The sequence below is a fragment of the Lissotriton helveticus genome, chromosome 11 (genome assembly GCF_964261635.1).
Source record: "Lissotriton helveticus chromosome 11, aLisHel1.1, whole genome shotgun sequence".
Lineage (NCBI taxonomy): Eukaryota > Metazoa > Chordata > Amphibia > Caudata > Salamandridae > Lissotriton > Lissotriton helveticus.
In genome coordinates, this window is record NC_136072.1 from 325,263,856 (window position 1) to 325,408,034 (window position 144,179).

Sequence of the window (144,179 nt, forward strand, 5' to 3'; positions counted from 1 at the left end):
CAGCCTTTTCGTATTAAAATCATGACCCCCCTGGCGCAGGATGAGTAGTTGGATGCCCATTTAACCTCAGCCCATCAACAAAGCATGTGTCAAAAGGCAGTAGCATAGCAGCAAGATAGATCCATGCACTAAAAGACCAAAGCATACTATCAGTACCTTAGCTTCAGGCCAGCAAGAGAAGGAAAGGGGGTGCGCAGAGAATGGAATACCCGTCTCCGTTTGACTTCCTAACCCTGAGTTTGTGGGCAGACCCCAACCCAGTGGCCAGTATATGAGACCTGCCCACAGCCCCGTTACCATCCACAACATCAAACAACAAAGAGGAGGCTCACGCCAGTTGTAGTGCCTTGCACCCCAGAGTTCTGCACATCCCAGCGACAAATGGATTCCACAGGTGGCTCGTAGCGTCCTTAATCTTCATCGTCCGCCTCTCCATGTTCCGCTATCGACCGGGTTTTGCGCTCGAGCTGTTTGATATACTGCAGGGCGTCTTTCGGAGTCATTAAAATTTGTGGTTTGCTGCCATATCGAATCTTGAGCCGGGCCGGGTACAGCATCGCGTATTGTATTTCCAACGCCTGTAGCTTCTTTTTAACGGGCTGAAACTCACGCCTGGCCTGTTGCACCACTGTCGTGAAGTCAGGGAAGAGCTGCACCTCTGTGCCCTGATATTTGGTGGTGCCCGCTTCCCTTGCCATCCTCAAGGCCACGCCGCGGTCTCTGTAGTTAAGGAGTTTAGCTATTATGGGGCGCGGAGGAGCCCCTGGGATCGGGCGTGGCGCAAGTGACCGATGCGCCTGTTCTACCACCAGCATGTTGGAAAAGTTCTCCGCTCCAAACATCGTTTTTAACATGTCCTCAATATAGAGCTCCATTTTCACGGAATTCGTGGACTCCGGGACCCCTAGAATGCGCAGATTATTGCGCCTGGACCTAGCTTCAAGGTCCTCATTCTTCGCATTGATCACCGCGAGCAGCTTCTCGATTTGCGCACATGACTTTGAGATGCCCTCCATCCTGTCTTCTGAGTTGGAGATGCGCTGCTCGGCGTCAGTGAGGCGCCCCGCATGCTTATCAAGCTTGGATGCCATGTTGTCCATACGAAGATTGAGCGTATTGATCTTGCCATCTAAGGTTTGCAAACTTTGCTGCATCACCAGCAGCATCCGCTCAAGCTTGCTAGTACCAGCGACCTCTGCATCTGTCTCTGTGACCGATATGACCTGTGTGGTCGTTTTCTTGGGGCGTTTGGATTCAAAAGACAATTTGGGCTGCACCTGCTTATCGGATCTCCCCATCAGGATAGTGGAGCAGATGTCGGGCAGTAATCCAGAGCCTGGGTCGTAACAGCACCCTAAGACACAGCCAAGGGATCCCCAAAAATTAGATGAGGCCAAAACAGTCCCAGAACCCGAGAAGAGGGTTAGCCCACTAGCTCAGTTTTCGCGGGGGTGCCATGTGCTATGCTCATTAGGCAGGAAACGCAGCTCTTGGTCAGGGCGATTCACAGATCCGTCACCAGGCCTCAGACAACACGGCCAGCATAGATGAGCAGAGTGCGGCCGTTCCCAAAGGTAAAATGGCGGCTATCGCAGTGGCTGCTTAACGCAGATCAGCAAACTAAACATATACCCAGCTCAGCAACGTGTTCAACAGTCCAGGGCTTAATATTGCACTTTCCATACAGCAGCAGGCCAGTCCTGAACGGAGAGGGCCCACGATCATAATTAGCGCAGTTTGCGGGCTTCAGACGTAAAATGGCGGGCCGGTAGCAGCGTCACGGGCCGGCAGCGCCACAAACCTCCTCTGCCGCACAGTGTGTCATCCGCTCGTCTCTCACCTCCAGCCAGACGTTCGAGCGCAGTCAGTCTCCTCTCACCGTACCGCTGACAGGCACCGCCGCACACGCACGAAGGCCGCTGAGCCGCCCCACATCCAGCGTGGGCCACAACCACCAGTGCGGAAAGCACCTGGGTGTCGCCTCTGTGAACTCACCTCGCGCGCTGAGGCCCTCTCCGATGTCCGCGGTCCCATCACAGCCTTGGACGGTCCTCAGCAGACTCCTGCCTTACGGGCAGCACCCCGCTCCGCAAAGGGAAGGTAATCGCTCTGTCAGCTGTCAGCAGCAGCGCGATCCGCCTGGTTACCGACTCTGGCCCAGCAATCACGCCACCATAGACGATCTCAGCAGTGGCACAGGCCCGATCGATACAAGGCTGCAAACTCCACACAGGGCGCTCCAATCCTCAAGAGTAAGATATCAATCGATCGGTCCTCGGCAGGGTAGTCAGCTCCACCGCAGCAGGCTATGCGATGCGTCCAAAGTAGGCAGGATAATGACAGGATTTTGGCCCTGACCAACAGAGCTGCACTGTTAGACCTGGCATCATTGGCATGAGTCTCTCCTCCATTTTTTTCTGTTTGCCTCCTCTGTTACGATGTTTTTGCTGGTATTTTGCGTTGGGCACTGTGCCACTGCTGATCAGTGCCACAGTGCAAGTGCTCCCTATGTGAAATTGCTGTATGGATTGATTTCCATGTTTGGCTTATTTGGTTTACTATCAGTCCCTAGTAGCGTGCACCAGGAGTGCCAGGGCTTGTAAATACAAATGCTGCTCGTGGGCTTGCAGCACGTGTTGTGCCACCCACAAGAGCGGCCTAGTAAAAGTATGTCTGAAGGTCTACCATTGCTAGACCACGTGCAGTCTGACTGTCACGAGGACTGCGCAAGTACACCTACTTGCCAGTCCCTAAACCTTCCCTTAACTTCATGTTAGTCACCCCTATGGTAGGCCCAAGGGCAGGGTGCATTGTAAGCATAAGGTAGGACAAGCCTGACAAGGTTGGCATGTCCTAATAGTGAATTACAGCCATATTCGTTTTTCACTATTGTAGGGTTACCTGCTCTCCATCAGTTAGAATGGGCTGCCAGGATTATTAATGCTATAATCCTAGCGGGCTCGGGGAGCATGGTGCAATGTCGAGTTTGGTATCCCTGAACTCAGGGTTTAATAACGCATCCTTTTGTGTGGATGGTTTTTGGACTCTGTGTTTGAAAATAGCACTTTTAGAAAGTAGCTATTTTCTTGTCTAACTGACTACCGGTCTCTGCTGGTTCTGGTGTGCGTGTGACAGGAGCTGGGTGGCTCCAGGGGTCTGAATGAGTCAGTGTGGGGTGAGTGGGGCATTTACATTGAGAGTAGGGGAAGAGTAGCTCCTGATAGCCTGCCCTGCCTGATACAATGCTGGCTCCGCCCCCTGCCAGGCGACTGATGACTCTGTGCCTGCCTGGGACTTTCCTGGCCCACCTCCTGCCGGGCAACTGATGGCCCTGCCCCTGCCAGTGACAATGCTGGCTCCGCTCCTGCTGGGCGGCTGAAGACTCTGCCCTGCACAGTGAATAGGCCAGGTGCTTCGGCCTGGCAACACCCACAACAAACCCAAGATGGGGGGAAATTCCCCTGCATGGACAAAGGGATCAAAGCCAAAAAGGGGTATAAAAGAAGGACCCCTGAACCAAGAATTTAGATCACTTCTGACAAGGAAACCTGAACCAAGGACAAGAAGCCTGCTGATCCAAGGACTGCCTACCCCTTCTGCCAGAGTGCTGTTTGTTGGGGGAATCCTGCAGTTGCTTCTTTATTTTTGCCAAGGAACCAGGAGAGAGGAACTGAGTGTGTACTCTCAAACTTTGCTCAAGAAAATCTCCACGGGCTGGAAGAAGTACCAGTCTCCTGGTGAAGTCGCAGGGCTAAAGGACTTCATCTATTTACTAAAAGTGCTTGTTGCTGGAACCTGAAATCCAGCACCTCTGAAGAATCCAGCAATCTCGCCGCTGACGGACGCCGCCGAATCCAGCTCGACATCGTGAGTAACGGCTCCAGTGTCCCGCACCTTCGACGCCGGCCGCCGGGCCCGATCGACGCCAGTAGCGACGCCAGTGAGTAGCGAGTTCGGCTCCAGCTCCAAGTGACCCTGTGTTGATGCCGCTGCTGATCGCATCAACATCGAGCCCTCTCGACGCCGTGAGCGCTGCTCACTCTTGCAACATCGACATCAACGACGCCGTATCTTGCTTTACCTCGTGAGCGCTGCTCCTGCCGGACTTCGGTCGACGCCGCTGCAGATCGCCCCGACTCCGAGGCCCGATCGACGCCGAAGACGCGACGCCGGACATCTCGACGCCGCTGATCATCGAGTGCTTCACTTCTCCAAGGTACTGTGTTGTTCGGGTCTGTGCGACTCCGGGCTCGACGTAGCGCTCCTCGCGGTCGACGCCGAACCTTTGGATTAACTTTGCCTCGACGTCGTGTGACTCCCGTGTGGGTTACATTGTTGCCAAGAACTGTGTTTTAAAGAAGAAGAGTTGCTCTTGTTACTAAAGACTTTGTGCTAAGAAGAAACCGTGCTTGAACTATTATTTTTCCTTCCAAGAGTATTTATTAAGATTGTGGTATATTTTTGTCGTTATTTGGTCTTGTGCTAAGCCTTATATAAAAATCCTTATTTTTATAATACTACTGTGTCGTGTCCATTTGTAGTGTATTCACTTTATTACTGTATGTGGTCATCAATGCTTAACGCACTGCCTCTGAGATAAGCCTGTCTGCTTTGCCAAGCTACCAAGGGGGTGAGCAGGGGTTATCTAAGTGTGTGATCCCCTTGCCCTGACTAGAAAAGGTGTGTCCCTATTTGTCAGAAGTGTATACCTCTGCCAACTAGAGACAGCCGCTTCTAACATTGGTGGCAGCGGTGGGATTTGAACTTTGCATTTATGACCCATGTGCAGTGATTAGTGTACGCTACATAGTGAAAGCAGACCATAGCGCATTCACAATCTACTTGGTTGGATATTCTATTTTTGTTCTCCGCTTTCCTGAAGCCTGATTTTTGAAACTGCCAGTTTTGACCATGAGTGATGCCGGAGTCACTGCCCCTGTTGTTGTGGAGGAATTTGATAGGAGTAAGATAAAGGATTACAAATTAAAGGAGCTGAAATCCTTTTGCAAGAAATTTAAAGTCCCTACCAAAAGCATCTCAGCGAAGGAGGAATATCTCAAAGCTTTGGATGCCTGGTTGGAATCCAGAGACCCCTCTGATGCGGTGGTGGTACCGCCAGGGGAAGGGGAGGAGGAAGTACCAGTGAATGGTCATGTGTCCTCTCCTGGCAGCAGTGTTTCCTCCAAGGGTCTTTCTCCTGAAGAAAGAGAAGAAAGGGAGAAAGAGCGAGCTTACAACATGGAAATGACAAAACTTAATATAAATGGGCAGTTGGAAATAGAGAATGCAAGAGGCAGGAGAGAAGCTGATTTGGAGATCAAAAGGTTAGAGTTTGAAACAGAGAAGTTAGCTTTGGAGCGTGATACCAGGTTGAGGGAGTTGGAGCTCAAAGCTAAAGAGTTAGAATTGAATCCCTCTGGTGGCAGCATCCCATCTGTGCCTGCAGAAGGTAGGTTTTATTTTCCTAAAGATGTGATCAAAGATTTTCAGAAGAATGAAGATATTGGTCAATGGTTTAAAGCATATGAGTTAGCATTGTTGGCCCACCGGGTCCCTGAGAAGGATTGGGGAGCGGGGTTGTGGGGTCGCTTTGTGAATGAGGGAAGAGATACCCTGCTAGACATGCCTGTTGAGGATAGGATGTCTTATACTCATATGAAGGATGCTTTAATGTTAAGGTATGGCCTAACCCCAGAAAAGTACAGACAGGCCTTTAGAGAATGTAAAAAGTTGCCTGGTACTACGTGGGTTGAATATGTGTCATTTTTTTGCAGAGCCATGGATGGTTGGGTAAAGGGCAGCAAAGTGGAAAGTTATGATGCTCTTTATGATTTGTTTGCTTGGGAGCACTTGTCTAATAACTGTTTTCCAGAGCTGCGCCAGCACCTTATTGATAGCAAGATATCTAACCCTAGAAAACTTGCTGAGGAGGCGGACCGCTGGGTCAGTACCAGGGTCCACAAGGGTCCAGTGGGAGACTCAGCCAAAGGTGGGCAGGGTCCCCAGCAGAAGAGTGGGGGGGACAAGGGTAAACAGAGGGAGTTCCAGAAAGGGCCCCAAAGTAATCCCCAAGGGAACCAAGGGAAGGGTTCCCACCCTCCCCCAGATAAGAAATCAGAGGCCCGACAGGTAAACCTGTTCGTAGGGGCCCAATGACCTGCTTCGCTTGTAAGCAGGTGGGACACCGGTTTTATGATCCCCAGTGTCCCTTGAAGAACTCTAGTGCACCACCACGTGCCGCCCCCCGTCAGTTGGCGAGTGTAGCCCTGGGAGGGGAGGAGATGGTTGCCCATGGTGGGGAGGGTCCCGCAGAGATGTCCCTGGTCTCTTTAGGAGACATGGAAATGGTCCCTCCACCCTCTCTGCCTAGTAACACTAAGAAATATAAGCAGTGGGTGACCATTAATGGCCATAGAGTGGAAGCTCTCAGAGACACCGGAGCGAGTGGGACAGCTGTCAAGTGTCACTTGGTGTCCAGAGAGCAGGTTGTTCCCCACACATTCTACCCTGTGATAGCTGCTGACAACTCCCAGAGAGAGTGTGAGGTAGCTCAAGTTTCCTTTGAATGGGGGGGAGTTTCAGGTACTCTTCAAGTTGCTGTAAGGCCCGCCATGCCTGTTGATTGTCTCCTGGGCAATGATTTAGAAGACTCCCCTTGGGCTAAGGTGGAGAGGGAGACACATTTGAAAATGTTGGGTGTGCCAGAGTGGGTGTGTGCAACCACTCGATCGATGACAGCAAGTAAGGGTGTTGATGGTGTTCTGGAGCCTGAAAGTATGGCCCAGGACCCAGCTGTGAAGAGAAGAGGCAGGGGGCGCGGGAAACCGTCCCCCGTAGTTCCTGTGGTCCAGGAGGAGGCAGGCCTTGAGGGGCATGCCCTGGAACCCACAGGTGAACAAGTTGCTGAACTGGGAGACCTGCCCGAGCTGACCCATTGGCAGCAGGATGGTGGTCCCTCCAGGGAGGAATTCTGTGCAGAACAGAAAGTGTGCCCTTCTCTTGTGGGTATGAGGCAGCAGGCCTCAGCCCAAACCTCAGGTGATCAGTCAGGGTCACATTTTGTTTACTGGGAGAACGACCTCCTGTATAGCGAGCCTAAGGCTGCTGAGCCGGGGTCAGCCCGTGTGCTGGTGGTACCCCAGTGCTTCAGAGCCTTCCTACTGGGTTTGGCTCAAAACGTTCCGTTAGCTGGACATCTGGGGCAGGACAAGACCTATAACAGGCTTGTCACCCATTTTTATTGGCCTCAGATGAGAAGGGATACAGATATCCATTGCAAGACCTGTCAAACTTGCCAGGCAAGTGGGAAAAGCGGGCGGAAGCAGAAGGCTCCCCTCCAACCTTTTCCCGTGGTCAGTACCCCCTTTGACCGGGTGGGGATTGACATTGTTGGGCCCCTGGACCCCAAGACAGCCCTGGGCAACAGGTTCATCCTGGTTTTGGTGGACCATGCCACACGGTACCCGGAAGCCATCCCTCTCAGAACAGTGACGGCCCCCGTGGTGAGACGGGCACTGATGGGTGTTTTCTCCCGAATGGGGTTCCCCAGAGAGGTGGTGTCAGACCGGGGCACCAACTTCATTTCCAACTATATGAAGTCTCTGTGGAAGGAGTGTGGGGTAACCTACAAGTTCACCACTCCTTACCACCCTCACGGTAATGGGTTGGTTGAGAGATTCAACCGTACCCTTAAAGGCATGATTATGGGTCTTGAAGAACCAATGAGGCGTAAATGGGACGTCCTCTTGCCATGCCTGTTGTTTGCTTACCGTGAGGTGCCACAGAAGTCTCTAGGGTTCAGCCCCTTTGAGCTTTTGTATGGACACCCGGTAAGAGGACCTTTGAGTCTGGTCAAAGAAGGCTGGGAGCAATCTCCCAGGAAACCTCCCCAGGATGTATATAGTTACATGCTGGCCTTTAGGAACCAGACTAGGCGCTTCAGAGATCTTGCTCAGGCAAATATGGAGGCCAGCCAGGAAGAGATGAAGCGGTGGTACGACCGGAATGCCACTCTGGTGGAGCTTCAACCTGGACAGAAAGTTTGGGTCATGTCCCCTGTGGAACCTTGTGCGCTCAAGGACAGGTGGACTGGACCATTTGAGGTTGTGGAGAAAAAGAGCGATGTCACCTACATGGTGGACTTGAAGTCTCCCAGGAACCCCTTGCGGGTCCTGCTGAGGTACTGGGTTTTTAAGAACCGGCACAGAACCGGTAACCCAGCGGTGCCAGGGAATCAACACCCAGAGACCTCGGGTTCTCCTGATCCAGACCTACAGAAACTCGGAGTCTTCTAGGTGAAGTCAAAGATTAGTTTATTGGCTGCAACCAAGGTAACAGGTGTCCTAGAAGTACAATACGGGTATGTTCTCAGGAGACTGCACACTTTCATGAAGTCAGGCTTCTCTTCTTATACACAGTTTAGGCCCTAGGCAAAACATTCTTGGTTGTAAAGTAAATAGTTAACATATTCTGGTTCAAAGAAAAAGCAGAGTCATGATGACATGTCCATATTTCACTTCGTGCTGCCTACAACAAATCATTTGGCAAAGCCCAACATTTCATCAGATATCACTGGACCCCTAATAAAAACGGGCACCTCCCCACCATAAAGTAAGTGAAGCAAAGGAGTGGAGAAAGATGTGAGCGAGATATGGCAGGTGTGCGCGCTGAAATGGTTTTATGGCTGCTTGAGTCTAGATGCTATCTTGCTCGGCCACTGGGAGGGAACTGACCTAACGAGTTCGGCCTGGGGCAATGGTTCTAACTTGTACTGAGGTCAGGGAAAAGTCGATTAAGGAGTATGTGTCCTTGTGGAATCAAATTCAACTGGATTAAGGCCTATGTAAAGGGCAACATATAAATGGGAGCCAAGGGTTCAGAATGTAAATGACGATTTCGAGGTGAAATCGTCACTCGAACACGCCGAAAATACATGTACATGATGTACTCGTCATTCTCGGTCTTTTGATACCAAATTCGTCATGTTTCGACGAAGTTTTATTTCTCGAGTCCAGTATAATTATATGAATCCAGATTTTCCGAACCACAAACCCTCCTTTTGCCCTTACATAGGCAATTAATCTATCCTCATGTTAGTCTGAGTCCAGATCTATATTCCTAAAGTCATTGAGATGTTGCTGTAACATCATTCTAGTACTTAGTTCATCTCTTGACACAGGCTTCCGTACACATGATGTGACGCAGAGGCCACATATTGCAGGAGCACACTGTATGCACAGACAGAACAGGAAAAGAATGGCTAAGACCATCCCAATGACCATCAGAATTTTCCATCCCCAGGCAGATATCAGTTCCCAGAACCATCCCATTAATGACCAATCCCCTTTATCCACATGAATAGATTCGGAAATCTTATGCAGTTTGGAGATGGCCCTGTACACTGTTGGAGCATTATCTGGGATGAAAATGCAATAACTAGACTGGATCAATTTGCATACTCCACCTCGGTCCGCAAGTATTACATACCTTGCAGACACAGGTGACCTTGATGGGGTATGATCCAGATAGGGGACGATCTTTTGGCTTGCTGTTTCTCACTTAATGTAGTGCCATATCCGGTCACGTTCCAACCTACATATGCAAGTATCTCATCATCCGGAGTATCTTCATAGGAAGTTACTTCCTTGATCATGTCAACTATACCTTTGACTAGGGCGCTAGTCTTGAGGTTGTCTTTTACAGAACATAGGGGTTGGATTTCTCGTGCATATATGAACATTGTCCTATATGCCCATACTGAACCATTGTAACTAAATGGCAGGACCAAATAGGGGATACCTTTATCCGTTGTGTGAGGCATGAGACCACACACCCAACAGTTAGTCGTGTTCATTACAAGTTGGTGTTGGTGTAATAACTGAACGAAGGAGTTATTAATGAACTCTAATCTCCTATTTGATTCGTGGTCAGGCAGAGGGTGGAAAGAATGAGAGGAAATAGTAGGAGGAGGTATGGGTGATGTAGTAGGCGCAAATGTTACATGGAAAGAGAATAAAACATAACTTATCAAAAAGATCATTACACTTGATAGCATAAAAATACACAATATGATCAAACTTTTCTTTGTCATCGTGTTACATAGTCTCTGCTTAAAGTTCATTTGTTTGGCAGGTCTCTCCACATCAGGAAACTCCATCCTCTCTAAGGTGCTGCCCGCGACGAGGAGGTTGTTTCTGCTAAGGAGTGCTTCTGTCAGTCTAGGGCAACTCCCTTGGACCGACCAGAACCACCGACCTAACGTCTTTGGCTGCACTTCCGAAGACTTTAACCAATCGCGGCCCTAGCAGCGGAACCCGGATGGCGGTTCGAAAAACAAAAATAAGCAAGTTTCCTAAATGGGAGATCTGCACTTTCAAAATAGGATTTGGGGAAAAAGATACGTTTATTAGTCCATAGGTCTTGGTCTCAGATCATAAAAAGGAATCACTTTTATTAGTCTGTTTTTCTCGGTCGCAAATTGTAGCGTCTTTTTCCTGGTACTGTCTGGTCTTGAAACAGCAGTTCAGGTTCCAAAGAATTCAATTGTTCTGGTGGTGGCACAGTTTCTTGCAAAATGTTCTCCCTTTCACAATCAGGGTTAGTTTCTTTTACACGGTCATCAGTTGTGAGCTCTGAGTCAGTGACACCCTTCTGGATCCATTGGTCATAGGGCAGAGGGAAGGGTATTTTCTTACAATGGATCCCGTGGACCTAGTTGGCCTTCCCCTCCACCCGGACGGCTGACCTAGTGGACAGAAGGACGAGGTGAGGCCCGGTCCACCTGGGCTGGTCGTTTCTTGTTCTTTGAAAGTTGCGGACGAGAACTCAGGAACCGGGGTCAATGGAGTGACCCGGAGTCTCAGAGACCGGAGGCAAGGTGTTGTGGACCTGTTGATGTAAAACACGCAATTTAGCCGTCAATTCATACAAGTAATCAAGCAAAATAGGGTGTTGCAGCTCGCTGAACTTCGTGGGCCTAGGCACTCCCCATATGTTGGCTGGCCGGCCAAAGACGATTTCGTAGGGGCTGAGTTTCACTCGCGAATGCACAGTCATTCTGGTGGATAGGAGTGCTAAGGGTAGAGCGTCAGGCCATTTAAGACCTGTGCTCGCTTGGATTTTGGCCAATTTAAGTTTTAACGTGCCATTGTAACATTCTACTAATCCAGCTGATTGGTTGCAGCGTGGAACTTCTGCCTAATGCCTAGCCCTTCACACACTCTTTTCATCACACGACCCACAAATTCACTTCCGTTGTCAGACCAGACCATTCTAGGCATTCCGAACCGGGGGAAGTACTCGTTTACAAGGGCTTTTGCTGTGGACAAGGCAGTATTGTCTTTTAGGGGATAGGCTTCTACCCATCTTGAGAAGGCACAAACAACAACGAGCACGTATTTTAAGTTGTTGCACCTCTCCATGTGTATGAAATCTAGCTGCAAAACCTCGAACGGATACGTAGGAGGTGCAAAATGACCAGCTGGAGTTGGGGTTCCCCTACCAGGATTGTGCTTCAGACATACCATGCAATTCTTGACAACATTCTCTGCACACTTGGGAATCCCTGAATTCTTCCACACTGGGGCCAACAACTCGCAAATCCCTTTCGCGCTGATATGAGCCATTCCATGAGCCATTGTAACCACTGCAAGCACATATGCATCGGGTAACAACCATCTCTGATGCTCTGTCAATTCAACCCAACAACCATTTGCATCCATTCTTCCTGTACTCTCTCTCCTCGTGCTTAACTCTTTCTCTGTGGCCTCAGCTTGGATGGACTTCACACTTTCTATCGTGTCCTCACATATTTCAACCTCACCAGTCCATCTTTCAGGGCTGCAACATACCTTCGGCTCATCACATTCTTTGCCGTTTCCTTAGCGGTCTCATCAGCAAATGCATTTCCACGACCAACATCATCAGTCACCTTCTTGTGAGCACTACATTTCACAATCGCCATTTGCAGGGGTAAGGTCAGTGATTCAAGAAGCTCATTCACCAACTGACCATGCTGAATCTTAGCTCCATGCGAAGTCAGGAATCCACGTTCTCTCCACAATCGTCCAAAACTGTGAGCCACTCCAAATGCATACTGACTATCAGTGTAGACAGTCACTCTCATTCCTTTAAACAACACACATGCTCTCGTAAGTGCGACTAGTTCTGCGGCTTGAGCTGAACCATGTAGTATTCGTGCAGTTTCAACGACTGTGTGCAAAGTCGTGACAGCATATGCTGCAGTCACATTCCCATTTGGGAGCTTAAAGCATGAACCATCTACCCATAATGTACCATCACATTCAGCGAGAGGAGTGTCAAATAAATCTACTCTCCCTTTTGTCTCTTCCTCTGTTGTGAGGAAACAATCGTGCTGTTCTGAAGCATCTGACTCGTCTGCAATTGGTAACAACGTGGCTAGATTCAGGGTACTGCACCTTTTTATGTGCACATGGCTCGCTAGCAGCGTCAATTCGTAACTGGACAGTCGAGCACTAGTTAAGTGCTGTGTCTTGGTCCTATTTAACAATGTGTCTACTGCATGCGGGACCATCACGATTAGTGTATTATTCATTACTAGACCAGCAGACTGTCGAATAGAAACAGCTGCTGCTGCTGTGGCCCTTAAACAACTCGGCAATGCTTGTGCTACCGGATCCAAAGTGGCCGAAAAATAGGCGCATGGCCGCTGTCTATCTCCGAATAACTGAGTCAGCACAGACAATGCACAGCCTTCCTTCTCGTGGACATACAATGTGAAAGGCTTACTGTAGTTGGGGGTACCTAACACAGGAGCCGAACATAATGCTGTGCGTAATTCGAGAAAACTTTTCTGACACTCTTCAGACCAAGGAATGAGATTGGGTGTATTCTTACACGTTAGTGCCACCAAGGGTTTGGCCAATAACGAAAAATTTGGAATCCACTGTCTACAGTACGATGTAATGCCCAAGAAAGCACGCACTTCTCTCTGTGTTCTTGGCACATTCAATTTCGTTATTGCCTGAATTCTTTCTGGGGTCAGCTTCCTTCCCTCCTTCGATAAGAGGTGACCTAAGTAGGTCACTTCTTGTCGGCAATATTGAAGCTTGGAAAGTGACACTTTGTGATGCAGATCACACAGATGACGCAACAATGTCAATGTGGCCTTTTTACAAATTTTCTCATTATCTGCAGCAATGAGCAAATCGTCCACATACTGTACAAGAGTGGCACCTTCTGGCAAAACAATTGTGTCAAGCTGTGTTTTCAGAGCTTGACTGTATATTGAGGGGCTTTCACAGTAGCCCTGAGGAGCGCGTTTAAAGCGGAAGCTTCGACCTCCTAAACTAAAGGAAAAAATATCCCTGCTCTCCTCAGCAATTGGGATGCTGAAGAAGGCATTCTTCAGGTCAATCACCGAAAACCACGAAGCAGAAGCTGGAATCATAGTCAATAATGTGGTAATGTCGGGCACAACTGGGAATTGTGGCACGACTATCTTATTTACTTCTCGAAGATCAATCACGAATCTGTACACAGGTGGCTGAGAAGGGTCAGTTCGTTTTAAAACAGGCAGAACAGGACTATTGCAAACTTTGCCTCGTGTTTCCTCAATCACATCCTTTTCAATCAATTCGTAAACAATCGCTAGCAAAGCTTTTTCACCCTCATTAGATATTCTGTATTGGGGAATTCGTGGCATTTTAACATTCGACTTCAATGTTACAACATATGGTGGAATTTCTAAAAGACCTACATCATTAGGACCAGTAGCCCAAAGAATATCTGGGAGAAGTGCTAATTCTGCTGGAAGTGCATCTCTCGACAAATACATGGGAGAAACCACTTTCTTACCTAAAGTGAGTTGTACTCCTGAAGGAGAACAATACAAAGTCGCATACAATCTTTTTAGCAAATCTAATCCTAGCAAATTTTCACCACAACCTGTTGTCAGAATAAGGGGTGCTTCGAATTCACAGGGACCAACAGAAAGAGATAAAGGGTCAGAAATGGGATTTCTAACCGAGGCGCCAGAAAAACCTACAGAAACGTTCATTTCGCCAGACAAAGGTGCGCCAGGGAGTTTGGAGTGCATAATAGAACTCTTTGTAGCACCAGTATCCAACAGAAAAGGTTCTGACACACCTGATGTAATCACCTCAACGTAAGGTCCACTCTGATCTACTGGAACTGAAACAACTCCCTCTCTTTGTCTATGGCTGTCCTAGCAGTCATCATTCTCCCACTGCTCATTTTCTGTGTAATAATCTTCAACATAGTATTGAGCTGTCCTGTCAGATACGTTATTTTGCTGATCAAACCTGTTCATAGAGTTTTGTGGTGGAAGGGGACGTGTGTCCTGTGGGGCGTTTCGACGCCCTCTACCTCTAGGCGATTGCTGACTACCACGACCTCTAACACCAGAAACTCCATTTGCACGTTGTGATAGGGCAGGACAATTATACTTGTAATGACCCTCTTGTTTACAATATAAACACTGGATGGGACCTACACGGGGTTGAGTGTAATCGAATCTTTGCGAGTTTCTCTGATACTGTTGAGGCTGCTGAAAAGTATTCTGGTAGTGATTCTGGACATTATTATGTTGATTGCCACCACCACGTGGCGGATAGGCTTGCTGTAGCAAAACCTTCGTTTTGAGTTCTCTAGTTTTCTTTTCTACTTTATCTTTCTCATCTTTGTCTTTATTCTCGTAGTATTGTGCAGTAGCTAATATCTGGGCTGAAGATGAGACTGCCCAAGAACTTTCTGAATCTTTTAATTTTCTACACAATTCTGGAAGCAGATTGTGCACAAATTTATCGACAAACAATCTCTGACCACCTTCTGTGGTCATATCTTGACCGCTGTGGTCAATGAATGTTTCTTCAAATCTGGTGAAGAAATCTGAAACGGTTTCTTCTTTCTTTTGCTTGCATGCAGACAACTTATCCCAATTTACGCGTATTGCAGGCATTATTGTTTTCATGTAATCTACTATTCTACCAGGGAGTTCTGCTATCAAAGGCTCAGGCTTGGCACCACCAACTTGGCGGGCATCTGCAGCAGTAATATTAGCCCACGTGTCACCTAATTCCTGGTCATGATCTACATGACGAATTTTACCCCATAAAGGCTGTGGAACGACATTCCCAAATAGCATATCGATATCGGCTAAATTCATTATACATGACCCAGCAGTTTGTGACAATTCTTTATAGTACCCTGCAGGATTTTTACGTGGATCTGGTAACGTTTGTTTGAGTGCTAAAACTTCAGCTCGCTTCCATGGGACATGTACCCATACACGCTGGAAGTGTGGCAGAATAGGTGGGACAGCAGTCGTGTCACCCTCTCTCCACTGTGGGGGAACTTCTCTCATAGGGTATTGTTGCGCCTTTTTCCTACTGGATGTATTAGATTCAGATGGTGACCCTGAACTGCCTCCCTTACTCCGATATGATAACAACATTTCAACTGCTTTTTCCACATCTGGACCTACAATCATACCCTCTCCAAACCTAAACCGTACACGACACATTTCTTGTGGGATGCATTCTTGATCATTGTCTTCTAAATCCTCGCAAAGGAAAACACACATTTGTTCGAAAACATATCTCTGTGTCGCTGCTTCCCACTGATGGAAGACTTCCATGACTGACTGTACATCATATTTTGCAGTGTCCATGACCCATTTCCGAGCTAAACTATTCAGGGAATCTCTCTCTTGATAATCAGGCAGTTGACTTCGCAACTGTCTTCTTCCTATGTTAGGGGTCGTAGCAGGCGACCCGAAAAGAGGTAAAAGAAGATTAGTAACAGTGCTGGCCATTTTCTGCCGAATGGAAGGTGAAACTGAAGGACAAACAGATGGAAAAACAGGGTGAGATAAGGCGGGGGTAGAGATAGCAGAAGAGGTATCAGGGAAAATAGAGGGGGCACTAGGCAGAATCGTAGAGGGAGCATTAGGAGACGTAAAATTTACAGTAGGCAAAATTGTAGAAAACACAGGTGAAACAGAAGTGGTCGGTGGGCCTGGAGGAGGCTGCACCGAAGAAGTAGGAGCCAGCTGAAGAACAGCTGGTGGGTGCTGTTGAGGAGCAGGAGGCGCAGCTTGTGCAACTAAAGGTTGCGGGGGTGCTGTGTCATTCTGCGCATAGGGGGGTGGTGAATTTAGCAAATGTGACAATAATGGGTCTTTTTCACGCTCTTTTGCTGCCTCTTGCTGAAGAGACGGCAAAACTGGATAACACTTATCTATTGCCATTTTACGTTGCCTGTGCAACTGCTCATTCATCTGCTCTTCCTCATTATCTTTAAACTGCACAGCAGCTTGCATTACTGAAAGTCCCCCTTCTCTCTTATTTTTCTTAGCTAATTTAATTTCTTTTTGTTTGGCTTCTTTACGCCATAAGCGGAAGGAGTCAAACATTGCCGGCCGGGCTTTCTTTTTGAAGAGTTTATCTTCAAGGTTGTCTAAGATTTCAGAATCAAAGCTACCATATTGGGGCCATTTTAGAACACCATCTTTCCTGGTGTATTTAATCCATACTTCGTTGTAGGTGATGGGGCCTACCCCATGTTTTACGTATAGCTCGTAAGTCGGAGTTCCAACTGGAGGAACCGTACATGAGTCCTCCAATCGGGAGTCCCTATTATTACCACCAAGACAAAATAAATTCCCAAGTCTAAGACTAGGCATCCTCGCTCTCTAGTCTAGTTCCAAACTTCAAAGGATTATCGATTACGATATTTCTCGTGAATACACGAGTCCTTCGGTTATGGTGCTTGCAAGTACCAATACAAAACCTTTTGTATCCCAAAGATACCACAAAGTAAGTCCAACTAAGGACTGGGAGACGCTCCACTTATACTTAACTGAAATTATCTCGATGACGTCACCAGAAGACTCGTCTCAGTGTTTCGCTCTACCAAAAACTTCAAGGGTCCAAATCAGGGCGATAGCCAGGGCAGCAGTCCTTGTAGCCGTCGGGAAGCGGGGAACCTCGCAGCAAAGACCTTCGGACCACGTCGACATGCAGGGGTCGATGAGGTTGTTGGCCGTCCTCCGGAATTTCCACACGAAGCTCCTCACGATCTTCTGGCTGACTGGTACCACTGGAATCGCCCCAAACGTTGGGCGCCAACTGAGGTACTGGGTTTTTAAGAACCGGCACAGAACCGGTAACCCAGCGGTGCCAGGGAATCAACACCCAGAGACCTCGGGTTCTCCTGATCCAGACCTACAGAAACTCGGAGTCTTCTAGGTGAAGTCAAAGATTAGTTTATTGGCTGCAACCAAGGTAACAGGTGTCCTAGAAGTACAATACGGGTATGTTCTCAGGAGACTGCACACTTTCATGAAGTCAGGCTTCTCTTCTTATACACAGTTTTAGGCCCTAGGCAAAACATTCTTGGTTGTAAAGTAAATAGTTAACATATTCTGGTTCAAAGAAAAAGCAGAGTCATGATGACATGTCCATATTTCACTTCGTGCTGCCTACAACAAATCATTTGGCAAAGCCCAACATTTTATCAGATATCACTGGACCCCTAATAAAAACGGGCACCTCCACACCATAAAGTAAGTGAAGCAAAGGAGTGGAGAAAGATGTGAGCGAGATATGGCAGGTGTGCGCGCTGAAATGGTTTTATGGCTGGTTGAGCCTAGATGCTATCTTGCTCGGCCACTGGGAGGGAACTGACCTAACGAGTTCGGCCTGGGGCAATGGTTCTAACTTGTACTGAGGTCAGGGAAAAGTCGATTAAGGAGTATGTGTCCTTGTGGAATCAAATTCAACTGGATTAAGGCCGATGTAAAGGGCAACATATAAATGGGAGCCAAGGGTTCAGAATGTAAATGACGATTTCGAGGTGAAATCGTCACTCGAACACGCCGAAAATACATGTACATGATGTACTCGTCATTCTCGGTCTTTTGATACCAAATTTGTCATGTTTCGACAAAGTTTTATTTCTCGAGTCCAGTATAATTATATGAATCCAGATTTTCCGAACCACACTGCATGTCAACCGTTTAAAGCCCCACTTAGAAAGGTCCGAAGTGGGCATGCTCCTAGCTACAGATGCTGGAATGGAGGAGGAGAGTGAGCCTCTTCCTGACCTCCTGTATGCAAAAGAGCAAGATGGGTCAGTGGATGGTGTTGTCCTCTCTGACACACTGACCCCTGAGCAGCAGCAGGATTGTCGCCAACTGTTGGGACAATTCCCTGATCTGTTCTCCTTGATTCCTGGTGTCACGCAGTGGTGTGTCCATGATGTGGACACAGGGGACAGCACTCCTGTGAAGCACAAGGCTTACAGAGTGACTGACAAGGTCAGAGCATACATCAAGGAGGAGGTCTCCAAAATGTTTGCCTTAGGGGTGGTTGAGTCCTCTAGCAGTCCTTGGGCCAGCCCAGTGGTCCTGGTCCCAAAGGCTGCAGCGCCTGGTGCTTCACCGGAACTTCAGTTCTGTGTGGATTACCGAGGACTCAATTCAGTCACCAAGACTGACGCGCACCCCATCCCCAGAGCTGATGAGCTCATAGATCGGTTAGGGGCTGCCCGGTACCTTAGTACGTTTGACCTAACGTCTGGGTACTGGCAGATCGCCTTGACTGATGGGGCAAAAGAGAGGTCAGCATTCTCCACACCAGATGGGCACTACCAGTTCCGGGTGATGCCCTTTGGGATGAAGAATGCCCCTGCCACCTTCCAGAGGTTGGTCAACCAGGTCTTGGCTGGACTGGAGGATTTCAGTGCCGCCTACCTGGACGACATCGCAGTGTTCAGCGCCAGCTGGGAGGAACACTTGCACCACCTCCAGGAAGTGTTGTTGGCCCTGCGCAGAGCAGGACTCACAATCAAAGCCAGTAAGTGCCAGATTGGGCAGGGTTCAGTGGTGTACTTGGGGCACCAAGTAGGGAGCGGCAAGGTGGCCCCCCTGCAACCCAAGATTGATACCATCCTGGCATGGGCACCGCCCAAAACCCAGACTCAGGTGAGAGCCTTCTTGGGTCTCACGGGTTATTACAGGAGGTTTGTCAAGGATTATGGTAACATTGTGCACCCCTTGACTTCGCTGACTTCCAGGAAGCAGCCACAACTCGTGATCTGGACTGACGCCTGTCAGACGGCCTTTGACACCCTGAAAACTGCAATGTGCACAGCACCCATACTCCAGGCACCCGACTTTTCTAAAGAATTTGTTGTCCAGACGGACGCTTCAGAGCATGGCGTGGGGGCTGTTCTAGCTCAGGTGAATGAAGAGGGCCGAGACTTACCTGTAGCCTTCATCAGTAGGAGGTTACTTCCCAGGGAACAGAGGTGGAGTGCGATAGAGAGAGAAGCATTTGCTGTGGTCTGGGCGCTGAAGAAGCTAAGACCCTACCTGTTTGGGACTCACTTCCGGGTTCAGACAGACCACAGGCCCCTCAGATGGTTGATGCAGATGAGGGGTGAGAACCCAAAGCTGTTGAGGTGGTCCATTTCCCTACAGGGGATGGACTTCACGGTGGAACACCGCCCTGACACAGATCACGCCAATGCTGATGGTCTGTCCAGATTTTTCCGCCTTAGTGATGAGGACTCCCTAGGGTAAGGGTAGTTCTCCCCACATTTCAGCTGGAGGGGACACATGTTAGACCTGGCATCATTGGCATGAGTCTCTCCTCCATTTTTTTCTGTTTGCCTCCTCTGTTACGATGTTTTTGCTGGTATATTGTGTTGGGCACTGTGCCACTGCTGATCAGTGCCACAGTGCAAGTGCTCCCTATGTGAAATTGCTGTATGGATTGAATTCCATGTTTGGCTTATTTGGTTTACTATCAGTCCCTAGTAGCGTGCACCAGGAGTGCCAGGGCTTGTAAATACAAATGCTGCTCGTGGGCTTGCAGCACGTGTTGTGCCACCCACAAGAGCGGCCTAGTAAAAGTATGTCTGAAGGTCTACCACTGTCACGAGGACTGCGCAAGTACACCTACTTGCCAGTCCCTAACCTTCCCTTAACTTCATGTTAGTCACCCCTATGGTAGGCCCAAGGGCAGGGTGCATTGTAAGCATAAGGTAGGACAAGCCTGACAAGGTTGGCATGTCCTAATAGTGAATTACAGCCATATTCGTTTTTCACTATTGTAGGGTTACCTGCTGTCCATCAGTTAGAATGGGCTGCCAGGATTATTAATGCTATAATCCTAGCGGGCTCGGGGAGCATGGTGCAATGTCGAGTTTGGTATCCCTGAACTCAGGGTTTAATAACGCATCCTTTTGTGTGGATGGTTTTTGGACTCTGTTTTTGAAAATAGCACTTTTAGAAAGTAGCTATTTTCTTGTCTAACTGTCTACCGGTCTCTGCTGGTTCTGGTGTGCGTGTGACAGGAGCTGGGTGGCTCAGGGGTCTGAATGAGTCAGTGTGGGGTGAGTGGGGCATTTACATTGAGAATAGGGGAAGAGTAGCTCCTGATAGCCTGCCCTGCCTGATACAATGCTGGCTCCGCCCCCCTGCCAGGCGACTGATGACTCTGTGCCTGCCTGGGACTTTCCTGGCCCACCTCCTGCCGGGCAACTGATGGTCCTGCCCCTGCCAGTGACAATGCTGGCTCCGCTCCTGCTGGGCGGCTGAAGACTCTGCCCTGCACAGTGAATAGGCCAGGTGCTTCGGCCTGGCAACACCCACAACAAACCCAAGATGGGGGGAAATTCCCCTGCATGGACAAAGGGATCAAAGCCAAAAAGGGGTATAAAAGAAGGACCCCTGAACCAAGAATTTAGATCACTTCTGACAAGGAAACCTGAACCAAGGACAAGAAGCCTGCTGATCCAAGGACTGCCTACCCCTTCTGCCAGAGTGCTGTTTGTTGGGGGAATCCTGCAGTTGCTTCCAAGGAACCAGGAGAGAGGAACTGAGTGTGTACTCTCAAACTTTGCTCAAGAAAATCTCCAAGGGCTGGAAGAAGTGCCAGTCTCCTGGTGAAGTCACAGGGCTAAAGGACTTCATCTATTTACTAAAAGTGCTTGTTGCTGGAACCTGAAATCCAGCACCTCTGAAGAATCCAGCAATCTCGACGCCGACGGACGCCGCCGAATCCAGCTCGACATCGTGAGTAACGGCTCCAGTGTCCCGCACCTTCGACGCCGGCCGCCGGGCCCGATCGACGCCAGTAGCGACGCCAGTGAGTAGCGAGTTCGGCTCCAGCTCCAAGTGACCCTGTGTCGACGCCGCTGCTGATCGCATCAACATCGAGCCCTCTCGACGCCGTGAGCGCTGCTCACTCTTGCAACATCGACATCGACGACGCCGTATCTTGCTTCACCTCGTGAGCGCTGCTCCTGCCGGACTTCGGTCGACGCCGCTGCAGATCGCCCCGACTCCGAGGCCCGATCGACGCCGAAGACGCGACGCCGGACATCTCGACGCCGCTGATCATCGAGTGCTTCACTTTTCCAAGGTACTGTGTTGTTGGGGTCTGTGCGACTCCGGGCTCGACGTAGCGCTCCTCGCGGTCGACGCCGAACCTTTGGATTAACTTTGCCTCGACGTCGTGTAACTCCCATGTGGGTTACATTGTTGCCAAGAACTGTGTTTTAAAGAAGAAGAGTTGCTTTTGTTACTAAAGACTTTGTGCTAAGAAGAAACCGTGCTTGAACTATTATTTTTCCTTCCAAGAGTATTTATTAAGATTGTGGTATATTTTTGTCGTTATTTGGTCTTGTGCTAAGCCTTATATAAAAATCCTTATTTTTATAATACTACTGTGTCGTGTCCATTTGTAGTGTATTCACTTTATTACTGTATGTGGTCATCAATGCTTAACGCACTGCCTCTGAGATAAGCCTGTCTGCTTTGCCAAGCTACCAAGGGGGTGAGCAGGGGTTATCTAAGTGTGTGATCCCCTTGCCCTGACTAGAAAAGGTGTGTCCCTATTTGTCAGAAGTGTATACCTCTGCCAACTAGAGACAGCCGCTTCTAACATGCACTAATGTGCGGCCTTATTGCTCCGGGCTCGCTAGCGCCCCCCCATTTCAATACCTGGTTGATGGGTGGATTGGAAAACAAAATGTGTACCAGGCTCTGTGTTTATGGATGTTGTCTTTTTAAACTATACTGCTTACATTTTGTAAGGATATAAGCAATGGACATTGAAACGGTTCCCTTCAGGGCCATGTAGTCATGTCCTTAACTTTTCAGGTAAAATCACTCACTGATTTCTGAATATTGAGTGAGAGATCATTAAGGTAACCATGTTGTTTCTGCTTACATTTCACATGCTTTACTTAATCTTGCATTTCCCTATGAGTGTTTGCTTTTACTTTTTTTTTTTTTAGGCAGCATATTACTCTTATCAAGTGCATAGATTGAATTGAGCCACATCCAAGTGTTTATAGCGGGCACAATTAGGTTGTAGCTGAAGGCAGTGAGAGTTTCTCTCAGTGGGGCAGTATTGTGTTCAGTGGGGGAGGGGATGTGGCACTATGGCCAGAGCTGTCGAATTTGGAACTGGGGAACCGGGTTCAACCTACATGACCAGTCCACCAGACCACTGTACTGAGGGAGGGAGCATAGTCCCATGCTAGACCTTAGAAGGCCTGATGTCTTAGCACAAGCAGGTGTGCCCTAGTGGTGTCAATTGTGGGTTAACCTTGAAGGCCTGTCCACCACAATCCATACTGAAGTTCATCTCCAGTCTTGCGGGCAGGCTAACGAAACAGCACACCCTAGAGCAACAGTGATCCAGTCACTGTGACTCTGTCACTGAGGTCACATGAACCTTGAGCAGGTTATGGTGATGCAAACGGTGTGACCGCACTAGGTACCTATTTCGGGTGGGTGTGTAGTGTTTGCAAGTATATTATGGTTTAAAAAAACTTGCTGCCTCCTTCCTGGCCTCTAGCATTTTTCAGCAACAATAAAAATGTCATGATAACTTCGGTGATTAATGTTCTTCCTAGAGAGTTCAGAGTTTTGTCTATTGGAAGGGTTGACTCCTGGAAAGGTAGCACAGAGGGTTAATGTGCCTGCTGCAAAGAACATGAGCCATGCAGATCACAAAGTGCACATATTGTTAACTAGGTTAGTAGGTTACTGCTTTTGTCAGAGAGATCCTTTTGTTACTTGCAGTTTATAAGTTAAAATCCTAACATAGAACAGTGAGCTATTAAACTATACTGCCTACTAGTATGGTTGTCATGTGGCTTCTACACCTTGTAGTCCTTTGCCTTATGTAATATTTCCCATACAGTAATTTACACACGTATAAATAATTGTCTATGTGTAGTGTGTGTGATGTAAAGTGCTCTGACACCGTACATTGGTATGAGTGGCACTGTAAATCAAATTAAATGCATCTGAGAAAGAGAGTGGTTATGGAATCTTGAGGGGGACTGTTAAAGGGTCGTAGTGAGGGAGTCCAAGGCGTAGGTGATCATTGGGGGCACCAACAAACATTGTTGCACAGGGCACCACCAGCACTAAAGCCGGCCCTGCCATCGAGGCCAGTCTGCCTCACCCATTGGTACCTCCATTGGCCTTGTTTCAGCAGTAGTAGCTGCAACTCGCCATGGATCAGCAATGCAGGATTTGTACGCACACCAAACTAAGGGGCATATTATCAAGAACGGCGTTAAAATTATCACCGCTTTAGCGGCCGAGAACTGCAGCTAAAGAGGCGATAATGGGCTTGATAATATGCCCTTGTGAATTTCCATAGAAGCCCAGGTTCAAACTTCACAGTCTCTCTGAATCATGCACAAGCACTTTTAACTTGTGCTACCCGCTTTGGAGCCACTGGAATTATGCAGCAATGGGGGACAAAATTATGCCGCAGTGTTGACTAAATTATGCAACTGTCAGGGGGTGCCTGTCTGCCCGGGGCCAGGTGAGGACTTTAATGCTTGTTCCTTTCCGCCCCGAGTGCAGGACGGCCACGGTCCCTATAACGCTGCTTGGACCCTCCCGGAGCTGGGAACTCCGCCAGTGACGTCGTCGGCCGTGCTCCTATCAGGAGCGAGGGAGGAGCTGAAAAGGCGATACCCAGAAGAGGGTCGGACGTCATCGACCACCCAGGCAGGTGTGGAGAGGGAGTCGTCCGGTGTGGCCACGGAGGCGTTCAACCCCGAGGAGACGGAAGTTTCAGGAATCGAAGACCGGAGAAAGCCAGGAGGCCAACGAGAGAACGAGCTGCCACGCTTCAGGAGAAGTGTGGCACCACACGGGTTTTTGTTGTTTTCTTTCTTTCGAGTGCCTTTTCGGACCCCTGACGTTGAAAGACCTGAAAGGCCCGGACCCTTGAAGCAAGACAGCCGCAGCAGTGCTAATTCTGGGATAAAGACGATTCCTGTTTTCTTTATTTTGGACTGGATATTTGGAGCTGGACTATGAACTGGTAATAAAGAATGCTCCCTTTCAAACCTACTTGAGTATTAGTACTTCGTTTATGGGTCCCCCCCACCCTGTCCCAACCATCACATGTGGCGAGCCAGCCAGGAGCTGTTTAAGGAAGAACCGGCATCTGATAAAAGATGGAAACCCTCATACAACAAGTGAAGGAGGGGCAGGACAAATTGGAGTGGGCAATAGGACAAACGTCTACCCAGGCCAAAGCAGACCGCACAGCCTTCACCGCTGCTATACAAGCTCAAGCGGATAATTTACTGAAGCTTGCTGAAGGGCAAAACCAGCTCATGGTAGTTCTGGTACAAGGGAGAACTAGCGCCCCTCCCCCTGGAACGGTGGTACCTCTCCAGAAGTTTACGCCCGGGGATGATCCTTTGGCTTTCTTTTTGAATTTCGAAAGGGCTGCCAGGGCCAGTGCTTGGCCCGGTGATAGGTGGCCATTTTACCTTGCCCCTCTGTTAACGGGTGAGGCACAAGCTGCATACCAGATGATCAATAAGGATGGCACTGCAGTGTAGGCCGTGGTAAAACAGTATATTCTAGACTGTCTCGGTGTGGACGAAGAGACCCATAGACTAAAATTCCGACAAGAATGCGGAACCCCAGGAGATCTACCGAAGGCTCTATTTTACAAGCTGAAAGCAGCAGCTGACTTGTGGCTCAAACCACAAGAAGGGAACATGGATGACGTGATGAATAAGATTTATCTAGAACAGTTTTTGGAGGCTTTGCCCTATGGGACTCAGCGCTGGCTAAAACAACATGCAGGTTTAACCCTCGAACATGCCATTGAAATGGCCACATCCTATGCCCATGCCCAAGGACGACCTCCTATGAAAGAGCCCGAAAAACTCAACAAACATATCCCCGGAAAACCCGAGAAGAAATACCCAAAGATACCTATAGAACCTATACGAGCAAGGTTCCCCAAACCTGATGTGCCACCCACTCCAGGTCCCCAATGTTATGATTGTGGAGAATGGGGTCATATAGCGAGGTATTGTCGTAAAAAGAGGGAGAAGGAGGAGGAACCCATGGATGTGAGCTACGCCCCACAATCCCTTCTATACGCTCAAGAAACCGGTCCAGTATTCTACGTGAGTGTGAACATACATGGCAGGGTGGTTTGAGCGTTACTTGATTCTGGGTGCAGGCATTCGGTGGTACGACAAGAATTAGTTCCCTCCTCCTGTATGATGCCACGGAAAAGTGTTCACATCAGATGTGTCCATGGGGATGTTAGGGAATATCCCTTAGCAACAATCAGCCTTTGTACTGCTTCAGGGACTAGGACGAAAGTAGTGGTTGGGGTATTGACTACACTTCCTGAACCGGTGATTATTGGAACCGACAATCCAGGGTTCATAACCCTCATGTCTGATGCCATACAAAATATACCCCAGAATAACCTCCTTACGTCAGAACCATGGGCTAGGGATACTCATTTCAGAACTGCACAACTAAACGATGCCTCTCTCACCAACGCCTGGCAAGTAGCCCGCTCAAATCAGGATCCTGCGAATAGAACCTATCCCACCTTTATCGAATAAAATGGGTTGTTATATAGGCTGGCAAAGAACGATGCGATTCCCCAGCTCTTAGTACCCGCAGATTTCAGGGATCAAATCCTATTTTTCGCACACGCCCATCTGTTAGCCGGACACTCGGGCGCTGAAAAGACAGGGCAGGCCATTTTGCAACACTTCTTTTGGCCAGGGGTCTATGCACAAATCCAACGCTATTGCCAAGAATGCCAAATCTGTCAGCGCCGAAACCCCTATGTTCCCCCTGCTGTACCCCTGAACCCTCTACCCATCATAGGTAAAACTTTCGACAGGTTGGGGATGGACCTCATAGGCCCTTTGCCTAAGTCTGCTAGGGGTCACCAGTATGCCTTAGTCCTAGTGGACTACGCCACCCGCTACCCTGAGGCTTTTCCCCTCCGGGCGGCCAACTCCTCTTCCATTGCCCAAAAACTCGTAGAGGTCTTCTCTAGAATGGGTTTTCCTCGCGAGATCATTACAGATCAAGGAACACCTTTTGTTTTGCGTTTAATGACACAGGTTTGTAAGCAGCTTCGTATCACTCACATCAAAACATCAGTCTACCATCCCCAGACAGATGGGCTGGTTGAGCGATATAACGGCAGCTTAAAGCTCACCTTGAAGAAACTGCTATCTGGGGACGGTAGAAACTGGGATCAGTTGTTACCTTTAGCTCTTTTTGTTCTCCGCAGCCAAAAACAAGCTAGTTTAGAAGCGTCCCCTTATGAGTTGCTCTTTGGACGGAGTCCAAGAACTCTCTTGGAAATAACCAAAGATAGTTGGGAAAGAGAAGGAGCCCACGAGGCAGAAGCCTTACTGGACTATACCCGGCAACTACAAACCAGGCTTCATAAGCTTAGAACCCTGGCCCATGATCACCTAGCAATTGCTCAGAACAAACAAAAAACGTTTTATGATAAGGGCAAGAAGTGGAGGGAACTGGACGTTTGTGATTGGGCTTTGGTCCTGTTACCTACATCCACTCATAAATTAAAAAAAGAATGGCAAGGTCCTTTTAAAATCATCAAAAAGATCGGTAGAACCACGTATATCCTGCAAGTGAAGGGCACCAAGACTCAAATGTACCACATAAACTTGTTAAAGAAGTGGCTGGGAAAACCTCCCCAAGCGGTTCATACACTTACAACTACTAACCACACTGTTTATGACACTCCCATCAATCCCGATTTAACAGAGATACAACGCAAAGAAGTCCTGTCTCTTCTTCTCCGTTACATAGACGTGTTCTCAGACCAATTAGGGAAAACACACATAGTAGTACATTCCATTCCCACTCCTCCCGGGATAGTCGTGAAGCAAAAACCCTACCGGGTCCCTGAAGCCAGAAGACGTGCTTTTCAGGAGGAAATCAACCAGATGCTCCGCTCTGGGGTGATTGTACCTTCACACAGTAATTGGTGTTCCCCAGTGGTACTCGTTCCAAAACCGGATGGTAGCATTCGGTTTTGTATCGATTTCAGGGCCGTCAATAGGGTGTCCAAACAAGATGCTTACCCACTCCCTCGTGTGGATGAACTGCTGGAACGCCTTGGTGAAGCACGTTATATCACCACTATAGACCTCACCGAGGGGTATTGGCAGATTCCCCTAAACCCTACAGACCAAGAGAAACCAGCCTTCTCTACGCCCTTGGGTCATTATCACTTCACCGTTCTTCCGTTTGGATTGCACGGTGCTCCGGCAACCTTCCAAAGGGCTATGGATACGGTGTTGTCGCCACACCAACAATATTCTTCCGCTTACTTGGACGACATCGTCGTTTTCAGTAAGACGTGGGAAGAACATACCAAACATCTGGACAACGTACTCACCAGTCTGAGAACAACAGGCTTCCACATAAACGCCAAAAAGACTAGGGTCGCCTTTAGGAAGGTAAAATATCTTGGATATGTCTTGGGCAATGGTAAGATAGAACCCCAAACAGAGAAGGTGAAGGCTATCTTAGAAGTCCCCTATCCTAAGACCAAAAGGGATCTGAGAGCGTTCCTGGGCCTTGTAGGGTACTATAGAAGGTTTATCGCTCAGTTTGCTGATATGGCTGGACCCCTCACTGATCTCTTAAAGAAAACTCACTCTTCTCCCAGGTTACCAGCCCCCACTCCCAAGGAAACAACAGCTTTTCAGGCACTTAAAACCGTCCTCACTACTGCACCAGTATTGATCTCCCCCGGACTTCCAAAAACCCTTTATCCTACAGACGGATGCCTCGGGCATGGGTATTGGGGCGGTTCTTTCACAAGAGGACAAGGATGGGCTAGAAAGACCGGTACTCTACATCAGCCGTAAGCTGTTCCCCCGAGAAGTTGCCTACTCTACTATCGAGAAAGAATGTCTGGCGGTCCGCTGGAGTGTGGACAAGCTCCGATACTATCTCGAGGGGAGACCCTTTGTTCTGTATACGGACCATGCCCCGTTGACCTGGCTTCAAAGGAACCGTGGTCACAATGACCGCATTCTCAGATGGTTTCTGGCTCTTCAACCCTTTCAGATTGAGGTCCGCCATCGGAAAGGAGCGGAACAAGGGAATGCTGACTTTTTGTCCCGGTTTCCTCTTTCCCCCGATCGGGGAAATCCCGGGGGAGGGATGTGTCAGGCGGTGCCTGTCTGCCCGGGGCTGGGTGAGGACTTTAATGCTTGTTCCTTTCCGCCCCGAGTGCAGGACGGCCACGGGCCCTTTAACGCTGCTTGGACCCTCCCGGAGCTGGGAACTCCGCCAGTGACGTCGTTGGCCGTGCTCCTATCAGGAGCGAGGGAGGAGCTGAAAACGCGATACCCGGAAGAGGGTCGGACGTCATCGACCGCCCAGGCAGGTGTGGAGAGGGAGTCGTCCGGTGTGGCCACGGAGGCGTTCAACCCCGAGGAGACGGAAGTTCCAGGAATCGAAGACCGGAGAAAGCCAGGAGGCCAACGAGAGAACGAGCCGCCCCGCCACGCTTCAGGAGAAGTGTGACACCACAAGGGTTTTTGCTGTTTTCTTTCTTTCAAGTGCCTTTTCGGACCCCTGACGTTGAAGGACCTAAAAGGCCCGGACCCTTGAAGCAAGATAGCTGCAGCAGTGCTAATTCTGGGATAAAGACGATTCCTGTTTTCTTTATTTTGGACTGGATATTTGGAGCTGGACTATGAACTGTTAATAAAGAACGCTCCCTTTCAAACCTACTTGAGTATTAGTACTTCGTTTATGGGTCCCCCCACCCTGTCCCAGCCATCACAGCAACAAAAAAAGGCTGCAGCGTAATGCAATATATTTTCTTATACTTTATTATTTAGACATTTTTACACATGTTAAGTCTCTGTTCAAGTTCTCTGGAAAGATTCTGCCTCATTCGTATCAGTATAACATACAAATGCAGCAGTGAGAAAGGGGATCAGTCAACCTTTGCAAAGGGCCGTCCACTTTGTAGCAATTCCAGTCACGTTTTTTAGTAACTTGTTATACGTTTGAGCTACAAAAATGATTGTAAGATTATGCACTGGTTGATGTATTATGTGGCAAGTATGGCAGAGCCATAATTAAATAGAAAACATTTGCAAACTAGGATATTTTGGCATTCATGTTTGAACTGCTCTTGTGGAAGAAGGTAGGCGCAGTGCTAATGAGAGAAACGGCATGGCTTGGAGGCAAAGGGCTTGTGATTCCACTTTTGAGAGTATTTGGGACATTGTGTGATTGGAAATATATTCCACTTTGTGAATGTATTTAAATGGCAATAACTCCTATTAAACCTTAAATAATCAAGTGTGTCCATTGGTTGAATTAAATAACACAATAAGGTGTAACTGGTCGGTGAAATGCCAAACAAATACTAAAAATTGGGATGTTTGGCACATTCTGGCCACACCTCTGACTCTGCTCACTGATCCAATCCTTGGGTTATCCCTGACCTCAGAGTCTCTGCCCACAGTTCCCCTACTTTTTTTCCCCCACTTCGACCACTGTTAATACACACATGCTGGCGGTGCATGATCATGCAGCTGAGACGCCTCCCGATGTTAGTTCCTCCCAGGTTACTGTAAGTTGCCAGAAACCATCACCCCAAGTCTCACAGGGGCGAAGGGCAAGAAGGGCACGCTGGAGAAAAGACATTTTTTTCAAGTGACAGAAGATAACATTTCTGCACTTCGTTTAAAAATGTGGACACTTCTTAATCTTAAACGCACATATTTTTTAAATTTCTTTCAAATAAGCAAATGTAGTGCTACGAAAACAGTCATAGGCGCCTTTTTGTAGTACATTCCTTACATGTAGAATTGTGTCTTAAGGCAGTCGCATGTTGCACATGTTTGGTAAAGGAACGTTAGTGAATAGATACCCCAACAGTCAGAAGAGACGTGGTGTAACTTAAGGCAGTCGTAAGTTATGCATGTTTTCATAAGTCAGCCTTAAGTGCTCAACAGTAATGCTAGCTCCTGGGTACTCTGGCCTCCATTGAATAGTGATTTGTTGGATGGTCCCTACCTCTCCCTTACTTGTGTCCCTGTTATGACCATTCCAGAATGGTTCCCTCATATGTGTGTCATAGCAATAAAAACGCACGTGAACTGTACATTTGCATGCTCGTCTCACTGAACGAGCTAGGGAAATTCTCCTATAATATTATAGCTCCAGATACATCAGCTTGTTAAAGGGTCTCCTTGGAACTAACTATGGGCAAAGCACTACGCTACGCTGGTGTAGTTTGCGAAGTTTGCGCTACTTTGCACTACGTGAATTGCACATAGCACAGTGCAAACACGCGTAGGGTAGTGCAGCAGTCATTTTTTGCTTGCTCCCGGTCCTCAACAGCAAGTTGGCGACCGCGAACGAGCAAAATGACATCCAGGCGAGACTTTTTCCTCGTTCGCGATCAGCAATATCAATTTGCCGATCGCGAGCGTGGAAAATAAACCTCCCGGCGGGATTCTCAACGCGGATAGGTCAGGTCTCTCATTGCGAGTGGTCGTGTAAGCTCACGACCGCTCGCGATGAGAAACTACCAGTCTGCGTTGAGAAAGCTGCTGCTCGAGTAGAAATCTACTCGAGCGGCAGAAAATGACCGCTTGCATTGTTCAAGATGCGGTTTGCACTGATTGCACGTGCGGACAAGCATCCGGCACTGTGCAATCAGTGCGAAAAGCATTTTGCACAGTGCACTACGCAATTCGCGTAGCTCGCGTAGTGCGAAGTGCACTTCGTGTAGCTATGCGTAGTGCTACTACGCAAACTACGCCCAGGGTTACTTGGAATCCCTCAGAACTTCTGCTGAGGTTCGAAAGACTACATGGCCTTTACATTGGTATGAAATTAACAACCTTTGCTGGCTCTGGCTCCCCTTCACTTCTCTCTCTTCTCGCACTTGCAGCAGCGCTCAAGCGAAATGACTCACATTTCTTCTTCATGGCTGGAACCTTCAGCAGTTTAATTTCCCCTCAGCAGCAGCTTAGTGGCAGAGGACGAAGCCTCTTTTGTAGTCTTAGGATTTATGACTGCTTGTCAATAAGCTCTTTGTATAAATACCCAAATCTAGCATCTCACCAGCAACATGAGCATGACACTAGCAGCATCCGTAGCAGGCATTGGAACCAGTGGCATGTTCCGTAGCAGGCATTGGAATCAGTGGCATGTTCCATGCCAAGGAGGTAGCCTTAATACCTGTACTCACAGGATGCATCTAGTCTGGACCTTTGAACTAGGTGTGAGCAAAATAGCAAAAAGAAGAAAAGTTGCACACTCTTGTGAACATGTATGTTAAATTTGGGGATATTTTGATCTCGAGAAAGTGTCATAGTCATTGAATGTCACTCATAATTACACTGAAATTATGGAAATCTCACACATGAGCAATCTGAAACCTTGGCAGCTATGGGTCTTCAGACAGACTACTGTACTACTCCGCGTCTCCTCGCTCGGCTCTGTGCGGGGGAAAAAACACAAATATCTGCATAAATAAGGCTGCACGTCCATGTCCGTGCAGGTGGATTTACTAATTTAATAATTAGAGGTGCAGCACACAGATGACTCCGCCGCTGCGTCTGCGCAGTTCACCCTTAGGGTGGGGATGGTGTCTGGTGATCATGCGCATTGGGGCTCGTGCAATAAAAAGTGGCGTGATGGTAAGGCAAGGTCAAGAAGGCTTTCCAGAGGCCAGAGAGACGACCCAAAATTTAATTATTTCTGAATTCTAGAACCCTGTCTGCTGCTCGCAGGTGAATCTAGTGTCCGTCCTGCCAGTCGTTTGCATTAAATCATCATGGCACTGTTTGGGCGGGCGTTGCGACTGGGCCAGCATTAAAAGCAAAAGGTATAGCCTTATAGGCCCTGCCCGGTTCTGCGCAGCACAGTGAATTTGTGAGCAGGGCAGAGCGAGGTAGTGACCCTGAGACAGCCTCACTGAAGCACACCGTTGGTTAACCACGCAACACATCCAGAGGAAGGCTCCGCCGCCTGCACTCGCAGCAAAATTAAGTATGTTGACACTGCACACAACCATAATCGTGATGATGTATCAAGTGCACACACAGCATCAAGCACACACGGAAGCACCACTGAGCTGGGTAACAGTAATATACAGCTACACACAACAAGCACACACAGAGCACTGCTGAAGCACACACTGTAAGGCAACCTGGATAAAAACACACAATCCTAATCAGTGTCTCACAACCTCCATGTAAGGCACACAGTCTAAATTAAACACATACAGTCTCAGCAAAAGACACACTCAGCTAAACACACATGCACACACACACACACAGGCACAATCAGACGTTCATGCGCAATCAAACACATACATGCTGGACCTATCAAACCAACACACACATTACATTTTACAAACATATACACAATCTTAATCATAAGCAATCAGACGTTGTCAAGTAGACATTGCATCAAACACACAATCTAAAACACACACACACTATATGATTTAAATAAACACACACATGTAGGTAGCCTCATGCAGATTCTCACTCCAGACTTCATACAAGTACAACCACCATCTGACTGATATTTCACAAGTTTCACTTGTGAAAGCATACGCCCCCTCCGGATGCCTTCACACACAAGTTGTGTTACTACTTCATATTTTCATACTATACAAAAACCACCCTGCTGCGTTGCAATGGCCGGGATGCCCCTGTTGGGCAATGTTAGACTCGACCAGGAATGGCCCCTCTGTCAGCACCAGGTAGCATGCTTAGCAAGAAAGGGTATATTCCAGAATAAAGAGAGGATTTGTAGTTAATAACGCCTACATTTCATGTACATTATCTACAACTCAAGTAGAGCCAAGTAGAGCGCTTCCTCTTCAGGACAAGAGTAGTGCGTGTGTCTGGTGTTGGTTGTATGATTGGGAGTGCATTTGGGAGACTAGATAGGTGGGGCTTTTTCTTTAAATAATAAGCATGCTTTTTTTCAGCATAGTTAAATTTTTAGCATTTATTAGAGGCAGTACCATGTGCAAGGTTCCTCTGTTTCATAGAGTAATTTGTGGATTCTGTCCTGTTTTTGTCTTCATGAAAGAGTTATATGTGGTTGTTTGCAGAGAGGGCACAGCCAGACAAACGCAGAGAGTGTTACTCTTGGCTTCAGTGCTTGGCTAAGTGTCGGGATCCGGATGTAAGTTGGTCTCTGGGATCTCAGATAAGTATACTCTCTGGCGCAGTTTGACCTAAAGTATGAGTTTTGGATCATCTGTCCAAGCCCCGGCAAGAAGACCATTGGCCCAAGGTGTGGTCAGTCTTAGAATCAATATTGTTTTGGTCACCCACTTGTCCTTGCAATGCAGACAGCCAGAGTCAGTCATGAAATCCGGATTGGATACCATGCTCACATTCAGTGTACACCGGAGGCTGGGCTCCATTCCCGTCCAGCGCCTTAACAAAGGTATTGAGATCAAGTGACACTTTTGAGGGACAGCTGGCGATGTTGGGGCCATGAGACCTGTACTTAGAAATCAACCATCTCCACAGACTTGCCTCTCCCACCGAATGATTCTGACTCCATGGTTAGCTTATTTCACATTATGGCCACTGTTGAAGGTCACGTAGACCAGAAGGTTTTCAGGATGCCAGAGAATCCCAGAATTCAGAGAAAACGCTCTGTCAAAGAGCCATGTTCCAAGGCTTTTGTAAAAGCTCTCACCAAGAGCATTGTACGTAGGTTGAAGGTCTATTGATTTAAAAGGATTTGAACCTGAAAATCTGCGCCCTCCTAGGCAAGATTTCCTTCAGCCTGGAATGGACAGCATGTAGAAAGAGGACAATCTGTAAGAGGGAGTTAATGGCAAAGAATTTACAAACAAAATCAGAAATGACCACAGAGTGTTCGATTCATAATAATAAAAACAGTGGCGGCGCGTCCATTGGGGGCGTTGGGGCGTTGCCCCCCCGCCCGCATCCGCAGCTCCCTCGGCGTCTTTGAACTGAAGTAAACTCTCAGTTTACTTAAGTTCAAAGACGCCGAGGGACAATGCCTGTCAGTCAGCATGATGCAGGACCGCCCACCCCCTTCCAAGTCTGAAGGGGGTGGGCGGTCCTGTGTCATGTTGACTGACAGGCATATTCAGGGGCAGGCAGCAGCACAGGTGCGCATGAGTGGGGACGGAGGGCACATTTTTCAGCCTTGCCCACGCATGCGCACTTTTGCCTGCACGTTTTTTTTTATTTTTATTTATCAGTTTTATCATATAAAAGGGCAAAAAAATACATGTCACACTTCAGTCATAAGCATTATACAAGATGTGTACAAAGTACTATATCCAAGATCCAAATTCTGCAAGCATCATAAAATCATAGAGGCACCGTACATAATACATATATACATCAAAACCTAATTGTCAGGAATGGGTATACACCCGTTACGACGCAACTTTTACTCCGCACTACCATTACAACGCGGGCATTACAACGCATGGCATTACAACGCATTGCGCTGGGGGGCGCTCTAGGATAAGAGGTAAGTTTAATTTACTATCCAACACCTTCCCTAGGGTCCACGGGGACTGGAGTTAGAATAGTAAATTATACTTACCACTATCCAGCACCCCAAAGCGCTATGCGTTGTAACGGTATTCGTTGTAAATACCGCGTTGTAATGGTACGCGGAGTAAAAGTATGCGTTGTAACGTCATACATCCTCAGGAATGGCATATGTTGAAAGTTAGGAATGGATCACGGTGTCAGGAGCCTGTTTAAATAAATCTGGGTTGGCACGTAGGTACTCAGAAAGCGAGTCCCAGATATCTGAGGGTTTTGATGCGGTCGGCAACTCCTCTGCGTATAGCAGAAAATTATCCCTGCAGTAGGCAGCGTCCATCAGCCAGTCTTTAATTATTGGGGCGCGCCTGCTGTCCCAGTGCATAGAAAGTCTGCGTTTCGCCAGTAGCAGTAATATAGCCATAAGTTTCTTTCCTTTCGCTCTGAGTGGAATGTCCAAACCCAGCAAGCACACCCTAGGAGTACATGGAATGTCACACAGCAATAGCTTCGTCAGATGGGCAATGACATTCACCCAGTATTGCTGCACCTTCGCACAGCACCAAGCTAGGTGCGCAAAGTCCGCATCATCTATATTACATCGTGTACATTTTGCATCATCACGTAATTTAATTTTATACAGCTTGAGGGGGGTGTGGTATACCTGGTGTAGATATTTATAATGAATAAGACGCAGGTTACCGTTGGGGGTGAGAAGTGTGGTTAGTGTGCAGGCAGCCGTCCAATCCTCCTCTGTGAGGGGGGCATCCAGCATTGCAGACCATTTATCTCTCATTGGAGCGGTGTCAGCGCCTATCTCGTCCTGTGCTTGTCTGTATATTTTGGACAGAATGTGAGCCTGAGTAGGTGTGGTGATTAGTAATTGCAAAGAGTGGAGAGTTGGGGGTTTGTTGGGGAAGGTGGGGTATAACTTTCGAGCCGCGGCCCGTAGTCGATGGTAGAGGAATCGGAAGAGCAGTGTTTGGTTACTAATATATGCCAGATCGTCATGTGTAATGAATGATCCATTGGGATAGAGGTCGCCTAGAGTCGAGAAGCCCGCCTGTTCTAGTATTGACATGTTATTCCGTTCCCTCGTGACTGATAGGTTGGAGTGCCACGCTAGCGGGAGGCTTGGTGCGTAAATAGGGGATTTATGGGCCAATGTGCTGAGTCGTTCTCATGCATGAGTCGTGGTGCGGATTGTATTTATCTCCCGTACTTCAAGATGAGGCCTAGTGTGTGATAAAATGCTTGTGAGTGGTATCGGGTTAGCGTCACCTTCTTCAACAGCTAGATGTGGCAAATACCGTACCGGGTGGTGCCAGTAGTATGTAAACTGCGCTTGTGCACATAGGTAGTAGAGGTAGGCATCAGGTACCGTGAAGCCGCCTGCGCTATATGGGAGAGTGAGGGTACGAAGACTAATCCTGGCTTGCTTCCCTGCCCAAATGAGCTGTACAAATGCTGTACAAAGTCTGGCAAAGACCGAGGAGGGAGGAGTGATCAGTATATTAACAAATAAGTATAGCAGCTTTGGGAGCACTACCATTTTTAGCAAGGAGATTCTGTCAGCCAGGGATAGGGGGAGTGTTTTCCACCTCTGTATCTGCGTTTCTATGTGGTCGACCGCCGTACCATAATTATGTCGAATAACTAGTTCCGTATCCCTGTGCACCCATATACCCAAGTATTTAATTGTATCGTCCTGCCATACAGTAGGGAAGTCTAGGTGCGGAGGACTAGTGCATGCGGTTAACGGAATCACAGCAGATTTGTTCCAGTTCATAGTAAGGCCTGACTGTCTGCCAAATTTCACATACTCCCGGAGAACAGGGGATAGATTAGTGTCTGGGTCCCGAAGGTAGAGGACCATATCATCCGCATAGAGCGAGATACTTATAGGCCGGAGGCGGAATCCGAGCGCAGTGTGAGCATATTTTTGGCGAATCTTACAGGCCAGCGGCTCCAGCACTATTGAGAAAAGTAGTGGGGAGAGTGGACATCCCTGCCTGGTGCCCCGCTGTATGGGCATGGACTCAGAGACATATCCGTTAACCTTTACTCGGGCCGTGGGGTTTGTGTACAACAGTTTAATCCAAGTTAGCATACGTAGGGGTAGGCCAATCTGCCTCAGTATCACAAACATGTATGTCCACTCCACCGAGTCAAAGGCCTTGGCCGCATCCAATAGCACCGCCACTGCACGAATATCCGGATTCAATTGGTACATTAACGTGAAAATCGTGCGCAGGTTGTGTGTGGTGGACCTGTCAGGGATGAAGCCCAATTGATCAGGTAGCACGATCGTGGGCATGAGTGGTTGTAATCTTGTGGCAATTATTTTCGCTAGTATCTTTACGTCCGTGTTTATTAATGACAACGGTCGATAGGAGTCTGCCCTAGATGCGTCTTTATCGGGCTTGAGTAGTGCTTCTATAAGGGCTTCTCGCAATGTTTGCGGGAGAGTGCCATCAGTATGGGCCTCATCATACATTTCGAGAAGGTGAGGAATAATATCCTCAGCATACGCCTTATAAAATTCTTCCGTAAACCCATCAGGGCCTGGGGCCTTCCCATTTGGTAGGGACTTGATAGCTGTAAGAGTTTCCTCCTCTGTTATGGGTAGTGCCAGGGATTCTCGGTGTGAGTCCGACAACCACACCAGCGCCACATCCGCAATGTATTCTAATATTTCAGACTCTGTGGCTGTGTGCTGTGTGGTGTAGAAGTCACGGTATGTTTTAACAAACGTGCGCAGGATACTGGGGGTGTCAAAGTGCAATTGTCCCTTTTTATCTTCTATTTGCGTAACCAGTTGTTGCTTATATTGCATGCATACCTTCTGTGCTAGTACGCGACCTGGGCGGCCTCCCTCCCCCAGCCTGCGCGCCCTGTGTCTCTTGGATGTGTATCGTATTTCGTCGTCTGCCAGTTCGTTATATCGTGTGATTGCCTCGCGTATGTCAGCTAATTTCCCCGCATCCTGTGTGGAGTCATACTCCGCCTCCAGCTGTCGAATATCGTTCTCACAGTTTTGTAATTGTGTTCTGATATCTTTCAGAATCCCAACAGTAGTAGAGATACATACCCCTCGCAGTGTCGCCTTAAAAGCCTCCCAGAGTGTGCCAGCGCTATCCACAGACTTGCTGTTGACAGCGAAGAAGTCCTCTATGGCCTTGTGTAATGTCTCTTTATATAGTGGGTCAATGAGCGCTGCGACGTTGAAGCGCCACGTAAACGGGGGCGGGATGTATTTTGGGACAGCTAGGGACAATACCACCGGGTTGTGGTCCGATAGCGTTTTAGGGAGGTGTGTGACATCAATGGCCCACGTGGAGGCCCGCTCAGACAGTAGCCAATAGTCAATCCTTGACCAGCTGGTATGCGCTGCAGATGAGTATGTGCTTTCTCGTAGGGCTGGGGGACAGTCTCTCCAGACATCGCGTAGATTAAATTAGTTGATGCCATGGAGGAGAGCGTCTGCCGCGTGTTTATGGTGTTCAAAAGTATCATGCGAGTGATCCTGAGCAGAGTCTAGGGCAACATTAAAATCCCCCCCCAGTGCCATTCTACCGGTGGATGGTCTCACAATTTGGCAAATAGAAACATATAGAAAGCAGGATCGTCGACATTGGGTCCGTATACATTGACAATACCCACTCTAGTGCCACGCAGTGTGCCAGTAACAATAACAAACCTGCCATTTTGCTCTATATCCGTGCATTCCAAGCGAAACTGAACTCCTTTACGTACCAGGACCGTCACACCACGGGCATAGGAGGAGTATGTGGCCGAAACAGAGTGCTCAGCCCATCGGTATCCTAGTGTCTTAGCCTTGCCAGGGAGGAGGTGTCTTTCTTGTAGGAGTGCCAGATCTATGGCGTGACGATCCAGACAAGCAAAGACCTGCCTGATTTTCTTAGGACTATTAAGGCCCCTAACATTCCATGTCATCAACTTTAAGTGTCTACCCATAACCATTCGAGCATCTCCATTGTACATGCAAGTGCACTGTGCCATTTAAACTGATACATGAGTCTCCAGATCTAGAAGCACTGATGTGACAGAAGCATACTGTGACAGCATTAACCTTATTAGAATCCCATCCCCCACCCACCACCCACTATGCCATCCCAATCATGACAAAGCCTGCACCCGGAACAGTCTGCCCGTAACAAAAAAAACAACAGGTGAGTACCCACAACATCAGAGTACTTTCGAACTTGGGACCCCAAACAGGGCAGTTAGTGTGGATCACACAAGGGGGGACCGGTCGCAGCCCGCCAGTAGCCCAGAATAAATATGCCGGGTGATCGCGTTAGTGCGAGTCAGTGACAGTTGGGTCTCGGTGCTCACGCCAGAGAGTTCAATACCAGATATTGTACCACCTCCCACAATCAGTTAGACATAACATTCCAAGTAAAGTTTCGCAAATGTTTCAGCCAAGTAATTGCGTATATATAATCTACCAAGGATACAATAGGAAGAGCGGGTGAGCAGTCATGACCACCGCCATGTGGCAGTTGCGTTGTGCAGGTTATCGACAGCAAGCAATTGCAGTTATTCTGCATCTGAAGGGGGGTCTTGTTCGTGTTGTTGACCACGTGGTGATTTGCGTCTCAGCACATGAGGAAGATTCGCTTGCAAATATTTAACCACTTCTCGAGGTGTGTTGCAGATCACGCTTTTCTCATTCAGAGTCACCTTTAAGCGCGCTGGATAGAGCATTGCATAGGGAACATCGTTATCTCTCAGCTTCCGTTTGATGTCCATGTACTGTTTTCTAGCCTCCTGTACCTGAGAAGTAAAGTCTGGGTATATGGAGATGTGCATGCCTTCATGCGTGAGAGGCCCGAGTTCACGGGCTTTCCGGAGCGCGGCATCTCTATCCCTATAGTTCAGCAGTTTGGCAATGATAGGGCGTGGTTTAGCTCCAACTGCCGGTTTTGGCGCCAATGTGCGATGTGCCCGCTCTACGATGAATACCGCGGAGAAAATGCCTTTTCCCAGAATGGTGGTCAGGAGAGTCTCGACATATGCCTCCATGTTACTTATATGAGTCGTCTCTGCAATTCCCAAAATGCTCAGGTTACAGCGCCGCGAGCGCGCTTCTAAGTCCTCCGTCTTAGCTGCCAGGCTTTGCATGAGTGCGTCCACCCTTTTTATGTTTCAGTTCAAGCTGTTGTGTTGCGTCCTCGGTTTCTGATAACCGGTGTTCCGCCATATCCATGCGCTCGGCTTGTTTATCCAAGCGCTCCGACATGCGGTCCATCCGATAAGTTAGGGAGTCAATCTTTCCGTCTATGTTGGTCAAGGTGGATTGAATGGTGGTGAACATAGCTTGAACATCTATTGTTGTCTGAGCCGTAGAGGAGGGCACAGCATCACGGATCGGCGTCTGGCGGTCACTGGATGGCGTGGGCAGTTTCCGCTGGTTGTCGAATTGAATTTTCGTTTGTGTTTTCTCCGGTTTGCCCATGTTGATGCCGAGAGAGGCAGACGGTGGGAGTCGCAGCTGTCCTTCCTCGGCCCGCCCGTCTCAGCAGCAAGGCCTTGGCCGAAGAGCAGGGACAGATCTCGGCGGGAACCCAGCAGGTCGACGATCTCCGGTCAGTGATCGGCTGTGGCGAGGGCTAGAGTCAGAGCGTCCCCACAGTATCTGACGGCCTTTCGCAGGTTTTCAGAGTCGGGAATTGAGAGTGTATAGCTGGAAAGGAGCCGGGGCTTATTGCGGCCTATTCAGCAAGGCCCACACAAAATGTTGCGTCGGCGGGCGGCAGGCCCAGCAGACAGTCAGAGTTGTGGAGTTAGCATATGATGATCAAAGCAGGTCTTGGTTGATTCCTGTGCATGGGGTACCCCACGCGACACTGCGGTAGAGTGGAGAACCAGGATAGTCAGGGTTAGGGCGCGAGTGGGTCACAGACGCCACCCGCGTTACATGGGAGAGATGGTCTATCCAAGTCCGGCAGGTGCAGCAGCGTTTCCTCACCTCTGTCCCGATGTCGCCACCTCAGCTTTCCACACCTCGGGGACAGTGCAGGATAGCAGATTCAGCCTCTAGTTGGCACCTGGTAAGGAGTGATTTCAAGTCGGCGCGGCTTCTTTGGGCCGACACGGCCTGTAGCGCGCCTGTGCAGCCGCGGGCTCGCGTAGCAAGTACGTGGTCACGTACGTTTGGGGAAGGCACCGCGCCACTGTGTCGTGTCGGAGCCCTCGCTCTGATGTCGGCTAATTTTCACGGGGATTGCATCAGTCGGTAGCGGTGATTATCCACTCAGCAGGCAGGCATAGTTTGTCGGTTGTAGCACGTTGAGAACCAGGATTTTCTGCAGGATAGTGGCTTGATCCGGAGAGCTCGCCTACAGCGCGGCCATTTCCAAGCGCGGCTAGCTCCGCCCCCCTGTGCCTGCACGGTTGGCGCATGCCCATTAGAAGAGCGAAACCTCGCTCTCCTAATGGGCAGGTGGGCAGAAAGCAACCATGCCCTGTGTCAATCCTAGCGCTGCTCCAGTGCCAGGATTGGCTGAGGACGGAGGGCGGGGTAACGGTTTCCGCTCCAGTGAAGGCGCCAAGGTCCCAGAAGATGCGGCGCTGCGGCTGACCGGCGGGTAAGTTTTTTTCTTCCTTTAAATTAAAGTCTTTAGGAAATTATGCAACAGACTAGGTGGAGGTGTACGGCCAAAGGGGAGAGAGTTTTGGAGTGGTGTGGAGTTGGTATGGGTTCAGTCAGAGACAGCAGGACATGTAGTTGCCTCCACGACGGGCCTGCCAGACCTGCGCCTCGGAGCTTCCCTCACAAGTGCACAGTTAAAGGGAACGTGGAAGGGAAGGGATGATCTGTTTGAGGTGTCCTGTTGGGGCTACCATCGAGGGAGCACACACCAGCCGCTCCTGGGTTTTTCAGACACTACATCTGTGACTTGAGCAGGAGCACGCTGTGTTCAGCACACTCTACTCAATGATAAACATATCACTGTCGTGTTGTCTTGATAGATCGCTTCTCCAAGCTTGGGAAAGTGCCAGCCTAGTGGAGCGTCTCTCTTGGTCTGATGTGATAAATTAGGAAGGCGGCGGGAAATGAACACATGATTAGCTACACAATCAATTTAGGATTTTTGAGCACACAACTTACTTGAGTGTATTAGTTTGTACAAAAACCTGCATGAACTCAAGCTTGCTTGTCACAGTTCTATGACTAGTGATTTATTTTAGGAAAGTGAAGTTATTCCTTTCAAGACAGCGCCGTTCAAATCTACAATGTGTACACAACATATGTCGGAATCATCATAGGAGATACTGCTATGTACCGTTTTTAGTCAAAAGCATTTTTTCGCCTCCGGAAAGAGCACATGGCATAACGGTCAGAGCTGCCAGCTTTGATGCGAGAGAACCAGGTTCAAGTCTCGACTTCGGCTTAAATAATGTGTTGTCCTGCTCTACAAAAGCACGCCCAGCAGTAAACCCTGTACCACATACATGCACGTTAATGCCATACCTCGTGTACGTGTGTTCACAGTGACCAACTGGTTGGCGTGATAAAGTTGTGTTTGTATTTAAATGCGTGACAGCACAGGCGTCACTCCCTCCAGACGCACTTCGCGCTGTCTATGCTTCCCTCTCAGGCCCAGAGTCCAGCTGTCTTCGGCTTTCAATCGACGTTTGTCTCCTTTCGCACGTCTGAGCTGTCCGCCACCGCCTCTGTTTGTGTGTCTCTGTTCTCCACACTCTTCTCAATCTGCCTCCACGTCTCTCCATTGGCATTACCCCTCTCTCTCCCTGTGTCTTCCTGTCTCTCTCTCTCCTTCTCTGAATTGCATTCACTCAGCTCACTTGAATATTTCTGTTAGCTGTACCGTATGCCTCTCTGTCCTGTCTGTCCCTGGACTGACTGCTACTCTGGTTACTGTTTGTCTGTACATATTTTTCTGAGGTTTAGCGCCTTTCTTCCAGTCTCTGTGTCCATCTCTGCTTGTTATACAGTTCCTGCCTATATCTGTCCTTGATTGATCGCTATATTTGTTTTGTTTGTTTGTTTGTTTCACCCCCCCCCATAGTATTTCATATTCCACTTCTTTCCTGTTAGCCCTTCTCACCCATTTCTCTCTCCCACATTGTGTGAAAAGGGGTTCATTTTTGGAACGGTTGTCAAGTCTTTCCTCCTTGTCTGTCTGAGAGAGCACACATCAGGATGATTTGATAAATAAGGGTTAGTGCTAGAATGAATACAAAGTGATTACGTATCATGCATATAGATGCAGAATGTAAAGACCTTAGTTTATTTTCCTCTCGCATTGCCTTTGCTAGTCTTGTGATCATTAAATGTATATTATTAAGAGACTTGTGGTTCTACTGATATGAAAACTGTACTGCTTAAAAGTGGTTTGTCAGCATATGAGCATCCAAAATTTTAGAGCAGCACTGCAGTGATCTATCAAAGATACACATCAGTTAGTTTAAAATGAGTCATTACCAATCTATGTCGTTTTTTTTTCAAAACAGATTTTATTGATAGATCACATAGACAATCGCAGATCTCTGTACCCCAGAGGTATCCGCCAGATATCAGTACACATATAAAACAAGGCAATCCATCATTACTTTACATTCAATGCAATGGGATCAATGCAAGTAACCAATCCCCCCCTGCCCCCCCCCTCACCCCCCCATCTGGCCCCAATTCCATCCCACCCGGATCCCTCCCCCCTGCACGGCGTCTGACAAATCCGGCCATTCACGTACACACCTCCTATGGCAGAGCTCATTCAAACCTCCAGTTCCGGGTCTTGTTCTGTCGGGGTTCTAGCCAGATACCTCTGTAATCGGCCCACCTCTTCAAAATCTTGTAATGTTTACCGGGGCAGCCTCGGGCAAGAAATATAGGCTTCTCCATCCCCATACAGAAATCTAAGCCCCTCTTCCAAGCGATGAGTGATGGGGCTTGCGGGTCCTTCCAGGCCCTAGCAATATCTCGTTTGGCCACTGTGAGCCCTAATAATAACAGATGTCTCTTGTAGAGGTTGCCTCCCACTCCCTCCAGCATATGTAACAAACCCAGTCGCGGTGTGCGCGGGAGCACCCAGCCCAACGCCTCATCCAGACCACTCCAGACACCACTCCAGAATCTATCCAGTCTGCCACAGTTACACACAGTATGGAGGAAGGTGCCCTCCTCACGTCCACACCTAGTACACTCTTGGGATGCAATGAGGCCCGCCCTCCACAGCCTCCGTCGTGTATAATATATCCTGTGTAGATATTTGAATTGGATCAGCCGAATGCGGACCGATATGGCCGCACCTCTAGGACCTGCCAGCGCCTCATTCCAATCTTCCTCCTCCAGCGGCCCAACATCAGCCTCCCAGGTCTCCTTGAGTTTGTGTAAATCTGAGGAGCAGTGTATAATCAGGGACTGGTAAATACGTGAAATCTTTTTGGTGTCTATCTCCCCCATAAAAACTCGGGCCTCCAGTGGGCTAAACTCGGGAAGGGACATCAGACCCACCAGATCCGGGGCCAGGGCATGACCAAATTGTAGATAACGGAAGAATTGCGCGCGGGGCATGTCATACTCCGCGCTCAGCTCTTGGAACGTCTTGAGCGTCGTCCCTGTCATAACATCCCCCAATCTAGAGATACCAATGGCGTCCCATCCTGCAAATCCCGAAAGGGCTGCCAAACCTGGGAGGCGGCCATTACGCCAAAGGGGGGTCTCCTCGGTCAAAGTCCGCCACCATCCCATCCGCCGCAACGCTCGCCTCCAAACGTCAAAAACCACCTGTGTCACCGACGGCAAGGCCTTGCGCTCCCTTGTCGCATAAAGCAGCGTGTGGAGCGTATGAGGCTCCATCAATAGCCTCTCCAGAGCATAGGCCGGGTCTCTCCTATCCCCATACCACCATTCATTAAATACTAGGAGATGCGACACTTGGTAATAAGAAAGAACATCTGAGATCGCCAGCCCCCCACTATACGTTGAGCGAAAGCACGTGCGCAATGCCACCCTAGCGGAGCCGCCCACCCAGAGGAATTGTCCCAGGACTGCGTCTACCTGCTTAAACCAGGAGGGTTGGATCGGGTACTGATAGTTCTGCATCTGATACAGCCGTCTGGGCAAGGCCACCATTTTGAATATGGCCGATCTACCATAGATGGTCAGTGGGATGCGGGACCATATTTTAATATCCGCCTGAGTCCGTTCCCAGACCGGCACCACATTCCGCTCCCACGCGACATTTGAGATCTCGGTTAGGAACACCCCCAGATATTTGATGCCTCCAATTGCCTTCTGAAGCTCCAATGCCCAATCCCCAATCATCGGACCATTCCCCAGGACCCAGAGTGTAGATTTGTGAGGGTTCATGTAGAGGCCTGAAGACTCACCAAAGATCTGTAGGATGCGCATAAGGAGAGGTCCTGACTTATTGAGATCTGTTAAGAAAAACAGGACGTTGTCCGCGTACAATGTAATGCGGTCCGACAGATCTCGTGTCCACTCGAAGCCCTTCAGCTACGCGTCAATCCGGACCCAGGCGGCCAGGGGCTCCATGGCCAAGGCGAATAAGTAGGGCGAGAGGGGACAGCCCTGTCTGGTGCCCCTCTGGATGGCAAATCTCGAGGACACCGCCCCCGCCACCCTGACAGAGGCCGTGAGGTCTGTATATAGCAGCTTCACATAAGACAAAAATACCGGCCCTAGATTCAGTCGCGGCAGGAGTGAGAATAGATATGTTCTGCTGAGCGAATCAAACGCCCTGTCCATATCTGCCAGGAATAACGCCGCCTGCGCCCCTGAGGACCGAATCGCCGCTACCGCGACGTGGGCCTGCCTGATGTTGTGCCGCGTCGCCCGTTGGGGCATAAAGCCGGCCTGGTCCGGATGTATAAGTTCAGTGATATACGGCAGTAACCTATTGGCCAGGGCCTTAGCTAAGACTTTGGCCTCCACGTTTAACAAAGAAATCGGACGGTACGACGCGTACTGCTCAGGGGGCCGGCCAGGCTTGTGAAATACCACTACCTCCGCATGTCTCCAGTCCTGGGGCAGACTACCCTGTCCCCTTGCCTCCTCCACCACTGCTCTATATTGGGCTCCCAGTTGGAGGTGGAATTTCTTAAAGAATTCGCTGGGAAAGCCGTTAGGACCAGGAGCCTTCCCAGTATTCAATTCCCCCAGAGCGACACCTAGCTCATCTTCAGTCAGTGGCTTATCCAGACGTTCGCGGGCTTCATCTGTAATCGCCCATGGCGGTAAATCAGCTATAAATTTAGCGAACAGGTCCGCGTTGACGCATTCGTGCGGGGAGTATAGGTCGACATAGTAAGCCGCAAATCCCTCCGCAATTAACATGGGGTCAGTCATCGGGGAACCGGAATCATCTAGGATCCTTGGAGGGGTCTGAGCATGTAACTGACCTTGACACAATCTATGAAGCATCGTCCCAGATTTATCCCCCCATTGATACATCCTGCTACGGGTCGCCAGCCACAGCTGCCGCGCCTCGTCCAGTAACAACGAGGCGTAAGACTGCTGCGCCAGCAGTAGCTGCTCCACCGTCTGGCCCTCCCCCTCCAGACCACTGCGTTGCTCCAACTCCCGTAGGTCTGCCTCGGCCTGATCCAGAGTCTCCCTACGCCGCCTCCTAGCCGCCGCACACCACGCTATGTCTATGCCCCGCAGCGTGGGCTTCATAGCCTCCCAGAGCGTTGCCTTAGTCGCCACTGTTCCGGCATTCTCAGCTAAATACTGCGCTATGGCTTTCCTCATATGAGCTTGGTAATCCCCTAATTGCAAGTGCCAGACCGAGAGGCGCCAGCGAAATGGTTGCCTCCTCCGGTCTAACCCAATAGTAACCGCCACTGGGGAATGATCCGACAACCCACGCGGCAATATGTCTGCGGCCTCCACTCTACCTTGAGACGCCAGGGGAACAAAGATATAGTCCAGTCTGGAGAAGGATTTATGGACCGCTGAGAGAAAGGTGTATTCATGCCGCGCGCCATGTATGTGTCTCCCAGCATCCACCCATCCCAGATTCCTAATCTTATCATGCAATTTAGTGTGACCAGTTGCCCCCGTCCCCCCCAGGCCTGTATCTATCACGTGCTTGATCCATCACATTGTTCCAATCTCCACCGATGACGGCCAGCACATTTGGGATACCAGCCCATATCGCCAATATCTTTTCTACCAGAGACCATTGCAAAGGGGGCGGAGCATACACGCAGCCAAGCACTACCGGTTCCTCCCCCAAGGTACCCTGAACAAAGAGGTATCGGCCATGTGGATCCAACCAGTGGGTGGAGTGTACATATGGGACCCTGCGATGCACCAGTATGGCCACCCCTCTGGAACCCCTGGCGAAGCCCGCATGGAAAACCTGAGTGTAACCAAATCGCTGGAGGCATAGTGTTTTAGTCCCCAGGAGATGTGTTTCTTGCAGCATTACATTGTCTGCCCCCGCCCTTTTAGCCTGTTTCAGAACTGCCCCCCACTTGATCTTATCCAGCACACCCCTTACATTTCAACTAAGGACACGAAGTGTGCCCCGGGGCCCAATGGCCCCATCATCCAGGCTCGACATCAAGGACCCTTCGTATCCAATGACCACCACGCTCGCCACATGTGTGTACCCTCAACCACTACCGTAACTTCATCAGGACCGTGCATTCCCCCCAAGTCAAAATCCAACAGCCCCCCCGGATTCCCCCCACCCCATACCTCAAGAAACAATGAAGTACCTGTCGCGGTGTAGCAGGGCCTCCATCCTCAACATGAGGCCGACGACCCTCCCCACCAATGGATCCCCATAACCTTAGTCAACTCCCCCAACACCTACACCAACCAACCCTCAACAGGGGGGAACCCCTCCCCGCCCGTAAACCACCCCCATCCACAGTCACCCTTCAATCGCTCACTGGAACCCTCATACGTTGCAGGCACACTCCTCTCCCCGCAAGTACATGGCCCCGAAAGACAGAGAGCTATAGCAATATGTCAGCAATATGTCACTTAAAGTATTCACGTGCCCTTCTTCCGCTTCTCGACCACCCCCATCGCCTTCTCGGGGGCAGTACCCGACACGGACCGCTGCCGTGATCGGGATCTCCAATTGTCCTTGCGCCTTCCATCTCGAGAGGATCTCGCCTGTGCATCTTCATGCGAGGAGTCAGAGTCTCGCCCCTGGGGAGTGTGTACCTTCACCGGCCTGATTTCATCTGTCCATAGAAACACTTCCTCCGGGGAGTCAAAAAAGTGTGTGCGGGATTGATATATAACTCTCAGGCGAGCTGGATAAAGAAGAGCGTACGGTATCTTCAAGTCTCGCAGCCGGGCCTTGGCTGCCGTGAAAGATTGGCGTTGCTGTTGCACCAAGCGGGTATAATCTGGAAAGATCAGGATAGTGTGGTTTTCATACCGCAATGGTTCTTTCGCTCTGGCCTGCTTTAGAATCACATCCCTGTGGTGATAGTTAAGGAGCTTCGCAATCACAGGCCGCGGCCGTGCTCCCTCCGGCGGTTTTTGCATTAGGGCCCTGTGTGCCCGCTCAATAACAAAGCAGCGGGACAAATTGTCAGGCGACATCCAGCTTTCGAGCCACCGCGTCAGAAAGCCCTCCATGTCCCCCTTCTCACAGCCTTCGGGCAGCCCAACAAAACGGAGGTTGTTGCGCCTGGCGCGCCCCTCTGCAACCTCCACACGGAGCGCCAGGCCCTTTTGAACGGACTCCAGGTTAGCCACCTTGCGTTTTAGAGTCACAATGTCATCTTCCGCCCCTGATATCCGCGTTTCGGCTTCTGTGATGCGGGAAACCGCATTCCGCAAGTCCTGGCGCAGCAGCGTAACATCCGACCCTACCGCCCGATCTTCGCTTCCAATGCATCCTGGGACTGGGTGATGGCCGCCATCAGTGCCGCGTTGTCAGGTCCGGCCGCCTGAGATCCACCGGAGGCCCCCGCACTGGCTCCCGGCCCCATGAACTTGTCAATGGGTCCCTGTTTGGGGCCTCCCCCACCACCACCTGCCCCGCGGGTCATAGCTGCCCTGCTACACTAATGTCCAAGCCCGCCAAAAAAGCTCTGTCGGATCGCCGCCCACAACACCTCTCAGGGGGGGCCCACCGCGGTCCGAACTGACCGCCGAATAGTTGGGCCAGGCACCCCACCACGGCCTCCACGGCCCCTGGCCGCTCCCTCCAATGCACCACTCGTCCAGCAGTCTCATGAACAACCGGGGCCCCGACTACCTCCACCAGTTTCCAACCGCCACAGACCCCTGTCAGGTGGGGCGTCAGTCTACTGTAGCGTCAGAGGGGGCCCACAGTCGTTTACCCGCGTACCTTGGTTTAGGGGCTGTCGGGCCTCTTGCTCTCCACTTGCTCGGTGGGGGCCCCCAATATTGTGTTCCGGGCCGTACATGCCCCTCGAAGATTCCCAGCCAGCGTCCACCAGGGCCAGGCCTCCCAGTCACTCCCCCGGCTCACCGCTGGGATGCGCGAAAATTCGGGGTCCCCGGCTGCAGCCGTCTGCACAGGCCTCTCCTTCGTCCGATGATTCCGCCGGGGTCTCAGCCAGTCCCCAGTGCACTGCTCACTCCGTCTCGGGGAGGATCTAGTGGGAGGGTTACCAGCGGGGCCGCCCCACGCCGGTAGTGTCGCTCCCGCACTCGGGCCGGGCCCCTTTACTCCGTCTCCCCTCGAGGGGTCTCGTCAGCGAGACCTGCACCCACCGGCCGGGAGCCGGGACGTCTCCAGGCTGCACTGGGCTAGGCGTGACCTCCCATTGCCATCGGTCCGCCGCCCTCCGTCCGAGCCCCTGCCGCCTCTTCACGCGATCATCCGGGGTCGCCAAACTCGAGCGCCCCGGCTGCTGCAGGCCTCCCAGGCCGTACCTTGTCCGTCTGCCGGCTCCCGGGGCACCAACTCAGCTAAAAAGTCGCCGATGAGGGCCCACCGATCATCGGCACAGAGCGCTACCGTTGGGGTCACTGTTAGATGGGGAGAACAGGATATATTCACGGATAAATGGCTGGCAGGGACGGAGCTCAACTAGGCTGCGTCCGCCATGCTTGCCGTCCAAGCCACGCCCCCAATCTACGTCGTTTTTAACTAAAATGGTAGCATAACTGTGAACTAGCTTACACCACGAAAAGTCCCCCCCGCACCCTCCTTTTGCAGTTTTGGCTCACTCGCTTATTACATTAGGATACAACATTTTTCGCCTCACCACTTTGAAAAAACATCAGCCGCCACAGGATAACGGACCTGAACTACTTGGGAAATAGGTGAGTCTTCAGTTTCTGATGAAACCTCACCTCAGATGGAGCTCAATCGGAAGTGCATTCCATTGTTTACTGGCAAGGTATCTAAAAGAGCGACCACCCATCCGTGCTCTGTAAATACGCGGGACCTGGAATAGCATACTACCAAGGGATCTCAGTAGCCGCTTAGGACGATACATGGTCAGCATATTTTGTAAGTATATAGGTACCTTTCCCTGCGCAATGCGCTGTGACATACACATAGTTTTGAACACAATACGTTCCCGGATGGGAAGCCAGTGTAGGGTGGCTAAGGCACTGCTCCCAGACGACTTCCGGAGGAGATTCAATGCCAACCTAGCAGCCGCATTCTGAACGCATTGAAGTTGATGCAATCCTTTCTTACTCAAGCCGATATACAGTGAGTTCCCATAGTCCAGATGGGAGGTGACAAGGGTATGTATTAGCGTTTTCCTCCCAGTCACAGGGAGTAAGTCCAAGGTTTTACGAAGACTTTTTAAGATGCCGAACCACTTGCCTGCAACCCCTCTGATATGATGTTCAAAGGAGAGATTGGCATCCAGTCGTACACCCAGGTTTTTTTACCTGCTCAGAGGGGTGGGGAGTGGGCCCTAGTTCGGGTGGCCACCAAGCTGAAGACCAAATTGATGGTGTTTTCCCCATCACTAGAAGCTCGGTTTCCCGCTGTTTCTGGCATTGCGGCCCAACTTGAACAGTTGTCGTCTTGTCTTGACACAGTTAAGTCCCGCGTTGACTCTCGTAATGCACGCCTGCTACATGTCGAATCTAGGGTCTCCGACGCTGAAGATGCTGCCACCCAGGATCGTCAAAAGCTTCTTCAAAAGGACAAGATACTGGAGCTGATATGGAACAAAAATGAGGATTTGGAGGCGCGCTCCTGGAGGAGCAACCTCCGCATCACGGGTGTGCCCGTATCCATCAATATCTTGCGCATAGAGGACTTTGTTGAACAACTAATCTGTGAACTCTTTAGCGAGATCCTTTTCTCAGTCTTCATTGTTGACCGGGCCCACCCCTCCCTTGGTCCACATCCCGGCCCTGGACTGCCGGCTCGCCCAATCATTGCAAAAATTCTTAACTTAAGGGACCGCGATGCAGTTCTCTGAGCGGCCAGGGAGAAGGGTGAGATCCGGCATGAGGGCAGCACCTTGTCCTTTTACCCCAACTACACCATGGTGGTGCAGGCTGCCCGCCACGAGTTCCTTCCTGCGAAATGCATTCTCCAGAAGCATGAAGTTTCATACTCCTTGGTGTACCCTGCTAAACTGAGATTCAGGCAAGGCTCCAAGGCACTCACTTTCCCTGACCCTAAGTACGCTCTGGCCTTTGCAAAGAAACTAGACCGTTCACATCGATCCTCCCCAGTGAATTCTCAAGTCACTGCCGACTGCAACTTGAGCGATAATGACTGAATTGGCATGATCCACTGTCTTTTTTGCTGGCCCGTCTTCCCGTTGTCGGATCAAATGCTTTGACTTGGCCTACTTCACAACTCCTTATCCCACAGGACTACTCTTTTCGCAGCTATGCGCTAGGCAAGGAGCCTCTGAACCTTTATCGTTCTTTCTTCTGCTGTCTGCTACGACACTTGGCTTGGCCACCCTGCCTCCCTGGCAGGGGTGTATGCTGAGCAATCTCATGCCTCCACTGGATGATTCCCTCCTTGAACATAGACATTCCCTTCCCAGTTGTGGGTCCCTGGGGTGGATGTGGGTGGATTCTCAGCCTGTTTGGGGGGTTGGTGTGGGTGGCAGGGTGGGTGGTTCTTGGGGTTTGTGGGCTCCCTCTGAGGCTGATTTGTTTGTTTTTGGCACACGCAGAGGGCTCCCGTGGCAACCTTCCCAGGTAGTTGTTGATCCCGGGGGGCGTTTTGTGATCCTCCATGGTACCCTTGAGGCCAGACCACTGACAATCGCTGCATTGTACGGTCCCAATAGTGATGAGCCGGACTTCTTTGCGCAAGTTTGGCACCATATTTCGTCCCTGGGCCCTTATGCGCTCCTTTGGGGAGATGACTTTAATATAATACTGTCCACTGCATTAGATCGTTCCAGCCCCCACGCTCCCCACCCACACGCTGCTGCACTCCTTTGCACCATTCTTGCTGATAACTCACTGTTTGATGCATGGCGTCACATGCGTCCTGAGGCTCTTGAGGGCACTTGTGTTACTGGCACCCATGGATGTTGGTCCCGTATGGACCTCTGGATCACCTCTCCAGATGCTCTCTGCTGGCTCACCTCTGTTGATCAATTGGCGCGCACCCTCCCAGATCATGCGCCTGTTCGTCTCTATTTATGTCTCCCCCATTCCCCCTTTTGCACGTTCTCCTGGCAGCTTCCCCCCAATGCATTACGGGACTCTGTCTTTTGCGATGAGATTCAAACCGCGATCACTAACTACGTCGAGCTTAACGAAGGTACAGTAGACTCCCCTCCCATGCTCTGGGAGGGTTTTAAAGCCAGAATCTCAAAGGTGATTACCAAGGACAGAGGAGGTTACCAAAAAGCCAAACAAAGAGAACTATAACAACCAAGTCAGGTTTGTGTCCAGTCTCTAGCACCCATCAGTCACCACTCGGAACAGCCCTTCATCATTTGGGGCTCCGAGGACAAACACCAACCTGTTGTATGCTCCGACAGAGAAGGACTCGCCCTCCTGTGGGATAAGGATGGTTGATGTGAGTTAGATATATACTCGCAACGTGACTGTGGGGTAAAAAAAGAGTGCAGTGCTAGGGATAAGTAATACCAAGAATGATAAGAAAAGTGGGTAAAATTGGTTTGAAGAGCAGAAAATATATTTTATTAAAGTACAGCTCCTGACACCAAGGTTAAACAAGCATTTGAAATGCAATAGGTCTCGCAGCATTAGAGTTAGTGCATTTAGAATTGTTTATGGGTTTTTTGTTGTAAATCTTTTGCATTTTTTTTTTTTTTTGCCAATGCAAAAGAATTATAAATCAAAAAAGCAATAAACAATTGTAAAAGCTGTAACTAAAAATCCTATGAGACCTATTGCACTGTGTGAGGGTGAGGTGTTGAGGGTGAGTGAGGGTGGGGTTGAGTGAGGAGTTGAGTGTGAGTGAGGTGTTGAGGGTGAGTGAGGTGTTGAGGGTGAGTGAGAGTGAGAGTGAGTGAGGGTGAGGGTGAGGGAGGGTTATTGCGAGTTAGGATGAGGGGTTGAGGGTGGGTGAGGGTGAGGGTGAGGTGTTGAGGGTGAGTGAGGATGAGTGAGGGTGAGTGAGGAGTTGAGGGTGAGTGAGGGTGAGTGAGGGTGAGTGAGGGTGACTGAGTGTGAGTGAGGGTGACTGAGTGTGAGTGAGTGTGAGTGAGGGTGAGTGAGGGTGAGTGAGGGTGAGGGTGAGTGAGAGTGAGTGAGGGTGAGGTGTTGAGGGTGAGGTGTTGAGGTTGAGGTTTTGAGGGTGAGGTGTTGAGGGTGAGGTGTTGAGGGTGAGGTGTTGAGGGTGATTGAGTGTGAGTTAGTGAGGGTGAGGTGTTGAGTGTTAGTGATGGTGAGGTGTTGAGGGTGAGTGAGGGTGAGGGTGAGTGAGGGGGAGGGGGAGGCGTTGAGGATGAGTGAGGTGTTTAGGGTGAAGTGTTGAGTGTGTGGGTGAGGAATTGAGGGTGAGGGAGGGTGAGTGTGGGTGAATTGTTGAGGGTGAGTGATTGAGGGTGAGGTGTTGAGGCTGATGTTTTGTGGGTGAGTGAGGGTGAGATGTTGATGGTGAGTGAAGGTGAGGTGTTGGGTGAGGCGTTGAGGGTCAGTGAAGTTGAGGGTGGTTGAGTGAGGATGAGTGAGAGTGAGGGTGAGTGAGGAGTTGAGGGTGAGTGAGTGAGGGTGAGGTGTTGAGGGTGAGTGAGGGTGAGTGAGTGTGTGATGTTGAGGGTGATTGAGGATGAGTGAGAATGAGGGTGAGTGAGGATTTGAGGGTGAGGCGTTGAGGGCGAGGCGTTGCGGGTGAGTGAGGGTGAGAGTGATTGAGTGTGAGTGAGTGTCAGTGAGGGTGAGGTAGCGTCTTACTGATTGCCCGTGAAAAGCCCAATTATCTCTTTATATGTGAAAAAGACTTAAATGCGATAGGTACATTTTACAAAAAATATTTTGAGCTTATGTGTTGTATTTATTTGTATTAAATAGCACTCGCTCGGTAGTGAGGCTACTTCAGAGCTGATAAAAACAGAATCATACATTTAATAAACTGTCATTTTTCGTCCTGTGTGTTTAAGTGTAGTTGAGACATTGACAGCACGAGTCTGAAATATAAATGAAAACAACGCAGCAGGACCCGGCGCCTTTTCATCCCTAAAAGTATTTACCATTTGAGGAAGGACAAGGCGCGAACCCGAAATGCATCGAGGGGTGTGATGTACAAGTTGTCTATCTAGAATGTGAACGATTGTCCGATAAAGTATTTCAATCAATCATGCAATACAAATATAGATAATCATTTTCAGCTATGAAAAGACAAATGCACCAGTTTAGGTTGGGATGACTGAATGCCAGCCACGGATACAAGAAAAGTTATCAGGGATTCCAGGCTGCAATCGCTTAGAGTGTTAGGGGGTGTGAGGGGGGGAGGATGAGTGAAGTGATTTGCGTCAGAGAGTGTGTGAGGGTGAGTAAGTGTGTGTGAGGCTGAAGGTGTGTGATGGTGTATGAGGGAGATGTTGTTTTAGCGTTACTGAGCGGGTGTGAAAGAGTGTGATAGTTTTGTTGTGTGAGGGTGATGTTAAGAGTGTGTGTATATGTTAATATTAATTAAGTAATGTGTTGTTTGTAACAAAAGGTGTCACATGTCCCCTTTGTATTACTTCTGTCTTATGTGTATATTAGTATGTAATTTTAAATGTGTATGTATTGTACTAACTATGTTAATTTTTTTTAACGTGTTTGTGGAGTCTGTTTTTTAATTTTTTTTAAAAATGGCCGACGTATAGCGTCACGTCGACGTCTGCTATGTTTAGCGGTCTAGTTTATTTTTGAGTTGTGTGTGTTTTTTGTTTACGTATTTTTCTAGCCAATCGGAGCGCGACGTTTTTGACGTAGCGTTCCGATTTGCATACGTCAACCGTTGAATTCCCCATAGATCGAGAATGTTGGTGCGCGGAAGGCGTGTTCTTGTTCCTGTGGTGTTGCTGCGTCGTTTGACAGGTAAGAATGTAATCCTAAGTTTCTTTTAATGTAATGTAATGTAGTATATATACTATGTTAAAGTTAAATACTTGCTAAATGTATTTATGTCGCTCGTAATATTTGTAAATGTTTGTAATGTAACATAAAGTTGTGTTTTTTATTGGCGATATGTAATGCATATGTTTTGTTAAACTGTAATGTAATGTATTAATTTCCTTTTTTTGGTAATTTGACATACAAAAGGTGTTTGTTTCATTTCGAAGTGCTAAATGTGTTTTAATATATTGATGTAAGTTGTGTTTTCATTTTCTTTTTGTGTGATGCTGAAGTAGTCGGATAATTTGTTATTGACGTACTTGAAGTATGAAATGAAACGTTGTGTCTTTGCTGACTGTAGTATTCTTAGCAATGTATGAACGACATGTACAGTGAAGTAATGTATTTTTCGTTAACTTTTTGTGACTGAATATTTCTATGTTCGTAATATGTTATTTTGTATTTGAACTAATTCCGTCTGGATAAATGCTATTGTGTTATGCGTATCTCTTTTTGTGTAACTGTCGACTATTGTATTCAATGCGTCCCATTTTCCGGATGAATCGTTCTTGTTTATTTCCCTCTGAAAAATTTGATTGTTTCCGAATATTTTTTTTTTCGTCATATTTGCTTTATATTAGACGGAATTCCGTGAGAAGAAGTGCTATTGTTGTATGCGTCCGGTTTTTTGTGTAACTGTTGACTACTGTCTGTAAACCGTCCCATTCTCCGGATGAATAGTGCTTGTTTATTGCCCGACGAAAAAGTTGCCTGTTTCACTTGTGTCTTTGTATCTCCTCGTGCTTGCTTCCTGCCACATATTTGTATTTGTTTCCTTTGTGTAATATTCTTGTAATATCGTACGAATTAAATTTACTTTTTGGCCCGAAGACTGATTAACATCCTTGCATCCTTTTAGGTCAATGATGTTAAGTTTTTTTTGTGTCTAACGTATCTGATGCTGTACTCCGTCGACCCCCTTGTTTTCCGTCCTGAAATTTCTTTATGTGTAAGAAAATGGCCTAACATTCCTCAAATTGCAGAGTGGGTGAATGCTGCAGAGTGGGTGAATGCTGCAGAGTGGGTGAATGCTGCAGAGTGGGTGAATGCTGCAGAGTGGGTGAATGCTGCAGAGTGGGTGAATGCTGCAGATTGGGTGAATGATGGAGATTGGGTGAATGATGGAGATTGGGTGAATGATGGAGATTGGGTGAATGATGGAGATTGGGTGAATGATGGAGATTGGGTGAATGATGGAGATTGGGTGAATGATGGAGATTGGGTGAATGATGGAGATTGGGTGAATGATGGAGATTGGGTGAATGATGGAGATTGGGTGAATGATGGAGATTGGGTGAATGATGGTGAGTGGATGAATGATGCAGAGTTTCTGAAAGATGGATAGTGTGTGAATGATGGATAGAGTGTGAATGATGGAGAGGCAGAGTGCTGTAGCGTTTTTGAGGGTTAGTGTGTGTAACTGAGGGTGAGTCGTTGAGGGTGAGTGAGGGTGATGTTGAGTAAAGGTGAGGGTGAGGTGTTGAATGTTATTGAGGGTGAGGGTGAGGTGTTAAGGGTGAGTGAGTGTGAGTTGTTGAGGATGAGTGAGGGTGAGTGAGGTGTTAAGGATGAGATGTTGAGGGTGAGTGATGGTGATGTTGAGTGTAGATGAGGGTGATGTGTTGAGTGTGAGTGAGGGTGAGTGATGGTGAGGGTGAGTGAGGGTGTGGAACTGTGGGTGAGGTGTTGAGGGTGAAGTTAGTGAGGGTGAGGTGTTGAGGGTGAGGGTCTGAGGGTGTGCTGTGCTGTACCTGCTCCGTGTGTGAGGGAAGCTTGCACTGCTGCCGCCAGTGCTGTACCTGATCTATGTGTGAGGGAAGCTTGCACTGCTGCTGTCGGTGCTGTACCTGTTCCATGTGTAAGGGAAGCTTGCACTGCTGTTGGCTGTGCTGTACCTGCTCCGTGTTTGAGTGAAGCTTGCATTGCCGTTGCCTGTGCTGTACCTGCTCCGTGTGTGATGGAAGCTTGCACTGCTGCTGCCTGTGCTGTACCTGATGTATGTGTGAGGGAAGCTTGCACTGCTGCTGTCGGTGCTGTACCTGTTCCATGTGTAAGGGAAGCTTGCACTGCTGTTGCCTATGCTGTACCTGCTCCGTGTTTGAGTGAAGCTTGCATTGCCGTTGCCTGTGCTATACCTGCTCCGTGTGTGATGGAAGCTTGCACTGCTGCTGTCGGTGCTGTACCTGTTGCATGTGTAAGGGAAGCTTGCACTGCTGCCGCCTGTGCTGTACCTGATCTATGTGTGAGGGAAGCTTGCACTGCTGCTGCCTGTGCTGTACCTGCTCTGTGTGTGAGGGAAGCTTGCACTGCTGCCGCCTGTGCTGTACCTGATCTATGTGTGAGGGAAGCTTGCACTGCTGCTGTCGGTGCTGTACCTGTTCCATGTGTAAGGGAAGCTTGCACTGCTGTTGCCTGTGCTGTACCTGCTCCGTGTTTGAGTGAAGCTTGCATTGCCGTTGCCTGTGCTGTACCTGCTCCGTGTGTGATGGAAGCTTGCACTGCTGCTGCCTGTGCTGTACCTGATGTATGTGTGAGGGCAGCTTGCACTGCTGCTGTCGGTGCTGTACCTGTTCCATGTGTAAGGGAAGCTTGCACTGCTGTTGCCTGTGCTGTACCTGCTTCGTGTTTTCGAGTGAAGCTTGCATTGCCGTTGCCTGTGCTATACCTGCTCCGTGTGTGATGGAAGCTTGCACTGCTGCTGTCGGTGCTGTACCTGTTGCATGTGTAAGGGAAGCTTGCACTGCTGCCGCCTGTGCTGTACCTGATCTATGTGTGAGGGAAGCTTGGACTGCTGCTGCCTGTGCTGTACTTGCTCTGTGTGTGAGGGAAGCTTGCACTGCTGCTTTCTGTGCTATATCTGCTATGTGTGTGAGGGAAGCTTGCACTGCTGCTGTCTGTGCTGTATCTGCTCTGTGTGTGAGGGAAGCTTGCACTGCTGCTGTCGGTGCTGTACCTGTTCCATGTGTAAGGGAAGCTTGCACTGCTGTTGCCTGTGCTGTACCTGCTCCGTGTTTGAGTGAAGCTTGCATTGCCGTTGCCTGTGCTGTACCTGCTCCGTGTGTGATGGAAGCTTGCACTGCTGCTGCCTGTGCTGTACCTGATGTATGTGTGAGGGAAGCTTGCACTGCTGCTGTCGGTGTTGTACCTGTTCCATGTGTAAGGGAAGCTTGCACTGCTGTTGCCTGTGCTGTACCTGCTCCGTGTTTGAGTGAAGCTTGCATTGCCGTTGCCTGTGCTATACCTGCTCCGTGTGTGATGGAAGCTTGCACTGCTGCTGTCGGTGCTGTACCTGTTGCATGTGTAAGGGAAGCTTGCACTGCTGCCGCCTGTGCTGTACCTGATCTATGTGTGAGTGAAGCTTGCACTACTGCTGCCTGTGCTGTACCTGCTCTGTGTGTGATGGAAGCTTGCACTGCTGCCGCCTGTGCTGTACCTGATGTATGTGTGAGGGAAGCTTGCACTGCTGCTGTCGGTGCTGTACCTGTTCCGTGTGTAAGGGAAGCTTGCACTGCTGTTGCCTATGCTGTACCTGCTCCGTGTTTGAGTGAAGCTTGCATTGCCGTTGCCTGTGCTATACCTGCTCCGTGTGTGATGGAAGCTTGCACTGCTGCTGTCGGTGTTGTACCTGTTGCATGTGTAAGGGAAGCTTGCACTGCTGCCGCCTGTGCTGTACCTGATCTATGTGTGAGGGAAGCTTGCACTGCTGCTGCCTGTGCTGTACCTGCTCTGTGTGTGAGGGAAGCTTGCACTGCTGCCGCCTGTGCTGTACCTGATCTATGTGTGAGGGAAGCTTGCACTGCTGCTGTCGGTGCTGTACCTGTTCCATGTGTAAGGGAAGCTTGCACTGCTGTTGCCTGTGCTGTACCTGCTCCGTGTTTGAGTGAAGCTTGCATTGCCGTTGCCTGTGCTGTACCTGCTCCGTGTGTGATGGAAGCTTGCACTGCTGCTGCCTGTGCTGTACCTGATGTATGTGTGAGGGCAGCTTGCACTGCTGCTGTCGGTGCTGTACCTGTTCCATGTGTAAGGGAAGCTTGCACTGCTGTTGCCTGTGCTGTACCTGCTTCGTGTTTTCGAGTGAAGCTTGCATTGCCGTTGCCTGTGCTATACCTGCTCCGTGTGTGATGGAAGCTTGCACTGCTGCTGTCGGTGCTGTACCTGTTGCATGTGTAAGGGAAGCTTGCACTGCTGCCGCCTGTGCTGTACCTGATCTATGTGTGAGGGAAGCTTGGACTGCTGCTGCCTGTGCTGTACCTGCTCTGTGTGTGAGGGAAGCTTGCACTGCTGCTTTCTGTGCTATATCTGCTCTGTGTGTGAGGGAAGCTTGCACTGCTGCTGTCTGTGCTGTATCTGCTCTGTGTGTGAGGGAAGCTTGCACTGCTGCTGTCGGTGCTGTACCTGTTCCATGTGTAAGGGAAGCTTGCACTGCTGTTGCCTGTGCTGTACCTGCTCCGTGTTTGAGTGAAGCTTGCATTGCCGTTGCCTGTGCTGTACCTGCTCCGTGTGTGATGGAAGCTTGCACTGCTGCTGCCTGTGCTGTACCTGATGTATGTGTGAGGGAAGCTTGCACTGCTGCTGTCGGTGTTGTACCTGTTCCATGTGTAAGGGAAGCTTGCACTGCTGTTGCCTGTGCTGTACCTGCTCCGTGTTTGAGTGAAGCTTGCATTGCCGTTGCCTGTGCTATACCTGCTCCGTGTGTGATGGAAGCTTGCACTGCTGCTGTCGGTGCTGTACCTGTTGCATGTGTAAGGGAAGCTTGCACTGCTGCCACCTGTGCTGTACCTGATCTATGTGTGAGTGAAGCTTGCACTACTGCTGCCTGTGCTGTACCTGCTCTGTGTGTGAGGGAAGCTTGCACTGCTGCCGCCTGTGCTGTACCTGATCTATGTGTGAGGGAAGATTGCACTGCTGCTGTCGGTGCTGTACCTGTTCCATGTGTAAGGGAAGCTTGCACTGCTGTTGCCTGTGCTGTACCTGCTCCGTGTTTGAGTGAAGCTTGCATTGCCGTTGCCTGTGCTGTACCTGCTCCGTGTGTGATGGAAGCTTGCACTGCTGCTGCCTGTGCTGTACCTGATGTATGTGTGAGGGAAGCTTGCACTGCTGCTGTCGGTGCTGTACCTGTTCCATGTGTAAGGGAAGCTTGCACTGCTGTTGCCTGTGCTGTACCTGCTCCGTGTTTGAGTGAAGCTTGCATTGCCGTTGCCTGTGCTATACCTGCTCCGTGTGTGATGGAAGCTTGCACTGCTGCTGTCGGTGCTGTACCTGTTGCATGTGTAAGGGAAGCTTGCACTGCTGCCGCCTGTGCTGTACATGATCTATGTGTGAGGGAAGCTTGCACTGCTGCTGCCTGTGCTGTACCTGCTCTGTGTGTGAGGGAAGCTTGCACTGCTACCGCCTGTGCTGTACCTGATCTATGTGTGAGGGAAGATTGCACTGCTGCTGTCGGTGCTGTACCTGTTCCATGTGTAAGGGAAGCTTGCACTGCTGTTGCCTGTGCTGTACCTGCTCCGTGTTTGAGTGAAGCTTGCATTGCCGTTGCCTGTGCTGGAGCAGCTCCGTGTGTGATGGAAGATTGTGAGATCTGGCATAACGGAAGGATTGGTAGTGCGTGCACAGCTTTGTTTTTTGTTTGTTTATTGTTGTAGTGAAAAGTTTTATGTATGCACTGTGTATGTTCTCTTTGTGTGTTTTCTTTTTTATATTTTCTTTATTTCAGGGAATGTGCTGCTACGATCGACAGGTAATGACAAATTAATTTGCATAATATTAAAGCGTGTCTTTGTGACTTTTATACTTTTGTTTATTGATTTGCTTATTGTAAAGCTAATGTAATTATTGTTTTAGGTCTCTCTGCTCGCATTTACTTATTTTATCAATGGCTGCTATTTCGGTGTATTTGTTGCCATGGATTGAGTTCCGTTTTGCCGTACGTGTTTTTTGGTCGCACTTGGCTTGTGTATACGTTTGTAAAATTATTTAGTGTATGTACTTAAAATGTGTTTTATTTCTGTTCTAGTAAAGGGTATTACGCAATGTATTCCCTTTACGTTTGTTACGTAAGGGATGTTAGCGTTCTATTTTTTAATTGATGGTGATGTAATTATGAGCGTTACGTAATTTTTAGCCAATAGCAGCTCTACGTTGTGTGACGTAGCGTTGCATTTGACGTGCGTCAACGGGGCGTTTTCCAAATTGATGTGAATGTTCGTGCGGTAAAGGTGTGTTATTCCTCCGTGTTTGTTGCTGCGTCGTCTGACTGGTAAGATGTACATTTATTAAAATTGAGTACATGAATTTGAATGTATTAATACGTGTGTGTATATACGTATTATTAATAATGTTTTATTAGGATGTATGAGTGTTTTATTTGTATTGCGCCATGTGTATTATCGAGTTTTGAGTTACAATATTCCTTAGTACTGTTCTAAAAGATATATGTTTGAAAAATTGTTTTTTTTCGAAATGTTACATAAAGCAATGTCTATTTTTGTATGTGTTATGTCTTTGAAATTGCGTCCGTTGTTATTTCTCGCTCACTTTCCTTGTGTTTTGAATTTTTCTTGATCTTTATGCGAATGTTGGCTCGTGTTTAAGTTGATTCTTCGGGATGCATTGAGTAATCTTTGCTAGTGTCTTCCTGGTATGTAGTTTCAGTAGTTCCGTTTCGCCTGAGGTGGCACTGTGATGTTTATTTTTCCTCCGACTTAGCTTTTGCTTGTGTCATTTGTACCGGTATGTGACTTGTTTCGCCGCTATTCATTCATTTTGTTAGTTGCTTGTTGTAGTTAAAAGTATTATGTATGCACTGTGTATGTTCTCTTTTTTGTGTTTTTTTTTATATTTTCTACATTTCAGGGAATGAGCTGCTACGATCGACAGGTAATGACAATTTTATTTGCATATTATGAAAAAGTGCCTTTGTGAGTTCTTATACTTTTGTCTATGCATTTCCTTTTATTGATGTTAATGTAATTATTGTTTTCGGTATTGCTTTGCTCGCACGTATTTTCTGTCTGGCTCCTCTCATTAGAGTGTGTTTAGTATTTTATCAATGGCTGCTATTTAGTTTTATTCTTTGGCATGGATTGAGTTTCGTTTTGCCGTACGTGTTTTTCGGTCGCACTTTCCTTGTGTGTAGTAATTTTCTCTTGCACGGCATCCCTTATGTCCATTTCGGCAGCAATAGCACATTATTAACATTCTGCAACCCCACACTACAATTGAGCAACATGAGATCATCACTCATTGCCACTAGAGCCGTATTTAGAACTCCCCCAGTCTCATTTAGACATAGAACTGCAGTACTGTACAGCACCAAAGCATGCTTGTATAGCTGTAATTGTGTGTGCAACGTACAAAAAGTTGTTCTAAAGCGTGCACTTCAGGCTGGTGGTGTGTGTGACTGTTGAAAGCGTGGATTGATGGCTGTTTGTGTGGGTGTATGCATGGTGAAAGGATGCACTGATGACTGTTGTGTGTGTACGCCTTGTGAAAGTGTCCATTGCTAGCTATTAGTGTGTGTGCCTGTTAAAAGCGCACATGTTTGGATTGTATGTCGTTTGTCTGCTGAGTAATGCTGTAGTGGTAATGAGTGGTGCTGTGGTGGTAAGTGTTTGTGTGTGGTTGTAGTGTGATAGTGTGTTGATGGTGAGTGAGGGTGAGGTGTTGAGGGTGAGTGGATGATGGTGTGAGGGTGACGGTGTGAGGGTGAGAGTGAGTGATTGTTGGCGAGCGTGAGGCTATGAGGCTTATTGAGAATGTGAGTGGGTGTGCGAGGATGTGTGAGAGTGTGTGAGTGTGGATGTGTGTGAGGGTGGGGGTGTGTGAGCGTGTGGGCATGTGAGTGTGTGGTGCTTAGTAATGCTGTAGTTGTGATGTGTTGTTCTGTGCTAGTGATGAGTGGTGTTGTGATGGTGTTTAATAATTACCACCACAGCATAACTCAGCACCACAACAGTTGCAGTTCTCCCAACAATGGCATCACTGATGTCCACGAATGCAACATGCAGCAATACCACTTTATCTTTCTGCAGCCCCACAGTACCATTGAGCAACAACACTGCATCACTCTGCACTTCCACATCCGTATTTTGCACACCCACAGTCTCATTTAGACATAATACTGCAGTACTGATGACTGTTGTGTGTGTATGCCTGGTGAAAGTGGCCATTGATAGCTGTTGTTGTGTGTGTGACTGTTAAAAGCGTACATGTTGTTATTGTATGACCTTTGATTGCTGCAGTGGTGATGAGTGGTGGTGTGGTGGTAATTGTTTTTTTGTGTCGTTGTAGTGTGATAGTGTGTTGAGGGTGAGTGAGGGTGAGGTGTTGAGGGTGAGTGAGGGTGAGGTGTTGAGGGTGAGTGAGGGTGAGGCGTTGAGGGTGAGTGAAATTGAGGGTGAGTCAGTGTGAGGCGTTGAGGGTGGGTGAGGCTATGAGGGTGAGTGAGGCGTTGAGGGTGAGTGAGGGTGAGGTGTTGAGGGTGATTGAGGATGAGTGAGAGTGAGGGTAAGTAAGGGGTTGAGGGGGAGATGTTGATCGTGATTGAAGTGGTGTTGTGGTGGTAAGTGTTTGTGTGTTGTTGTAGTGTGATAGTGTGTTGAGGGTGAGTGAGTATGAGGGTGAGAGGGTGAGAGTGAGTGAGAATGAGGGGGAGGTGTTGAGGGTGAGTGAGGATGAGTGAGGGTGAGGAGTTGAGGGTGAGTGAGGGTGAGGGACTGAGGGTGAGTGAGGTGTTGAGGGTGAGGTGTTGAGTGTGATTGAGGATGAGTGAGAGTGAGGGTGAGTGATGTGTTGAGGTTGACTGAGGGTGATGCGTTGTGGGTGAGTGAGGGTGAGGTGTTGAGGCTGAGGGTGAGGAGCTGAGGGTGAGTGTGGGTGAGGCGTTGAGGGTGAGGCGTTGAAGGTGAGAGAGAGTGAGGTGCTGAGGACAATTGAGCAACATGAGATCATCACTCATTGCCACTAGAGCCGTATTTAGAACTCCCCCAGTCTCATTTAGACATAGAACTGCAGTACTGTACAGCACCAAAGCATGCTTGTATAGCTGTAATTGTGTGTCCAACGTAGAAAAAGTTGTTCTAAAGCGTGCACTTCAGGCTGGTGGTGTGTGTGACTGTTGAAAGCGTGGATTGATGGCTGTTTGTGTGGGTGTATGCATGGTGAAAGGATGCACTGATGACTGTTGTGTGTGTACGCCTTGTGAAAGTGTCCATTGCTAGCTATTAGTGTGTGTGCCTGTTAAAAGCGCACATGTTTGGATTGTATGTCGTTTGTCTGCTGAGTAATGCTGTAGTGGTAATGAGTGGTGCTGTGGTGGTAAGTGTTTGTGTGTGGTTGTAGTGTGATAGTGTGTTGATGGTGAGTGAGGGTGAGGTGTTGAGGGTGAGTGGATGATGGTGTGAGGGTGACGGTGTGAGGGTGAGAGTGAGTGATTGTTGGCGAGCGTGAGGCTATGAGGCTTATTGAGAATGTGAGTGGGTGTGCGAGGATGTGTGAGAGTGTGTGAGTGTGGATGTGTGTGAGGGTGGGGGTGTGTGAGCGTGTGGGCATGTGAGTGTGTGGTGCTTAGTAATGCTGTAGTTGTGATGTGTTGTTCTGTGCTAGTGATGAGTGGTGTTGTGATGGTGTTTAATATTTACCACCACAGCATAACTCAGCACCACAACAGTTGCAGTTCTCCCAACAATGGCATCACTGATGTCCACGAATGCAACATGCAGCAATACCACTTTATCTTTCTGCAGCCCCACAGTACCATTGAGCAACAACACTGCATCACTCTGCACTTCCACATCCGTATTTTGCACACCCACAGTCTAATTTAGACATAATACTGCAGTACTGATGACTGTTGTGTGTGTATGCCTGGTGAAAGTGGCCATTGATAGCTGTTGTTGTGTGTGTGACTGTTAAAAGCGTACATGTTGTTATTGTATGACCTTTGTTTGCTGCAGTGGTGATGAGTGGTGCTGTGGTGGTAATAGTTTTTTTGTGTGGTTGTAGTGTGATAGTGTGTTGAGGGTGAGTGAGGGTGAGGTGTTGAGGGTGAGTGAGGGTGAGGTGTTGAGGGTGAGTGAGGGTGAGGCGTTGAGGGTGAGTGAGATTGAGGGTGAGTCAGTGTGAGGCGTTGAGGGTGGGTGAGGCTATGAGGGTGAGTGAGGCGTTGAGGGTGAGTGAGGGTGAGGTGTTGAGGGTGATTGAGGATGAGTGAGAGTGAGGGTAAGTAAGGGGTTGAGGGGGAGATGTTGATCGTGATTGAAGTGGTGTTGTGGTGGTAAGTGTTTGTGTGTGGTTGTAGTGTGATAGTGTGTTGAGGGTGAGTGAGTATGAGGGTGAGAGGGTGAGAGTGAGTGAGAATGAGGGGGAGGTGTTGAGGGTGAGTGAGGATGAGTGAGGGTGAGGAGTTGAGGGTGAGTGAGGGTGAGGGGCTGAGGGTGAGTGAGGTGTTGAGGGTGAGGTGTTGAGTGTGATTGAGGATGAGTGAGAGTGAGGGTGAGTGATGTGTTGAGGTTGACTGAGGGTGAGGCGTTGTGGGTGAGTGAGGGTGAGGTGTTGAGGCTGAGGGTGAGGAGCTGAGGGTGAGTGTGGGTGAGGCGTTGAGGGTGAGGCGTTGAAGGTGAGAGAGAGTGAGGTGCTGAGGATGAGGGTGTGAGGGTGAGTGTGGGTGAGGCGTTGAGGGTGAGTGAGGGTGAGGTGTTGAGGGTGATTGAGGATGAGTGAGAGTGAGTGTGAGTGAGGAGTTAAGGGTGAGGTGTTTAGGGTGAGTGAAGTGTTGCTGTGGCGGAAAGTGTTTGTTTGTAGTTGTAGTGTGATAGTGTGTTGACGGTGAGTGAGGGTGAATGAGGGTGATGTTTTGAGGGTGAGTGAGTATGACAGTGAGGTGTTGAGGGTGAGGTGTTGAGGGTGATTGATGATGAGTGAGATTGAGGGTGAGTGAGGAGTTAAGGGTGAGGTGTTGAGGGTGAGTGAAGTGTTGCTGTGGTGGTAAGTATTTGTTTGTTGTTGTAGTGTGATAGTGTGTTGACGGTGAGTGAGGGTGAGTGAGGATGAGTGAGGGTGAGTGAGGGTGAGGTGTTGAGTGTAATTGAGGGTGAGGTGTTGAGGATGAGTGAGGGTGAGGAGCTGAGTGTTATTGAGGATTTGAGGCTGAGTGTGGTAGAGGTGTTGTATGTTATTGAGGATGAGTGAGAGTGAGTTTGAGTGAGAGTTTAAGGGTGAGGTGTTGAGGGTGAGTGAAGTGGTGCAGTGGTGGTAAGTGTTTGTGTGTTGTTTTAGTGTGATAGTGTGTTGGGGGTAAGTGTGGTTGAGGGTAATTGAGGCAGATGTGTTGAGGGTGAGTGAGGATGAAGTCTTGAGTGTGAGTGAGGATGACGGTGATTGAGGGTGAGGTGGTGAGGGGCTGAAGGTGAGTGAGGTAGAGGCGTTGAGGGTGAGTGAGGGAGAGGTGTTGAGAGTGAGGGTGATTGAGAGTTTGAGGGTGCGGTGTTGAGGGTGAGTGAGGGTGAGTGAGGGTGAGGTGTTGATGGTGATTGAAGGTGGGTGAGGGTGATGGTGATGTGTTGAGGGTGAGTGAGGGTGAGGTGTTGAGGGAGAGTGAGGGTGAGGTGTTGAGGGTGAGTGAGTGTAATTGAGGGTGGGTGATGAGTTGAGGCTGAGTGAGTGTGAGTGAGGGTGTGATTGGCAAATGTGAGTGTTTTTCATGTGTGAATAGTTATTTTAATGTGAAGTGTGTTTGTGTTTTTGTATGTTGTTGTTGTAGAATGATGCTGTTGTGGTGGTGTAGAGTGATGTTGGTGTGTTGATGAGTGATGTTAGTGTGGTGCTTCCTAATGCTGTTGTTGTGATGTGTTGATGATGAGTTGTAGTTTGTTAGTGTTCAACTATTACCACCACAGCATAACTCATCCCAACAACAGTTGCAATTCTCACAACAACCTAATTTGTGATGTCCACCAATGCAACACGCAGCAATACCACCTTTTTATTCGGCCCCCCCACAGTAACATTGAGCAACAACACAGCATAACTCGGCACCAGCACAGGCGTATTTAGCACAACAACAGTCTCATTCATACATACTACTGTAGTGCGTGCAAGCTACAAAGTATGTGAATTTTGTATATGTGTTTGTAATGTCAAATGGATAGGCTGAATGTTGTATGTGGGTGTGACTATGTTGTATAAATTGAGTGTATTACTTACAATTTGCCTTTTGTATAGCAAAAAATACCATAGAAGTTGTAAAATTTGTATCCCACACTTTTTTATTTATTTAAAAAAAAAAACAAATATTTATTGTTTAACTTTGTACAAAAATAAGATATCCTGGCAACATGCAAAATTTAGTCAGAACATATTTCATCTTCTTTTTCTTGCAGAATCTTTATGATTTGGCCATTACAAAAGACAACTTCAAAAGTTTGTGGCAAAAAATGGACAAGGGCATCTCCGATGTTGTCAACTTCCTCATCTAACATAAACCATTTAATTAAGATCTGGTTTTCGATGGGCATAGATTGATATTCGTCTGTGTTTGTCACTTTTATTGTGATAATACTATTTTGCTCTGTAGAGCTTTCAACACCATAAATTAGAATGTCCATCTTTTCCTCTGGTGGGGCTGTTACCTGTTGAGAGAAAACAAAAGCAACAATTAGTTTTTAAATTTGTATACTTTATGTTTTGTGTAAGGCCTATAGTGGGTGAAAGGAACAGAGTGGTTGAAAGTGCCAGATTGGGTGAAATGGACTGAGTAGGTGAAAGGGTCCCTGTTGTTGATAGGGTTTGAGTGGGTGATAGGTCGAGAGTGGGTGATAGGTCTAGAGTGGGTGATAAGTCTAGAGTGGGTGATAAGTCTAGAGTGGGTGATAAGTCTAGAGTGGGTGATAGGCCTAGAGTGTGTGAAAGGGCCAGAGTTGTTGAAAGGTCCCGAGTGGGTGAAAGTTCCCGAGTGGGTGAAAGCTCCCGAGTGGGTGAAAGGTCCCAAGTGGGTGAAATGTAAAAGGTCCAGAGTGGGTGCAAGGGGCAGAGTGGGTGAAAGGGCAAGACTGGGTGAAAGTCCAAGAGTGGCTGAGAAGAGATAATTGACAAAAGTTTTGTTTGTTGTGCTTACCTCCATTTTGCTATGGCGCGTTGTATTCAATATTTTTTGGCAATTGAATTCATGTACAGTGACGTGAGTCAGGGTAACATATTTTCCAAGATGTATTTTAAATTGTGACGCTTCTCTCCACAGTGTCACTTTTATATCATCAGTTGCATCTTTTATTGTAATCGATTTGAGTGGGGTATCTTGCCCATTGATAAACACAGTCTTTGCATCCTCTTCCTACACAAAAAGAAAGCATTCTATTAAATAGTGACTGTAAAAACACATATTACTAGTGCCTTGTATGAAAGGCAATATAATGTATCACATTTAACGACCCAAATGAACATCCTTTCTAAAAGATTGAATTGTTTATTTGACAAAATGGCTTTGTAGAGAGTACTTGTGTTTGTAGTATACACCAAAGCACTGCCATCTTATAGTTTCCAAAAGTCATACTTGCTACTATGTGTGAAGAGTGTATAATTCTAATTTTTTTGAGTTAGTTATTGAAGTTACTAAAGGTGTAATGTGTGTGTAAGTCAACTATGCATTTTTTAAGTAGACATGATGACATGAGTGAGGGTGAGGGTGAGTTATTGAGTGTGAGGTGTTGATAGTGAGTGAGGGTGAGGAGTTGATGGTGAGTGAGGGTGAGTGAGGATGAGGTGTTACGTGAGTGTGAGGGTGAATGTAAGTGAGGGTGAGTGAGGGTGAGCGAGGGTGAGAGGGTGAGGGTGAGAGATTGAAGGTGAGTGAGGGTGAGAAGTTGAGGGTGAGTAAGGATGAGGGTGAGTGTGAGTGAGGCTGAGTGAGTGTAATTTAGGGTGAGGAGTTGAGGGTGAGGGATTGAGGGTGATTGATGTTGAGAAGTTGAGGGTGAGTAAGGATGAGGGGGAGTGTGGGTGAGTGAGGGTGAGTGATTGAGTGAGGGTGAGGTGTTGAGGGTGAGTGAGGGTGAGGCTGAGGGTGAGGCTGAGGTGTTGAGTGAGAGTGAGGTTGACTGAGGAGTTGAGGGAGAAGGGTAAAGTTTTTGAGGGGGAGGTGTTGATGGCTAGTGAGGGTGAGTTAGGGTGAGGAGTTTAGTGTGATTGAGGGTGAGTGAGATTGAGGGTGAGTGAGGCGTAAGCATTGTATAAAATAGTGACTGTAAAAACAAATATTATTAGTGCGTTGTATGAATGAATGGCCATATAATGTATTATATTTAGCGACCCAAATGAACATCCTTCCTAAATGATAGCAATATTTATTGCAAAAAATGGCTTTGTAGAGAGTACTTGTATTTGTAGTATACAGCAAAGCGCTGGCATATTATAGTTTTCAAAACGCGTACTTTCTACATAGAGTGAAAGAGTGTATTTGTAGGGTGAATTAGGACTCAGGATTTCAATCTAGGAGTTAGAGTGTGGATTAGGATAGTTTATTTCTATTCTTCTTTTTGTTATGTATGTGTGTGTGTGTGTGTGTGTGTGAGGGTGAGTGAGGGTGTGTGAAGCTGAGGGTGTGTGACGGTGTGTGAGGGAAGCTTGCACTGCTGCTGTCGGTGGTGTACCTGTTCCATGTGTAAGGGAAGCTTGCACTGCTGCCGCCTGTGCTGTACCTGATCTATGTGTGAGGGAAGCTTGCACTGCTGCTGCCTGTGGTGTACCTGATCTGTGTGTGAGGGAAGCTTGCACTGCTGCTGTTGGTGCTGTACCTGTTCCATGTGTAAGGGAAGATTGCACTGCTGTTGGCTGTGCTGTACCTGCTCCGTGTGTGAGGGAAGCTTGCACTGCTGGCGCCTGTGCTGTACCTGATCTATGTGTGAGGGAAGCTTGCACTGCTGCTGTCGGTGCTGTACCTGTTCCATGTGTAAGGGAAGCTTGCACTGCTGTTGGCTGTGCTGTACCTGCTCCGTGTTTGAGTGAAGCTTGCATTGCCGTTGCCTGTGCTGTACCTGCTCCGTGTGTGATGGAAGCTTGCACTGCTGCTGCCTGTGCTGTACCTGATGTATGTGTGAGGGAAGCTTGCACTGCTGCTGTCGGTGCTGTACCTGTTCCATGTGTAAGGGAAGCTTGCACTGCTGTTGCCTGTGCTGTACCTGCTCCGTGTTTGAGTGAAGCTTGCATTGCCGTTGCCTGTGCTATACCTGCTCCGTGTGTGATGGAAGCTTGCACTGCTGCTGTCGGTGCTGTACCTGTTGCATGTGTAAGGGAAGCTTGCACTGCTGCCGCCTGTGCTGTACCTGATCTATGTGTGAGGGAAGCTTGCACTGCTGCTGCCTGTGCTGTACCTGCTCTGTGTGTGAGGGAAGCTTGCACTGCTGCCGCCTGTGCTGTACCTGATCTATGTGTGAGGGAAGATTGCACTGCTGCTGTCGGTGCTGTACCTGTTCCATGTGTAAGGGAAGCTTGCACTGCTGTTGCCTGTGCTGTACCTGCTCCGTGTTTGAGTGAAGCTTGCATTGCCGTTGCCTGTGCTGTACCAGCTCCATGTGTGATGGAAGATTGTGAGATCTGGCATAACGGAAGGATTGGTAGTGCGTGCACCGCTGCTTGGGGTATCTGCGAGATTTGTGTAAGTAAATGGAGAGGGGGGTGAGAGTTGGAAGAGAGAGTGAAACAGGCAGAAACGTGGAGAGTTAGAAGAAAGAGCGAAGGAATCTAAGCTGCGAGATGTGGCATAACCGAAGGATTGGTAGTGCGTGCACCGCTGCTTGGGGTATCTGCGAGATTTGTGTAAGTAAATGGAGAGGGGGGTGAGAGTTAAAAGAGAGAGTGAAACAGGCAGAAACGTGTAGAGTTAGAAGAAAGAGCGAAGGAATCTAAGCTGCGAGATGTGGCATAACAGAAGGATTGGTAGTGCGTGCACCGCTGCTTGTGGTATCTGCGAGATTTGTGTAAGTAAATTGAGCGGGGGGTGAGAGTTGGAAGAGAGAGTGAAACAGGCAGAAACGTGGAGAGTTAGAAGAAAGAGCGAAGGAATCTAAGCTGCGAGATGTGTCATAACAGAAGGATTGGTAGTGCGTGCACCGCTGCTTGGGGTATCTGCGAGATTTGTGTAAGTAAATGGAGAGGGGGTTGAGAGTTGAAAGAGAGAGTGAAACAGTCAGAAACGTGGAGAGTTAGAAGAAAGAGTGAAGGAATCTAAGCTGCGAGATGTGGCATAACAGAAGGATTGGTAGTGCGTGCACCGCTGCTTGTGGTATCTGCGAGATTTGTGTAAGTAAATGGAGAGGGGGTTGAGAGTTGGAAGAGAGAGTGAAACAGGCAGAAACGTGGAGAGTTAGAAGAAAGAGCGAAGGAATCTAAGCTGCGAGATGTGGCATAACAGAAGGATTGGTAGTGCGTACACCGCTGCTTGGGTGTACTGTGTGTGTAAGGCAAGTATGCATTTTTTTAGTACATATGATGACATGAGTGAGGGTGAGGGTGAGGGTGAGTGATTGAGGGTGAGGTGTTGAGGGTGAGTGAGGGTTAGGGTGAGTGAGGGTGGGGTTGAGGGTGAGTGAGGATGAGTGAGGATGAGGTGTTATGTGAGGGTGAGTGTGAGTGAGGCTGAGTTAGGGTGAGGTGTTTAGGGTGAGTGAGAGTGAGGGAGTGTTGAGGGTGAGAGATTGAGGGTGAAAAGTTGAGGGTGAGTAAGGATGAGTGTGAGTGTGGGTGAGTAAGGGTGATTGAGTGAGGGTGAGTTGTTGAGGGTGAGGCTGAGGTGTTGAGGTGTTGAGTGAGAGTGAGGGTGACTGAGGAGTTGAGGGAGAAGTGTAGACTTTTTGAGGGGGAGGTGTTGAGGGCTAGTGAGGGTGAGTGAGGGTGAGTGAGTGGGAGGTGTTGAGGGTGATTGAGGGTGAGTGAGATTGAGGGTGAGTGAGGCATTAAGGGGGAATTGTTGAGGGTGAGGTGTTGAGGGTGAGTGAGGGTGAGGTGTTGAGGGTGAGTGAGGGTGAGAAGTTGAGGGTGAGTAAGGATGAGGGTGAGTGAGGGTGAGTGATTGATGTTGAGGGTGAGGCTGAGGTGTTGAAGTGTTGAGTGAGAGTGAGGGTGAGTGAGTAGTTGAGGGAGAAGTGTAGAGTTTTTGAGTGTGAGGTGTTGAGGGCTAGTGAGGGTGATTGAGGGTGAGTGAGGAGGAGGTGTTGAGGGTGATTGATGGTGAGTGAGATTGAGGGTGAGTGAGGCATTAAGGGTGAATTGTTGAGGGTGAGGTGTTGAGGGAGAGTGAGGGTGGGGTGTTGAGGGTGAGTGAGGGTGACTGAGGGTGAGGCATTGATGTAAAGACAGTCTTTGCGTTCTTTTGGTAAACCCAAAAAGAGCAATTCTATAAAATAGTGACAGTAAAAACACATAGTAGTAGTGCGTTGTATGACTGGCAATATAATGTATTAGATTTCACGACCCAAATGAACATCCTTTCTACCATATTGCATTTTTTTTTGTAAAAAAAGGCTTTGTGGAGAGTACTTGAATTTGTAGTATACCCCAAAGCACTGGCCTATTATATTTCCCAAAACTCTTACTTTCTACATAGTGTGAAAGAGTGTATAATGCAACCTTTTTTGAGCTTGTTAGTGAAGTTACTAAGGGCACGATGTAGGTAAATCCCATTTACCTATTTTGAAATACTGAATAATACCGATTTGGTATTTAAAAATCGGTAAATGGTATGTAGGTCCCAACATCTGTATTCGTACCGAATCCTTAACAATTCTTAAAATACTGAATCGGTAAATACCGAATAGGTAATGCCCATTCATTCCTATGGGCTTTGAAGCCCATAGGAATGATTAGGCATTATCGATTTGGTATTTACCGAATCGGTAATTAAAGAATTCAGAAGGGTGCAGGGGGTGTCACTTTGACACCCTCTGGCATCCCCAAAAACGGCACAGGTGCCATGTGGCAAGCATACCTGCCCTAAGAGCAGGTCTGCCTGTCACATGACATAGGTGTGCTATTTAGACTTGCAATTTAAAAAAGTAAAAAATACATAAGATATGTCATTTACAATACTAATAAGTCCAACTTTTCAAATGCGAGACAATATTTTTTTTTAGTTGACATGATGACATGTTTGTGTTCATACTTACGGCAATTATTGTCCCTGAAACGGTCATCATGCTTTTTAGACTTGCCCGTTTGATTTCCTTGATGGGAGAAGCCGATGGTGCAGGCGGATGCAAAATGTTGTTTGCTTGTTGGATCAGGCCATCCTCGATTGCCATTGCGGGAAATTTGGTTACTTTAGTTTGTTTTGTAATTAAAATTGTTTTGTTTTTGATAATAAAGTTTCGTATCAGTAGTCCACAGTTATTTTTCGTTTGCTCATATAAATTTTCTTGGTAACAAGTACATTTTATTGTTCCAGTTTTATCTGCTAAAGCCAAATGGAATAAAATTTTCTGCTCTTGTTTAGCATTTTTGTACGTAGTTTTCCCTGAGCAGTTGATGACATTAACTCTTATTGGTTTCTGGTATGGTTTGTTGTCATCGGTATTAATGTTCATAATTTCTTCAATAGACATCATCTGAAATAGAAAATGTGACATAACATGTTAAATACAAACCCATATTGCTTTATGATCACTGTAATAGCATTCTAAAGTACCATAGTTGTGTAGTTGGACATTTGTATATATATGATCTAAAATGGATTGGTAGTTAGTTGTGTAACTGTTAATGAGTTGTTGACATTGTAATTGCGTTTCAAAGAATCCAAGTAATTGCTTGCTGTTTGCATTTTGTTGAGATACATCCACATTGAAATCCCCTATAATAATGAATTTGTGTGTGGGGTAAAAATCCGTAATATTTGTGATGAAATCAAAAAGAGAAGTTATACTTTTTAGGGGTGGTTTGTATAAAATAATAATAAGGTAATCTGTGTTATCAATCTGTAGAGTAAAATGTAAAATGTCAATCCCTTCAAGTGTCTCATAAATAGGCAATATAAATAAATCTTTTTTGTAGTACATAATCATTCCATGGTTTGTGTTGTATGTATGAAATTTATCAAATATAATGTGATGATATTGTTCTATCGTGAAATCATTAGCTGTAGCATTTCTTGTAGTGTTGATCTCAGTTAAGCAAATAATGTCTGCTTGTAATATATTCCTATCCGCTACCATAGATGAAAAATTTTTCTGTAGTGATCTGATATTGTGTGCAATGATATTGAAATGTGCACTGTATGTATGTAACTGTGGGATATGTATTTCAAGTGGCATTTCTGTCCTTAATCTGTGCATTTCCTCATTAACTTGTGGATGTACTACAATTTTACGTTCATCAAAATTGTGTACATATACATTTTGTATTGATTTTGCCCTGCTAATAGCAACATAATGCAAATGATGAATCTTGCTGTTATTAAAGTGTATATAAAGTGGTTCGAGAGTTGCACCTTGTGTGCGATGTATAGTGCGTGCTGATGCTTGGCGTAAAGGAAATTGCTTGCGTATAATGGTAATAAATTTTTTAGTGTATTGGAAATGTCTAGCTATAGCATGTATTGGTGTCCATGTATTTTGTATTTGTGAATGAAATAAGTGTTTATATTGTTGTCTGGTTGTTTGTCCTATAGTGGGATTGTCAAATAACAACCAAACGATAATAGGTGTATTGTTAATCAATTCAACTAATTGTACAACACCAGTTGCGCCATTTGTTAAACCATCATTGACATCCACATTGCAACTTAAATCATAACGAAGTTGTAAGGCAATGTGTAATGTATGTGAAAGGCCCATTGTTTTCTGTGGATCTTTGGGCAGTTGCTTAAGAATCGTTTTTTTCACATTTTCAGACAAATCTGAACTGACGGTATCGCTTGCTACTGTTATGTAGACTGGATAATATTTGCAATGTTGTTCTAAAACCTTTTGGTTAATTTCATTAACTTCTAGATTAGTTGACATGATATATGGAATTGTTTCTAATAAAGTCTCATCAGGTTGTATTTCCCTTTGCTTAATTTGTGAAATATCTTCTTCAGTATGCTTGCCTTCTCTCAATCGGTTTAGTAATTCAGCAAATTGTAGATCTTCTTTTTGGCGCATAATTTTTGTTAATTCAAAAATTTTAAAATGTTCTTTCCATAAGTTAGCACTTAAAGGACCATACATTTGTGTAGAATCCTGAAAAATGTATCTGTCAAATACAGGTTTTAATTGGTAAAAGTCACCAATGGCTAAAATAGAAATTCCTCCAAATGGTTCATTAGATGATTTAATTTCTTGAAGCCTGTTATGTATAAAATTCAACATATTGTGTCCTACCATTGAAATTTCATCAATAATAACAACTCTAACATGCATCATTTCCATTTGTAGAGCAGTTCTATGTTCATGACTCAGTTGTTTATAAGTCAAACTTTGCGACACAGGTATTTTGAAAGTGCTATGCAGTGTTTTTCCATTAATATTATGGGCAGCCTTTCCTGTTGGAGCAGTAAGTAAGATATAAACATTATCTGGATTTTCACCGGCCTTAGTGTTATAATAGCGTAGTAAAGTTTGATATAGTGCAGATATTACAAAACTTTTCCCAACACCAGCCCCTCCAGTGCAAAAAGTATAGCATGGAGTGCTTGTAGTTTTAAACCAATGCAAGTGATGGTAAACAAATTTAAGTTGTTCTTCCGTTAAGTTTTGCATAAGTTGTTGGTATTTTTCATTGGGTAAAATAACGTTAGTTGAGCTTTGTTCTTCAGTTGTAGTTCTAATTCCTAAATCTAGAGCCAAATCATATCTATTATTATGTTCTGGATTTTGGTCTTCTGTCTGTATATTAACAGTTGGTGATAGAGGAGGTGAAATTACATTTTCATGACACTGTTCATGAATAATGTTTGTAACTTCGCCATGCTGTTTGTTATAGATTTTTAGTTGTGTGTCAACAAATGATTTAACTTCCAGATACCTCTCATAGTAAGTTTCCTTGTTGATTAGTATTTTTTCTTCTTCCCTCCATGGATAGTGCAACATTAATATTTCTCTATAATACTCTTCTGGTTCATTATTTTTGCTAAATCTGCAAAAGCGTATTATTTTCCCTTGTCTGCGCTTATTTAAAGCATAATCATAATTCTGTTTCTTTTGTTGTTTATTTCCGTGACTACATTCTATTTCTAATTCTTCCTCATCTGAGCTGTAAAAGTTTTGTTCTGCAAGTAAATCTTCGCAATCATTTATTTCTTTCCCATGTGTTTTTTTCTTCACATAGTTGAAATTAGCCGCATAGTCTGCTAACGTGCACATCTCTAATGATTGTGGCCGTTTGCAGTACTTAATAATAATATTTTCACATTGAATGTCAGTTGAATTTTCGGGCAAGTTATTAATAGTTTCGATATCGCGCATTAAATAAGTTCTTTTCTCTGGACGGCTAGTATTAATAAATACAAATGATCGTGAGCTTTTCCGCAATGGTATTTGAAGAATTAGATATGCTGCTTCTTGAGCACTAATTTCTGTGCAGTTGAGGAATTTGTTTCCTATGTGTTTAAGTTGATCTTTGATATTACTATTGCTTGTTACCTCTTTAGCAGCTTGCGCTAGAAGTTTGCTAATTCCTCTTTGGGATTTACTGATATATGAGATAATATAGACTGCACAAGCATAAGGGTCTAGTATAAACTGCAAGTCTATGTTTGCTCGCCAAGCTTCTAAAAGAGTACTATTGTAGTTATTGATGAAGCATTCGCCTGGTGTTCTTTTTAAAAAAATAGTTGTTTTTTGTAAGCTAGTTTGTATAGAAGTAATATATTCTTTATCATCCATTTTAATGAACTCTAAAAATTCCTCAAAAGAAAGTGTATTAAAAGTAGTATTATTCATAGCTTCATGTATTATTTTCATATTATCTTGCCATTGCTTATTTGTCTCCTCAAGTGTTAATGGCTCTAATATGAGCGTTCTTGACATTGGATATTTGGGATATTGATATTTGCATGTCCGTTGCTGTTTACGTCTGCAATTTTTGGTGTGACATTGCCTTTGTAGATTTATTAACGGTTGTAAAACAGGGTTCTCAGACTTATGACAAGTGATATATTTGTCAATAAAGCTATTGACTTCTTCGACTGGTGAAACACCATACAATGGTGCTTTGTTTACCCAGAGTAATGCATGTATATGTGGAGAACCTCTTTGTTGGAATTCGACTCTGTAAAAGTAGTCTACTATTTCCCCAATTGGATTAGTGCCATTCAGCAAAACACAATTAAAGAATTTCCTAACTTGATAGTCAAACTGTCTTGCACATGTTATTGGATCTTCTTGTATTAATTTACTTTTAGTTTCCCAAGACATGTTTAAGAATTCTTCCTCTGTACATTCCTTTAAGTTTCTAACTCTCAATAGTATATTTATTAAATGGTGCCATTTTGTTTCAGCAGCAGATAAAGTCAAAAAGAAAGTGGGTATGCCAAGTTGCCTTATCATTGCAAAAATATCTTTTTTGCAACCTTCCCAATATGGAGGTGAACTGCGTATAGTTTTTAATACTTTGTACCCCTCATTAAACTGAAAAACATTGGCAATATTACATTTAATGTCTTTAGCAGTTATTTTATTTCCATCTGTAAAATGTTTTCTGATGGAAATGTTGATTTTACCATGGATCTGCTTAATATGTAATTTCTTCAGTTTAAAAAACATATTACTAATAGATTTAGCGACTCTTCTATCATAACTCCTTAACTCTGCTTGGCAAATAGTACTATAATGTACCGGTATGTGTCTTTCCTTATTGTTAGGCCTTCGTTCACCACAAAAAATAGTAGGGAAAGCCAAAAACTCTGAATCTTTATCCTCATATAAACCTCTTGGCGTGTTATGTTCAGCTGGAGCGAAACTTAACACATTCAGCGAATTACTAGTAATAGTTTCATTTGTTAACATAGTATCCAAATTCCCAGCTTCTATGTTGTCAGAACTATCAGATGAATTGTTTGTCTCAGAAGTCTCATTGTGAGATTCTATTTCTGGAGGTATATACTCCCAGTCAGGGTTAATCGTAACACCATATTCATTAAACATTGTACTATTTTTAGCTAGCCAAGTAGCTGCCTTTTTTACTGTATTTGGTCTAATATTCTCATAATGTGTATATGATTTATAGATTAATTTCCTTTTTAATTTCACTGGGATTGTCATGGCGTCATTAATTTGCCTTGGTAAAATTGTAACAGTTGTCATAACATCTGCAGGTACATTAACTACTGCACCTGATAATGATTTTTGAAAACCGCGTGGCAGACTCCGAATTTGTAAGAATGGTATCCTAGGTGAAACTAATCTTTCTTCTAAATCATATAATTCTAATTCAACTGGTACATTTGGGAAGCCCATGCCATTTACAATAGAACATGGTGGTATTTTGTTTTTGCGAATGTAATAATAGCAAGTCTTACAAATAAAATTGGTTTTCTTGTTACTAATGTTACACTTGTTGAAAATTTCAGATTGGCTAACACTGCGTATATTTAGCAACGTTTGTTTATGCCACAGTTGATTGCAAAGAGTACAAATGTACTCTGGGCCATGCAATATTTCCCGGTGGAATTTGCGAATGATTGTATGGATTTGTTTACCTCGTTTCTGTCTTTGGCCCTGCGTGAAGATGGGGATGTTATTATCAGTAGCACTTAGTTGACTGTTGGTAATGTCTTCTTCAGCTGTATTAACTTTTTTTCTTTGTACAACTTTAGTTGGACATGTACTTGAATCCCTTTTTCTTTTCCGAGACTGTTTATTTGTTCCCTGTATAGCTTTACTATTACCTGGTAATTGTGCTAAATGATTACTATTGCTATTCCCTCCCTTACTTTTATTCAGTAAATCATCAGAAGACATTGATGTTGATGTTATCGTCTGATTAGGAGTACATTCAGTAGTATGTACCCAAATTTTTCTTTCTTGCGGTAGGTGACTATTTTTTTTATGCACAGTAAGTGCTTTTGTAAAGGATTTCCTTTGAATGACTTTTATATCTATTGGTGTTAATTCAAATTGGACACATTGCTCAGCCTGATGTGTAAAGTTATATGCTAGTTTCATAACATATTGAATTAGGCCTTCAAACGAATTAAATGCAATTGTAACACATGTTCCGTTTGAATGAGGCATGCCTTCATGGTCCCTACTATGTGAATCAAATACAAAGTATGATTGCATATGTTTGAAAATAGCTATTACATAAACATTCATACAAAGTAGAACACCACAGTGCTTATTAATAGTAACATTTAATGCTGTGCTAATATCTGGGTAGGCTTTATCAAAACGTTTAAGGACATCACCGTAGTAAGCATTCCGTAGCAAAAGTGAATATATCTCTTGATTGTGGTCTATATACCTTGGCAGGTCATCTGGATGCATAAGTGTTTCGTTGTTAATAGAATGCATTTGGAGATATAAAGCGTCCCCACGGTCCATTATATAATGCAGATCATTAGAGTTCCAAGTAGTTACTGGCTTGCATAAATTGTGCAAGACAGCAAAAGCACTATTTGGTAAGCATTGCTTACCTTGTGATTTGCTATTAAATTTGCTATTCCCTTGATGGTAACTTGCTTTCAAGCATCTCTGCATCTTATAAGTTATACTGAAATGTTGTTATCAACAAATGTAAGTTAAGAAGGTTTGTGAACTAACAAATATTTTTGGGGACTGTAAGGTCTGAACTTTTAACAAATTTTAAACTAAGTGGCAAAGTAGTATTTACCTTAACTTCTGTTTCTTTTGTTGTTGTTTTAATAATCTGAAAGGAGAAAAAAAATACATAATGTTTAGAAGAGATTTTTTCGAATTTTTCCCATAAAGGGCACATTAGCATGTAAATAGTCTTTTAAAGACCTGTTAAGAGCTCTAGTGCTGCTGTGAGTGTATGCGCCACGGGTGGCACACAGGCAGGGTGAGATGATAGAGGGAGAGAGCGTGGGTGAGTGGCGTTGCGTGGGTGAGTGGCGTTGCGTGGGTGAATGTTGTTGCGTGTGTGAGTGGCGTTGCGTTGCGTGGGTGAGTGGCGTTGCGTGGGTGAGTGGCGTTGCGTGGGTGAGTGGCGTTGCGTGGGTGAGTGGCGTTGCATGGGTGAGTGGCGTTGCGTGTGTGAGTGGCGTTGCGTGGCTGAGTGGCGTTGCGTGGGTGAGTGGCGTTGCGTGTGTGAGTGGCGTTGCGTGGCTGAGTGGCGTTGCGTGGCTGAGTGGCGTTGCGTGGCTGAGTGGCGTTGCGTGGCTGAGTGGCGTTGCGTGGCTGAGTGGCGTTGCGTGGCTGAGTGGCGTTGCGTGGGTGAGTGGCGTTGCGTGGGTGAGTGGCGTTGCGTGGGTGAGTGGCGTTGCGTGTGTGAGTGGCGTTGCGTTGCGTGGGTGATTGGCGTTGCGTGGGTGAGTGGCGTTGCGTGGGTGAGTGGCGTTGCGTGGGTGAGTGGCGTTGCGTGTGTGAGTGGCGTTGCGTGGCTGAGTGGCGTTGCGTGGCTGAGTGGCGTTGCGTGGCTGAGTGGCGTTGCGTGGCTGAGTGGCGTTGCGTGGCTGAGTGGCGTTGCGTGGCTGAGTGGCGTTGCGTGGCTGAGTGGCGTTGCGTGTGTGCGTGGCGTTGCGTGTGTGAGTGGCGTTGCGTGGCTGAGTGGCGTTGCGTGGCTGAGTGGCGTTGCGTGGCTGAGTGGCGTTGCGTGGGTGAGTGGCGTTGCGTGGGTGAGTGGCGTTGCGGGTGAGTGGCGTTGCGTGGGTGAGTGGCGTTGCGTGGGTGAGTGGCGTTGCGTGGCTGAGTGGCGTTGCGTGGCTGAGTGGCGTTGCGTGGGTGAGTGGCGTTGCGTGGATGAGTGGTGTTGCGTGGGTGAGTGGCGTTGCGTGGCTGAGTGGCGTTGCGTGGCTGAGTGGCGTTGCGTGGCTGAGTGGCGTTGCGTGGGTGAGTGGCGTTGCGTGTGTGAGTGGCGTTGCGTGGGTGAGTGGCGTTGCGTGGGTGAGTGGCGTTGCGTGGGTGAGTGGCGTTGCGTGGGTGAGTGGCGTTGCGTGGGTGAGTGGCGTTGCGTGGGTGAGTGGCGTTGCATGGGTGAGTGGCGTTGCGTGGCTGAGTGGCGTTGCATGGCTGAGTGGCGTTGCGTGGCTGAGTGGCGTTGCGTGGCTGAGTGGCGTTGCGTGTGTGAGTGGCGTTGCGTGGGTGAGTGGGGTTACGTGGGTGAGTGGCGTTGCGTGGGTGAGTGGCGTTGCGTGGGTGAGTGGCGTTGCGTGGGTGAGTGGCGTAGCGTTGCGTGGGTGAGTGGCGTAGCGTTGCGTGGGTGATTGGCGTTGCGTGGATGAGTGGCGTTGCGTGGGTGAGTGGCGTTGCGTGTGTGAGTGGCGTTGCGTGGCTGAGTGGCGTTGCGTGGCTGAGTGGCGTTGCGTGGCTGAGTGGCGTTGCGTGGCTGAGTGGCGTTGCGTGGCTGAGTGGCGTTGCGTGTGTGCGTGGCGTTGCGTGAGTGGCGTTGCGTGGCTGAGTGGCATTGCGTGGCTGAGTGGCGTTGCGTGGGTGAGTGGCGTTGCGTGGGTGAGTGGCGTTGCGTGGGTGAGTGGCGTTGCGTGGGTGTGTGGCGTTGCGTGGGTGAGTGGCGTTGCGTGGGTGAGTGGCGTTGCGTGGGTGAGTGGCGTTGCGTGGGTGAGTGGCGTTGCGTGGGTGAGTGGCGTTGCGTGCCTGAGTGGCGTTGCGTGGCTGAGTGGCGTTGCGTGGGTGAGTGGCGTTGCGTGGGTGAGTGGCGTTGCGTGGGTGCGTGGCGTTGCGTGGGTGAGTGGCGTTGCGTGGGTGAGTGGGTGAGTGGCGTTGCGTGGGTGAGTGGCGTTGCGTGGGTGAGTGGCGTTGCGTGGGTGAGTGGCGTTGCGTGGGTGAGTGGCGTTGAGTGGCTGAGTGGCCTTACCGTAATTCGACTTGAACTGTCTGCTCCAAGTTACCCTTCAAAATAGCATGAGGGGTTGAGGGTGAGTGAGGGTGAGGGTGAGTGATGGTGAGGCTGCTGCGGATGCGCCCCTTAATGTGTGTGTATAAGAAATATGGTAGTTATCCAAAAGAAGGTAACATCGGAAATGTTTCACTGAAGGCAACATAGGAAATCTTTAGTCTGTACAAGCGTCGACGTAGAATAGGCCGATTTTAAATACCACGCTGTAGAGGGAAGTTGTGAAATACTAGGCATGGTTATGTAAAGTAAATAAGTTTTGTTAAAAAAACATCACGTTTCTAGTGTTAGTATTTTCGTTCAGTGGGATTGTTTAAGTTTAGCGAAAAAGCATCACGTTTCTAGTGTTAGTATTTTCTTCCAGTGGGTTTGTTTTTGGGGGGGTTTGTTGTTGTTCTCGAGGTAACACCCGGCTCGCATCCTGCTGTTCTAAATTAGCACATCCCCAAAGGAACTTCCCAAGTGATTACAATCTTGACGACGGCGCTTAAAGTAGTCTAGCATCCTGGAGTTTTGGTAACGAAAGCATTGGAGTCTGTGGCCTGGCTTTGTGTTCATGTAAATGGTATTAAAGAATGGTCCCAGCAGGTCCGTCGTATTGTTGGGGGTTATGGCGGGTTGCGAGGACTGTTTAGTCACGTGGATGTGCTAGAGGCTCTGTGATGTCACTCTGTGTCGGAGGAGGGAAATAGTAGGCCCGTTGAATTGAACTGACTCTGTGTGTTTCATTCCGTTTATAAACATGTCAAAATATTACATTTTTTTTAGGTGCAATGCTATAGATACAAGCGCTATTTTTGGCGTAGCAGGCTGTAGAGGGAGGGGTGGGAATAGTAGGTCTGCTGATTAGGGAATGTACAAGGCCATGTAGCTTGTAATGCGTCTGTCATTATTTCATTTTGTCGACGATTTCACTTTCAAGTCTTTTTGTGTTCTGAGAGCCTGGCTGTGTGCAGGGACAGAGAGGGGAGGTGCTGGCGTCTGGGGAGGGGGAGTTGAATTGCGAGCCTGGATGTGTACGGGAACAGAGGGGAGAGGTGCTGCCGTTTGTGGGTTGTAATATTAACTGTTTTTTAGGTGCAATGCTATACATACTAACGGCGTTGCGTGTGTGAGTGGCGTTGCGTGTGTGAGTGGCGTTGCGTGTGTGAGTGGCGTTGCGTGTGTGAGTGGCGTTGCGTGTGTGAGTGGCGTTGCATGTGTGTGGCGTTGCGTGTGTGAGTGGCGTTGCGTGTGAGTGGCGTTGCGTGTGAGTGGCGTTGCGTGTGTGAGTGGCATTGCGTGTGTGAGTGGGGTTGCGTGTGAGTGGCGTTGCGTGGCTGAGTGGCGTTGCGTGGCTGAGTGGCGTTGCGTGGGTGAGTGGCGTTGCGTGGGTGAGTGGCGTTGCGTGTGTGAGTGGCGTTGCGTGTGTGAGTGGCGTTGCGTGTGTGTGTGGCGTTGCGTGTGTGTGTGGCGTTGCGTGTGTGTGTGGCGTTGCGTGTGTGTGTGGCGTTGCGTGTGTGAGTGGCGTTGCGTGTGTGAGTGGCGTTGCGTGTGTGAGTGGCATTGCGTGTGTGAGTGGCGTTGCGTGTGTGAGTGGCGTTGCGTGTGTGAGTGGCGTTGCATGTGTGAGTGGCGTTGCGTGTGTGAGTGGCGTTGCGTGTGTGAGTGGCGTTGCGTGTGTGAGTGGCGTTGCGTGTGTGAGTGGCGTTGCGTGAGTGAGTGGCGTTGCGTGGGTGAGTGGCGTTGCGTGGGTGAGTGGCGTTGCGTGAGTGGCGTTGCGTGGGTGAGTGGCGTTGCGTGGGTGAGTGGCGTTGCGTGGGTGAGTGGCGTTGCGTGGGTGAGTGGCGTTGCGTGGGTGAGTGGCGTTGCGTGGCTGAGTGGCGTTGCGTGGCTGAGTGGCGTTGCGCGTGTGAGTGGCGTTGCGCGTGTGAGTGGCGTTGCGCGTGTGAGTGGCGTTGCGTGGGTGAGTGGCGTTGCGTGGGTGAGTGGCGTTGCATGGGTGAGTGGCGTTGCGTGGGTGAGTGGCGTTGCGTGTGTGAGTGGCGTTGCGTTGCGTGGGTGATTGGCGTTGCGTGAGTGGCGTTGCGTGGGTGAGTGGCGTTGCGTGGGTGAGTGGCGTTGCGTGGGTGAGTGGCGTTGCGTGTGTGAGTGGCGTTGCGTTGCGTGGGTGGCGTTGCGTGGGTGGCGTTGCGTGGGTGAGTGGCGTTGCGTGTGTGAGTGGCGTTGCGTGGCTGAGTGGCGTTGCGTGGCTGAGTGGCGTTGCGTGGCTGAGTGGCGTTGCGTGGCTGAGTGGCGTTGCGTGGGTGAGTGGCGTTGCGTGGCTGAGTGGCGTTGCGTGGCTGAGTGGCGTTGCGTGGCTGAGTGGCGTTGCGTGGCTGAGTGGCGTTGCGTGGCTGAGTGGCGTTGCGTGGGTGAGTGGCGTTGCGTGGGTGAGTGGCGTTGCGTGGCTGAGTGGCGTTGCGTGGCTGAGTGGCGTTGCGTGGGTCAGTGGCGTTGCGTGGGTCAGTGGCGTTGCGTGGGTGAGTGGCGTTGCGTGGGTGAGTGGCGTTGCGTGGGTGAGTGGCGTTGCGTGTGTGAGTGGCGTTGCGTGTGTGAGTGGCGTTGCGTTGCGTGGGTGATTGGCGTTGCGTGGGTGAGTGGCGTTGCGTGGGTGAGTGGCGTTGCGTGTGTGAGTGGCGTTGCGTGGCTGAGTGGCGTTGCGTGGCTGAGTGGCGTTGCGTGGCTGAGTAGCGTTGCGTGGCTGAGTGGCGTTGCGTGGCTGAGTGGCGTTGCGTGGCTGAGTGGCGTTGCGTGTGTGAGTGGCGTGTGTGAGTGGCGTTGCGTGGCTGAGTGGCATTGCGTGGCTGAGTGGCGTTGCGTGGGTGAGTGGCGTTGCGTGGGTGAGTGGCGTTGCGTGGGTGAGTGGCGTTGCGTGGGTGAGTGGCGTTGCGTGGGTGAGTGGCGTTGCGTGTGTGAGTGGCGTTGCGTGCCTGAGTGGCGTTACGTGGCTGAGTGGCGTTGCGTGGGTGAGTGGCGTTGCGTGGGTGAGTGGCGTTGCGTGGGTGAGTGGCGTTGCGTGGGTGAGTGGGTGAGTGGCGTTGCGTGCGTGAGTGGCGTTGCGTGGGTGAGTGGCGTTGAGTGGCGTTGCGTGGCTGAGTGGCCTTACCGTAATTCGACTTGAACTGTCTGCTCCAAGTTACCCTTCAAAATAGCATGAGGGGTTGAGGGTGAGTGAGGGTGAGGGTGAGTGATGGTGAGGCTGCTGCGGATGCGCCCCTTAATGTGTGTGTATAAGAAATATGGTAGTTATCCAAAAGAAGGTAACATCGGAAATGTTTCACTGAAGGCAACATAGGAAATCTTTAGTCTGTACAAGCGTCGACGTAGAATAGGCCGATTTTAAATACCACGCTGTAGAGGGAAGTTGTGAAAAACTAGGCATGGTTATGTAAAGTAAATAAGTTTTGTTAAAAAAACATCACGTTTCTAGTGTTAGTATTTTCGTTCTGTGGGATTGTTTAAGTTTAGCGAAAAAGCATCACGTTTCTAGTGTTAGTATTTTCTTCCAGTGGGTTTGTTTTTGGGGGGGTTTGTTGTTGTTCTCGAGGTAACACCCGGCTCGCATCCTGCTGTTCTAAATTAGCACATCCCCAAAGGAACTTCACAAGTGATTACAATCTTGACGACGGCGCTTAAAGTAGTCTAGCATCCTGGAGTTTTGGTAACGAAAGCCTTGGAGTCTGTGGCCTGGCTTTGTGTTCATGTAAATGGTATTAAAGAATGGTCCCTGCAGGTCCGTCGTATTGTTGGGGGTTATGGCGGGTTGCGAGGACTGTTTAGTCACGTGGATGTGCTAGAGGCTCTGTGATGTCACTCTGTGTCGGAGGAGGGAAATAGTAGGCCCGTTGAATTGAACTGACTCTGTGTGTTTCATTCCGTTTATAAACATGTCAAAATATTACATTTTTTTTAGGTGCAATGCTATAGATACAAGCGCTATTTTTGGCGTAGCAGGCTGTAGAGGGAGGGGTGGGAATAGTAGGTCTGCTGATTAGGGAATGTACAAGGCCATGTAGCTTGTAATGCGTCTGTCATTATTTCATTTTGTCGACGATTTCACTTTCAAGTCTTTTTGTGTTCTGAGAGCCTGGCTGTGTGCAGGGACAGAGAGGGGAGGTGCTGGCGTCTGGGGAGGGGGAGTTGAATTGCGAGCCTGGATGTGTACGGGAACAGAGGGGAGAGGTGCTGGCGTTTGTGGGTTGTAATATTAACTGTTTTTTAGGTGCAATGCTATACATACTAACGGCATTGCGTGTGTGAGTGGCGTTGCGTGTGTGAGTGGCGTTGCGTGTATGAGTGGCGTTGCGTGTGTGAGTGGCGTTGCGTGTGTGAGTGGCGTTGCGTGTGTGTGGCGTTGCGTGTGTGTGTGGCGTTGCATGTGAGTGGCGTTGCGTGTGAGTGGCGTTGCGTGTGTGAGTGGCGTTGCGTGTGAGTGGCGTTGCATGGCTGAGTGGCGTTGCGTGTGTGAGTGGCGTTGCGTGTGTGAGTGGCGTTGCGTGTGTGAGTGGCGTTGCGTGTGTGAGTGGCGTTGCGTGGGTGAGTGGCGTTGCGTGGGTGAGTGGCGTTGCGTGGGTGAGTGGCGTTGCGTGGGTGAGTGGCGTTGCGTGTGTGAGTGGCGTTGCGTGTGTGAGTGGCGTTGCGTGTGTGAGTGGCGTTGCGTGTGTGAGTGGCGTTGCGTGTGTGAGTGGGGTTGCGTGAGTGTGTGGAGTTGCGTGTGTGTGTGGCGTTGCATGTGAGTGGCGTTGCGTGTGAGTGGCGTTGCGTGTGAGTGGCGTTGCGTGTGAGTGGCGTTGCGTGTGAGTGGCGTTGCGTGGCTGAGTGGCGTTCCTTGGGTGAGTGGCGTTGCGTGTGTGAGTGGCGTTGCGTGTGTGAGTGGCGTTGCGTGTGTGAGTGGCGTTGCGTGGGTGAGTGGTGTTGCGTGGGTGAGTGGCGTTGCGTGGGTGAGTGGCGTTGCGTGGGTGAGTGGCGTTGCGTGTGTGAGTGGCGTTGCGTGTGTGTGTGGCGTTGCGTGTGTGTGTGGCGTTGCGTGTGTGTGTGGCGTGGCGTGTGTGTGTGGCGTTGCGTGTGTGAGTGGCGTTGCGCGTGTGAGTGGCGTTGCGCGTGTGAGTGGCGTTGCGTGGGTGAGTGGCGTTGCGTGGGTGAGTGGCGTTGCGTGGGTGAGTGGCGTTGCGTGGGTGAGTGGCGTTGCGTGGGTGAGTGGCGTTGCGTGGGTGAGTGGCGTTGCGTGTGTGAGTGGCGTTGCGTTGCGTGGGTGAGTGGCGTTGCGTGGGTGAGTGGCGTTGCGTGGGTGAGTGGCGTTGCGTGGGTGAGTGGCGTTGCGTGGGTGAGTGGCGTTGCATTGCGTGGGTGATTGGCGTTGCTTGGGTGAGTGGCGTTGCGTGGGTGAGTGGCGTTGCGTGGGTGAGTGGCGTTGCGTGGCTGAGTGGCGTTGCGTGGCTGAGTGGCGTTGCGTGGCTGAGTGGCGTTGCGTGGCTGAGTGGCGTTGCGTGGCTGAGTGGCGTTGCGTGGCTGAGTGGCGTTGCGTGGCTGAGTGGCGTTGCGTGGCTGAGTGGCGTTGCGTGGCTGAGTGGCGTTGCGTGGGTGAGTGGCGTTGCGTGGGTGAGTGGCGTTGCGTGGGTGAGTGGCGTTGCGTGTGTGAGTGGCGTTGCGTGTGTGCATGGCTGAGTGGCGTTGCGTGGCTGAGTGGCGTTGCGTGGCTGAGTGGCGTTGCGTGGCTGAGTTGCGTGGCTGAGTGGCGTTGCGTGGCTGAGTGGCGTTGCGTGGGTGCGTGGCGTTGCGTGTGTGCGTGGCGTTGCGTGTGTGAGTGGCGTTGCGTGAGTGGCGTTGCGTGAGTGGCGTTGCGTGGCTGAGTGGCGTTGCGTGGCTGAGTGGCGTTGCGTGCCTGAGTGGCGTTGCGTGGCTGAGTGGCGTTGCGTGGCTGAGTGAAACAGGCAGAAACGTAAATGGAGAGGGGGGTGCGAGTTAAAAGAGAGAGTGAAACAGGCAGAAACGTGGAGAGTTAAAAGAAAGAGCGAATGAATCTAAGCTGCGAGATGTGGCATAACAGAAGGATTTGTAGTGCGTGCACCGCTGCTTGGGGTATCTGCGAGATTTGTGTAAGTAAATGGAGAGGGGGCTGAGAGTTGGAAGAGAGAGTGAAACAGGCAGAAACGTGGAGAGTTAAAAGAAAGAGGGAATGAATCTAAGCTGCGAGATGTGGCGTAACAGAAGGATTGGTACTGCGTGCACCGCTGCTTGGGGTATCTGCGAGATTTGTGTAAGTAAATGGAGAGGGGGGTGAGAGTTAAAAGAGAGAGTGAAACAGGCAGAAACGTGGAGAGTTAAAAAAAAGAGCGAATTGTTGCGTGGCTGAGTGGCGTTGCGTGGCTGAGTGGCGTTGCGTGGCTGAGTGGCGTTGCGTGGCTGAGTGGCGTTGCGTGGCTGAGTGGCGTTGCGTGGCTGAGTGGCGTTGCGTGGCTGAGTGGCGTTGCGTGGCTGAGTGGCGTTGCGTGGCTGAGTGGCGTTGCGTGGCTGAGTGGCGTTGCATGGCTGAGTGGCGTTGCGTGGCTGAGTGGCGTTGCGTGGCTGAGTGGCGTTGCGTGGGTGAGTGGCGTTGCGTGGGTGAGTGGCGTTGCGTGTGTGAGTGGCGTTGCGTGTGTGCGTGGCTGAGTGGCATTGCGTGGCTGAGTGGCGTTGCGTGGCTGAGTGGCGTTGCGTGGCTGAGTTGCGTGGCTGAGTGGCATTGCGTGGCTGAGTGGCGTTGCGTGGGTGCGTGGCGTTGCGTGTGTGCGTGGCGTTGCGTGTGTGAGTGGCGTTGCGTGAGTGGCGTTGCGTGAGTGGCGTTGCGTGGCTGAGTGGCGTTGCGTGGCTGAGTGGCGTTGCGTGCCTGAGTGGCGTTGCGTGGCTGAGTGGCGTTGCGTGGCTGAGTGAAACAGGCAGAAACGTAAATGGAGAGGGGGGTGCGAGTTAAAAGAGAGAGTGAAACAGGCAGAAACGTGGAGAGTTAAAAGAAAGAGCGAATGAATCTAAGCTGCGAGATGTGGCATAACAGAAGGATTTGTAGTGCGTGCACCGCTGCTTGGGGTATCTGCGAGATTTGTGTAAGTAAATGGAGAGGGGGGTGAGAGTTGGAAGAGAGAGTGAAACAGGCAGAAACGTGGAGAGTTAAAAGAAAGAGGGAATGAATCTAAGCTGCGAGATGTGGCGTAACAGAAGGATTGGTACTGCGTGCACCGCTGCTTGGGGTATCTGCGAGATTTGTGTAAGTAAATGGAGAGGGGGGTGAGAGTTGAAAGAGAGAGTGAAACAGGCAGAAACGTGGAGAGTTAAAAAAAAGAGCGAATTGTAGTGCGTGCACCGCTGCTTGGGGTACGACAAACAGGAGATGGTGACTAAAGTTTCAAACATGAGGTTGGAAGGCAGTGAAGTGAAATGTGAGGAGGCACCTCTTCAAATTGTAAAACAGACGGAGGGCATTGCTGTCGGGAGGGGGTGTAGGAGAAATGCACATTGCGGGCAGGGGAGGGGGCGGAGAGGGGAGAGCGGCATGTGGGTGTGAAGAACCCGGGGCCTTTGAAGTGAAGCTAAGCTTCACTTCAAAGGTGTCGGAGGAATGCGGCAGAGGGAACAGACGGCGATTGCGGCTGAGGGAACTGATGTGCACGAGCTTTTAAGCTCAATGCACATGCGCATTGAGCTTAAAAGTCACGGGCACTGCAAGGAATCGCCACGATTCCTTGGAAGTTGGATAAAGAGTGGATAAGCCCCCATAGTCTCGCAAGCTCGATGCGCATGCGCATCGACAGGCGAGACCTAAAAATAGCCAAGACAGGGGAATTAATAAACTGTCTAGCCGTGGAACGTGGTCGACATGTTTCAGCAATTATTGGCCAAGTGGCCTTGCTTTCTTCAGGACCTAAATTTAAACGCTACTGCAAACAAAAAAAACCCCAAATGTGAGATAATATGTTCTATACAAGAAAAATACTAGAAAAATACTGGAACGATTTCATTATTAGTTTTGTATGTCACCTGAACCTTCTAGGTGTACTCGTTCCGTTACTCCTTACCAATTCAGTAAATCACTGAAAAAGAAAGACATGGCATAAACACAGCAACCACCACCTGTCCACCACAGTAAACTACCTTATACACCATTGTACATTCTTAACTTAGGTGAGATCTATATCCAGGATATTTAATCTTTACACACTGTATTATACTAGTGTCATACGTGAAAGTAGAATGTGAAAGAGTTAAGTACAAATTTCACGAACTACCTCTTACCTGATTAGTAAGAAGTAAACACCTCACCCCACCTGGCTACGGCTCAGGACAAAGGCGAAGCACCGCTCTGGAAAAGGTGAGTAAATCAAGCAAGTGAATCACTCATCCAAATGTCAACAGAAGATTCACTAGAGGAGCTGCCGAGACCAATTGTCTAAGTATAAGTATAAGTACAAGGCTAGGGCACACCAGAGTATGATAATGTGCCAGTGTGACCCTATTGAATGGTATACTCGTTGTCATGCCCATTCACAGCCTCTACAGTCAAGTGTCCATAAAAATGTCCACTCGTGGTATGTTGCCAGCTTTCAACAGACTTACTATAATCATTAATCTTACTACCATAAGTAGTAATGCCATGTCCGTTGCAGTGACTCCCTCGTTGTTTCTAAAATGCCAAGAGTTTAAGCAGTGCAAGCAGATGTGCAATGAACCCCTCGTGACAGACACAGCGCTTCATGACACTCAGCAGCCCAAAGCACCTCCCCAGACGGCACAGATGCCGCGTTGGAGTACCGACGGTTAGGTAAGGTGAACGCGGGAGCATTTTCCTCTTTATATTTCCTATTTTATATTACGGGGGATAATACAGTAGTCGGTATTTGCCGACTGAAACGGCGTTTGCCCACAGGGTTCAGTGCTTTGGGCTGCTGAGTGTCATGAAGCGCTGTGTCTGTCACGAGGGGTTCATTGCACATCTGCTTGCACTGCTTAAACTCTTGGCATTTTAGAAACAACGAGGGAGTCACTGCAACTGACATGGCATTACTACTTATGGTAGTAAGATTAATGATTATAGTAAGTCTGTTGAAAGCTGGCAACATACCACGAGTGGACATTTTTATGGACACTTGACTGTAGAGGCTGTGAATGGGCATGACAACGAGTATACCATTCAATAGGGTCACACTGGCACATTATCATACTCTGGTGTGCCCTAGCCTTGTACTTATACTTATACTTAGACAATTGGTCTCGGCAGCTCCTCTAGTGAATCTTCTGTTGACATTTGGATGAGTGATTCACTTGCTTGATTTACTCACCTTTTCCAGAGCGGTGCTTCGCCTTTGTCCTGAGCCGCAGCCAGGTGGGGTGAGGTGTTTACTTCTTACTAATCAGGTAAGAGGTAGTTCGTGAAATTTGTACTTAACTCTTTCACATTCTACTTTCACGTATGACACTAGTATAATACAGTGTGTAAAGATTAAATATCCTGGATATAGATCTCACCTAAGTTAAGAATGTACAATATTGTATAAGGTAGTTTACTGTGGTGGACAGGTGGTGGTTGCTGTGTTTATGCCATGTCTTTCTTTTTCAGTGATTTACTGAATTGGTAAGGAGCAACGGAACGAGTACACCTAGAAGGTTCAGGTGACATACAAAACTAATAATGAAATCGTTCCAGTATTTTTCTAGTATTTTTCTTGTATAGAACATATTATCTCACATTTGGTTTTTTTTTTGTTTGCAGTAGCGTTTAAATTTAGGTCCTGAAGAAAGCAAGGCCACTTGGCCAATAATTGCTGAAACATGTCGACCACGTTCCACGGCTAGACAGTTTATTAATTCCCCTGTCTTGGCTATTTTTTAACCTTGGTGTCAGGAGCTGTACTTTAATAAAATATATTTTCTGCTCTTCAAACCAATTTTACCCACTTTTCTTATCATTCTTGGTATTACTTATCCCTAGCACTGCACTCTTTTTTTACCCCACAGTCACATTGCGAGTATATATCTAACTCACATCAACCATCCTTATCCCACAGGAGGGCGAGTCCTTCTCTGTCGGAGCATACAACAGGTTGGTGTTTGTCCTCGGAGCCCCAAATGATGAAGGGCGGTTCCGAGTGGTGACTGATGGGTGCTAGAGACTGGACACAAACCTGACTTGGTTGTTATAGTTCTCTTTGTTTGGCTTTTTGGTAACCTCCTCTGTCCTTGGTAATCACCTTTGAGATTCTGACCCTCTAATACTTTTGTAGTATATGTAATTGGGGCGTGTATTAAGAGCTGGTCAATAAATTGCCCTTGGGTCCCCCTTAATTTTATTTGTTGTTGATGTATTGTGAGCAGTTGCTGAACTGCGGACCCGTGTTCTTGTGTGTTGATCTTCTACAGACTACACCTCAATTCACCCGTATTAGGGTGGATTCATCCGCATTGGATGGTGTCAACTTTTGATTCATAGTTGTGTGGGCTGCTGTCATTTTTAGTCACCATGGGAGAGAATCATGGTCTCTCATTTGATGATGAGGACCTATTGGCAGTCCTAGCCGACTTTCCAGACTTACGAGATGTCACACCTGTGTTGATTGCGACCAGTGAAGAGGAATGGGGGAAGTTATTGGGCCTTAAGAAATCTATGACTAGAACAGCTATGCATGGTTCTATTATGGCCCAATATGTTCGGAATGACTGTGCCCCGACTGGGCTCATTGTCACAAATGCCCCGAGACTCTTCTTAAAAGACAAAGACTTCCTTAAGAGTTGGGCAATGATTGCTTGGCGTTGCACCAGAGATTGGTTGATCCTGATCATTAAAACTTCCAAACTGGCGGCTGATGCGATTTTGATAGAGATTCAGATCACCGAATCAAAAATTAAAGCCACACTTTCTGAAAAGATCTTCCGGAAGAAAAAGGAGGAATCTGACAAAACCAATAGTGAATATAAAGATCATATCTTATTCACGAAGATGGAGAAATTTAAGAAAGATCTGGACAAATTTCAATTTGACCGGGTCTATCCTTATACCAGTGAATCCTATACTCCACCAGCGAATTCCAACAGTCGCAAAACAAGTTCCAGTTATGGTACTTCTGATTCAGACAGTAATACCTCAGGGAGTGACTCCAATGGTGATAACCAGACTAGACCAAGGAGGGGCCGAGGCAAAAAGAACTTTAATCAATCATGGCGGGGCAACCAACATAATCAGGGACCACAGCAATGGTGGCCACCCAACAACTGGCAGTGTGGAGGCCCGGGTTTCTTCCCTAACCAACAGAATCCCTTCCAAGCCCCAATGGGTCCTTTTCCACCGAATTACCCACCGGCTTTCCCAACTAATTACAACGGACAGCCTTTTTTAGGGTATGGCCACGGCAGGTCACGTGGAAAAAGGAGAGGTCAAGCCCCAGTTCAAACACCAGCACAACCTCAAGTGCAGTTCAGCTCACCACCAACGACGAGTTCGACCAGGAACTTACGGAGCAACACGGCCAAGAACAAGGAACAAACCCACACGGAGGCAGCATCGTAATGAATCTGAGCAGTCGTATTTTGACTGAGATTGAACAGTCTGCCCTGAACAGAGGCCTTGGTTTTGTTCCCACCTTTCGCAACGAACATTTTGAAACTCGTCTGGAACTGGCCAGGTTCATCAGGAAAGTGAGATTACACTTCTTTTTCTTGGATAAAGACAGATCTTCTCAAGCGGAGGTGATGACCAATACAGGGCTTAAACCTAAATCGACGTTCTGTCCACCCACTCACATGATGCCAGCCAATGTGTTGGCTTTTGAACAGGCCCTCGAGAGAGATCTTGAAGAACTGTTTAAACAAGATGAAAGGCCGTTTCACAATCTTCCCAAAGTGGAGCATCAAGCCCTTAAAACTTTATCAGCTGACGCCTCTATAATCGTGAAACCAGCGGATAAAGGCGGGGCGATTGTTGTCCTGGACACCGAAACATATCGAGCAGAATGTCTCCGCCAGCTTAGTGACATCAGATCCTACCGCCTTCTTGATCAGGATCCCACAGTGGATTTACAAAGAACGATCCGGAACATGACTGAGGAAGCACTTGCCGAAGGCTGGGTTACTGATTCTGAGGCCAAATTCCTCAATACAGAACATCCAGTCACTCCTTACTTTTACATCTTACCTAAGGTGCACAAGGAGCAACGCCCACCGCCAGGGAGGCCGATCATTTCAGGCATTGGGTCCGTTTTGGAACCTCTGTCGACGTTTGTTGACCACTTTCTACGCCCAATGGTCCAAACTATGCCAACATACCTGAAGGATACCGCGGACGTCTTACGCCTTTTACCGGTTTTGGATTTCGATGTCACCACGGATCTGTTGGTGTCTTTCGATGTAGAGGCTTTATACACCTCTATACCTCAGGACGAAACGCTTGAAGTGATCCAGTCGTTACTTGAATCGAAGGAGTTGGACACCATCACTCCGGTGCACTTCATTATGGCCTGTGCCACTCTGGCAATGAAGAAAAACTTTTTTAAGTTCGAAGACAATATATACTTGCAAGTGTCTGGGACCAGCATGGGGAGCGTTTATGCCCCCAGCCTGGCGAACCTTTACGTACACTACTTCGAACAACGACATGTCCTTACTGAGTCCAATCCATATCTTGACCACATTAAAACATGGAAGCGATATATCGATGATATATTGGTGGTTTGGCGGGGCACAGAGGATAGTTGTCAGGATTTTCTCGGGTGGCTAAACAGCAGGAATGCTTTCCTACGCTTTACCATAGAGATTGGTGGTCGGAATCTGGCCTTTCTTGACCTTATGATTAATGCCACCCCCAGTGGTTTACAATCAGAACTGTACAAGAAACCCATGTCCAGGAATTCCCTTTTGGCTTATGACAGCCATCATCCTAAGTCTTTACGGGATAATTTGCCATTTGGGCAATTCTTGCGAGTTCAGAGGAATTGTTCTACCAGCACGGCCTTCAAGGTGCACTCAACGGCATTAAAGACTCAACTTATCAACCGGAAATATCCTCCTCGCCTGGTAAATCGAGCTATGAAAAGGGCTAGTAACAACAGCCGAGCTGCAATACTGGAACCTGCTCCACCTAAACCCCCCCTGGAGAGACTCACTTTTGTGCACACCTTTGGCACATTATCAAATCACATCAAAAAAGCAGTAAAGAAACGGTGGTCTATCTTGAATTCAGGACCCCATTCGATTCCACAGCCTCTATTCGCCTTCAAGAGAGGACCTAATTTGAGAGACCGAATGGTCCATACTAGACCACGTGACGAGACCCCGAGAGCAGTAGGTACTTTATGGGACCTCCCCCCGGTAGCCGGTCATCACCCATGTGGCACATGTCAGTCTTGTGCCCAGACGTCAAAAACCACAGAGATTGACATTGGTACATCTAGACCATGGAGGCAATTGAGATTCACCAATTGCAATAGCGACAAGTTAATCTACTTGATCACCTGCCCCTGCGGCCTTAGATACGTAGGGATGACCACTTGTAAGATCAAGGTGAGGTTGTCTGAACACAGAAGTACCATCAACTGTAAGAGGCAGGCTACGAGATTAACAAATCACTTTATCACCTTGAACCATCCCTCTACGTCATTTAAATGGACGGTCCTTGAAAAACCGTTCATCCCGTCCCATGTCACTAATGTGGGTAACTTCCTGCTTAGGAAAGAGCAAAAATGGGTTTTGACCCTTGGCACCGACCGCACAGGGTTGAACGACGACATACCGTGGTCTTCGTTCTGATACTATCACCCATATTCTGCGGTGTGACCTAGGTTTAAAATAGTGTTAAAAATAGTGTCAAGGTTTACTGGTATACAAATGTAAAATCCTATCCAACTTCTTATATCTAAGGAGTCTCTCAGACAACATACTTTAATTGTCAGAGGGTAATGCTGAAACACAGGGTACATCGCCACTGCTGTGGTGATGTGCAGATTTCAGGGTGACTCTTACCATCTTTGCAAGGCACATAGGGACTATGTCTGGCTCTCGCTGAACATTATGAGACTTCCAGCCAGGTTTAACATCTTAGTCCAATTGAAACATTTTTTCTACATTTTTTAATGATTTGGATAGTGCTGTGTTGAGTGGCCATTCGTGATTTTTAGGCAGTGCTTGTACGCATGTTTGGAGGTTAAGAGGCATGAAAATCGCATTGATCTGCCTCAGCCCAACACCATAGCTCGATGTCTATCGATGCTGGTGTTTACTAACATTCACATGACAACGTGGTGACTGCTACTGATTGGCTAGTCGACCCGGGCAGCTACCCAATCCCTTGACTCTCTATGCAGCGTCCAACCAATCATAGTGCGTCTATTACTATCGACGCATGACGCGCCTCTTCCCTACATCACGTGGGTACTTCTGGCCAATGAACGGGCACTAATCAAAAAGAGAGTGTAAACACTCTACCGGTACCTCCCCAGACGGCACAGATGCCGCGTTGGAGTACCGACGGTTAGGTAAGGTGAACGCGGGAGCATTTTCCTCTTTATATTTCCTATTTTATATTACGGGGGATAATACAGTAGTCGGTATTTGCCGACTGAAACGGCGTTTGCCCACAGGGTTCAGTGCTTTGGGCTGCTGAGTGTCATGAAGCGCTGTGTCTGTCACGAGGGGTTCATTGCACATCTGCTTGCACTGCTTAAACTCTTGGCATTTTAGAAACAACGAGGGAGTCACTGCAACTGACATGGCATTACTACTTATGGTAGTAAGATTAATGATTATAGTAAGTCTGTTGAAAGCTGGCAACATACCACGAGTGGACATTTTTATGGACACTTGACTGTAGAGGCTGTGAATGGGCATGACAACGAGTATACCATTCAATAGGGTCACACTGGCACATTATCATACTCTGGTGTGCCCTAGCCTTGTACTTATACTTATACTTAGACAATTGGTCTCGGCAGCTCCTCTAGTGAATCTTCTGTTGACATTTGGATGAGTGATTCACTTGCTTGATTTACTCACCTTTTCCAGAGCGGTGCTTCGCCTTTGTCCTGAGCCGCAGCCAGGTGGGGTGAGGTGTTTACTTCTTACTAATCAGGTAAGAGGTAGTTCGTGAAATTTGTACTTAACTCTTTCACATTCTACTTTCACGTATGACACTAGTATAATACAGTGTGTAAAGAGTAAATATCCTGGATATAGATCTCACCTAAGTTAAGAATGTACAATGGTGTATAAGGTAGTTTACTGTGGTGGACAGGTGGTGGTTGCTGTGTTTATGCCATGTCTTTCTTTTTCAGTGATTTACTGAATTGGTAAGGAGTAACGGAACGAGTACACCTAGAAGGTTCAGGTGACATACAAAACTAATAATGAAATCGTTCCAGTATTTTTCTAGTATTTTTCTTGTATAGAACATATTATCTCACATTTGGGTTTTTTTTTGTTTGCAGTAGCGTTTAAATTTAGGTCCTGAAGAAAGCAAGGCCACTTGGCCAATAATTGCTGAAACATGTCGACCACGTTCCACGGCTAGACAGTTTATTAATTCCCCTGTCTTGGCTATTTTTTAACCTTGGTGTCAGGAGCTGTACTTTAATAAAATATATTTTCTGCTCTTCAAACCAATTTTACCCACTTTTCTTATCATTCTTGGTATTACTTATCCCTAGCACTGCACTCTTTTTTTACCCCACAGTCACGTTGCGAGTATATATCTAACTCACATCAACCATCCTTATCCCACAGGAGGGCGAGTCCTTCTCTGTCGGAGCATACAACAGGTTGGTGTTTGTCCTCGGAGCCCCAAATGATGAAGGGCGGTTCCGAGTGGTGACTGATGGGTGCTAGAGACTGGACACAAACCTGACTTGGTTGTTATAGTTCTCTTTGTTTGGCTTTTTGGTAACCTCCTCTGTCCTTGGTAATCACCTTTGAGATTCTGACCCTCTAATACCTTTGTAGTATATGTAATTGGGGCGTGTATTAAGAGCTGGTCAATAAATTGCCCTTGGGTCCCCCTTAATTTTATTTGTTGTTGAAGGGTTTTAAAGCCGTCAATCGCGGGGAATGTATCTCCAAACAGTCGCTCCATCCGCAGTGCTCTTCACAAATTGGAAATGGTGATTAAATCTTTGGACTCCTCTCACTCTCTGGGCCCTAACTCTGATACCCTAGATTCAAGGGAAACTCACAGACGTTGCTGATGAGGCCAACAGAGAACTCTTGTTCCTTGGTAGGGAGGAGCGGGCGCGCAGCTTTGGCGAGGGTGACCTGGTAAAACCCTTGCCAACCTCCTCCGTCCACCTCGCACCGCGTCCTATATAACCACCTTCAGGATGATGGCCCTGCTAGAACCACTTCCCCATAGGAAATTAAGGAGCGATTTGCAGCTTTATATACACAACTGTACACGGCCAGATCTGCCCCCCGCATGAGGTCCTCGACCAATATTTTGATACCCTTCTGCTCCTTTGGCTCGATAATCATCACCGGGAATTTCTCGAGGAGCCCTTCTCTAAAGAAGAAATCCTAGCCACCATAGATGGCATGCCTGGTGAAAAAGGACCCCGGTTTGGCCTGCCCGTCTACTTCTATATAACCTTCGCCCAGCTTCTGGTCTCACACTTGGCTGCCATGTAAAATGAGTCCTACGAAAACTGTCAATTTCCCCCCTCGCTTCACAAGGCTATACTCACTTTACTCCCTAAACCAGACAAACCCCCTGAGCTGCAAGACTCCTATCGCCCCCTGTCACTTATTAATACGAACAATAAAATCTTCACCAAATTACTCACTTCCCGCCTTCTCCTCATGCCCCACATTGCCCGTCCGGACCAGTCTGGTTTTATCCCTGGCCGCGCGACTTCTCACAATCTCCAGGTCATTTTCTCCGTCCTCCATCAAATTAACCCAGCACTTCCTGCAGTGGCCGCCTTGCTTGACGCCACCAAAGCCTTCGATGCCCTAGAATGGCCCTTCCTTATTTATCTCCTTCCTGGCCTGGGCTTCAGCCCGGTCTTCATACGCAAAATATTACTCCTCTACACCCTTCCCACTGCCAGCTCCGGCACAACGTTCAAATATCTGATCCCATTTCCATTGGGCGGGGCACCTGACAGGGGTGCCCGCTGTCACCTATGCTTTTTGCCATCGCAATGGAACCCCTTGCGGTTAGACCCCGACAACATCACACCCAGAGAGGCATCGGCTTCGCGGCTCATGCCCTTTTAGTCTCCATGTATGCGGAGGATGTCACTCAATATGTACGCAACAACCAGGAAAACCTAAGCCCCCTGGTTTGCGAGGTGATACGGTTTGTTGGCTACTCAGGCATACAGGTGAACTGGAATAAGTCTGTGCTATTCCCTCTCACTGATGCCACAACGTCTTTCACCCCGGACTACCCCTTAGTGTGGGCGCAGGCCCCACTAGATAATTAGGTATATGGCTGAGCATGGATGTGGACGAACTGTGGAGAGATAACTTTGGCCATGCTGTGGACTGGTCAGTCCAAGATTCCCCTCTGGAGCCGGCTGCCTTTGTTTTTGGCCGGTCAAATAGCACTCGCCAAGATGGTTGTGCCCCCGAGATTTTTATATCTGTTCGTCAACATACCCATCCCCCTTACTGTCCACTTTTTTTGCAAAGTCTGCTCGTTGCTCATCTCTCTGGTCTGGGCCGGTAGACAGTCTAGGATTGCGTATAACATTCTCACTCTTCCGATGTCGTGCGGCGGTCTTGGCGCCCCAGATTTTAAACTCTATGCACTTAGTTCTCAGGCCAGTTTTCTGCATTTTTGGCTCCATCCCACTCCCTTCCAGCCACATATTGTGGTGGAAGCCAATCTTGCTGCCCTGTGGCCGCTTACGAACGCCATGTTCGCCCAAGCAAAACTCCCACGCACTGAAATTGATACGGTCGAGACAATGCGCTTGGCCTGGGAGGAGCTCCGCACATTTTCCGGTGCTGGAATGCTTTCTGCGAATACGATGCCAATCGCTCATCATCCGGCTTTTCCTCCTTTCCAGGCTTCTGGGATGGTAACACACCACTCGCTTAGGGCTGACTACAGTAGTGGATCTCTACCCGGGGAACACATTCTTCTCTCTCGCTGCTGATTCTGGTCCCATGGACACCTTACTCTACTATCAACTCAGGGCTGTCTGCAGGGAGCTACACCCTTCGTTTCCCCAGCCCCCTCCCTCGATGGCCACTCTTGACTTCCTTTATTCATCCCCCTCCCCTCGGAAGCTAGTGACTAAAATATACGCCTTTACACTGGCAGCCTCTTCCATTTCCACTGACTGAGCGCGTGTGGCATGTGGTTAGGACCTCGGTATGGAGATATCTCAAGCTGACTGGCTTTATTGTTGCAATCAGATTAAGCACCTGTCCCCAAATTACCGTCTGCGCCTTATTCATTTTAAATATTTACATAGGCTATACCGGACTCCCGCCCAACTGCACAAGATGGGACTTATTCCCAATGATAGATGCCTGCTCTGCTCTGCTCTGCGGCGTACTTTTCCCACCTTGCCTGGCTGTGCCCCTAGGTCTCCGCTTACTGGCGTGAGATCTGTGCCACTATTTCTGAGATCACTTCATCGCCAGTCCAGCCCGATGCTCCGCTTTGCCTCTTAGGCTTTGTTAAATATTGCCCAGATGCCTCCCGCCGCGTGATTACCATGCTACTGGTCCTTCCGCGGCATAGGGTCTCCATGTGCTGGGGCCGCAAACCCGCGCCCAAGGTCGCCCTTTGGCTTGAGGATGCATCGCGCTGACAAACTTTCCTGCCCGAATTCTGGGACCTCATACCAGCCAGAGCTCACCCACTCGACATATGGGGCCCACTCATGTCTTACCTCCTAAGTCGTAATTCCAAGCTTCAAGCGACCTCTCCCGCGCTCTTTTCTGGTGCTCCGCCCACAGCGGCCGCTGTTGAAGGTCAGTGAGTAGCTTGCCCCGTAACCTTACTCCCCCCAGCTTGTTCTGTCACTCTCTCTTGTATACAGTGCCTCTTACCATGACTCGTCCCACTGTCCTGGTGCTCGTACACTACATCTGCTATGTTTTGCTCTCCAGCGATATGTACTCAAGGTTAACCTCGCTGAACTATTTTGTATTCATGTACATGGTGCTCTGAAATGGTGCAATCTTGTAACTTTGCTATGCAATTTTGTTCAATAAAAGGTTTTGAAAAAAAAAAAAAAAGTTCCTTCAAGCTATCTATATCCAAAATAATTTTTGGACGCGGAGTTTCAGTGCAAACACAAAATTTCATCACCTTCTTAAGGACAATTATTTAATCATTCAAACACAATCACTATAAAAGAAAACAAAGGAAATATCAGTAATGATACAATGGCTTTTCATACTAAAACATCATTTCTAAAACTAACTTTATGTTCACTTGTTTACCTGAATAAAACCAAAATTTGAAAAGATTTTATTGGGAATAAAATTACTCATGGAGCCAGTACTAGTGAAGTATACTTTATCAACACCCGGCCTACCTCCCGGGACATACTTAAACTCTCTGTAATGTCACACCAAAAATGGAGGGTCTAACAATATTATGGTATCTCAAATTACTAAGAAATATACCTTTGTTAGAAGAAACTTGCATGTCTTTAAGAGGGCAAGACTCTATATTTTATCCATTTTGCTTCTCATAGTTGGAATGATATCTTATCCACCCCTGCGAAGAACTTCTTATCCAACTGATAAATCGCAGCTATGAGGTGGTCTATAAAGAAAATTAAGTTCTATATATTTTTTTAGACAATATGTACTAAGTATAATTACTTATATGTGTCAGACATCTTCCCTCTAAACCTACTGTTATTATTATTAGTTACATTTTTAAGGCGCAAAAAGCTACCCAAAAAGGGTTTCCCGGCGCCACAGCAGACCAAAGATTGTATAACAGCTTAAAAGATTACTGATTAAAAAGCCAGGTCTTCAATGACTTGCCAAATTGGGCATACACCGTTTCGTTCCGAATAGTTGTGGGAAGGGAATTCCAGAGTGAGGGACCAAGGTATGGAAACGATCTACCACCCATCCGAGATAATCTAACTCTAGGTACAGAGAATATCCCTTGAGTAGATGAGTGAAGGCATTGAGGAGGCACGTAGGGGCAGGCCAGAGACTGCAGATACTGAGGTGCAACACCTATTTTGATTTTGAACATGTAGTTCAGGAATTTGAATTAAATTCGGTTCTCCACCTGTTGTGTTTCTATCTAGGACCCTAATTAGATATTCCCGATTTATGCCCTTGTATGGTTATAATAAATAATATCATTATAAAGGCATAAGAATCATATCCATATTTAGTAATAGCCCATGCAGTCCAAATACGGCAAGGCTACTCCCATAGACTCCTAGAAAGTACAACGTGTTCTTTAAACAAACCAAGCCTCCAGCAGCCTGGGAAATCCCCCTGCTCTTGTTTTGATTTGCACAAGAACTCCTAGAGTCCAGTTAGTTCTTAGTGATGTCTTATGTCCAACCTTACGTCAAATCCGGCACCTTTCAGGTATAAATATACCAACGTTGCCTTAAGCAAACACACAGTGGTTTGGAGCAGAGCGGCTATCTACTTGCCAGGAAGCCCAGCTGATGCGAGAGCCGAAGGAAGCCGCCCCTCCCTTTTGACGCACTGAGAGAGATGCTGTCTTTTCTCCTGCCGAGAAATCCAGCTCTGGTGTTTCCAGTCACCCTTGCGGGTTGCTGGGATATCGAGTCCTGAGAGAGAGATACAAGACCTCCTTCATTCTATTACTAAGGTACGGAGCTGACTAAATCCTTAAGAGAATTCTTGATTCAGATTCTTGGCAAAAAACCAACTTAACTTAAACTGCAACTTACTTACTCCTTCCTACGTATTAGGCTTAGGTCAGGTACACCGGGGTAGGCGTATCTTAGAAGCACCAGTTGAGTACGTTAGTCAATGTTTTTATGTATGTATATATTTTATCCGTTTTAAAGTATCATATGGCTAAGAAACCATATCAATGCTTTTACTGTATTATTTCATAATACTACTTTTACTGTACGCACTTTACTTCAAGATAAGTATTGCTATTGTGGCAACTCATTTCTCTTGCATGAGAAAGAAGACTGCTCAATAAATAACATCTTTTATTGAAAACGCCCGTCTCTCTATTTCTCTGCACTCTGGTGAAACTAAGTATGCACAATTGACTGAGTAAAATAACCATCTATTGTTTTCACACGACTCTAGAGATACACTCTTTATTCTGAGGGAGCAAAGTTGTCATGTTTATGCGGTTGTCAGAAACGAATCCCTTCTTGCCTAAATCAGGAGAGTTAACTCTTTCCTGAACATTCGAGAACGTTTCTAGTGACCTCTGAGCTAGCTGGCAAAACTAATTAAGTCTAATATAGTCAGTAGAGACCTAGTCGACCTCAGTCCAACGTCTACACTGCTGTTTATATTATTCCAATGCGCAGAGCCTATTGGGAATATAGGAACTACACTACATGGCGCCTAACGTTTGGTAAGGCGATAATCTAACTCAAGACATTAGAGTAACTCAGTTGTGCTTTTTCATACAGGTGACCGCTCAGCCCTCCACAGGGCTTGGTCGCCCCACTCACTGCTGCCGCTCCTGCCTGCCTTTGCCGCCTCCTGCCTGCAGATTCCTTCGCTCGCTGCCCGCTGCTCCTGGGAATTTCCCGCTGCTCCTGGGAATTTCCCGCTGCTCCTGGGAATTTCCCGCTGCCCGCTGCTTCTTGGAATTTCCTGCCGCTGCCTCCCTGCGGCCCCGCCCCCCTGTGATTCCATTCGCCGCCCGCTCCCGCCACCCAGCTGCTCCTCCCTCCCGGCTCCTTATTCATGACGCCCCCAGAGCGACCGCGCAGCGGGAGCACCGATTGAGCGCCGAAGGTGCCCCAAAGGTAAGCCCGTCTGCGCCCGTCCGCGCCTGGCCCGCGCCCAGCGCCAGGACCCCTGGCCCTCCCCGCCGAGGCAAGACGACCCGACTGACCTACGACGCCGCCACTCTCAACGCACTCAATGCCGGCCGGACCCACGCCTGCTGCCGAGCCACCCCGAGACGCACCCACGGACCCTTCACCTGCTGCACCTGCAAGTTCACCTGCCTCCGAACCTGCCCCGCACCCGCCAAGACAAACGCCAGCAGCAACCACCTCACGTGCATCCTGATCAACACCCGCTCCGTCCACAGACACGCCGTGGAACTCTGGAACCTCCTCGACGCTACATCACCGGACGTCGCCTTCCTCACGGAAACCTGGATGAACGCCTCCTCTGCACCTGACATCGCCATCACCATCCCGGACGGGTACAAGATCATCAGGAGGGACCGCATCAACCAGACCGGAGGTGGCATCGCCATCGTCCACAGGAACACCATCCGCATCACGACCGACGCCAACGACTCCTTCGCCGCAGCCAAACATCTCCACTTCCAGATTCACACCGACCCTAAGACGACCCTCAGAGGCACCCTCGTCTACAGACCCCCGGGACCACGCACACAATTCAGCGAAGACATCACAGACTTCATCAGCCCGCACGCCCTCCCCTCCACCGACTACATCCTCCTCGGGGACCTCAACTTCCACCTGGAGAACAACAAGGACCGCAACAGCACCGCCCTGCTGGAAAACCTTGCCAACCTCGGACTCAAGCAACTGGTCAACACCCCCACCCACTATGCCGGCAACACGCTTGATCCCGTCTTCTCTTCCAGCAAGTACATCACCTTGAGCCACGCCACAGGACTCCACTGGACCGACCACAGCTGCGTCCACTTCAGCTTCAAAAGATCCACGACCCACCACCACCCGCAACAGGTACCTCACAGGAATTGGAACAAGATCACCGCAGACCAGCTCACCACCTCCCTCAGCCAGAGCCCACCCGCCAACACAACGGACCCCAACGAAGCAGCCCGCAACTTCACACAGTGGCTGACCGCCTGCGCCGACGACCTCGCGCCACTAAAGAACCCTCCCAGCAGACCCAGAAGCAAGAAGGCATCCTGGTTCACCGACGACCTCAAGGACTCCAAGAAGACCTTCCGCACCCTCGAGAAAGCCTGGCTCCTCGACCGGACCACCGACAACATGACCGCCCTCAAACACGCTACCCGCAAGCACCACCAGCTCATCCGCACCACCAAGAAGAAATCCCTGAAGGAACGACTGGACAACAACGTCCACAACAGCAAAGAGCTCTTCACTATCGTCAAGGAGTTCTCCAACCCCAGCACCGGCACCAACGACATCACTCTGTCACAAGACCTCTGCGACTCCCTCGCCTCGTTCTTCCACCGCAAGATCGCCGACATCCACAACAGCTTCGGCGCCCCACCCACGCACCCAACCGTCGAACCAACGCCCCCCACCGCCACCCTTCGCACCTGGACCACGGTGACCACCGAAGACACAGCCCGCACGATGAACACCATCCACTCCGGATCACCGACCGACCCCTGCCCACAGCACGTCTTCAACAAGGCCGACTCCACCATCGCACCCCAACTCCGGAACATCATCAACGCCTCCTTCAACACCGCCACCTTCCCGGAGAGCTGGAAGCACGCCGAGATCAGCGCCCTCCTGAAGAAACCTACAGCGGACCCCACCGATCTCAAAAACTTCCGCCCCATCTCGCTCCTCCCTTTTCCTGCTAAAGTCATCGAGAAGATCGTCAACAGACAGCTGACCGCCTTCCTCGAGACGAACGGATCCCTCGACCCCTCGCAGTCCGGCTTCAGAGCCAACCACAGCACCGAGACCGCCCTCATCGCAGCCACCGACGACATCCGGACCCTGCTCGACAAGGGGGAAACAGTGGCCCTCATCCTCCTGGACCTCTCCGCTGCGTTCGACACGGTCTGCCACCACACCCCAGTCCAGCGCTTCAGCAACATCGGTATCCAAGAGAAGGCACTGGAGTAGATCATCTCGTTCCTCGCCGGAAGAACACAAAGAGTCCGCCTCCCCCCGTTTCGCTCCGAGGCCACCGAAGTCATCTGCGGCGTCCCGCAAGGATCTTCACTCAGCCCCACCCTCTTCAACATCTACATGAAGCCTCTCGCAGCCATCGCACGCCAGCACAACCTCAACATCATCTCTTACGCCGACGACACCCAGCTGATCCTCTCCCTCACCAGAGACCCCGACACCGCCAGAACCTGCCTACACGAAGGGATGAAAGACGTCGCCGAGTGGATGAAGGACAGCCGCCTGAAACTGAACTCGGACAAGACGGAAGTCCTCATCCTGGGATCTTCGCCTTCCGCCTGGGACGACTCCTGGTGGCCCCCAGCCCTGGGCACCGCACCCAAGCCAACCGACCACGCACGCAACCTGGGCTTCATCCTGGACCCCTCCCTCTCGATGACCAGACAAGTCAACGCCGTCTCCTCATCGTGCTTCAACACCCTGCGTATGCTTCGCAAGATCTTCCGCTGGATCCCGACCGAGACCAGGAAGACTGTCACCCAGGCACTCATCACCAGGCGACTGGACTACGGAAACGCCCTCTACGCCAGAACCACAGCCAAGCTACAGAAAAGACTCCAGCGCATCCAGAACGCCTCCGCCCGACTCATCCTGGATGTCCCCCGACGCAGCCACATCTCCAGCCACCTGAGGAACCTGCACTGGCTCCCCGTCGACAAGAGGATCACATTCCGGCTCCTCACCCACGCACACAAGTCTCTCCACGACCTGGGCCCCAAGTACCTCAACGACCGCCTGACCTTCTACACGCCCACCCGCCAGCTACGGTCCACCAGCCTCGCCCTCGCAGCCGTACCACGCATCCGAAGAGCCACCGCCGGAGGAAGATCCTTCTCTTACCTGGCTGCCAAGACTTGGAACTCCCTCCCCATCCACCTTCGGCTGACCCAGGACCATCTCGCCTTCAGGAAACAACTCAAGACCTGGCTGTTCGAGTAGTAGCATACCCCTCCCCCCAAGCGCCTTGAGACCCTCCCGGGTGAGTAGTGCGCTATACAAATGGCATGATTGATTGATTGATTGATTGAACCCTTTTCGCGTAAAAACTCCAAAAGACGTCTGGAGTGGGTAAAAGGTTAAAATCCGCCGGAACTTAGTAGGAAGAGATTCCTATGTATTAGTTTTTGGTTTAGTCAACGTTGAAGGATACAGTGTTCCAAAATATTGTGCACCTAATCTTTGTTTCCTTGAAACTTGATCTACAACAAAAACCTTTCAGTCAGTAAAATGCCGGAAGGTGATGAAGAAAGAGATGCCTTAGCGTCTCCACTATTGTTAGATAACACGACTCTCCAACAGAATGACCCGGATGCAATTATCATCCCGGCAAATGTAAGAAGAACTATAACTCTTAAACTTATAGAAAATGGAGTATCATCACGAGGTGGTACAGTCATATTCGTGGTAGAGGCCCATGAATATCGGCAGACAGAGGTATTCTATTCATGGATACACTTTCCAGCAGCAAACGCTGTAACACAAGACTTCCACTATTACAAAATAGAGGAACCTCCGGATGAATACGCTCCTTTCGAGGACGTTGAAATCCCACTAACATACCAAGAGCACCTGCTCTGGTTTAAAGGCGCCCTAAAACATCAAAATCATATAACCAGGCTCGGTCCCCTAGGTAGACCAGGAGCCAAGTGGCCGGCTCTAGCCAGTACACACCAGAATCCGACATTGAAAAAATGTCAAGCGAAGAACTCTTAGTTAAAATAAAAGAATTAACAAAGGCATATAGAGAATTAGTTCAATTGGCAATAGACGATATAGCATACCTGCAGAAATTGAAAGAAACAGATATAACAGAACAACCATTTGAACTTGCTAGAATCATAGAAAAATCCTATGAAGAACTAGGTAGAGAGTTTGGGAGGGAAACCAGTAAAACCCCAACTAACTGAAAAACCTGAAAAAACATTTATTAAAAATAATCTAAACTCTCCAAAAAAGAGTTGGGATGGTAATAAACAATCCACTCCCAGAGAAAAACGATTCCAATCCAGAGGAAGGTCTCCTCAATGGAGAGAAAGATATCTAGACCGAGGAAACAAGTCTCCCCAGAGGGAGCCCTCTGAGAAAAGATACAACCTTAGAGATAGGGATAAATTGAGAAAACCTGATAGATATCAAGATATTGATACACATCCCTCTCGATCTTTTCAGACTTCCTCACAGAAATCGGAAAGAAGAGGACGGTCAGAACACAAAGAAGAGCACGTCAAGTCCAAAGACAAGGAACCTGCTCATCAAAGTAAAAAATTACAATTTCCAAAAAAGAAGGTAGCAAGTATTAAAATAAAACATGCCGGGGATACTGAGGACACAACTGAAAAATGGAGAGTGGGCCCAGACAATGCTAGACAGTGCAGCAGAAGTAACCATAGCTCGCAAGATCCTGATGAATCTTCTGGAGACAGTGGACACGAATGAATACATTCAAGTGGAAAGAGTTAGCAAACCCCATAAATTATGCGAAATAACATTACGTATAGAGGGGAATAAAACTAGGAAAGTAAAGGGTCTCTTTTGGGATAACCTTTCGAAAGGCTATGACATCCTGTTAGCTGAGAAAGACTGGCCACCAGAGTTTGTCAGGGAGTGCCCTCATGGCGAAGAAATGATTATGCCTGTCTTCTCAAATCATATTCCAATTCATAAAAAATACACATTTGCAAGAAAATGGGCAGTTGCCCAAGCCCCTGCATTATATAAAAATCATGTAGGATGGGATGAGGATTCTCCTCCTCACAAAATCCAGTTAAAAAATCAACCCACTGCACAAAGGCAGTACCCAGTTAAACAAGAAGCTAAAAAGCAAGTCAGGGAGATCTTAGATCAACTTGAATATCAGGGGGTGATTGAAACATGCACCTCACAAATGAACAATCCTTTGTTTCCTGTCTCCAAGCCAGACGATTCATATCGTCTAGTTTTGGACTACAGACACCTAAACTCCTGTTGCAAAACATTTGCAGTAAAAAACTCACACAGTGCAGCACTAATGAATAACATTGTGCGCAAAAAATACAAAACCACATTAGATATCCCTAATGGATTCTTTTGCCAAAACATTGCACCTGAAAGCAGGTATTTGACCGCTTTCTCAATAATGGGGTCACAGAAACAATTCTGTCGACTCCCACAGGGATTCAAGAACAGCCCAGGATTATTCTCAGCAAGGGTAACAGAGTTACTACAAATATATGATGATGAGGCATTATCTTATGTCGATGACATCTATCTCACAGATGATGACCTGGAGACACACTTGAAAAGAGCGAACACCATAATAATTGGGTTCGCAGCTGAAGGGTACAAATTCAACTTTAAAAAGTCACAAATTGCTCACCTAACTGTCCTGTTTTTAGGATATGAATTATCAAGTGAAGGCAAGAGCCTAGCAGACAACTTCTTAGAGAAGTGTGCTGTACTCCAAGCACCTAAAACGCTGAAGAATTTACAATCAATACTAGGTTTTCTGAATTTCGGAAGAACATACATTCTAAATTATGCAGAAAGGGTTAAACCTCTCTATGAATTAATAAAACCTGATTTCAAACAAATTAATTGGACTCAGAAACATACAGAAATTTTAAGATCGTTACAAACAGACATGTTACCTAAAACAAAATTGCAAACACGCGAAAACGTACGCAACCTTGTAATCCGAGTCATCCCAGGAAGATGCGGATTAACGTACCTGACCTCTAATGAGGGAGAAACGGTACCAATAGCTTACAAATCACACTTGTACACACAAGCTGAAATGAAATTCCGTTTTACTGAAAAATTCTAACTGCGGTTCAAACTGCTGTAGCAAAAGAAAGAGCCCTAGCACAAGGTAAACGAATAATAATCGTTACACCAGTACCTGCCCTAGAAGCAGTAACAAGAGCAAGCATTCCAAATGCTAAAGCACTACATCCGAGATGGATACAATGGGTTAATTCTCTTGCTGCAACAGACGTAGTATACGAATTTGATCCTAATTTAAAAACACAAGAATTTCTCCAATATGAATATGAATGTCCTCTGCCGACCGAAATTCTGCCTCTGGAACATTACGGCTGTATAATATATACAGACGGATCAGCACAACCCGCAGTTGGGGGTAAACAAGCTTACAGTGCTGCGTGCGCGATTGTTAAAGGTCGTTGGCACGAAGGAAAATTTAGACCACTGGATACTAAAACCCAATCTCTAGGAGATTGTACTGCTCAGCGAGCTGAACTACTAGCATTTAGGATGGCGCTTGAAAATACCAATCGCGAATTCCCCACACTAATAGTGTGCGATTCATATTACTGCGTTCAGCCTTACAATGAATACTTGCAGAACTGGGTTCAAAACGGCTTCAAAGATGCAAAAGGTGGCACAATCAAGCATAAAACGCTTTGGGAACAGGTAGTTCTTTTACAGAAAGAACTACAGAAGACTCACGTGATACATACACTGAGTCATCAACGTGATGGCGTTCACATTGCGGGGAATTCATTGGCTGATGAAACCGCGAAGGCAGCTGTGCAAACGGTTTCCCTAGCTGCTATCACCCGGTCAAAAACGAAAATAGACAGCGATATAATGCAAGCTGTCAGTGCTTCAGTAAAAGAGGATAGAAAAACACTCCCGAAAGGCTTTCCAGTAAAGTACTCATACATAACTGATGCGAATAATGTTCCTTTTGTTCGAATCCCTGGAGTGTGGGACAGAGCAATTCCAAACATGGAACACAGATTAGGACTAATTTTAGCGGCACACGAAGGGCTCGCTTCTGCACATGCTGGTGTTTCCGCCACAGTATCGTTATTAAAACAGAGATATTGGTGGCCGCGCATGAGAAAACAAACTAGCAACTATGTTCTAGAATGTGAAATATGCCAAAGAATGAAAGTATCAACAGTGAAACGACCAGCACAGACGCCCCTTCTAATCTCAGATAAACCATTAGCTTGTGTTTACTTGGACCACTGTGGTCCCTTACAAAGGGATGGCAACTATAAATATATCATGGTCGCAGTGGATTCCTGCACGAGATTCATTTGGATGTGGCCCCAGCTCTCAGCAGACGCCAGAACTGTTTTAAAAGATTTGCGAGTCTTTATCTGCACATACGCAATTGGCATGCTACATTCTGACCAGGGTCCTGCGTTTAGCTCTCGGGCTTACAAAGAGGCCATGACCAGCATGGGCATTGCATTGCGGTACTCTTCTCCCTTCCATCCTGAGGGTAATGCGGTAGTGGAAAGAAAAAACCATGACATAAAGCAATCTATAACAGCGAGGGTATTAGGTTCGGTGATGGGTGGGTCAAACATTTAACAAGTGTCCAACGTAGTCTTAACAATCTGCAAAGAAATTCTCTAAAAGGTTTCACTCCCTACGAACTATTGTTCGGTACTAGAATGCACATTCAGGACTTAGATAGTCACACTTCATTGGTAGAAGAAAACGCCTTTGATTTTAAAGACCGTTTGGCTATTTTACAGGACTTAAATGAATCAAGAAGAAGTCTGAGTAATATAAAGTTAAAGCCAGCAGCCACTGAAGAAAAACCACCTGTCCCAGCAAGACCTGTCTGGATTCCAAAGATTGGGGATCTAGTCAGAGAGAAGATCGCGGTGAAGAAGGAATTTGGGCCTTCTTACAGAAAAGCAGTACCTGTCTTAGCTGTCAGCGGAACAAGTTCAGTTGTACTACCGCCCCTTGCTGATAAAAAGGAGAACCGAGTTGTATCGATCGACCTGGTAAAACCACAATCATGTGGCCAATAATAAGTAGTAGGCCCAGTGGACTCCCAAGAAATAGCAGAATGTCAAATCTTGCTACAATCCAAGAGGTTCAAACCTGCATGAATAAAAAAGGACTATGCAACAAAGTCATGGAACTTGTGCCTCTTGAAACCCAAATTGCAACAGTTCGTCAAGAAACACCAGTCTACAACGATGTAGCCTCAGACTATGCTAATGAAACAAAGAAAAATCCAAAGTCAAAATGAAAATCCGGAAGCAATTCCAACAATTGACAGAAATGCATCTGGCTACTTCATCAATTTCGATGACTTTTCTGATGATCTAAGCAAACATGAAGAAACGCCAGCAACAAAAACTTTCAAACAAAAAATGACTGAACTTTTTCACCAACTAAAAGAAACATATCTGATTTCACCATCGATTGAATTTTGGATTGTGTTAGGTGTACTTTTCCTCCTGCTTTGGCTCATCATGGTTTTATGTTTGGGTAGATTCATTGATGGAAAATATAGTACAATGGGCACAGCAAGTCAGAACATCAACTTGGTCCTAAAGCCTCACAAATCCTCTCATATCGAAAAAAGAGAACTGTCATCAGTGAACATCACAGCCAATCCAATACCCGGTGGGGTAGCATGGGACAAAACGGATTATGAAATCTATGGCCCGATTGAGCTCTTGAAATATCTACACCAGTTTAAGGTTCCTTAAGTGACTTTGTGACACCTAGTACTTTCTCTGATGATTGGGACTTTGAAAACATTAATAATATGATGTCAGATTTAGTAATGTCAGCAAAATTCACAGAACATGATTATTTGCAGGGTTCATCAAATTATGAAGAGTTATATTGTTATAATCATTTTGGTCATCACTATTTGCATAAAACTGCTCAACCTAGAAATGTTTTTAATTATAACCAATGGGAACATTGTCCAACTCCGCCAAAAGGCAGCTCGAAAACATTTTTTGAGAAATTCCAATACTTCTCAGGGTTTAACACAAGTGATCCAGAAACGTTTTATTTTAAAATGTTAAATAAGACAGGAATGAAAACAATGTTGACAAACACTAAATTGATTTATTCTGAAAGATTTTATGACAAAATGTCTACATTTGGTTTTGAATTTTGGAAAAACAACATTGAAACAAAAACCATCTGGGGTACAAAAGACTGGCAAGTACAAGTTCTAGAAGCATTATTTAGAGCCTGCATGATCCCAGAACAGATAATATTCCTGAATGACACCATTCAACAAACTACTTGTCTTGGCCTAGCTAAGATAAAAGACTTAAATAAACCGTCTATTCCGAAGCCCATACCTGATAGTAATAGCACTACAGATGTGGAGATAGACGTATCCCATATTTTACACCAAAACAGAACAAATCCTGATTGGAAAAAATGGTTGATCTGGCCCACCGACACTAATAACTGTCAAGATAGATTCCTGAACAAAACACAGGGGTTAAAACAGAACAGGCCAGACCCAAGATATTCCCAGAGACAACATCCAGGGATAGTTACAACATACAGTGTAGGGAAACTATGCCTTGAGTGGCTACAAAAATCCACACTGGCTGAAATTAAGCAACACTTGACTTTACTTAAAGACGGTGCTGACTTGCGAGATTTCATACTGGGACCTCGCAAACAGCGTCAAAAATGTTTCATAGCGGCCGGTATATACGCTGCATACAACGAGGCTTGGAAAGTAACACAAATTGAAACAGCAGACAAAATCTGAGAAATTGATCGTATTAATTTGGAAAAATCACTTTCTGTAGTGGACAATGGGTTAACGACTCTGTCCTCCAGAATATATTCACTGGACAGCATTGTATCATCTGCTATTGATATAATAGAGCAGGACTTGCTAATGTTACAACATGGTCAGTCCCAATTGCGTTCTATTGTACAGCTTGGCTGGACGTTGCAAAATCTGCGTTAAGGCTACGTGCCATGGCGTTTAATCAACACAACGTCATTATTCTCTATCTTTAACCTTACTGATAAACAAATCAGTTTGGCACAAAAAGGAGCAGACTATACGATTCTGAGCATTGAAAAACTTGAGAGATTACCATTGACAATGTCAGAAAGACCTGTCATTGAATGGATAATACACGGAACAATTACAATTCCGATAACAACTTTCCAGTTTAAATATTGCCAAGAGTATATACCAGCAGGCCAGTATGAAAGGTTGGGTAAAGGATACATCAAATCGACCTGGGATTTACCTTACACACACAAATGTTATAGTGAAGGGAAAAAGGAGGTCTTCCTTAGTGGTAACAATTGTGAAAAATCACTAAGCGGTACCCTCCTGTGTCATGGTATTAACTTGCATGGAGCCTGCGAAGGGTCTTCAAACAACCTTTCATGTCACCTGCATGGCACTCCTGCAAAACAGATAGAGCCATTTTTCAGACAGCTTTCCAACGGCAGTTATGTTCTAATAAGTGACCACAGCTGTTGTGGCATGGTGCCAGGAAAAGCCTATCTCGTAACCGTTACTTCCAGGGTCATTTGCTGTATGCAAGTATTGTATCCACACAGCAATCCAGACATGGAGGCTGCGTTATGGCCTTCTTTGAATATCTCTTCTATTCGAATTGAAACTTTAAGCAGATTTAAATCTATTCTTTTACAGACAACTGTGCCTCTAACCTCGTCCAAAGAGACGTATGATCTGCAAGTTGCAAGGACAGCTGCAGAGATACATTCCCTATTATCAACAAATTGCCCCATGCATTTCGTAGAAATGTTAAGTCAAATTTTAAACATGTCTGATACCAGTGGCATCGCACATGTACTTAAGACAGTTTTTTCGGGACTGTTAGCACCCTTTGAAACAGTTCTGGGCATTTTCCCAAATGTTGTCCATTTGTTATTTGGCTTTTGGGACTCATAGCAGGAATTTTATTTTTTATCCTTCTGCTCCAATATGGCAAGCCAAGCCACAGACAAGACTCCGGGGTATATGCAGGGGGGTTTTACCCAAGGTAAGTCACTGGGACCTGGGTCATAGTAAGTACTAGAAAAGGGGGGTCCCAATGTAGAACAGAATTAATTAACACACAGTTAAATAATAATAACACAGTTAAAGAGTCTGCAATGTTTAATTCACAGAGCAGACACAGTTAGGATATAGTATCCAGCATAAAAACAGACGGTAATCTGAAAGACTGAACCGTAATTTGGATAGTACATATGAACATAAATCACATCAAGTCAATTAAGCAACACATGCCCCGAACAGTACATCAATGTTACAATTGCGGAGAGAGGGGCTGAAATGTGATTTATGTTCATATGTACCATCCAAATTACGGTTCAGTCTTTCAGATTACCGTCTGTTTTTATGGTCACTTTTCCCTACCTACACCAACCTCACTTTACCACCTCCCCTACCCTGGGCACTAATCAACCGTCTTTGTAATGAAAAATGCTGGATACTATATCCTAACTGTGTCTGCTCTGTGAATTAAACATTGCAGACTCTTTAACTGTGTTATTATTATTTAACTGTGTGTTAATTAATTCTGTTCTACATTGGGACCCCCCTTTTCTAGTACAGACAAGACTCCAGCAACAATGGGAGAAAATCATCCTAGCTATACGATACCGGGACCGCATCACTAAAGTCCTCGGATTTGCCCGGCTTAGAGATCTAAGTACAACTTGGTTTCTTTCATTCAGACCAATCTGGCAAGATTGCAACTTACCTGTGCTTCGATGTATGCTATGCGGAGAAGAATGCGTGTTGGACGTCTGTCTTACACTACCATCAGCAGTACCTATGGATATCGATACTTTGCTAGGTCCTGTAACGACTCATGCATCGTGTTGTCCCCAGCGGCTACCTATTCTGATGACGGCATTCGTTGAGACTTCACCACTACGAGTAGGTGGCGGTGGAGTACGAGATGAAAGAAGCACCACACAGGTACAACCTTCTGTGAGCATTGCTGATCCTGACATCGATGATAGCAATCATACTCACATATGCACAATTTCAGCATTTTCGAACTTGGTCAAACTTTCACCTGATGTTGTAGACCAATTTTTTGCAAGCCTGTCTGATATGATGTTCTCTCCTGAACAACGAGAATAACTTTAAAAAACAACGAGCACACAGCGTTCCCTGAACTTTTTGATAAACACAGCTACTGAAAACATTTGGAACTATTTTTTCCCCTGACATTTTTTTTTCACTTCCAAAATATTTACCATTTTTTTCTGGCACATAGTACTCTGCTTAAAGTCGAACTATTCTTAGAGAACAGAGCTTCTATTTTAGGAACTCTAGAGACAATATTTTACCTCAGCCTCTAGCACATGTACAGCATTTGTATAAATATGTGATGAAATGGTCTCGACCTTCTTTTCTGTATTTAGAGCCATTTCATGTGTAACTTTCGCAATTCGTTCAGCTGATATATATATATGTATTTAACCGAATGATAACACTGCTTGAAAAGCGTACAGTACCAATACTCATTTTCGTGTATTTACCATATACCATTTCAAATGCGAATTATGTATTTTGGGGTGGGTTGGAAAACACACATGCATCGTTATATGTTTAATATTGCTTAGTTTTTTAGTAATGATGGACATTAATACGTGGAGTGGGTGTTGTGTTTCTATCTAGGACCCTAATTAGATATTCCCGATTTATGCCCTTGTATAGGTATAATAAATAATATCCTTATATAGGCATAAGAATCATATCCATATTTAGTAATAGCCCATGCAGTCCAAATATGGCAAGGCTACTCCCATAGACTCCTAGAAAGTACAACGCATTCTTTAAACAAACCAAGCCTCCAGCAGCCCGGGAAATCCCCCTGCTCTTGTTTTGATTTGCACAAGAACTCCTAGAGTCCAGAAAGAACTGTTAGTTCTTAGTGACGTCTTATGTCCAACCTTACGTCAAACCCGGCACCTTTCAGGTATAAATATACCAACGTTGCCTTAAGCAAACACACGGTGGTTTGGAGCAGAGCGGCTATCTACTTGCCCGGAAGCCCAGCTGATGCGAGAGCCGAAGGAAGCCACCCCTCACTTTTGACGCACTGAGAGAGACGCTGTCTTTTCTCCTGCCGAGAAATCCAGCTCCGGTGTTTCCAGTCACCCTTGCGGGTTGCTGGGATATCGAGTCCTGAGAGAGAGATACAAGACCTCCTTCATTCTATTACTAAGGTACGGAGCTGACTAAATCCTTAAGAGAATTCTTGATTCAGATTCTTGGCAAAAAACCAACTTAACTTAAACTGTAACTTACTTACTCCTTCCCACGTATTAGGCTTAGGTCAGGTACACCAGGGTAGGCGTATCTTAGAAGCACCAGTTGAGTACGTTAGTCAATGTTTTTATCTATGTATATATTTTATCCGTTTTAAATTATCATATGGCTAAGAAACCATATCAATGCTTTTACAGTATTATTTCATAATACTACTTTTACTGTACGCACTTTACTTCATGATAAGTATTGCTATTGTGGCAACTCATTTCTCTTGCATGAGAAAGAAGACTGCTCAATAAATAACATCTTTTATTGAAAACGCCCGTCTCTCTATTTCTCTGCACTCTGGTGAAACTAAGTATGCACGATTGACTGAGTGAAATAACCGCCTATTGTTTTCACACGACTCTAGAGATACACTCTTTATTCTGAGGGAGCAAAGTTGTCATGTTTATGCGGTTGTCAGAAACTAATCCCTTCTTGTCTAAATCAGGAGAGTTAACTCTTTCCTGAACATTCGAGAACGTTTCTAGTGACCTCTGAGCTAGCTGGCAAAACTAATTAAGTCTAATATAGTCAGTAGAGACCTAGTCGACCTCAGTCCTACGTCTACACTGCTGTTGATATTATTCCAATGCGCAGAGCCTATTGGGAATATAGGAACTACACTACACATCCTGAGACAGTGCAGATCCCGCAGGTGACTAGAGACAGAGGTGGCTCTAGGAACCCGGCAATGTAGTCTTGCAACAGAGTTCTGAACCATATGCAGCCTGCGAGTCACCTCCTTGTTGGATCCTTGGTGAAGAACGTTGCCGTAGTCCAGTCTTGAGGTGATTAGTACCTGGACTACTGGACTACTGTTCTCTGGGTGGGTTCAGGCAACAACCAGATGATCTTTTTTAGCCACTTCAGGATGGTAAAGCATGTAACAGCCACATTGACGGCTTGATAATGCATAGTTAGCGAGTCATCAATGATGATACCCAAATTACGGACTTGACAGGAGGGTAGAGAAGGTGCACCCATCTCACAGGGCCAATGGTGTGGGCCCTAGAGATCCTAGTTTTTACCAAGTACCAAGACTTCGGTTTTCTCTCCGTTGAGCTTAAGGTAATTTGCCTGTATCCATGATGAAATTTTACCCAGGCCCAGTTGGAGGGGGGGAGATCCAGCCGCACTCTCCATAGAAAGAAAGAAAATAATCTGGGAGTCGTCCGCGTAAGAGAACAAGGACAACCCGGCATCTTCCTCCACATTAGCTAAAGGTCTAACGTATAGATTGAATGGTAAAGGGCTAAGGATGGAGCCCTCAGATACCCCATAAGGTGAAGGATGAGTATCGGAGCTGGCTGTTGGGGAAAAGACTTGGAAAGTGGCAAGAAAAGAAATTAGCCAATTTAGAGCTGAGCCGCAGATGCCTAATGATCTTAACGTTTTCACTAACATGGTGTGAGACACCGTGTTAAATGCTGTGCTTAAGTCCAGCAAAATAAGGGCCAACGTGTCTCCAGCATCCAGATAATGGCGCAATCTTTCTGTTACCCCAAGTAGAGTTAATTCCGTTGAGAAACCAGCTCTAAAGCCCGATTGGGATGGATGAAGGGACTTTTGTGGTTCAACAAAATAAGAGAGCTGAGCGTAGATATGTTTCTGAAAGATTTTTGAGAAGGCGGGCAACAAAGAGATAGGCCGATAGTTAGAGGGTGAAACGGGGTCCGCATTGGTCTTTTTCAAAACGGGAGCACCATGGCATGCTTCCACTCTGGTGGAACTGTGGCTTCCTGTAAGGAGGCATTTAAAAGGTCCATAATAACAAGCAGAGATAGTGGCTCAAACTGCTTGAGCACAGAGATAGGAAGAGGGTCCCTGGGCGATCCTGATTTGACGGTGTCTAAACTTAGAGATAAACGTCGTAGGCCATTTAAATAGTCTGCAGGTCAGTGGTATCCCAATATTATGGATAATAGCGTAATATTTAGTCAAGACGCTACCATAGCGAAAGCCTCAAAATATATATTCCTGTCAAATAGAACAAAAGATTGTGAAACCCTATTAAATGACTCTAAGGTGCTTAATTATATAATACACAGGCGGCTGCTTCTCACCTTACATAGAGGTGTTGTCTAGATCACACAGCTTTTTTTTTCTATTTTTCTTTTTGTTAAGTTGTCAACAATTTTTTTAATTAATTGGATTTGGATCTATTGTTGAGTGGTTACTCTGTAATTAAATAGGAGGGGAAAAAGAGAACGTACATCTGTATAAATTGCCCCTATAGACGTTCCTGATCAAATTTGAGAAAACAAGAATATTTACTAATAAATTGTTGGACAGTACTGTAGACCAAGAGCTTAAGTTCTCTACCTAAGTTTTCTGTTAAGGTGCTTAAAATGCATCCTATTGCTATTGCAATTAGTGTTTTAAATATTAGTCACTTCCCAGATATCCTGTTGAGCATATAGCATAATAAATTCAGAATACTCAAAATCGCTCATTGCTTCTCCTTACAATGCGTATTGTGCCCTTCTGCATACAGTCCGAGGACATCGACAGCGCGTGTGTGAAAACAGCATCTATGTATAGCGCAGTTAGATGACGACATTCTCTGGCGTCATCAAATGGCCCAAACCTTTACCAAGATGTGGCGGCCATTTTATACAACCTTGCGCACTAGAACCCCGCATATATAAAGCAGGCAACTGCAGATCTGTTGATCTTATGAAAATCAAAACCTAAATGTTTGCTATGTCTTGTCCACATGTACTAAGAACCAAGAGCTCATATTCATCTCACACATTCAATGTTAAAGTGATCGAAATGCATATTATAACTGTAGCTATTTACGTTTTTATATTTTTGAGAATCTTCCAATACACAACTATCTTTATTAAGTGTATAGCAAAACTGGTTCCAGAAATATTAAAGTCGTTTTTGCTTATACTTACCATGTGTAATAGGCCCTTCTACATGAAGTCCAAGGATATTTAAAAACAAATATTTTAAAATGGCGTCTCTTTATAATGCAACTGAATGACGAAATTCACTCTCATAACCAAGAGCCCCAATGTTTTTCCAAGGTCTAGTGGCCATCTTGTACTTCCTCTCGTACCAAGTCCTGGTGTGTGTGCAACAAGCAACTAAAAATCCATAACAAATAGATGCAGTCCCAGTCTCCTACACATTATGATACTAATTAGTAACAAGAAATTACAAAAATACCATAAGACGTATAGCTATGTTATGGTATCAGATGAAGATGTTCATAGTTATACGAGGTTTTATGAATGAAACTTGCTAGCCAAACATTATTCAGTCTTTAATCAGAAAAATAGAATAAACAAGCAGATCTGTCCAGAGAACAAATGTCAGGGTTTAAAGGCAATCATTTATGGAAGGAACTCTATTATCTTTTCCCATTCTTCTCTGTTATTTAAACCCCTTTTATGGGTATTACATTAGACATGTCTCTATATCTCCCCACCTGGCACATATCTGTATATTTTCTAAAATGCACCATCTCATCTCATCAAGTGTATGTTCCTTTTCTAGTCAATGTTCCACTAAGAAGGCATTCTTTTTTTTTTTGTTTAAAATATTTTATTGAACAAGAGCAGAGGAAGTGATCAGTTGACAGTCAAGGAGTACAAAATTGACATAGAGTGCATACATCACAGCGGGGCATCACAAATACGAGTTCGGGGGGGACCAGTTCTGGTCATCGCCATTTCAGTTGTAGGGGAAGTACAAAGTTCACCTCTATAAACATTCCAATGTCCCCATTTCCTATCCCAAGTTCCAGGACACCCCCTGACCTTGTATACAGTTTTTTCAGACAACATACATACATCCATTGCAGCGACCCATTTGATCAAGAGCGGTTTATTTGGTGAGCCCCATTGCATTGCTATCTCACGTTTTAGTAAGAGAAAGCCCAGAGCCGCCCATTGTCGTTCCATTGCAGTGAGATCTGTGGGGTCCCACACATTGAGGAGTTCGCTTTTGGGAGTCAGAGGGACAGGTTTTCCTAGTGCATCAGACATCTTGCGGACAGCACGCTCCCACAGGTTTTGAATCACCGGGCATTCCCAGATAATGTGGTAGAAAGTACCAACCTGCCCGCAGTTACGGAGACAGAGATCGGTTGCGCGCCTACCAATTTTGGCCAGGAGGGGAGCAGACATGTATGTTCTGTGTAATATCTTCAATTGTATAAGCCTAAATCTGTGGTTGATAGCTGATTCGCACGGGAACATCAATGCCGCCTGCCATTCGGCATCTTCCATGGCACCAATGTCGCCTTGCCATTTGTCTCTCAGAAGTTGGAAGGTGTTGGGCATGTTATTGCAAAGTTTACGGTAGGTATAGGATATCGCCTTGGCCTGAAGGGGTTCTGATAAGAGTCTATCCTCAAGAGGCGAGGATTGTGGAAGAGAAGAGAGATCAGGGACATTGGCAAGTATGGCATGTTTGATTTGGAGATAGCGGAAGGCCTCAGATTGGGCTAAGTCGTACGTCTTCTGGAGCTCAACTATAATTTGATCATGAGAGAGCAAATCCTTAATAACTGTCAGAACCAGTTGTTGCACCAGGACCTGATTGACTCAGATCTGACCTCTCCCCAAGAATTGGGAAAGAAGGCAGACAAATGGGTCAGAACCAGGGTTAAGCAGAAACCCCAGAACCATGGAGGTGATCAGAAAAAGGCAGACCAGAAGGGTGGAGATCAAAAACAAAAAGACCAGAAGTCTTCTTCAGGCCCCCAAAATACTTCTAATGAGGGGGGGTCCCAAACTGGAAAGAAAAAGAAGAAGAATGATGGCCCAAAGAAACCTTGGTGTAATTACTGTAAGTCAGCCTCTCACTGGTTTAGTGAGTGCACTAAGAAAGGTACAGCCCCTGCCACTGCAGCCCCTAAGGCAACTGCACCCCCAAGTACAGTCATCAGTGGCAGCCCCCAAACTAAAGCTATAGTGGGGTTAACCATGGGTACTGAGATGGAGTCTGGCTTAGTCAGAATTCCAACTCAGGCAGTCTTGATCTGTGATGTGGACATGGCTATGTCCACCACTGTGAGTCCCAATACTTTGGGCAAGTACAGGCAGACGCCTTTGATTAACCCCTTCCATGCTCATGACGAGCTGAGCTCGTCATGAGTTGCGCCGCTCGCATGCTCATGACGAGCTCAGCTCGTCATGTAACGTGGCTTTTGAAAAAAAGCTGCACAGCGCAAAAATGACCACAGCACGCATGCGGTTAATGATAAAGTGGCTCAGGCCTACAGGGACACATGTGCCAGTGTCACTATGGTGACACCTAACTTTGTGGACCCTGGACAGATTGTACTGGGTGATAATTACCTAGTGACCAATGCTAGAAATGTCACTACTCATCATAGTGTGGCAGTTGTTAATTTTTCCTGGGGAAGGGTAACTGGCCTCAAAAGAGTTGTGGTAAGTGCAGACCTCCCAGTTGAATGTCTTTTAGGCAATGATCTTGAAGATTCAGTATGGTCAGAAGTGGAGTACAGGACTCATGCAGAGATGCTAGGTATTTCAGCACATGTCTTTGCTGTGACCAGGTCACAGGCCAAAAAGTGCAACACTGAACAGGTCTTGGATCCTGAAACTATGGACCAAGTACCATCCAAGAGGAGGAGCAGTAGGGTTAAGGCAGTGCCTTCCCCCCTGGTCTCAAGTGAGGATCAGCCTTCCCAGGAAGCTGATTGTGAGACCCCTGAAGGAACTGTCCCAGAGCCTGATCAGGTTGAGTTCTTAGGGGCAGGGGGACCTTCAAGGGCAGACTTGAGGCAGGCGCAATTGGACTGTCCTACTCTTGAACCCCTCAAACAACAAGTGTAGTGTAGTTCCTATATTCCCAATAGGCTCTGCGCATTGGAATAATATAAACAGCAGTGTAGACGTAGGACTGAGGTCATCTAGGTCTCTACTGACTATATTAGACTTAAGGTTTGCCAGCTAGCTCAGAGGTCACTAGAAACTTTCTCGAATAAACGAGGAGGAGTTTAACCTCCCTGGATAGACAAGAAGGGATTAGCTTCTGACAACCATAAAACATGACAACTTTGCTCCCTCAAAATAAGAGTGTATCTCTAGAGTCGTGTGAAAACAATAGACAGCTATTTCACTCAGTCAAGTGTGCATACTTAGTTTCACCAGATTGCAGAGAATAGAGAGACGGGCGTTTTTCAATAAAAGGTGTAATTTATTGAGCAGTCTTCTTTCTCATGCAAGAGAAATGAATTGCCACAATTGCAATACTCATAGTAAAGTAAAGTGCGTACAGTAAAAGGAGGATTATAAAATAATACTGTAAAAGCATTGATATGATTTCTTAGCCATATGATACTTTAAAATAGATAAAATATGTACATACATATATACATTGACTAACGTACTCAACTGGTGCTTCTAAACCTACCCCGGTGTACCTGACCTAAGCCTAATACGTGGGAAGGAGTAAGTAAGTAGCAGTTTAAGTTAAGTTGGTTTTGCCAAGAATCTGACTCAAGAATTCTCTTTAAGGGTTTAGTCAGCTCCGTACCTGGGTAATAGAAAGCAGGAGGTCTGGTATCTCTCTCTCAGGACTCGATATCCCAGTAACCCGCGAAGGTATCTGGAAACACCGGAGCTGGATTTCTCGGCAGGAGAAAATACAGCGTCTCTCTCAGTGTGTCAAAAGGGAGGGGCGGCGTCCGTGGGCTCTCGCATCAGCTGGGCTCTCGGGCAAGTAGTTAGCTGCTCTGCTCCAAAACCACCACCGTGTGTTTGCTTAAGGCAACGTTTGTATATTTATACCTGAAAGGTGCCGGGTTTGACGTAAGGTTGGACATAAGACGTCAATAAAGATGTCAATAAGAACTGGCCGTTCTTACAGTGCTCACAGGAGTCATGGGGATTTCCCAGGTTGCTGGAGGTTTGGTTTGTTTAGAGAACTCGTTGTGCTTTCTAGGAGTCCGGGGAAGTAGCCTTGCTTAATGTGACTGCATGGGCTACGACTAAATATGGATATGATTCTTATGCCTTTATAGGGATATTATTTATTATAACCGTACAAGGGCATAAAATAGAAATATCGAATTAGGTTCCTAGATAGAAACACAATACCCACTCCACGATCTAATGTCCATCATTACTAAAACTAAGCAATAGTAAACATATAAAAGTGCATGTTTCTTCCAACCCACCCCAAAATACATTTTGTGCATTTGAAATGGTATATGCGAAATACACGAAAATGATTATTGGTACTGTACGCTTTTTAAGCAGTGGTATCATTCAGTAAAAAAGATGCATATATATCAGCTGAATGATTTGCGAAATTTACACATGAAATGGCTCTTAATACAGAAAAGAAGGTCGAGGCCATTCCATCACATATAAATACAGTTGCTGTAAATGTGCTAGAGGCTGAGGTAATATATTGTCTCTAGAGTTCCTAAAAATAGAAGCTCTGTTCTCTAAGAATAGTTCTACTTTAAGCAGAGTACATGTGCCAGAAAAAGGTAAATATTTTGAAATTGGAAAAAAATAATTTCGCTTTCAGGGGAAGGAAAAAAATATAGTTCCAAATATTTTCAGTAGCTTTTGTTTATCAAAGCTGAAGGCCGAATTCAGAGTTCAGGGAACGCTGTGTGCTTGTTGCTTAAAAAGTTATTCTTTCTGTTCAGGGGAGAACATCATTTCAGACAGACTCTCCAAAAAGTGGTCTACGACTTCAGGTGAAAGTTCGACCAAGTTTGAAAATGCCGCAGCAGTGCAGTCGTGAGAATGATTGCTATCATCGATGTCAGGATCAGCAATGCTCACAGAAGGTCGTACCTGGGTGATGCTGCTCTCATCTCGTACTTCACTGCCACCTAATCGTAGTGGTGAAGTTTCAACGAATGCCGTCATCAGAATGGGTAGCCGCTGGGGACAGCACGATGCATGAGCCGTTACAGGACTTAGCAAAGTATCTGTATCCAATGGTACTGCTGATGGTAGTGTAAGACAGACGTCCAACACGCATTCTTCTCCGCATAGCATACATCGAAGCACAGGTAAGATGCAATTCTGCCAGATGGGTCTGAATGAAAGAAACCAGGTCATATTCAGATCTCTTAGCCGGGCTAATCCAAGGACTTTGGTTATGCGGTCCCGGTAGCGTATAGCTAGGATCGTTTCTTCCATTGTTGCTGGAGTCTTGTCTGCGACTTGGCTTGCCATATCGGAGCAGAACGATCAAAAATAAAATTCCTGCTACGGGTCCCAAAAGAAGTGGTAGGCCGCCAAAGACAGAATGGACAAAATCAGGAAAAATGCCCAGAACTGTTTCGAAGGGTGTTAACAGGCCCGAAAAAATCGTCTTAAATACACGTGGGATACCACTGGTATCTGACATATTTAGGATTTGGCTTAGCATTTCTGCGAAATGCACCGGGCAATTTGTTGATAAAAGGGAATGTATCTCTGCCGTTGTCCTTGCAGATCATATGTTTCTTTTGATGACGTTAAGGGCACAGTTGTCTGTAAAAGAACAGACTTTATTCTGCTTAAAATATCAATTCGAATAGAAGAGATATTCAAAGAAGGCCAAATTGTTGCCTCCGTATCTGGAGTGCTGTTTGGATACAATACTTGCATACAGCAAGTGACCATGGAACTCACGCTCATGAGATAGGCTTTCCCTGGCACTATGCTACAACAGCTGTGGTCCACTATTAGAATATAACTCCCGTTAGAAAGCCGTCTAAAGAATGGCTCTATCTGTGTTGCAGGTGTGCCGTGCTGGTGACATGAAAGGTTATTTGAAGACCCTTCGCAGGCCCCATGCAAGTTAAGGCCTTCAGAAAGAAGTGTACCGCTCAGTGATCTTTTACATTTTTTACCACTAAGAAATACATTCTTTTTCTTTTCACTGTAGCATGTGGATGTATGACGTTACGACGCATACTTTTACAACGACTTCTTTTACAATGCAATTTTTACAACGCAGGATCCTTTACAACGAATACTTTTACAACGCATGATATTACATCGCAGATGCCTTTACAACGCACACCATTACAATGTAAGTATAGGTAAGTATATAATATTTTTTTTAAATGTAATTAATTAAAATAAATATAATTTAATTTAATTTTTATTTTACTTTATTTTCCTTTTTTTTATATATATATATTTTTTTTATTTAATAATTTTGGTGTTTTATAATAATGGGTGTAATAGTAAGGTAAGTGCTGGATAGTGTAGGGGTAAAAATTACTATTCTAACTCCAGGGGGGTGAAATAGTAGGGTAAGTGCTGGATAGCCTAGGGGTAAAAATTACTATTCTAACTCCAGGGAGGTGAGATAGTAGGGTAAGTGTTGGATAGTGTAGGGGTAAAAATTACTATTCTAACTCAAGGGGGGTGAAATAGTAGGGTAAGTGCTGGATAGTGTAGGGGTAAAAATTACTATTCTAGCTCCAGGGAGGTGGAATAGTAGGGTAAGTGTTGGATAGTGTAGGGGTAAAAATTACTATTTTAACTCCAGGGGGGTGAAATAGTAGGGTAAGTGCTGGATAGTGTAGGGATAAAAATTACTATTCTAACTCCAGGGGGGTGAAATAGTAGGGTAAGTGTTGGATAGTGTAGGGGTAAGAATTACTATTCTAACTCCAGGGGGGTGAAATAGTAGGGTAAGTGCTGGATAGTGTAGGGGTAAAAATAATAATTAATAATAGAATTATTTAAATTATTTTTTTAAATAAATAATAGTTTATTTCTAAATATATTAATTAATTAATATATATTTTTTTAAATAATTAAATAACATTTTTAATATAATTATATACTTACCAATACTTACGTTGTAATGGCATGCGTTGTAAAGGCATCTGCGTTGTAAAAATTGCGTTGTAAAGGAAGTCGTTGTAAAAGTTGCGTTGAAACGGTTGTATACCGTAGCTTGTGTGTGTATAAGGTAATTTCCATGATGACTTGATGTACCCTTTACCCAACCTTTCATACTGGCCCGCTGGTATATACTCTTGGCAGTATTTAAATTGGAAAGTTGTTATCGGAATCGTAATTATCCCGTGTATTATCCATTCAATGACAGGTCTTTCTGACATTGTCAATGGTAATCTCTCAAGTTTTTCAATGCTCAGAATCGTATAGTCTGCTCCTTTTTGTCCCAAACTGATTTGTTTATCAGTAAGGTTAAAGATAGAGAATAATGACGTTGTGTTGATTAAAGGCCACGGTACGTAGCCTGAACGCAGATTTTGCAACGTCCAGCCAAGCTGTACAATAGAACGTAATTGGGATTGACCGTGTTGTAACATTAGTAAGTCCTGCTCTATTATATCAATAGCAGATGATACAATCCTGTCCAGTGAATATACTCTGGAGGACAGAGTCATTAACCCATTGTCCACAACAGAAAGTGACTTTTCCAAATTAATACGATCAATTTCTCGTATTTTTTCTGCTGTTTCAATTTGCATTTCTTTCCAAGCTTCGTTGTACGCAGCGTATATACCGGCCGCTATGAAACGTTTTTGACGCTGTTTGCGTGGTCCCATTATGAAATCACGCAAGTCAGCACCGTCTTTAAGTAAAGTCAAGTGTTGCTTAATTTCTGCCAGTGTGGATTTTTGTAGCCATTTGAGGCAGAGTTTCCCTACACTATATGTTGTAACTATCCCTGGATGTTGTCTCTGGGAGTATCTAGGGTCTGGCCTGGTCAATTTGAACCCCTGTATTTTGTTCAGGAATCTATCTTGACAGTTATTTGTGTCTGTGGGCCAGATCAACCATTTTTTCCAATCACGATGTGTTCTGTTTTGGTTAAAAATATGGGATACGTCTATCTCAACATCTGTAGTGCTATTACTGTCAGGTGTTGGCTTTGGAATAGACGGTTTGTTTAAGTCTTTAATTTTGGCTATGCCAAGACAGGATGTCTGTTGAATGGTGTCATTCAGGAATATTATTTGTTCTGAGATCATGCAGGCTCTAAATAACGCTTCTAAACCTTGGACCTGCCAATCTTTGGTACCCCAGATGGTTTTTGTTTCAATGTTATTTTTCCAGAAATCAAAACCAAATGTAATAATTTTTTCATAACATGCTTCCGAATAGATCAATTTAGTATTTGTCAGCATTGTTTTCACCCCTGTCTTATTTAACAGTTTGAAATAAAACGTTTCTGCATCACTTGTGTTAAACCCTGAGAAGTATGGGAATTTCTCGTAAAATGTTTTCGAACTGCTTTTAGGTGGAGTTGCACAATGTTCCCATTGATTATAATTTAAAACATTTCTAGGTTGAGCAGATTTATGCAAATAGTGATGTGCAAAGTGATTGTAACAATACATTTCTTCATAATTTGATGAACCCTGTAAGTAATCATGTTCTGTAAATTTTGCTGACATTACTAAATCTGACATCATATCAATAATACTTTCAAAGTCCCAATCATCAGAGAATGTACTCAGTTTTACAAAGTCACTTAATGAAACCTTGAACTGGTGTAGATATTTCAAGAGCTCAACCGGGCCATAGATTTCGTAATCCGTTTTGTTCCATGCTACCCCACCGGGTATTGGATTGGCTGTGACATTCACTAATGATAGTTCTCTTTTCTCGATTTTGAGATTACTTGTGTGGCTTTAGGACCAAGTTGATGTTCTGACTTGCTGTGTCCATTGTACTGTATTTTCCCTCAATGAATTTTCCCAAACAAAGAACCATGATGAGCCAAAGCAGGAGGAAAAGTACACCTAACACAATCCAAAATTCAATCCATGGAGAAATCAGATAAGTTTCTTTGAGTTGATGAAAGAGTTCAGTTACTTTGTCTTTAAAAGTTTTTGTTGCTGGCGTTTCTTCAGGTTCGCTTGGATCTTCAGAAAAGTTATCGAAATTGATGAAGTAGCCAGATGCAGTTCTGTCAATGGTTGGAATTGCTTTCGGATTTTCATTTGCTTTTGCATTTTTTGTATCATTAGCATAGTCTGAGGCTACATCGTTGTAGACAGGTGTTTCTTGACGAACTGTTGCAATTTGGGTTTTAAGAGGCATAAGTTCCATGGCTTTGTTGCATAGTCCTTTTTCATTTACTGCAGGTTTATCAAATGTGATTAGTCTCTCAGTTTGAACCTCTTGTATTGTAGCAAATTTTGGTACTCTGCTATTTCTTGGGAGTCCACTGGGCCTACTACTTATTATTGGCCACATGATTGGTTTTACCAGGTCGATGGATACAACTCGGTTCTCCTTTTTACCAGCAAGGGGCGGTAGTACAACTGATCTTGTACCGCTGACAGCTAAGACAGGTACTGCTTTTCTGTAAGAAGGCCCAAATTGCTTCACCGCGATCTTCTCTCTGACCAGATCCCCAATCTTTGGAATCCAGACAGGCCTTGCTGGGACAGGTGGTTTATCTTCAGTGGCTGTTGGCTGCTGTTTTAACTTTACGTTGCTCAGGTCTTTTCTTGTTTCATTTAAGTCCTGTAAAATAGCCAAACGATCTTTGATATCAAAGCATTTTTCTTTTACCACTGAAGTCTGACTATCTAAGTCCTGAATACGCATTCTAGTCCCGAACAATAGTTCGTACGGACTGAAACCTTTTAGAGAATTTCTTGGCAGATTATTAAGACTACGTTGGACACTTGTTAAATGTTGGACCCACCCATCACCCGAACCTAATACCCTCGCCGTTATAGATTGCTTTATGTCCCGGTTTTTTCTTTCCACTACCGCATTTCCCTCAGGATGGAAGGGACAAGAGTACGGCAATTCAATGCCCATAAAGGTCATGGCCTCCTTATAAGCTCGAGAGTTAAAAGCAGGACCCTGGTCAGAATGTAGCATGGCAATTGCGTATGTGCCGATATGGACTCGCAAATCTTTTATAACAGTTCTGGCGTCAGCCGAGCGCTGGTGTCTGCATTTTTAGTGAATCTAGTCTTAAATATTAATCGGACGCATTTTTCTTGTTGGATTTTGCGTGTAGGTAGCCTTATGCTATCTAAACGAAGAGCCATGGCAATACTCCGGCCGGTTCGCCACTGCGATCTCTGTTGCAGTTTGGACAGCTTATTGCAAATTTGTGATGTTGCAGGCTCATTCCCGGCCACCAGTATTCTGATTGTAATTCTTTCAGAGATTCCTTGATCTTTTGGTGCCTTACACCCAATCCCATGTGTGCGTCTGCTATTAAAAAGACTCTCCTGTTCGTGTTTGGAATTACTCTATCCCCCACTCCAGGGATTCGAGCAAAAGGAACGGAGTTTGCATCAATTATGTATGTATAATTGAGTGGATAGTTCACGGGTAGTGCTGCACAGTCGCCTTTTGAAGACGTTTTTACCGCCAGCATGGTTTCCCCGTCTATGTATCTTTCTGAACGCTTTTTTGTGGCTACGGAAGCCGGATTAGTTGCTTCCACTGTGGCTGTGTCAGCCAATGAATTCCCTGCAACGTGAACGCCATCACGCTGATGACTCAGTGAATGTATCACGTGAGTCTTTCGTAGTTCTTTCTCCAAAAGAACTACCTGTTCCCAAAGCCTTTTATGCTTTATTGTGGCACCTGTGTCATCTTTGTAATCGTTTTGAACCCAGTTCTGCATGTCATTATTGTAAGACTTGACACAGTAATGCAAATCGCACTCTATTAGTGTGGGGAATTCGCGATCGGCATTTTCAAGCGCCATCTTTAAAGATCTTATTTCAGCTCGCTGATTTGAGCAGTTTCTGAGTGATTCAGTTTTTGTGACTATTGGTCTGAATTTACCAAAGCGCCAGCGACCTTTAACAATCGCGCACGCAGCGTTGTAGGATTTTTTCTCTACATCGTAATGTTGTGCAAATCTGTCCATGTAGATTACACATGTGTACTGTTCGAGAGGCAGAATTTCGATTGGCAGAGGATATTCTTTTTCATATGTTAGATCTTTCAGTTTTTTCATGTTCGGGTCAAAATAGTATTTCACGTCTTCTGCAGCAAGAGAATTTTCCCATTCGATCCATTTTGGATCTAATGCCACAGCAGTCAAATTGCGTGGGCTTGTTAATGCCTCAAAGGCTGATTCTGCTGTTAAAACAGTTATCCTTTTGCCTTGGGCTTGGGCTCTTTCTTTTGCTACAGCAGTTTGAACTGCATTTACAATATTTTCCGTAAGACTGAATGTTTTTTCAGCTTGTGTGTACAAATGTCATTTGTAAGCTATTGGTACAGTTTCTCCCTCATTAGAGGTCAGGTACGTGAATCCGCATCTTCCTGGGATGACTCGGATTACAAGGTTGCGTATGTTTTCGCGAGTTTGCAATTTTGTCTTAGCTAACATGTCTGTTTGCAATGATCTCAAAATTTCTGTGTGTTTCTGAGTCCAATTGATTGGTTTAAAATCAGGTTTTATTAATTCATAGAGAGCTTTAACCCTCTCTGCATAATTTAGAATGTATGTAAATGTAAATGTAAATGTATGTGTCTTGTAAAGCGCACTGCTGCCCTGAGGCATCCTGAGGCTGTAGACCGCTGGGGAACCCGTCCTGGCTATCCCTGTGAGATGGTCCCTACTGGGTATCTCCAAGGTGAAACCAGGCATCCCCGGCGAATGTGGGGGGCCGTTGTAGAGATGAGGCAAGCTAATGCCCAGAGTTGCCGAGTGTGATCCCTGGTTAGAGTAGGCACCGAGGTGAGAATTATCGAGTCCGCTGACCCTGGTCCACGACCCTGCCGCATCGGGAATTGAACCCTGTTCCCGGGCTGTTCTCTGCTTCCGGGTCTGCCGCCTCTAACCCAGTGAGCCACTCCACTGTTCTTCCGAAATTCAGGAAACCTAGTATTGATTGTAAGTTCTTCAGCGTTTTAGGTGCTTGGAGTACAGCGCACTTTTCTAAGAAGTTCTCTGCTAGGCTCTTGCCTTCACTTGATAATTCATATCCTAAAAATAGGACTGTTAGATGGGCAATTCATGACTTTTTAAAGTTGAATTTGTAACCCTCTGCCGCAAACCCAAGAATTATGGTGTTCACTCTTTTCAAGTGAGTATCCAGGTCATCATCTGTGAGATAGATGTATATCGACATAAGATAATGCCTCATCATCATATATTTGTAGTAACTCTGTTACTCTTGCTGAGAATAATCCTGGGCTATTCTTGAATCCCTGTGGGAGTCGACAGAAATTTTGCTGTGACCCCATTATTGAGAAAGCGGTCAAATACCTGCTTTCAGGTGCAATGTTTTGACAACAGAATCCATTAGAGATGTCTAATGTTGTTTTGTATTTTTTGCGCACGATGTTATTCATTAGTGCTGCACTGTGTGAGTTTTGTACTGCAAATGTCTTGCAACATGAGTTCAGGTGTCTGTAGTCCAAAACTAGACGATATGAATCGTCTGGCTTGGAGACAGGCAACAAAGGATTGTTCATTTGTGAGGTGCATGTTTCAATCACCCCCTGGTATTCAAGTTGATCTAAGAGCTCCCTGACTTGCTTTTTAGCTTCTTGTTTAATTGGGTACTGCCTTTGTGCAGTGGGTTGACATTTTAACTGGATTTTGTGAGGAGGAGAGTCCTCATCCCATCCTACATGATTTTTATATATTGCAGGAGCTTGGGCTACTGCCCATTTTCTTGCATATAATGCTTTTTTATGAATCGAAATACGATTTGAGAAGGCAGGCATAATCATTTCTTCGCCATGAGGGCACTCCCTGACAAACTCTGGTGGCCAGTCTTTCTCAGCTAAAAGGATGTCATAGCCTTTCAAAAGGTTATCCCAAAATAGACCCCTTACTTTCCTAGTCTTATCTCCCTCTATACGTAATGTTATTTCGTATATTTTATGAGGTTTGCTAACTCTGGTATCTGCAGATTACACCTGAATGTATTCATTCGTGTCCACTGTCTCCAGAAGATTCATCAGGATCTTGCGAGCTATGGTCACTTCTGCTGCGCTGTCTAGCATTGTCTGAGCCCACTCTCCATTTTTCAGTTGTGTCCTCAGTATCCTCGGCATGTTTAATTATTTTAATACTGGCTACCTTCTTTCTTGGAAATTGTAATTTTTTACTTTGATGAGCAGGTTCCTTGTCTTTGGACTTGACGTGCTCTTCCCTGTGTTCTGACCGTCCTCTTCTTTCCGATTTCTGCGAGGAAGTCTGAAAAGATCGAGAGGGACGTGTATCAATATCTTGATATCTATCAGGTTTTTTCAGATTATCCCTATTTCTAAGGTTGTATCTTTTCTCAGAGGGCTCCCTCTGGGGAGACTTGTGTCCTTGGTCAGGAGATCTTTCTCTCCGCCGAGGAGACCTTCCTCTGGACTGGAATCTTTTTTCTTTGGGAGTGGATTGTATTTCCATCCCAGCTCTTTTTTGGAGTGTTTAGATTATTTTTAATAAAGGTTTTTCAGGATTTTCAGTTAGTTGGGGTTTTACTGGTTTCCCACTCAAACTATCTCTACCTAGTTCTTCATAGGATTTTTCTATGATTCTGGCAAGTTCAAATGGCTGTTCTGCTATATCTGGTTCTTTCAATTTCTGGCGGATCGCCACAGATGCTGCTTCTCCTTTTATGTTGGCTAATAATATAGCCGAGACCTGCTTGAAGACTTTCAGTAATTTCATACCCAGAGTTAAAGCAGGTTCTGGACCATATTCATTTTGAATCTGTCTTAGAACATCTGGTAATATCGCCATAGACGGAACACCATGTGTTTTTGTGTAAATGGAAGCAAAGACTGTGCCCCAAGTGTCACAGTCCTCCACATGTGGTGCGATCCCCATTGGAAGACAGATAGTCAGAATTCTGTGTTTCTCAGTAGGGGTAGTATCCGGAAATACTGCCTCTATTTGAGTGATTTTTTGTACTAACCAGAATGGAATTTGTTCCCGTTTTGTGGGTACTTTACAAAGACATGATTGTATGTTCTGTGGTGTAATCTTGTTTGTGTTCCCCTGATGAGGGGTCAGCTGTGGAACGTTAATAGCTGGTTGGACTGTTGAAGTCCGCATTACATATTGGACTAATTGTCTATGTATTTTAATTAGTGTTTTTAGCTGAGCTAAAAGTTCCCGATCTGACATTTTATCAATGTCTGGATGTGGTGTGTTGCTGGCTAGAACCGGCCACGTTGCTCCTGGTCTACCTAGTGGACCGAGCCTGGTGATGTGATTATTATGTTTTAGGGCGCCTTTAAACCAGAGCAGGTGCTCTTGGTAATTTAATGGGATTTCCACCTCCTCGAAAGGAGTGTATTCCTCCGGAGGTTCCTCTATTTTGTAATAGTGGAAGTCGTGTGTTACAGCGTTTGCTGCTGGAAAGTTTATCCATGAATAGAATACCTCTGTCTGCCGATATTCATGGGCCTCTACCACGAATATGACTGTACCACCTTGTGATGTCAGTCCATTTTCTATAAGTTTAAGAGTTATAGTTTTTCTTATGTTGACCGGAATGAGTATAACATTCGGGTCATTTTCTCGGAGACTTGTGTCATCCGCTAGGAGTTGAGCTGCTATTCTAGCTGTCTCCCTTTCGTCTTCACTTTCCGTTATTTTTACTAACAGAAAGGTTTTTGTTGTAGATCAAGTTTCAAGGAAACAAAGATTAGGTGCACAATATTTTGGAACACTGTATCCTTCAACGTTGACTAAACCAAAAACTATACATAGGAATCTCTTCCTACTAAGTTCCGGCGTATTTTAACCTTTTACCCAATCCATACGTCTTTTGGAGTATTTACGGGAAAAAGGGGTCTGTGTGAAAAAGCACGACTGAGTTACTCTAACGTCTTGCGTTAGATTTATCGCCTTACCAAACGGTGGGCGCCATGTAGTGTAGTTCCTATATTCCCAATAGGCTGTGCGCATTGGAATAATATAAACAGCAGTGTAGACGTAGGACTGGGGTCATCTAGGTGTCTACTGACTATATTAGACTAAAGGTTTTTGCCAGCTAGCTCAGAGGTCACTAGAAACTTTCTCGAATAAACAAGGAGGAGTTTAACCTCCCTGGATAGACAAGAAGGGATTAGCTTCTGACAACCATAAAACATGACAACTTTGCTCCCTCAGAATAAGAGTGTATCTCTAGAGTTGTGTGAAAACAATAGACAGCTATCTCACTCAGTCAAGTGTGCATACTTAGTTTCACCAGATTGCAGAGAATAGAGAGACAGGCGTTTTTCAATAAAAGGTGTAATTTATTGAGCAGTCTTCTTTCTCATGCAAGAGAAATGAATTGCCACAATTGCAATACTCATAGTAAAGTAAAGTGCGTACAGTAAAAGGAGGATTATAAAATAATACTGTAAAAGCATTGATATGGTTTCTTAGCTATATGATACTTTAAAATAGATAAAATATATACATACATATATACATTGACTAACGTACTCAACTGGTGCTTCTAAATACGCCTACCCCGGTGTACCTGACCTAAGCCTAATACGTGGGAAGGAGTAAGTAAGTAGCAGTTTAAGTTAAGTTGGTTTTGCCAAGAATCTGACTCAAGAATTCTCTTTAAGGGTTTAGTCAGCTCCGTACCTGGGTAATAGAAAGTAGGAGGTCTGGTATCTCTCTCTCAGGACTCGATATCCCAGTAACCCGCGAAGGTATCTGGAAACACCGGAGCTGGATTTCTCGGCAGGAGAAAAGACAGCGTCTCTCTCAGTGTGTCAAAAGGGAGGGGTGGCGTCCGTGGGCTCTCGCATCAGCTGGGCTCTCGGGCAAGTAGTTAGCCGCTCTGCTCCAAAACCACCACCGTGTGTTTGCTTAAGGCAACGTTTGTATATTTATACCTGAAAGGTGCCGGGTTTGACCTAAGGTTGGACATAAGACGTCAATAAAGATGTCACTAAGAACTGGCCGTTCTTACAGTGCTCACAGGAGTTCTAGGACGAAATCAAAACAAAAGCAATGGGGATTTCCCAGGTTGCTGGAGGTTTGGTTTGTTTAGAGAACTCGTTGTGCTTTCTAGGAGTCCGAGGAAGTAGCCTTGCTTAATGTGACTGCATGGGCTACGACTAAATATGGATATGATTCTTATGCCTTTATAGGGATATTATTTATTATAACCGTACCAGGGCATAAAATAGAAATATCGAATTAGGTTCCTAGATAGAAACACAATACAAGCTGCTGCTGAGGCTGCAGGGAATGCCACAGGTACCCATAAGGTTTATTGGGATGAAGGACTTCTTTATTCTGAGGGTAGAGACCCCAAGCCTGGTTCTACCAGGAGGTTGGTTATACCTCAGACCTTTAGAGGTTTCCTTCTTACCTTGGCCCATGATATTCCCCTTGCAGGACACCTTGGACAGAATAAGACTTGGGACAGGCTTGTCCCTCACTTTCACTGGCCTCACATGTCAGAAGATGCCAGGGAGTTTTGTCGCTCCTGTGAAACCTGCCAAGCCAGTGGCAAGTCAGGTGGTACCACAAAGGCCCCCCTTATACCATTACCTGTGGTGGGGGTACCCTTTGAAAGAGTTGGATAGACATTGTTGGACCAATGGATCCCCAAACAGCATTTGGACACAGGTTCATGCTGGTGGTAGTGGATCATGCCACCAGCTATCCAGAGGCTATTCCCCACAACAGCCCCTGTTGTGGCAAGAGCCCTCCTGGGAGTTTTCTCAATAATGGGCTTTCCAAAGGAGGTACTTTCAGACAGAGGTACCTACTTCATGTCTGGATATCTAAAAGAAATGTGGAAAGAGTGTGGTGTTAACTATAAGTTCACTACACCCTACCATCCACAGTGCAATGGGCTTGTTGAAAGGTTCAACAAGACCCTAAAGGGTATGATCAAGGGTTTACCTGAAACGCTTAGGCGAAGATGGGACATCCTTCTGCCCTGCCTTCTGTTTGCTTACAGAGAGTTCCCACAAAAGGGGGTTGGCTACAGCCCTTTTGAGCTTTCGTTTGGACATCCTGTGAGGGGACCCCTGTGTTTGGTGAAGGAAGGATGGGAGTTACCTCTCAAAAAGCCTAAACTAGACATTGTTGTAGGAAGATGGATATCTGACTATGGTTACCCCAGATTTTTTGCCTTGTGTTTAGGTGGTTTTCGACTTAGTTGGCCTGGGACTAATCAGGACCCCAGGCTATCTGCTCTCTCTGTAAAATGGACTCCATGTACCCTAGGTACATAACTAATTGGATATTGAGTCACTTTATCAGCCCCTGTACAGTGTACTATAGGTACCCAGGGCATAGGTGCACCCACGGCCTACCAGGGGCTGCAGCATATCTTTTGCAACCCCTGGCTGGCCATCCAAACTGACACAACTGGCTGATCACTCAGCTGGGGCAGGGTCGTGTAATCACCCCTTGCTTAGGTATAGTATTCCTATATCTACCTTTACATATAGACACATATGCACCTATAAGTCACTCCTATGGCAGGCCTTAACAATCCTGGAGGCAGAGTGCTTGGTTTTATGTGAGATGGTGCTCTAGCATGAGCTGAGCCTGTCTGCAGCTTTCCGAACCATGTCCTTATAGCTGTTCTATGATATTGCCATACCATATACTCTTAAGTGCATTATAATCCTCGTGGTTATTGCTAACTTTGGTTTGGCTTTATCAAAACATGTTGTGTAAGGTGTCATACACTTTGGAATACTACCCCCTCGCCAGTTCTGGCTACGGGGGGTAGCATTCCACCCTTCTAGAGGGAGAAGACATGTTACTTGCCTCAGCATCACAAAATGGATGCTGCTGCCACAGACACAAGTCTGGCCTCCTGCTTCTGACCGAAACTCCGGCAGGGGAGGCCTGGACAAAAGGTTTCCTGTCACAGGGAGGTGCTAGCACCACCCCAGACAGGAGATAGTGGATTGGGGCAGGGAGGGCTGAATGAAACTAGACACTGCCTGGGGCACACAAGGTGTCCCATGCATAGCCCAGTTCAAACCGGTGCGGGGGCACTCCAGCCCCAGCTCTGGTGCGAAACTGGGCAAAGGGAAAGGGGTGTAACCACCCCTTCCCTGGTCACACCCATAGGAGGGACCTAGCAGGTAATCCAGCCCCTTGATTTGGAATAAAGGTAGGAGCTGCGTCCTAAGACTTTGATACATAACTCTGGACCCTTCGACATCCTACTCGACGTAGAAGACTGAAGAATCTCCCTTGCGGTCAAGGAGTGACCACCCTGTGCAAGCAGACACCATCAAGCGCTCAAAGGTTTGCTTTGTTGTTGCTCCCGCCGGAGCTCGAACGACAGAGACCAACAAGAACTGGACTTCCAGACATCCGACAGCCCGATCCACAGCCACAGCAAAGCTGAGACCCATGGAGGCGACGTGAGACATGGGACCGGCCATCTTGGAAAGCCAGCAAAGTGCTTTCCGTGCAGCTCCCGAGGCACCCTCAAAGCTGTGCATTGGGGATTGAGAAGCCCCAGCCCCGAGCATCATTTGCACCGAAGATCACCTCTCCACACTCACCGAGTGCTGCGTGGGGTCCTTTTGCATTTTCCTGCTCAACGCGTCTGTCCGGTCACTTGCCCGTTGGCTATTGGCCTCTGTGACGACAAACCTTTGAATTTACAATGCTGGTCTGGTTGCTCCAGACTGACCCTTGCTCCCCTGAAAAGGAGCAGCCCATCAGACCTTGCTGGTCTGATCCAGAAGCCATCTTTGATTCCTGCGTGGGTTGCATTTGCCAAGCCTGTTGACTCTGAATCGAGATCCGATACTGCCGACTGCGAGAGCCTTCATAGGACAATCCGTGCCGAGCGCCTGGTCGACACCTCCTGGTCTACGTGGCAGCGGAGACAAGCTTCACGACATCACCTGATCGCAACCCAACATCGCGTGGTTCCTTCCTGGTTCCTTCCTGGTCACTGGCTAGTGACCCAGACTCTGTCCCCTCTGCTTTCAGGTACTCTACATCTTCGATCCACCCTTGGATCCAACCGGACTCTTCTCTCCTGGTCGCCTGCAGCATCTTTTCTCCAAGGCTCCATAGAACTCCACGACAAAACCCGACACACTTTGACACCTAGGCACCCGCTTCCTGTGGGTTAGGTAACGCCAGCACTATGGTGCTCCTGTAGAGATTTACATCCCTAGTGTCCTAGTTTTAAGTGGTTAAGTTCTAGTCCAGTCGGAAGACTTCCAAATCTGCAACTTTCTAACTTTTACGCACCATTGACTTCTACTGGTGCACGTGTGTGCATTTAGACACTGCACCCGCATCCTGTGGGCCTCCCACGTCCTAACTGCTGTTAGTCCAGTGTAGCCCCAGCGATTTCCAAGGCCCTAGGCCTTACCATTGTTTGTGACATGGTTCTTATACCACTATTTTAGTATATGGTTTAACGGGCCACCAGGGCCTATCCATACTTGTGCAGCTTATTGTATGATACTAAGTTCTTTGTTTAAACGCTTGTTCTTCTGCCCTCATAAAGAGTACAGAGGATTATTCTAGTAATAAATACATATATTTTTATAATATATAACTTGTGTGGTGTCCTTTCATTTGGTATTAAAGGGAATACATATGGTAAAACACCTGGCTTCACATGCCCTCTCGAGTTTAGCCTAAGACTGCTTTTGTCCATGCTACCACTAGGATAGCTTGTCTATAAGGTTGACTTACAACCAATCACCATAAGGGTTGTTTGGACTGGTGCAAGATGCTCACTAGAATAGTGAACATCACATACCAGGCCAACTTCTCACAGGTAGTGATTGTGTATATTATTTTATAGCAGCTTGACCATATTTCATTAACTGTATAAATGTGCACATCGCTCTATATGAAACATTGACTTGGTAATAAGGGCTCAGAAATAGTGCCTCTTTATTTCACTGTAGCTCACATGACTTCTAATTTAGTCATGTTCGTGTCATTCACTGTGACCACAGGCCTGGCCGTACAATTAACCTCATGTAACCCATTTCAGGATGAATTGAGCCTCAATTATAGACCCCCCCCCTCACAGACAACACCTTCTGTAGACACAGTCCACAATGTCTTTATCCTTGCTCATACAGCTTTCTGCACAGGGGCTGGAGCCTCGCTGTCTGTTCAGCCATGTACACAGGACAGCCGGAGAAGACAGTCTAGCACAGCAGGATATCTGTGTACACCTCTTCACCTGGGTACACTTAACCACTTAAAACTAGGACACAGGAGAGGTGCCCTGCAGTCTGTGTCGGAAAGCACAGGGTTCTACACTATGTAGTAAGCAGCCCCTACCCAGACAGCTCTCCACAGGGACAGGCGCTCCCCTGAGCTATAAAGCCTGGTCTATGCAGGCACACTACTCTAGCACAGCACAGAAGGGATGCCTGCGGTCTGTGCCCGGGAGCACAGGATTACACATTACAAAGCATGCAGCTCCATACCTGAACAGCTCCCTACAGGAGTCACACTGAGCTATACACCCATGTATATGCAGCCACATACACAGGAAAGGCTGAAGAAGTGCTTCATTTGAGCCAGTGATTACAGGTGTTTTCCACCAGCATTAATTTTTGGGCACCGGGACTTATTCTTTTACATTTCATACTTTGACCAAGATCAGGAGATAGAAAGGCAGAATAGGGGAGGTGTCTGATTTCTGAGTACATTTGGACCCCAGCACTTATTATTTTACAAATTAAGCACTGGAAGCGCGATGCAGGGGAAGTCTGTGGGCTTTTGTTTAAGTCAGGGGTCTCCAACCAGTAGCTCGGGAGCTACTGGTAGCTCACCAGCACCCTCAAAGTAGCTCTCAGAAGTGAAGCCAAACCAAGCCGATCTCAGAGATTCTGTGTATATTATAAAGAAGGCAGCACTGTTCGTTTCATTACCCGTAAGAGTTACAGACTGCCAAACCAATGGCAGGGCCTCTTGATAACACTCAAACACGCATTGTGTTGGCCTATCAATCAATCAATCGGATTTATAGAGCACACTACTCACCCGTGTGGGTCTCAAGGGGCTGGGGGTGCAGGATTTGGGCAGCTCCGGTCATTCGAAAAGCCAGGTCTTGAGGCTCTTCCTGAGTGCTTGCAGTGTGGGGCTTAATCTGATGGTGAGGGGGAGTTTGTTCCAGGTCTTGGCCGCAAAGTAGGAGAGGGATCTGCCTCCTGTTCTGGCTCTGTGGATGCGGGGGATTTCGGCCAAGGCCTGGTCAGCGGAGCGGAGGTTTCTTTTGGGGGCGTAGAAGGAGATTCTTTTGTTGAGGTTTTGGGGTCCGGTGTTGTGGAGGGCTTTGTAGGTGTGTGTGAGCAGCTTGAAGTTCACTCTTTTTTCGACGGGAGCCATAGGTGCTGGGGATGTGGTCTTTTCGTGGGATGCTGACGACGAGTCTGGATGCGGTGTTCTGGACGGTCTGGAGTTTGTGGAGTAGAGCTTTGTTGACTCCAGCATAGAGGGCGTTCCCAAAGTCCAGCCTGCTGGTGATGAATGTGTGGGTGACGGTCTTCCTGAATACTGGGGGGGTCCATTTGAAGGTTTTGCGGAGGGTGTTGAAGCATGTGGAGGCTACAGCGTCACACGAACCATCTTTATCCACTTTAAATCTACCTAAGAAGTAGATTGTCCATGTTATAGCCCTGCTCTATCAGTGGCACTGTGTGCGACATCAAAGAATAGTAGCAGCAGTAACCAGGGCTGTCCCACCAAAGTGTGTGACTGCAAGAACTAGAGTGAAAATGTGTTAGTTGGGAGCATGATCAACCAAAGAGCTGAGGAGGAGAGAGTATGCATCCAGGCAGAGAAAGTTAGAAGACTCGCATTCAATTGTGTGGGTGTGTGGCACTGTGTCCTTCCCTAATAAACAGTGTTGGTTCCTTAAAGCTATTCCTAGTGTCAAGGACTGCCAAATATGTATGCTGGTCCCCATTATAAGAGTATTATCACTGACGCAATTGAGCCCGTTCCTTATATAATTGTGGCATAGCCATAAAATGTTCATCCTTGACTATTTTGTGCATACAAGTCTAGTAATTACATACCTGCTGCCATCACTGACATATAAAGAGCTTGAATGGCCCGCTTTTAGCCCTTCCTGACAGAGTGACAACCGCTTCTCTCATAATAATGGCCATAACTAATATATGTTGGGCATCCAGCTGTGGCACAGTGGTAGCCCTGGTTTAATGATGGGCATTATTAGCATAACAGAGGCATTCGTAGTGTTATGGTGAGCAAGCATGCCCTATGATTCTAATACGTGAGTATTTGAAGCAGAATTTGGGCATGAGAGGCATTTTTACATGGCGGTACTCAATGAAAACGAAAAGCTGATGTTTAGCAACTGTTTATTTTCTGACAAGGAAAACTGATTTGATTTTTAAAGGAAAAAATTGTTTTTTAAGAAAGGTTTTTCTTCTGGAAAATTGAGTTTGATTGCTCAAAGTGGAAAGTGATTTTGATAGAAAAATATGTGTTTTTTCAGAAACTAATATACTAATGAAGACAAAATATTGCAATTCTAAAACACATTTAAAGTTGATAGCTGAATGCTAATTCAATTTGAGTTGGGGAGACTTACTACTGTGGTAATACCCTTTGTGGCACACAGCATGTGATGATTTGAATTTTACTTGATTACAAGCATTTAATATTGATAAATGTTTCCCTAGCATTCTGCTGATAACTTCACCTGGAATGTTTGGGTGGTTACTACTGATAATCGTGCTTTGGGTGGTCACAGTGTAATGGTAATACACATCATCAGCATCTTACAGTGAAAAATATGCTAGTAGCTCGGCAGGACTTTCCTTGAGCAGAATTAGCTCTCACTACAGAAAAGGTTGGAGACCCCTGGTTTAAGTATTCATGTTAATCACAGCCCCTTCACGAGCTGTGATTAACATGAATACTTAAACAAAAGCCCACAGTCTTCCCTGCACCGCGCTTTACTAACAAAAGAGTAGAGCAAGTTTAAAGACACAGCGTCAGCCCTGCCAAGTATCAGGCATCACGCGTTAGACTAACACATTTCAGTGTGGTATTCCGCATTACCGCACTGAAATGCACTATCACGCTTATGCATGTCTCAGCTGTCACTGAAAGTGCTGCCTCACTGTTGAGTGTGGCAGTGTGCCGTCCATGGTGCGCTCGATGCACCTAGAGCCAGCGTGGGGCTCCCAGCAGAGTTAAGGCTGCTGGCAGGCTCACACTCACTCCAACTGCCACAATGTAGCATAATCCGTATTTGCGATTCCCTGGGGCGCGGCTCTGCCAGTCTGACGAGTCCTGGGCTCTCAAAACAAACAGGAGCACTGTAAATTAACACTATAGACAGAAAGCTGACAGCGCCCGGAGCGAGCAACTTGCAGGCTTGTTTGGGGGGCTGGCTCAACTCGCACAGGGCTCAGGCAGGTGAGGTTACAATGTATCTAATTCACCCGCGCCGCGATGTTGCGCAGGCTGTTTCTACTGAGTGCTCACACCGCGCATAACTGTTCATTTGTGTCGGACTCTTAAGTACCGTAATTTGCCGATGACGTCATCACCAACCCATCTGCCACCAAAGTGACAGTGCCTCAGCAGACACTGCAACTTGCTGCGTGTCCAGCAGCACTGAGGCTATTATCAAATGCCGCGTTGGCACTGTCCTCAATTTGAGGCATGGACCATGGTCGGAGCTGCTTCAGGGGAAAGTCATCGGCGCAGCGGGGTGGCCCATCACAGTCCGAGTCGTTGCGGCTACAAGGCACAGGAGCAGGCTCGTTGGCAGCAGCTGCTGCAAACGTAAGTG